General features: G+C 47.5%; 1 protein-coding gene across 1 annotated transcript; it reads left to right on the forward strand.

Annotated features, from left to right (window-relative positions):
• Positions 1–63,480: 63,480 nt before the first annotated feature.
• LOC122542249 (cytochrome P450 2D17-like) lies at positions 63,481–112,381 on the forward strand. Its single transcript, XM_043679789.2, has 9 exons — positions 63,481–64,329; positions 66,303–66,465; positions 69,605–69,757; positions 74,408–74,568; positions 80,013–80,186; positions 82,809–82,950; positions 94,767–94,954; positions 102,955–103,096; positions 105,837–112,381. The coding sequence occupies exons 1-9, from the start codon at positions 64,129–64,131 to the stop codon at positions 106,034–106,036; spliced, it is 1,524 nt and encodes a 507-aa protein (XP_043535724.2). The 5' UTR covers positions 63,481–64,128; the 3' UTR covers positions 106,037–112,381.
• The last annotated feature ends 31,798 nt before the right edge of the window (positions 112,382–144,179 follow it).

The raw sequence follows: 144,179 nt of genomic DNA on the forward strand, positions 1-144,179 counted from the left end.
GAATGGCTTGAGACACGGTGTAGAAAGGATACATGAGGATAATTCGAGGCATGAGAAATCTCTATTATCTGGATAGATTAGAGAAACTGTAGTCCCAATGACAGAAGAGCCAGTTGGGAGGAGTTTGGGTGGAGATAGTTAAAATTATGAGTGATCGAGACAGTGTAGACGGTGAGAAATTGTTGCCTTTGGCAGAAAAGTAAAGGACCAAGGGACATTGGTATAAAGTGGTTGGCCAAAAGACCGCAAGACAACCCAGGGGAAACCTTTCTCAAGCAGTGTGTGCGGTTAGGAATGGGAATAAAATTGGTTTGGTCTTATTGTCACATGTACTCACATGGAAAGTTTACAAGCCATCACTTGTGGCACTGCTTAGGGAAAAAAATGTTAGAAAGGTAAAACAATAAAAGGTCCAGCAATCAAATAGAAAACATAGAGAAAAAACATTTCAGAATAGCAGTCTTTCCAACCCAGAGCACTCCGGGCTTCACCTCAAGGACGGAAGACCAAATCCAAGCTGAGGCCGGGAGACTGAGTCCACACTGAGGCCGGGGGTCTGAGTCCACACTGAGGCCGGGAGTCTGAGTCCACGCTGAGGCCGGGAGTCTGAGTCCACGCTGAGGCTGGGAGTCTGAGTCCACACTAAGGCTGGGAGTCTGAGTCCACACTGAGGCCATCAGTCTGAGTCCACACTGAATCTGGGAGTCTGAGTCCACACTGAGTCTGGGAGCCTGAGTCCACGCTGAGGGCGGGAGTCTGAGTCCACACTGAGGCCGGGAGTCTGAGTCCACACTGAATCTGGGAGCCTGAGTCCACACTGAGGCTGGGAGTCTGAGTCCACGCTGAGGCTGGGAGTCTGAGTCCACACTGAGGGCGGGAGTCTGAGTCCACACTGAGGCCGGGAGCCTGAGTCCACGCTGAGGCCGGGAGTCTGAGTCCACACTGAGTCTGGGAGCCTGAGTCCACACTGAGGCCGGGAGTCTGAGTCCACGCTGAGGGTGGGAGTCTGAGTCCACGCTGAGGCCCGGAGTCTGAGTCCACACTGAGGCCATCAGTCTGAGTCCACACTGAATCTGGGAGTCTGAGTCCACGCTGAGGGCGGGAGTCTGAGTCCACACTGAGGCCGGGAGTCTGAGTCCACACTGAATCTGGGAGTCTGAGTCCACGCTAAGGGCGGGAGTCTGAGTCCACGCTGAGGGCGGGAGTCTGAGTCCACACTGAGGCCGGGAGTCTGAGTCCACACTGAGACTGGGAGTCTGAGTCCACACTGAGGCTGGGAGTCTGAGTCCACGCTGAGGGTGGGAGTCTGAGTCCACGCTGAGGCCCGGAGTCTGAGTCCACACTGAAGCTGGGAGTCTGAGTTCACGCTGAGGCTGGGAGTCTGAGTCCACACTGAGGGCGGGAGTCTGAGTCCACACTGAAGCCGGGAGCCTGAGTCCACGCTGAGGCCGGGAGTCTGAGTCCACACTGAGTCTGGGAGCCTGAGTCCACACTGAGTCTGGGAGTCTGAGTCCACACTGAGGGTGGGAGTCTGAGTCCACGCTGAGGCCCGGAGTCTGAGTCCACACTGAGGCCATCAGTCTGAGTCCACACTGAATCTGGGAGTCTGAGTCCACGCTGAGGGCGGGAGTCTGAGTCCACACTGAGGCCGGGAGTCTGAGTCCACACTGAATCTGGGAGTCTGAGTCCACACTGAATCTGGGAGTCTGAGTCCACGCTAAGGGTGGGAGTCTGAGTCCACGCTGAGGGCGGGAGTCTGAGTCCACACTGAGGCCGCGAGTCTGAGTCCACACTGAGACTGGGAGTCTGAGTCCACACTGAGGCTGGGAGTCTGAGTCCACGCTGAGGCTGGGAGTCTGAGTCCACGCTGAGGCCCGGAGTCTGAGTCCACACAGAGGCTGGGAGTTGAGTCCACACAGAGGCCGGGAGTCTGAGTCCACACTGAGGCCAGATGTTTGAGTCCACGCTGAGGCCGGGAGTCTGAGTCCACACTGAGACCGGGAGTCTGAGTCCACACTGAGGCCGGGAGTCTGAGTCCACACTGAGGCTGGGAGTTGAGTCCACACTGAGGCTGGGAGTCTGAGTTCACCCTGAGGCTGGGAGTCTGAGTCCACATTGAGGCTGGGAGTTGAGTCCACACTGAGACCAGGAGTCTGAGTCCACACTGAGGCTGGGATTCTGAGTCCACACTGAGGCTGGGAGTTGAGTCCACACTGAGGCTGGGTGTCTGAGTCCACGCTGAGGCCGGGTGTCTGAGTCCACGCTGAGGCCGGGAGTCTGAGTCCACGCTGAGTCTGGGAGTCTGAGTTCACCCTGAGGCTGGGAGTCTGAGTCCACATTGAAGCTGGGAGTTGAGTCCACACTGAGGCCGGGAGTCTGAGTTCACACTGAGGCCGGGAGTCTGAGTTCACACTGAGGCTGGGAGTCTGAGTCCACACTGAGGCTGGGAGTCTGAGTCCACGCTGAGGCCGGGAGTCTGAGTCCACGCTGAGGCCGGGAGTCTGAGTCCACACTGAGGCTGGGAGTCTGAGTCCACACTGAGGCTGGGAGTCTGAGTCCACGCTGAGGCCGGGAGTCTGAGTCAACGCTGAGGCCGGGATTCTGAGTCCACACTGAGGCTGGGTGTCTGAGTCCACACTGAGGCTGTGAGTCTGAGTCCACGCTGAGGCCGGGGGTCTGAGTCCACGTTGAGGCCGGGGGTCTGAGTCCACACTGAGGCTAGGAGTTGAGTCCACACTGAGGCCGGGAGTCTGAGTCCACACTGAGTCCGGGAGTCTGAGTCCATGCTGAAGCCGGGAGTCTGAGTCCACACTGAGGCTGGGAGTTGAGTCCACACTGAGGCTGGGAGTCTGAGTCCACACTGAGGCCTGGAGTCTGAGTCCATGCTGAGGCTGGGAGCTGAGTCCACGCTGAGGCCGGATGTTTGAGTCCACGCTGAGGCCGGGAGTCGGAGTTCACGCTGAGGCTGGGAGTCAGAGACCACACTGAGGCTGGGAGTCTGAGTTCACCCTGAGGCTGGGAGTCTGAGTCCACATTGAGGCTGGGAGTTGAGTCCACACTGAGGCCGGGAGTCTGAGTTCACACTGAGGCCGGGAGTCTGAGTTCACACTGAGGCTGGGAGTCTGAGTCCACGCTGAGGCCGGGAGTCTGAGTCCACACTGAGGCTGGGAGTCTGAGTCCATGCTGAGGCCGGGAGTCTGAGTCCACACTGAGGCTGGGAGTCTGAGTCCACGCTGAGGCCGGGAGTCTGAGTCCACGCTGAGGCCGGGAGTCTGAGTCCACACTGAGGCTGGGTGTCTGAGTCCACACTGAGGCTGTGAGTCTGAGTCCACGCTGAGGCCGGGGGTCTGAGTCCACACTGAGGCTAGGAGTTGAGTCCACACTGAGGCCGGGAGTCTGAGTCCACACTGAGGCCGGGAGTCTGAGTCCATGCTGAGGCCGGGAGTCTGAGTCCACACTGAGGCTGGGAGTCTGAGTCCATACTGAGGCCTGGAGTCTGAGTCCATGCTGAGGCTGGGAGCTGAGTCCACGCTGAGGCCGGATGTTTGAGTCCACGCTGAGGCCGGGAGTCGGAGTTCACGCTGAGGCCTGGAGTCTGAGTCCATGCTGAGGCTGGGAGCTGAGTCCACGCTGAGGCCGGATGTTTGAGTCCACGCTGAGGCCGGGAGTCGGAGTTCACGCTGAGGCTGGGAGTCAGAGACCACGCTGAGGCTGGGTGTCTGAGTCCACACTGAGGCTGGGAGTCTGAGTCCACACTGAGACCAGGAGTCTGAGTCCACACTGAATCTGGGAGTCTGAGTCCACACTGAGGCTGGGAGTTGAGTCCACACTGAGGCTGGGAGTCTGAGTCCACGCTGAGGCCGGGAGTCTGAGTCCACGCTGAAGCCGGGAGTCTGAGTCCACGCTGAGTCTGGGAGTCTGAGTCCACGCTGAGGCTGAGAGTCTGAGTCCACGCTGAGGCCCGGAGTCTGAGTCCACATTGAGGCTGGGAGTTGAGTCCACACTGAGGCCATCAGTCTGAGTTCACGCTGAGTCTGGGAGTCTGAGTCCACACTGAGTCTGGGAGTCTGAGTCCACACTGAGGCCCGGAGTCTGAGTCCACACTGAGGCTGGGAGTTGAGTTCACACTGAGACTGGGAGTCTGAGTCCACGCTGAGGCCAGGACTCTGAGTCCACGCTGAAGCTGGGAGTCTGAGTCCACACTGAGACCAGGAGTCTGAGTCCACATTGAGGCCGGGAGTCTGAGTCCACACTGAGACCAGGAGTCTGAGTCCACACTGAGGCTGGGAGTCTGAGTCCACGCTGAAGCCGGGAGTCTGAGTCCACGCTGAGTCTGGGAGTCTGAGTCCACGCTGAGGCCCGGAGTCTGAGTCCACGCTGAGGCCCGGAGTCTGAGTCCACATTGAGGCTGGGAGTTGAGTCCACACTGAGGCCATCAGTCTGAGTTCACGCTGAGTCTGGGAGTCTGAGTCCACACTGAGTCTGGGAGTCTGAGTCCACACTGAGGCCCGGAGTCTGAGTCCACACTGAGGCTGGGAGTTGAGTTCACACTGAGACTGGGAGTCTGAGTCCACGCTGAGGCCAGGACTCTGAGTCCACGCTGAAGCTGGGAGTCTGAGTCCACACTGAGGCCGGGAGTCTGAGTCCACGCTGAGGCCGGGAGTCTGAGTCCACGCTGAGGCCGGGATTCTGAGTCCACACTGAGGCTGGGTGTCTGAGTCCACACTGAGGCTGTGAGTCTGAGTCCACGCTGAGGCCGGGTGTCTGAGTCCACGCTGAGGCCGGGGGTCTGAGTCCACACTGAGGCTAGGAGTTGAGTCCACACTGAGTCCAGGAGCCTGAGTCCATGCTGAGGCCGGGAGTCTGAGTCCACACTGAGGCTGGGAGTTGAGTCCACACTGAGGCTGGGAGTCTGAGTCCACACTGAGGCCTGGAGTCTGAGTCCATGCTGAGGCTGGGAGCTGAGTCCACGCTGAGGCCGGATGTTTGAGTCCACGCTGAGGCCGGGAGTCGGAGTTCACGCTGAGGCTGGGAGTCAGAGACCACACTGAGGCTGGGAGTCTGAGTTCACCCTGAGGCTGGGAGTCTGAGTCCACATTGAGGCTGGGAGTTGAGTCCACACTGAGGCCGGGAGTCTGAGTTCACACTGAGGCCGGGAGTCTGAGTTCACACTGAGGCTGGGAGTCTGAGTCCACGCTGAGGCCGGGAGTCTGAGTCCACACTGAGGCTGGGAGTCTGAGTCCATGCTGAGGCCGGGAGTCTGAGTCCACACTGAGGCTGGGAGTCTGAGTCCACGCTGAGGCCGGGAGTCTGAGTCCACGCTGAGGCCGGGAGTCTGAGTCCACACTGAGGCTGGGTGTCTGAGTCCACACTGAGGCTGTGAGTCTGAGTCCACGCTGAGGCCGGGGGTCTGAGTCCACACTGAGGCTAGGAGTTGAGTCCACACTGAGGCCGGGAGTCTGAGTCCACGCTGAGGCCGGGAGTCTGAGTCCATGCTGAGGCCGGGAGTCTGAGTCCACACTGAGGCTGGGAGTTGAGTCCACACTGAGGCTGGGAGTCTGAGTCCATACTGAGGCCTGGAGTCTGAGTCCACGCTGAGGCTGGGAGTCTGAGTCCACACTGAGGCTGGGAGTCTGAGTCCACACTGAGACCAGGAGTCTGAGTCCACACTGAATCTGGGAGTCTGAGTCCACACTGAGGCTGGGAGTTGAGTCCACACTGAGGCTGGGAGTCTGAGTCCACGCTGAGGCCGGGAGTCTGAGTCCACGCTGAAGCCGGGAGTCTGAGTCCACGCTGAGTCTGGGAGTCTGAGTCCACGCTGAGGCTGAGAGTCTGAGTCCACGCTGAGGCCCGGAGTCTGAGTCCACATTGAGGCTGGGAGTTGAGTCCACACTGAGGCCATCAGTCTGAGTTCACGCTGAGTCTGGGAGTCTGAGTCCACACTGAGTCTGGGAGTCTGAGTCCACACTGAGGCCCGGAGTCTGAGTCCACACTGAGGCTGGGAGTTGAGTTCACACTGAGACTGGGAGTCTGAGTCCACGCTGAGGCCAGGACTCTGAGTCCACGCTGAAGCTGGGAGTCTGAGTCCACACTGAGACCAGGAGTCTGAGTCCACATTGAGGCCGGGAGTCTGAGTCCACACTGAGACCAGGAGTCTGAGTCCACACTGAGGCTGGGAGTCTGAGTCCACGCTGAAGCTGGGAGTCTGAGTCCACGCTGAGTCTGGGAGTCTGAGTCCACGCTGAGGCCCGGAGTCTGAGTCCACGCTGAGGCCCGGAGTCTGAGTCCACATTGAGGCTGGGAGTTGAGTCCACACTGAGGCCATCTGTCTGAGTTCACGCTGAGTCTGGGAGTCTGAGTCCACACTGAGTCTGGGAGTCTGAGTCCACACTGAGGCCCGGAGTCTGAGTCCACACTGAGGCTGGGAGTTGAGTTCACACTGAGACTGGGAGTCTGAGTCCACGCTGAGGCCAGGACTCTGAGTCCACGCTGAAGCTGGGAGTCTGAGTCCACACTGAGACCAGGAGTCTGAGTCCACATTGAGGCCGGGCGTCTGAGTCCACACTGAGACCAGGAGTCTGAGTCCACACTGAGGCTGGGAGTCTGAGTCCAGGCTGAGGGTGGGAGTCTGAGTCCACACTGAGGCCATCAGTCTGAGTCCACGCTGAGGCCCGGAGTCTGAGTCCACATTGAGGCTGGGAGTTGTGTCCACACTGAGGCTGGGAGTTGTGTCCACACTGAGGCCGGGAGTCTGAGTCCACACTGAGGCTGGGAGTCTGAGTCCATGCTGAGGCCGGGAGTCTGAGTCCACACTGAGGCTGAGAGTTTGAGTCCATGCTGAGGCTGGGAGTTTGAGTCCACACTGAGACTGGGAGTCTGAGTCCACGCTGAGGCCATCAGTCTGAGTCCACGCTGAGGCTGGGAGTTGAGTCCACACTGAGGCTGGGAGTCGGAGTCCACGCTGAGGCCGGGAGTCTGAGTCCACACTGAGGCTGGGAGTCTGAGTCAACACTGAGGCTGAGAGTTTGAGTCCACGCTGAGGCTGGGAGTCTGAGTCGACGCTGAGGCCGGGAGTCTGAGTCCACACTGAGGCTGGGAGTCTGAGTCCACACTGAGGCTGGAAGTCTGAGTCCACACTGAGGCTGGGAGTCTGAGTCCACGCTGAGGCCCGGAGTCTGAGTCCACATTGAGGCTGGGAGTCTGAGTCCACACTGAGGCTGGGAGTCTGAGTCCACATTGAGGCTGGGAGTTGAGTCCACACTGAAGCTGGGAGTCTGAGTTCACGCTGAGGCTGGGAGTCTGAGTCCACACTGAGGCTGGGAGTCTGAGTCCACGCTGAGGCCGGGAGTCTGAGTCCACACTGAGGCTGGGAGTCTGAGTCCACACTGAGGCTGGGAGTCTGAGTCCACACTGAGGCCGGGAGTCTGAGTCCACACTGAGGCTGGGAGTCTGAGTCCACACTGAGGCTGGGAGTCTGAGTCCACACTGAGGCTGGGAGTCTGAGTCCACACTGAGGCCGGGAGTCTGAGTCCACACTGAGGCTGGGAGTCTGAGTCCACACTGAGGCTGGGAGTCTGAGTCCACACTGATGCCGGGAGTTTGACTCCACGCTGCCTTCACCCTGGACATTGCCAATGTTGCCTGAAGATGGGAGGCAAAATGTTAACGAGAAAAAAGGCACACAAAGAGAGAGAATAAAAGCAAAGAAACAGATGGAATGGACCTGCTCCAGTCCAGGAGCTCTGCCCCATCCTTCATTTAAACGGCATGATAGTGTGTGGGTTGCTGGGGGTAGATTCGGTAGTGGTCTTCGAAAGGGCATGGATGCATAAAGACCAAAAAAAAATGAATGCCAGACCCCGTTGTAGCAAAGGCTTGGGGAATGGGGGAAACCCAGTGACCAAAGGCCAGTCTGCACGTGATGGATCAAATGGCCTCCTTCTGTGCTGCACCAAGGCTGTGTAGCGATGGGTATGAAATGATTTAAGACACTTTGAGGATGGGATGAGGACAAATTTAATGCAAGGAATGTTTTTACGGCCAGAATATTTTCAGAACAGTTAAATGTACTTTTGCTTCCTGTAACGATTAGCACGTCAGTGTTACCACATCCAAAGATAATGACAACGATAGAATTGTGATTTTTATTGAAAACAGCTGCTTTGGCACCTTTGCTATCCATCTGATGTATGCAGGCTATACCTTCGTTTGAGATTTCAGAGGAATGTCAGCAACCGCACATTACATATTTGAGCCATTCTGGGGTGAAAGACAGCGCAGACTCCCAGCCTTGGTGTGGTCTCGGACTCCTGGCCTTGGTGTGGGTCTCTAACTCCCGGCCTCAGTGTGGGTCTCTAACTCCCGGCCTCAGTGTGGGTCTCTAACTCCCGGCCTCAGTGTGGGTCTCTAACTCCCGGCCTCAGTGTGGGTCTCTAACTCCCGGCCTCAGTGTGAACTCAAACTCCCAGCCTCAGTGTGAACTCAAACTCCCAGCCTCAGTGTGAACTCAAACTCCCAGCCTCAGTGTGAACTCAAATTCCCAGCCTCAGCGTGGACTCAAACTCCCAGCCTCAGTGTGGGTCTCAAACTCCCGGCCTCAGTGTGGGCCTCAAACTCCCGGCCTCAGTGTGGGTCTCTAACTCCCGGCCTCAGTGTGGGTCTCTAACTCCCGGCCTCAGTGTGCGTCTCTAACTCCCAGCCTCAGCGTGGACTCGGACTCTTGGCCTCAGCATGGTCTCTAACTCCCGGCCTCAGTGTGGCCTTGGACTCCCAGCCTCAGTGTGGGTCTCAAACTCTCGGCCTCAGTGTGGGTCTCTAACTCCCAGCCTCAGTGTGCGTCTCTAACTCCCAGCCTCAGCGTGGACTCAGACTCCCAGCCTCAGTGTGGACTCGGACTCTTGGCCTCAGCATGGTCTCTAACTCCCGGCCTCAGCATGGCCTTGGACTCCCAGCCTCAGTGTGGGCTTCAAACCCCCGGCCTCAGTGTGGGTCTCTAACTCCCGGCCTCAGTGTGGGTCTCCAACGCCCGTCCTTAGAGTGGATCTCTAACTCTCGGCGTCAGCGTGGTCTCGAACACCCGGCCTCAGCATGGTCTCTAACTCCTGGCCTCAGTGTGGCCTTGGACTCCTGGCCTCAGTGTGTGTCTCTAACTCCCGGCCTCAGTGTGGACTCAAACTCCTGGCCTCAGTGAGGACTCAAACTCCCAGCCTCAGTGTGGACTCAAACTCCTGGCCTCAGTGAGGACTCAAACTCCTGGCCTCAGTGAGGACTCAAACTCCCGGCCTCAGTTGGACTCAAACTCCCGGCCTCAGCATGGTCTCGAAATTCCGGCCTCAGTGTGGATTTGAGCTTCCGACCTCAGTGTGGATTTGAGCCTATTTTGGTCCTCAGTCAGGGAGGAAATCATGTAACCATTTGAGTTATCAACCTCTGTGAAAGGAAGGTTTTTATTTTTGGTATCTCTGGAATTTGATTTCACAGGTCCACATTTCGACTTGCTGACATGCTTTACCTTTGATGAATTTTCAGAATATTATGGAATATTTACCCCTCCTGCCTGTCCTTCGATGGGAACCCCATTTGTTCTACAAGCAGTTAGTGCCTGAAAGGGTTAACCAAAATTACCAGGTGATCTCCGGAATGTAAGGACTGATCCTGGTCGAAGCTAAGCAGCACTGTGTTAGTGTGTCGATAAACTTTGTTCACGATTTTTCAATATTCAGTGTGACCAACCTGTACTCACTGAGTTGGCTCTGAGACAATCATCTCAATGAGATCTACATAATAGCTCACTCTTACTGTTTAGCAAGATTGAGTCTACCTTCAGCCAAAGACTTAAGTAGGCAGCTTTCCCCATTTGGTATCAGTAGTCTGTAATATACCAGTAAGGAGGATTGGGAACAGTGAGTTTACCCAATACACTATTGCATTATTCTGACAGATCGAGTGCTCAACGTTATGAGGTGGTGACAGCAGTGAGGACTTTGCTATTTATGAAGCTGGTCATTTTGTCTGGGTTAGGTTATGGTAAATAGATTGCAATCTTAACAGTTTATGCAAACGTGGAACTCACTAACCCAGAGTGCGGTGGGCACTGAATAAACTTAAGGAGGAGATCAGCAGGTTTTTAATGAGTAATGGGTTGAAGGACTGTAGGGAGCAGATAGGAGAGTGGGGTGAAGGCCAAGATGAGATCAGCCATGATCATATTACTTTGCAAAGGGGGGGAACAGCTGACTCCCTGTTCCTTGTTCTTATGTTGCAATGTTTTCATCAATTATGCCTGGATAGTAACAGCCTTTAATGAACGGAAAAAATTGGAATCAGTCCTTCCCAAAAGGGTGGGTGGCACGGTGGCACAGTGGTTCGCACTGCTGCCTCACAGCGCCTGAGACCCGGGTTCAATTCCCGCCTCAGGCGACTGACTGTGTGGAGTTTGCACGTTCTCCCCGTGTCTGCGTGGGTTTCCTCCCACACTCCAAAGATGTGCAGGGCCAGGTGAATTGGCCATGCTAAATTGCCCGTGGTGTTAGGTAAGGGGTAAATGTAGGGGTGTGGGTGGGTTGCGCTTCGGCGGGTCGGTATGGACTTGTTGGGCCGAAGGGCCTGTTTCCACACTGTAATGTAATCTAATCCAAAAATGGAAAAACTGAGCATGATAGAATCCCTAAGGTGTGAAAGCAGACATCCAGAGGTCAGGCCCACACCAACCCTCCAAACAGCATCCTACCCCCTACTCTATTATCCCAGCCCACTTAGCCTGCACACTACATGCAGTTTAGCTTGTCCAATCCACCCGACCTGCACATCTTTGCAGTGTGGGAAGAGACTGAAATACCCAGAGGAAGCCCATGCAGATACAGGGAGAACATGGAAATGCCACACAGACAGTCACCCAAGGCTAGAATTGGTCCCTAGTGCTGTGAGGCAGCAGTGCTGACCATTGAGCCACCATACCACTCCTTGTCACCAAGCTGTTCCAACACCCTCTCTGGTCCTTCCTCACGCATTTCCCGAGGAGACTAAAATCTCCCCAAAAATTCCAGAGCTAAAGATTCCAACGTACTGAGGAAAACCCTCTCCAATTTCCTCAGGTGATCAGCACCAACCCAAGAGATGCGTTGCCTGGAAACGTGGCGATGGCAGGCTCAATCATGGCATTCAAGGGGGTACTGGATGTTAACAGTGTGCAAAGGCATGTGGAAAGGGCAAAAGATTGGCAACGGATAACAGAACCGGACGCGATAATAAAGCTAGTGCAAGAACGATGGGCCGAATGGCGTCCTTCGACACCTTAGTAATTCTGTGATCGCATAGTCCATGCTCAGATTCTGTCTGGCATTAGACTGCAAATCTGCAAAGTGGAGATTTTCTTTGAACTTTTGGAATACTGCGTTCAATTTTGGTCTCCCCGCAATAGGAAAGAGGTTGTTAAATTTGAAAGGGTTCAGAAAAGATGTACAAGGATGTTGCCAAGGTTGGAGGGTTTGAGCTACCGGGAGAGGCTGAATAGACTGGGGTTGTTTTCTCCGGAGCATCAGAGGCTGAGGGGTGACCTTATAGAGGTTTATAAAATCATGAGGGACATGGATAAGGTAGATAGACAATGTCTTTTCCCCAGCGTAGGAGCGTCCAAAACTAGAGGACTTGGGTTTAAAGTGAGAGGGGAAAGATTTGAAAGGGACCTAAGGGGCAACTTTTTCATGCAGAGGGTGGTGCGTGTATGGTATGAGCTGCCAGAGGAAGCGGTGGAGGCTGGTACAATTACAGTATTTAAAAGGCACCTGGATGAGTACATGAATAGGAGGGGTTTAGAGGGATATGGGCCAAATACAGGCAAATATTGTAACTGTACCCACATTTCCCAGTTCCAAGTAGCAGTCAATCTTCCCAAAGCATCAGAGATGGTTCCAGTGCACCCAACCACACGTTACTGCATCACTCACGTAACTTTGAGTATGGAGGTCACAGGGTCTGGAGTATTCAGGGAATCGAGTGGAGGAAGACCAGTTACAATCTTATTAAATGACAGAGTGGTCTTGGAAGAACAGATACTACTCCTGCTCCTACTCTGTATATTGCTCAAGATAAGCCAGCTACCTGACACATTAAAGCTCATGTACATTAGATGCAAGGTCACCATAGTCCCACCAGACTATAGGTGTGTGTGTGTATGAGAGAGAGAGATGGCTGGTGGTGGTTCAACCTGAGGGTCCCACACCCCAGTCGAGGGTTGAGGAGAAATGTCCTTCATGGTAAACCCAGCCAGTGCAGGAGTTGTTGGCATCTGCTGTCCAGCTAACTGAGCTAACTGACTGAACGGTTAGCCTTACCTGGCATTTCAGAGAGCAGTTCAGAGTCAACTATGGAGCTGGAATCATGTTACTGAGCAGACTGAGTAAGGAAGGCAGTTTTCTCTCCTTTTGGAAAGGACATCAGCACAACAGGTTGGTTTTTATAAAAATCTCGTGTCTTTTAAATTTACAATTACCTTTTAGCTTTCTCTTCCAGATCACTGAATGAACTAAGCTGAAACTCTACAGCTGACCTGGTGCCATTTGAACTCACGTCGCTGGATTGTGAGTCCATGAACATAACTACGATGGGGTCAATCTCAACTGCCAGTGGAGTTAATGCTCTGTGGGTAAAGCTGATGCCCAATGTGATGAGGTCTATTCTGAGCCCACTTTACAGAGTGGGAAACGTAGCCCTTTCAACAGCACAAAATTGGTGTGTGTGGCACCTTTAACATTGCAAAAGTGCCCAAGGTGCATTAAGCAGTGATAGTCAGAGAAGAGATGGTGGTGTGAGATTTTGGGGCTCGCTGTAATCCTAAAACTTAAGTCAATGACAAATATTTTTGATTAACCTCTTCAGGGGCACTGTGGCATATATTTAGACTTGAACCTAGGTCTTCTGTCTCAGAGGTAGGGACATTACCACTGCACACAAGAAAGTACACTTAGAAATTGATTCTGAGAGAGTCAATCTGAAGGCATGGCTCATTATGACACCCAAGACCGGCACAAATTCGTTGTCACAAGTTTCACAGAAGGTATTGAATTTATCAAAAGAGGTATGCAAGAATTGATATTTAATAAATATAGCAGAAAGCAGTCTATCCATTTTGGAGATCCTAGTAAATGCCTAACTGACTCCTTAGTGAACAGTACATGGATCACTTGGTCATAGAATCCCTACAGTATAGAAGCAACTCATTGAGTCAACACCAACCCCCACAAAGAGCATCCCACCCAGACCCCTACTCTATAACCCCTGCACCTGCCATGGCCAATCCACCAAACCTTGGAGTGTGGGAGGAAACCCACACGGACAAGTGCAAATGTGCAAACTCCACGGTGGCTCAGTGGTTAGCACTGCTGCCTCATAGCAGCAGGGTCCCAGGTTTGATTCCAGCTTTGGGCAACTGTCTGTGTGGAGTTTACACATTCTCCCTGTGTCTGTGTGGGTTTCCTCCAACAGTCCAAAGAGGTGCAGGCCATGCTAATTTGCCCAGAGTCTTAGGTGCATTAGTCAGAGGGAAACGGGTCTGGGTGGGTTATTGTTTGGAGGGTCGGTATGGACTTGTTGGGCCGAAGGGCCTGTTTCCACAACGTAGGGGAATCCAATCTAATCCACATGGTCACCTGTGGGTGGGATTGAACCTGAGTCCCTGGTACTATCAGGCAGTCGTACTAACTACTGAGCCAACGTGCCACCCTAATCCCAGGTTGCTTTCTTTAATGTAAGTTTAATAACTCTTGTTTGGTTCCCTGATCTGTCAATTCTTCCTTAGACCATCCTCTTTGTGGTTTCTGACTGCTACTTAGATGATTTCTCATTAAGGTATTAGGACATTTTACAGTTTCTTCTGTACCTATTAGTTCAGAACAGGCAGATATCTGCTGTCAAGTCTGAAGACTCAGCTTACTGCCTCAGTTTTGCTTAATTGGTGAGTGATACTCATTAAATCAAACTCTTTACTTTTTTGGAGTTGGCTGTTGTGGAGCATGTTCTTACTGTGGCTATTGATGTTTTGAAGACAAACACTCCTTATTATCAGACGTTTAAGTGGTAAAGCTGCATTTAAACTATAAACAAATGCTGAAAATTACAATGTATGTCAAACCTAATATCATGTAGAGAGTATATAGAATATAAGTTGAACAATAATAATTAGTATAAAAGGCCAAGTCTCCTGTGACCTTACACACCGTTATAGAGATGTACAGCATAGAAATAGACCCTTTGTCCAACTCATCCATGCTGGCCAGATATCCTAAATTAATCTAGTCCCATATCCCTCTAAACCCTTCCTATTCATCTCCCTATCCAAATGCCTTTACAATGTTGCAGTTGTACCAGTCTCCACCACTTCCTCTGGCACCTCATTCCACACACGTACCACCCTCTGCGTGAAAAAGTTGCCCCTTAGGTCCCTTTTAAATCTTTCCCCTCTCACCCTAAACCTATGCCCTCTAGTTCTGGACTCCCCCACATTGGAAAAGGCATTATCTATTTACCCTATTCATGTCCTCTATGATTTTTTATCCTTCGAGAAGGGCACCCCCTCAGCCTCCACACTCCAAGGAAAATAGGTCGGGTACGTTTTGGCAAATGGCCCTTTTGGTGCCATTCATTTGGTCCCGCCATTTTGGCTCTAAACTGTTTTGGTGCTCATTACTTTGGCGCTGAGCTGGCGGCGCCAAATGATCGCGCCAAAAGGATGACGCCCAAATAGTCTCATTCCGAAGGAAAACAGCCCCAGCCTATCCAGCCTCTCCCTATAGTTCAGTTCAGGAATATTTAAGGGTGAGTAACAAATCTTGGTTCTGCCACTGACTCCCGCGTCCCACAAAATGAGCAAGTAACACAATCGTTGAAGAAAATTTGAACCTTGCAGACGTGTCTCACTTCAGAAAACTTACTGCTTATGAATCAAACGTATGTGGTGCATGTTACATCATTTACTCGAGATGTCTTCGGGTTGGTTAGATAACTTGATGCAATGACCCATTCAGGCTGAGAATCGATGCCCAGTACCAGAGGCTTCAAACTGAAAATGGTATTAAATCTGTGGTTATGCTGCAAATGTATCCAGAGACAACGAAAAGGGAAATATTTCAAGACCCCTTCATAGATCACTGCTTGCTGAAATGTAATTGTACTTAAAGCACTGGCTGAATTGCTATAGTTAACTGATGTCCACTTCTGTTGTAAGTGTCTTTGAGTACAATATGTAGCAGCACCTGATGGTCAGAGATGGAAAGATAGTCTTAGAAGGTATTGTATACAAAGCAAGTTGAGATATTGAAATATATTCTTACAGATTATCAAGGAATTCAGCCTTGTCTAATAGGGTGGGGGGGGGTGGGGGGATGGAGGAGGGCCAAATATAAACAATAAGATGAAGCCACAAGTCTAACCCAAATTGGGTGTCACTGAGCTGTTTGTTGCTAAATAGGTGTTGCTTGATAGTTCTGAAAACCACAACGCTGGAGATCACAGTGGGTCAGGCAACATCCAAGGAGAGAGAGCAAGCTAACGTTTCGAGTGCATCTCTGAGTCATTGAGACTCGAAATATTCATGGACACTGCCTGACCTGCTGTGATCTCTGGCATTGGTTGTTTTCACTGCTTGAAAGCACTTTTGATGACACCTTTTACCACAAGAGTAGATTCATGGAGCAGTAGTGCCTTGGATTTGTTTTGCTTTTTATGCACAGGGCACACCTGGGCAATTTTCCACCTCCTGCGACTCTTTGCCACCTCTCTCTACTCAATACTCACTCTCTCCACTCCCAATGCTAACCATAGTCTCCCACTGCTCACTGCTCCTTCCCCCTACATACCATCCCCCATCACTGCTCACCTACCAGTCTCCGCATCCAATGCATCATTCTCCAACACTTCCATCAACTCCAACTAGACCCCGCTACCAAGAACATCTTCCCCTCCCACCCCTCTTTGCCTTTCGCAAGGACCATGCCCTCCGACAACCTATGGTTCACGCCACTGAACCCCCAGGTACCTTCTCCTGCAACCAAACAAGATGCAAAACCTGCCCATACACCAGCCCCCTCACCTCCATCCAGGGCCCCAAACAGCCCTTCCAGCTGAGACAGAGGTTCACCTGCCTCTCCTCCAACCTAGTTTACTGCATCAGGTGCTACCGATGTGGCCTTCTCTACATCGGGGAGACTGAATGTAAACTGGGCCTGTAGAAGCCTACCAGACCTCCCAGTCACCGTCCATTTCAATTCTCGCAACCACTCCCATTCCAATATGACAACCCTTGGCCTCCTCTATTAACATAACAAACCACAGCTCCTATTGGAGGACCAACACCTTATCTTCTGCCTGGGCACCCTACAGCCCAGAGAATTCAACATTTGAGTTCTCCCGTTTCAAATAACCTCCCTCCCCCAACTCCCTTCCAGAAATGAGGAGGAATTTCTCCTCCTAGAGGGAAGTGAATCTGTGGAATTCTTGGCCACAGAGAGCTATTGAGATTGGGTCATTAGATTCAATTCCTTACAGTGTGGAATCAGATCCTTCAGCCCACCCAGTCAACACCGAACCTCCAAAGAGTAACCCATCCAGACCCACTTCCCTCTAACTAATGCACCTAACGCTATGGGCAATTTAGCATGGCCAATTCACCTCACCTGAACATCTTTGGATTGTGGGAGGAAACTGGAGCACCCAGAGGAAACCCACACAGACACAGGGAGAATGTGCAAACTCCACACAGGTAGTCGCCCAAGGCTGAGGATTGAACCTGGGAACCTGATGCTGTGAGGCAGCAGTGCTAACCACTGAGCCACCATGCCACCCCTAAGTATATTCAAGACTGAGAGGGGCAGATTTTTAATTAGTAAATCAGTAAACTTTCACCACTCTTTGCACACTCCCACTGCTCACCATAGTCTCCCTCTGCTCACTGCTCCTTCCCTGTACACATTGTCCCCTCTCTCTGCTCAACGCTCACTCTCACTACTCCCTGTACGCACCTACTGCTCAATGCTGTCCAATCCCTTTCTGTAACCATCCCTTCTTCTGACCACTCTGTCCTACCATTTCCCCCCGGTCCTCACCACTATCCACTTCCAACCCACCACCCCCCCAACCCCACACTGCCCCCCACCCCCCCCAACCGCCACCCCAGGGCATGCTTGGCTTTGAGAGGACACTTTGCCTAATGTAACAATACTTAACGTTATCTCTCACTACCTGAGAAGCTGGACCTTGTGGTACTGAAGAACCCAACAGATATTTGTTACAGCTAACTTTTATACGCAAGCATTACATTATTTGGGTCTAACAGTGCTGGATCACCACAAGAGTGAGGAGGCCATTCAGCCTATCACATCTGCTCTGCCATTCAGTGAGATCATGGTCGACCTAATAACCCTCAACTCCACTTTCCTGCCGTTTCCCCCCAACCCTTGATTCCTTTACTGATTAAAAATCCATCTCCCTCAGCCTTGAATATGCCTAATGACCCAACCTCTGCGCTCAAGAATTTCACAGATTCACTCCCCCCGAAGAGAAGAAATTCCTCGTCATCTCTGTTTAATTGTGTGACCCCTTACTTTGAGATTATTCCGTTTGGTTTTAGACTCTCCAAAAAGTGGAGAGGACCACAAAATGTCAGAGTAGGTACTGCAGACACTGGAGACCAGAGACAAGGTTAGATTGATGCTGGAAAAGCACAGCAGGCCGGGCAGCATCCAATGTCTGAAGCATCGATTTTCCTGCTCCTCGGACGCTGCCTGGCCTGCTGTGCCTTTCCAGCACCACTCTGATCCTGACATAAAATGTAGGAGCAGACGAGCTTTACGCTCTGAGGTGACAAAATGCAGCAGGCGTCTTGTAGAGTATCATGCCTCAAGGTGGTCTGAAGCAAGATGGATCACGAGATTCTGAGGAGATTTTACAGGGTGGATATGGAAAGGCTGTTTCACCTCTGGTGCAGATTCTAAGACCAGAGGGCAGCACCTCGAAATAAACGGTTGCACGTTTAAGACTGAGATGAGAAATAATTTATTCTGTCAGGGGTGATGAATCGATGGAATTTCTTACTACAGAGCGCTATTAAGGCTGGGTCATTAAAGATATCCAAGGCTGATTTTTAATTCGGAAGGAGTCAAGAGATTGCCACAAAATCAGATCAGACATGATTTCATTGAATGCATCTGAAAATGTGTTGCTGGAAAAGCGCAGCAGGTCAAGCAGCATCCAAGGAGCAGGAGAATCGACGTTTCGGGCATAAGCCCTTCTTCAGGAATACTGAAGAACGGCTTATGCCCGAAACGTCGATTCTCCTGCTCCTTGGATGCTGCTTGACCTGCTGCGCTTTTCCAGCAACACATTTTCAGCTCTGATCTCCAGCATCTGCAGTCCTCACCATCTCCTCTTTTCATTGAATGCAGACAGGCAGGAGGCTGGAAGAACACAGCAAGCCAGGCAGCATCAGGAGGGACAGGCAGGTGGCTGGAGGAACACAGCAAGCCAGGCAGCATCAGGAGGGACAGGCAGGAGGCTGGAGGAACACAGCAAGCCAGGCAGCATCAGGAGGGACAGGCAGGAGGCTGGGGGAACACAGCAAGCCAGGTAAGATTAGGAGGGACAGGCAGGAGGCTGGGAGAACACAGCAAGCCAGGCAGCATCAGGACGGACAGGCAGGAGGCTGGGAGAACACAGCAAGCCAGGTAGCATCAGGAGGGACAGGCAGGAGGCTGGAGGAACACAGCAAGCCAGGCAGCATCAGGAGGGACAGGCAGGAGGCTGGGAGAACACAGCAAGCCAGGTAGCATCAGGAGGGACAGGCAGGAGGCTGGGGGAACACAGCAAGGCAGGCAGCATCAGGAGGGACAGGCAGGAGGCTGGAGGAACACAGCAAGCCAGGCAGCATCAGGAGGGACAGGCAGGAGGCTGGAGGAACACAGCAAGCCAGGCAGCATCAGGAGGGACAGGCAGGAGGCTGGAGGAACACAGCAAGCCAGGCAGTATCAGGAGGGACAGGCAGGAGGTTGGAGGAACACAGCAAGCCAGGCAGTATCAGGAGGGACAGGCAGGAGGCTGGAGGAACACAGCAAGCCAGGCAGCATCAGGAGGTGGAGAAGTCGACATTTTGGGTGTAACCTTTCTTCAGAAATACCCCAACCTCCATTCTTGAAGGAGTGTGTGGAGGAAAATCCACTACCCCGTCCACCCACAGCTAGGCCACAAAGAGCATAAGGAACCATGTCTGCCAAAGCCACAACAGAAGCTACCCAGAATGCCTCAGCCTTGACCAAACAGGCTAACTAAGACACTAGGCAGTAAACAGGAGATGACTCAAGCAGCTTCCCGACTGGGGAATACACTTCCCGAGACAGCCTGACAATAGACTTCCTCGCCCTCAATAAGCACAACCACTCCCGAAGCCCTAAGGACAGCCTTGCTCCTCACACATGCTGGAACTCCCAGCCTCCTGCCTGTCCCTCCTGATGCTGCCTGGCTTGCTGTGTTCCTCCAGCCTCCTGCCTGTCCCTCCTGATGCTACCTGGCTTGCTGTGTTCTCCCAGCCTCCTGCCTGTCCCTCCTGATGCTGCCTGGCTTGCTGTGTTCCTCCAGCCTCCCGCCTGTCTACTTTAGATTCCAGCATCTGCAGTTTTTTTTTATCTCTAATCATGATCTCATTGAATGGCAGAGCACAGTCAATGGGCTGAATGGCCTACATCTGCTCTTCTGTCTAACGGTCTAATCTTTCTGCCCTCAGTTGTCATGCTACAATGCAGTGACAATAACATGAAGCACTCTCCCATGCTTCTGAGGAAGAGTCATTGGACCCAAAATGTTAACTCTGATTTCTCTCCACAGATGCTGCCAGACCTGCTGAGCTTTTCCAGCAATTTTTGTTTTTGTTTCCGGGCACTGTCTGCCCTCTCTTGTTGTTTCCTCCCACCACACAACGCTTCTTGGCAAACCAACTGTTTTGCTCTCTCCCCGGAATTGACCTTGACCTATTCCCTTGTCTGCACAAATGTTTTTCTCTCTCTTTCTCTGGGTTGCATCTCCATCTATCGTTCACTCCCTCCCACCTGCCCATCTTCAGCCAACCCTTTCCGAGGTACAGACAGTCGCTGGGGGAAGCTGTTTAGCTCAGTTGGCTGGATTGTCGGTTTACGGCGTAGTGTGACGCCAACAGCATGGGTTCAGTTCCCATCACTGGTTTGAGGTTACCATGAAAGGCTCTCTGTCCTCTTCCCCTGCCTGATGTTTCGTGGCCCTCAGGTCAAATCGCAACTAGTTGCATCTCTCTGATAAGAGGGCAGCTGCTATGGTGATATTTAAGACAGATGTCAGAGGCAGGTTCTTTACTCACAGAGTGGGAGGGTGGGTGGAATGCCCTGCCTGCCAATGTAGTCAACTCAGCCACATTCGGGAGATTTAAACAATCCTTGGATAAGCACATGGATGATGATGGGTTGGTTTAGGGGGATGGGTTTAGATTAGTCAGCGCAACATTGAGGGCCGAAGGGCCTGTTCTGCGGTGTATAGTTCTATGGTCTGGTAAGACTACGGCAACTCAACAGTTGTTGGACCTAAAATGTTAGCTCTGCTTTCTCTCCACAGATGCCACTGAGATTTTTGAGAAATTTTGTTTCCTCCTTACTTACCCTTCTCCATCTGTAACCCGCTGCTCCTTGCTTGAACTCATGCCTTTGGAGCGGTGAGTGGGAGGTGGGATATTAGGCCTACGCAGTGAGTGGGAGGCCATGTCCACTTGCACCAGTGAGACAAGGCGCTGGGTGGACCGGGGAGGATTTGGTGATTGACTGGGCCAGTATTGACACAAGACGTTGCTTCGGGAGATGCTGCCTGTGAAATCACTGACCACTCCCGCACTTGAGCAGCAAGTGACAGATAAAGGCAGTCACGCTTTTATCCCCGAAGTCAACAACATGGGAAAAAACCGATCTTCTGGTCATGGCCGAGGGGCAGAGCAGGTTAGAGAGGCTGAATGGCCTGCCGAGTTTTCTGTGCGCAAACTGACCGCCGTATTTCTCAAATTACAACAGAGACCATGCTTCGTCAAGCACTTTATTGGTTACAAAGGGCCCCTGAGACATTCTGTGGCCGACAATGGCGCTACATAAATGCAAGTCTGTCTGTCACTTTGCGGCCCACCCTTTCGAAGGGTCAGGTTCGGCACTGTCAATGCAAATCGAGGGCCACAGTCAGACAGAGGCGAGTGTGTTCAGAAAGTTTACAAATCGCCTGCGAGCGAAAACATACCATTTTACTGTCACAGTCCCTTTTATTATAATGAGATCTGTCAGTCTCAATCTGGCTCAAGCTTACTTTGGGGCTGATGCAGAGCGACAGTTCCTGGTATTGCAGCCAATTTAATTAGTAATCTTGTGACTGAGACTAAATTAAAGCAGTATTTAAACATCTTACTGCTGAATCAAGGAGTTTATTAGCAAGGTCCTGCAGCTAAGGGCTCTGCATGGCAACGGGCCAGCTTGGTGGTGTGTAGGAGCTCGTGAACTCGCCATTTTGAAAAGTGTGCTCGTTCAATGGATGTGAGTGAGTCCAGCATTTACTCCTCGGCCATGATGGCCCCCTGTGAAGGTGGTGATGACATGTCTGTTGTGAAGCACTGCAGTCCATGTCGTCCCATAGAGCTAGCAAGGGCCTGGAACCCACTGCCTGCAACAGTAGTAGACTCGCCAACTTTAAGGGCATCTAAATGATCATTGGATAACCATAGGCATGAAAATGGTGGCTCAGTGGTTAGCCCTGCTGCCTCACAGCGCCAGGGACCCAGGTTTGATTCCAGCCTCAGGCGACTGTCTGTGTGGAGTTTGCGCATTCTCCCCGTGTCTGCCTGGGTTTCCTCCGGGTGCTCCGGTTTCCCCTCACTGTCCAAAGGTGTGCAGGTCAGGTGAATTGGCCATGCTAAATTGCCATAGTGTGAGGTGCATTAGTCAGAGGGAAATAGGTCTGGGAGGGTTAGTCTTCGGAGGGTCGGTGTGGACCTATTGGGCCGAAGGGCCTGTTTCCACACTGTAGGGAATCTCATCTCATCTGATCTAAAAGATGGGCTTCAGATTGGTTTCACAGGCCAGCGCAACATTGAGGGCCGAAGGGCCTGTACTGCGCTGTTATTTTCTATGTTCATAGAATCCCTACAGTGTGGAAGCAGGCCATTCAGCCCATTGATTCCACACCAACCCTCCAAAGAGCATCCTAGCCACATCCATCTCCCTACCCTATCCCTGTAACCCTGCATTCTCCATGACTGATCCACCTAGCCTGCACGTCCCTGGGCACGATCAGGCAATTTCTCACACCAATCCACCCTAACCTTCACATCTTTGGACTGTGGGAGGAAATCAGATCACTCGGAGGAAGCTGACGAGGATTTGGCAGAAGTGGGCACTGCAGATGCTGGAGATTAGAGTCAAGATTAGAATGGTGCTGGAAAAGCACAGCAGGTCAGGCAGCATCCGAGGAGCAGGATTCCTGATGAAAGGCTTTTGCCTGAAATGTCGATTTTCCTGCTCCTCAGATTCTGCCTGACCTGCTGTGCTTTTCCAGCACCAGTCTAATCTTGACGAGGGCTTGGGCCTGTCGAAACTGTCGAGAACTGGGGCCTTCGAAACTGCTGAGGACCGGGGTCTGTCGAAACCGCCGAGGACCGGGAGGCTGTCAAAACTGTCGAGGAATGCGGACCATCAAAACTGTCAAGGATCAGGCCCTGTTAAAATAGTTGAGGACCAAGGGCAACCGAAACTGTGGTGGACTGGAGGGCTGTCGAGACTGAAACTGCCACATTTCAGTTGAGCAAAGAACGAAAGATGAATTTGATACAAAAGGTGAAATTAAGAAATAATAAAAATAAAGAAAGATGAGGCCAGTCAGCCAAGTGGATAGGCCAGGAGTCCGGAGATACGTAACCTAGCAACTCCACCATCTTGGTCATTATTATTTGACTCAATCGCGTGGATCTAAAGAGTGTGCAGGAACAGAGCAACATGGTAGCAATTGTACACATACCCTGAATATGACAGAACACAATTAGAGAATAAATAAAAAGAAATATGGGATTTTGGGTTTAATTAATGGAAGTATTGAGTACAAAAGCATTATGCTGAGCATTTAGAAAGCTTTTCTTAGGGTACCACTTAAGAATTGCATCCAATCAGTATATCTTAGGAAGGGTGCAGGATTCCTTGGCAAGTTTCCTAGGAGATTTAACTGAATGATTCCAAAGAGGAGAGACAAGGTTAGGTTTGAGGAGCTAAGTTTGTTTTTTTTTTCTGCGTAACGTCTCATAATCTACAGAATCTTCATTTACCCCTATTTCCATGCCTCAAAGATCCTGTCCCAAACTGCATGCAATTCTCCAAATTTCGGCCAATTAATGTCACACATAAGTGCTGGCTTTACAAAACAGGAACAGCTGTCAGCCATTCATCCCCACTCTACCCTACAGTTGCACCGTGGTTGATCCAGCCATCATTGAGTCCCTACACCATGGAAGTAGGCCATTCAGCCCACACTGACCCTCCGAAGAGCATCCCACCCAGACACGCACTCTGTTTCCCATGGTCAATCCACCCAACCAGCACATCTTCAGACAGTGGGAGGAATCCAGAGGAAACCTGCACAGACACAGGTGAATGTGGAAACTCCACATTGATAGTCACCCAAGGGTGGGATCAAACCTGGGCCCCTGGAGCTAACCAGTGAGCCACCGTGCCACCCATTTCCTCCTGCTCACTTTCCTGTAACCCTTGTATCCCCGACTGATTAAGAATCGACCTCAGCCTCGAACATACACAAGCACTCTGCCATCCCTCCACATCCCCCCAGGCTCTCTGTGGCAAGGAGTTCCAAAGACTCACAACCCTCTGAGAGAAGATATTCCTCCTCATCTCAGACTTAAATTGGCTCCCTTTTATTCTGTGACTATTCTGTCTGGTCCTAGAATTTCCCATGAGGAGAAGCAATCTCTTCAGCAACTCCCAGATTTTAATCCTAAATTCTTCCAACTTTGATACCTTGCCCCACGATTGTTACAGTCAATCAGAAATAGATTAGATTACTTACAGTGTGGAAACAGGCCCTTCGACCCAACAAATCCACACCGACCCGCCGAAGCGCAACCCACACAGACCCATTCCCCTACACCTAACACTACGGGCAATTTACCATGGCTAATTCACCTGACCGGCACATTTTTGGACTGTGGGAAGAAACCGGAGCACCCGGAGGAAACCCACGCAGACACAGGGAGAATGTGTAAACTCCACACAGTCAGTCGCCTGAGGCAGGAATTGAACCAAGGTCTCTGGCGCTGTGAGGCAGCAGTGCTAACCACTGCGCCACCGTGCCGCCCAACAAATAGTGACGTCTTACATCTTTGTGACTCTACTCTCGGAAGAAAATCTGTGAAGATTGGAAATAACCGGTCCTGTTCTGAACTGGAATTCCATTTTGAGAGAGCAGAATGGGCAGCATAGTGACACAGTGATCAGCACTGCTGCCTCACAGCACTAGGGACCTGGTTCAATTCCCGCCTCGGGCAACTGCCTGTGTGGAGTTTGCATATTCTCCCCGTGTCGGCGTGGGTTTCCTCCCACAACCCAAAGATGTGCAGGTTAGGTGAATTGGCTGTGCTAAATTGCCCATGGTGCCCATGGTCAGGGGTAAATGTAGGGGAATGGGTCTGGGTGGGTTGCTCTTTGGAGGATCAGTGTGGACTTGTTGGGTCGGAGGGCCTGTTTCCACACTGTAAGTAATCTAAAAATTCAGTTCGGGGGACGCGGCACTCATTTACCACTCTTGCAGCGTTTTCCTTCTGGGATATCCCCGTCAATTGTAACCTGGAATTGAACGGAATGACTGTCTTTCAGGGGAGCCTTCACGTGGACTCGGGATCGATTTGCAATCGCAGATTTTGCAATCGCACTTTCATCCATCCAGGATAAGTCTCAATGAGTCTGGTTTGGCCTCTCAATTAACTCGGAGAAGACAGAAACAAGATCAACTCTGAACCATGGATGTTGCAGTATTGATTGGCCTGTCGATGTTGATGTTAATGAGTCTTCTGAACGAAGCTGCTACAGTATTCCCTTTTACAGTTGCAGCTTCCACACCCATTTACTCGATCTTGTGAACGGTCTCTGGTTCAAACTTAATCCATGCTTGAATTAGTTCATTAATAACCATTGACCAGAACCTGAACTGAAAACACAATAGCTACAACAGCAGGTCAGAGATTAGGAATCTTGCAGTAAATAACTCACCTCCTCATTCCCCAAACCCTACCCACCAACTATAAGACACAGGTCAGGAGTGTGATGGATGGAACACTAAAGAAAAACCGAAAAAAAAACCGCAGATGCTGTAAATCAAAAACAAAAATCAGAAATTGCTGGAAAGGCTCTAGCTGCATCTGTGAAGAGAAATTTAACGGTTCAGGCCCAATGTACCTTCCTCAGAACTAATGGTAGCTATAAATGTCAGTTTGTATGCAGAAGATGGGGTGTGGGGAGGGGGTAGGGAGTAAATAAGAGGTGGAGATAGAGCCCAAAGAGAAAGAGCTGAAAATGTGTTGCTGGAAAAGCGCAGCAGGTCAGGCAGCATCCGAGGAGCAGGAGAATCGACGTTTCGGGCATAAGCTCTTCCCCAAAGAGAAAGACAAAGGGGTGGATAACGAGCAGCCCAGGGAGGGTGAATAACTGTTAATGGGGACTGTTAGTGGTTAACAATAGGAGTGTGTGATGCCCGACTATGTGATAACAAGGCCTGGTGTGTAAGGTAAGGGAGTAGGACATGGTCCCCCACCCTCCTCTCTGATCTATCACCTCCATCCCCATTCACCTATTGTCCTCTTTGCTACCTTCTGCCCATCCCCCCACCCCACCCCGCTCATTTAACTCTCCACCCTGGCAGCTTCCTGCCTCTATTCCTGATGAAGGGCTTCTGCCCGAAACGTCGATTCTCCTGCTCCTCGGAAGCTGCCTGACCTGCTGTGCTTTTCCAGCACCACTCTAATCTAAACTCTGGTTTCCAGCATCTGCAGTGCTCACTCTTGCCTAGGACATGGGGAAGTCAGGCCCTAAAATTATTGAACTCAGCATTGAGTCCAGAATGCTGAGGGTCCCCAAGCGGAAAATAAGGTGCTGTTCTCTCACCTTCACTGGAGCACTGCAGTGAGCCTGAGGCAGAGATGTTGGCCAGGGAACGGGTGGGGGCACGGTGGCTCAGTGGTTAGCACTACTGCCTCTCAGCGCCAGAGACTCGGGTTCAATTCCAGCCTCGGGTGACTGTCTGTGTGGAGTTTGCACATTCTCCCCGTGTCTGTGTGGGTTTCCTCCGGGTGCTCCGGTTTCCTCCCAGAATCCAAAGATTTGCAGGTTAGGGTGAATTGGCCATGCTAAATTGCCCCATAGTGTTAGGTGCATTAGTCAGAGGGAAAATGGGTCTGGGTGGGTTACTCTTCGGAGGGTCGGTGTGAACTGGTTGGGCCGAAGGGCCTGTTTCCACACTATTGGGAATCTTAAAAAAATACTGGAAGCTCAGGGTCTTTTTTTGTGAGCAGAACGTAGGTGTTCTGTGAAACTGTCGCACAGTCTATGCTTCGTTTCCCTAACATAGAGGAGACCACATTGTGAGCAGTGACTGCAGGAGACTAGATTGTGGGAAGTGTAGGTAAAGTGCTGTTTCACTTAGAAGGTGTATTTGGACCCTTGGATACTGAGGGGGGAGGAGGGAAATGGGCAGGTGGGGTGTTGGGGGAAAGGTGGGGGAATGGTGTTATTGGGAATGAAGGAAGAGCAGACCAGGGTGTCCCGGAGGGAACAGTCCCTGCAGATGGCCGACAAAGGAGGGGACAAGAACACACCTCTGGTGGTGACATCTTGCTGGAGGTGGCGGAAATGGCGGCCGATCATCCTCTGGATGTGGATGATGGTGGGATGGTAGGTAAGGACAAGGGGAGGGCCCTATCACTGTTGCAGGAGGGAAGAGTGGGGTGAGGGTGGAAGTGCGGGAGATAGGTCAGACCCGGTTGAAAGCCCTCTCAACAACGGTGCTGGGAAATCCACAGCTGAGACAGTCCCACAACCCCTTCGATCACAAAACTGACATCACAAAGAGTGTCTCCCCCACTACTTTCCCTTAAAGCTTTACCATTTTGAACAGCATCATCAAATCTCCTCTTAACCTTCCGTTCTTTTTTAAAATTTGTTCCTTTTCTTTCTTCACTTCCATTATATATTTGTGATATAATCAAAAAAAGACCTGCATTTATTAGACTAAGGCTTTATTGTCAAGTACAGGAGGACAGTGAAAAGTTAACAATGTCTTCACATGTGGAGTCATCTCAGGTACAAAGGTACCCAGGTACAAAATCTTAGGGAATAAAATAGATTAGGTACAAAAATAGAGAAGTAAAGAAACAAGCTGAAAGCTTTACATAATACTTCTTCAGGATATAAATTAGGAGAATACAGAAATAAAGTTACAAGGTAGACATTACAATCCTTCTAGTCCCTCCACCCTGTGGGTTTTCTTACTCTCTCCCTCACTGGACACCTTATACATAGCGAGGTAAAAACAATGACTGCAGATGCTGGAAACCAGATTCTGGATTAGTGGTGCTGGAAGATCACAGCAGTTCAGGCAGCATCCAAGGAGCAGCGAAATCGACATTTTTGGGCAAAAGCCCTTCATCAGGAATAAAGGCACCTCCGCCATCAGATCCCACCCCTTCCAACTGTAACAAGGACAGAATGCCCCTGGTGCTCACCTTCCACCCTACCAACCTTCGCATAAACCAAATCATCCGCCGACATTTCCGCCACCTCCAAACAGACCCCACCACCAGGGATATATTTCCCTCCCCACCCCTTTCCACCTTCTGCAAAGACCGTTCCCTCCGTGACTACCTGGTCAGGTCCACGCTCCCCCTACAACCCACCCTCCCATCCTGGCACTTTCCCCTGCCACCGCAGGAACTGTAAAACCTGTGCCCACACCTCCTCCCTCACCTCCATCCAAGGCCCTAAAGGAGCCTTCCACATCCATCAAAGTTTTACCTGCACATCCACTAATATCATTTATTGTATCCGTTGCTCCCGATGCGGTCTCCTCTACATTGGGGAGACTGGGCACCTCCTAGCAGAGCGCTTTAGGAACATCTCCGAGACACCCGCACCAATCAACCAAACCGCCCTGTGGCCCAACATTTCAACTCCCCCTCCCACTCTGCCGAGGACATGGAGGTCCTGGGCCTCCTTCACTGCCGCTCCCTCACCACCAGACGCACGGAGGAAGAACGCCTCATCTTCCGCCTTGGAACACTTCAACCCCAGGGCATCAATGTGGACTTCAACAGTTTCCTCATTTCCCCTTCCCCCACCTCAACTTAGTTCCAAACTTCCAGCTCAGCACTGTCCCCATGACTTGTCCAGACTTGTCCTACCTGCCTAGCTCCTTTTCCACCTATCCACTCCACCCTCTCCTCCATGACCTATCACCTTCATCCCCTCCACCACTCACCCATTGTACTCTATGCTACTTTCTCCCCACCCCCACTCTCCTCTAGCTTATCTCTCCATGCTTCAGGCTCTCTGCCTTTATTCCTGATGAAGGGCTTTTGCCCGAAACGTCGATTTCGCTGCTCCTTGGATGCTGCCTGAATTGCTGTGCTCTTCCAGGACCACTAATCCAGAACCTTATGCATAGCACCTTTCATATCCTCAGGGCATCTCACTTACAGCTAATAAAATACTTTGGAGAATGTAACCACTGTTTGAAATGTAGATAACTTGGGGGTGATGACGATCAAGTGGTGTTATCGCTGGAATTTTAGTTCAGAGATCCAGGTAATGTTTTTGGGACCTGGGTTCGAATCCGTCTCATGGAATTTGAATTCAATAAAAATCCAGAATGAAGAGTCTAATGATGACTGTGACAATGTTGGTGGTCAGAAAAAAAACTCATCAGGTTGACTAATGTCCTTTAGGGAAGGAGAGCACCTTCTTTACCTGATCTGACCTACTTCAGACCCATAGCGATGTGGTTGACTCTTAACTGCCCTCTGGGATGGGCAATAAGTGCTGGCCTAGCCAGTAATACCCTCACCCCGTGAATTAATTTTTAAAAAGGCAAACAAGTTGTGTATAACAAGCTCTGACATTACATAAAATCAGAGACTACTCTACTCTAGCTGTGTGTGTAGAGAGAGAAACAGGGTTAATGTTCAAGTCAAACATGACTGTCCTAAATGGCTGACGCTCAGTGGTTAGCACTGCTGCCTCACAGTGCTAGTTACCAGCCTTGGGTAACTGTCTGTGTGGAGTTTGCACATTCTCCCCATGTCTGCGTGGGTTTCCTCCCACAGTCCAAAGATGTGCAGGTTAGGTGAATTATCCATGCTAAATTACCTGTAGTGTTAGGTGTAGGGGAATGGGTGTGGGTGGGTTACTGTTTGGAGGGTCAGTGCGGACTTGTTGGACCAAAGGGCCTGTTTCCACGCTTTAGGGAATCTAATCTAATCTAATCTGTTTGAGTGGTATTGGTTGAGATATTTTGGCCTAGACACTGGGGAGAATTTTGCTACTCCCCCACTTTGAAATAGTGCCAGGGATCTTTCACTACACTCTGAGATGGAAGGTGAAACCTCAGTTTAATGTCACCTCTGAAATACAGCACCTCCACCTCAGTACTACCCTGGGGAGCCCAGCCTACAGCTTTGCTTTCAAGATTCTGGGGTGGGATTCGAACAGACTGCCTTCACCATCTGAGACAAGAGCATGTCTTGGCTCTTGGTTTGGTAGCTTGGTTGAGGAGGGTCCAAAGACGTGCTGGCAAGAAAGGTGTTGTGCAACTGCCCGGTGGTCTCAGTATATCACCCGACGCAGTTGAGTAGGCTGTCCACTTTGTCTGCTTTCTTCTTCCTTTCCTTTCTCCTTCTTGTTTTCTTTTCTTCAAACTTTTTCTTTAGTTTTTATTCGACTAGGTTACCTTGCGGAGAGAGGCAGCAGCGGTGCTGGTATCGGGCCTATGGAATTTGGCAGCCAGCTCGCTAGCCAGTGCGAGGCAGCAGCTGGGAGCTTCACCCAAGACTCGCGGTGAGTTCCCGATGTCAGACGTCAGGGCAGAAGGTGAGACCGAGGCCCCGCGCAGATGCCGCCGGGATTGGGGCTTTGATGATCTGAGATCACAGGAACAACGTGACGATGGAGGTTCCTCCGACATCTGCAGCGACGGTGAGAACAAAGGAGAGCGAGCCCAGCGTGGGGCAAGCGTGCCAAAGCGGAGGAGATCCAGCCCTTGTAGGAGGTGTGGTCCGACATGGCGAAGTGCTTAAGAAAGACTACAATGGTTGAACTTTTTGCTTTAATTATTTATTTTCCAACCTAATGTTAAGAAAGATTGTGATGTTTAACTTTCCATTTTGCTCCTCATTTCTTTCTACTTTGTTTCTGTACCTAGGTACTTGTACCCAAGATGGCGCAGCGTGAGGTGGCATTGAAAACTTTTCACTGTATTCCTGCATTTTGTACTTGTGTGCATGTGACAATAAAGTCTAAATCTAAATCTTCATCCCTCATATGCTTATCTACCCATCCTTATGCGTGCATCACCACAATTTCCTTCTGCAGTGTGTTCTATGATCTCGCCACTCTCTTGTGCAGATAGTATTATGTCCCTTGGATCGATTCCTTACAAACGACGAGGTACATCCCCTCTGGTTTACTCCCTAAGTACCTTTAAAGACCTTGCTCCATCAGGACGATCACAACTCTGCTACTTACAGGGACTCTGTGTTTCCCCTGACCAGTCCCAGACCCACAGGCTTGTCTGTTAATAATCTGTGAGATAGCCTTGTCTGAAATTGTACCATTTCTCCTTGACAAATGTACTAAAGAGATTTTTAACTTTGTCTAGCTTTCTGGGAAGTGAAAGAACAGCCCCCTGTATGACAAATGCTGCATTAGAGTCATAGAGTCATAGAGATGTACAGCACAGAAACAGACCCTTTGGTCCAACCCGACCAGATATCCCAACCCAATCTAGTCCCACCTGCCAGCACCTGGCCCATATCCCTCCAAACCCTTCCTATTCATATACATATCCAAATGCCTTTTAAATGCTGTAATTGTACCAGCCTCCACCATTTCCTCTGGCAGCTCATTCCATACACGTACCACCCTCTGCGTGAAAATGTTGCTCCCCAGCTCCCTTTTATATCTTTCCCCTCTCATCCTAAACCTATGCCCTCTAGTTCTAGACTCCCCCACCAGGGAAAAGACTTTGTCTAATTATCCTATCCATGTGCCTCATGATTTTATAAACTTCTATAAGGTCACCCTCAGCTCCAGGGAAAACAGCCCCAGACTGTTCAGCCTCTCCTTATAGCTCAAATTCTCCAACCCTGGCAACATCTTTGGAAATCTTTTCTGAACCCTTTCAAGTTTCACAACATCTTTCCAATAGGAAGGAGACTAGAATTGCACGTAATTTTCCAAAAGTGGCCTGACCAATGTCCTGTACAGCTGCAACATGACCTCTCAACTCCTGTACCCAACACTCTGACCAATAAAGGAAAGCATACCAAACGCCTTTTTCACTATCCTATCTACCTGCGACTCCACTTTCAAGGAGCTACGAACCGAGGATTCTTTGTTCAGCAATACTCCCTAAGACCTTACCATTAAGTGTATAAGTCCTGCTAAGATTTGCTTTCCCAAAATCCAGCACCTCGCATTTATCTAAATTAAACTCCATCTGCCATTTCTCAGCCCATTGGCCCATCTGATCATGATCCCCTTGTACTCTGTGGCAACCTTCCTCTCTGTGTTCCATTCATTAAAGGAATAATGTCATGATATTCATTTCGGAATGTTTGATACAATAGCCTTCTCTCTTTAAGTCAGCTTAACGGAATCAGGCATGCTGAATCTGTACAGGAAAAGTGAACTTTCCAACAAACAATTGTTGCAGATATTTCCTTCACCTTATCGTTATGTACCTCCCTGAAGACTTTACAAAGTGTTATATTTCTGTAAGTTACAAGGAATATTTGTGCCTCCTATTCAGCAGCCATTGAAGACACTGATACATCATGTCTGCTGTTTGAAGGATACATAGGTCATGCTGAAACTCACTCATACATGCACCCATAGACACACTCCCACACATTTGCACGCTCACATGTGCACACACACAAATATGTATGCACACATGCATGTTTACGCACATAAACGCGCACACTAATGTACACACACACATGCATATACATGCACACACATGCACACTTAAACACACACACACACACACCCATGAACTCATATTCCCACACCTCAACTCAGGTATACACACATATGCATGCAGATGCACACACAAACATGAACACAGATGCATGCACTCCCACACACACATGCTCACTCACATACACTTCCACGCGCAAACACATGAATTCACACACATGAATTTGTGTGTGAATCTAGATGTTTTAAAATGGATGTCCCCATTTCCATGGCCTCACTCACTCTTACAATCTCCTCCAGGCCCACAGTCCTCCAAGATCTCTGCCCTCTTGTAGTTCTGGCACATCCTTGATTTTATCTTCATTCAGGTTTTCACCTGGGTCACCAATTAAATTACAGAATTGTTCCAGTGCAGAAGGAGGCCATTTGGCCATTGTGCCTGCGTCAGTTCTATCCCTAGTGTCAGTCTGCTGCCCTTTCCCCATAACCCTGTTCCCTGCACTTATCCTAATAACCCCTTTGCTTTCTCGAATGCTTCAATCAAACCTGCCTCGACTATATTTCCAGACCATGCAATGCTCAAAGCCTGTCCACCATCTACTAGGCACAAATCAGGACTATGATGATAGCAAGAGGGATTGAGTATAGAAGCAAAGAGGTTCTTCTGCAGCTGTACAGGGCCCTGGTGAGACCGCACCTGGAATATTGTGTGCAGTTCTAGTCTCCAAATTTGAGGAAAGACGTTTTGGCTATTGAGGGAGTGCAGCGTAGGTTCATGAGGTCAATTCCTGGAATGGCGGGACTATCTTATGTTGAAAGATTGGAGCAACTGGGCTTGTATACCCTTGAGTTTAGAAGACTGAGAGGGGATCTGATTGAGACGTATAAGATTATTAAAGGATTGGACAACTCTGGAGGCAGGAAACATGTTTCAGCTGATGGGTGAGTCCTGAACCAGAGGACACAGCTTAAAAATAAGGGGTAGGCCATTTAGGACAGAGATGAGGAGAAACTTCTTCACCCAGAGAGTGGTGGCTGTGTGGAATGCTCTGCCCCAGAAGGCAGTGGAGGCCCAGTCTCTGGATTCGTTTAAGAAAGAGTTGGATAGAGCTCTCAAGGATAGTGGAATCAAGGGTTATGGAGATAAGGCTGGAACAGGATACTGATTGAGGATGATCAGCCACGATCATAATGAATGGTGTTGCAGGCTCGAAGGGCAGAATGGCCTACTCCTGCACCTATTGTCTGTTGATCAGCTATTCCTCACTTGTCTGGATAAGTGCAGCCCCAAAAACCCTCAAGAAGCTTTTATACCATCCAGGACAAAGCATCCCGCCTGATCTGCACTATGTCCATAAGCATCCACTCCCTCCACCACCGACGTTCAGTAGCAAGATGCTCTGCAGAAATTCATGGAAGACCCTCAGACAGCACCTTCCAGCTACAATCACTGCCCAGCAAGGGATCTGGATCCTGAATCTAGAAGGTTAAGGGGCGATTTGATCAAATTCTTCAGGATATTAACAGGAAAAGACAGGGTAGATAAAGATGAACTATTTCCATTGGTTGGCGATTCTAGAGCTAGCGGCATAGTCTTAGGGACAGTCTGTTCAGGAGAGACATTAGGACAGATTTTGACCACAAAAGGTGGTGGGCGGTTGGAACTCTCTTCCACAATCAGCAATGGATGTTAATTTTAAATCTGAGATAGCTAAGTTTCTGTTAAGCAAAGGTATTAAGGGATATGGACCAAGGGCAGATATATTACAGGTCAGCCATAGAACAGGTAGAACAGACTCAAGGGCTGAATGGTCTACTCCTGTTTCCTATGTTCCTAAGACAGGGAGGGGATTAAATTGAAGTGGAGCTGGAGTTGGAATCCTCAACTTTACCATTAGTTGCCACACCTTGAGATGTTCAGGCCCCTCAATTTCCCTCCCTAACTATCTCCAACTCTGTCCTTCCCCTTTAAGATGTTGCTTTCTTTGATCAAGTTTTAGATAATTCTTTTTGCTAATGAGCTGCATTTCTAAGACGTTTTTATTTTATGTTATGTCTCCGTTTTTAAATTACATTAAGAAAGTGCTGTACATTTGTGGCAGGGCATTTCAGTCACAGCTCCTACAGAAACCTATCTTAATGTGAGGACCAAATTTCTTCCATGTCATGAGCAGTTACTAAGGTCATGAGTGAATTGCTTGAGGGTGCGATGGAGGTGGGCGTGATTGAAATATTCGAAAGGAAGCAAGACTGTTGTTTAAAATGGAATAACATGCGGGGGTGATGGGGACAGGATTGGCACTGGAGTGACATGGGCGTGGTGGCTCAGTGGTTAGCATTGGTGCCTCACAGACCCAAGGACCCGGATTCGATTCCAGCCTCAGGCGACTGTCTGTGTGGAGTTTGCACATTCTCCCCATGTCTGTGTGCCCCAGTTCCTCCCACTGTCCAACAATGTGCAGGTTAGGTGGATTGGCCAAGCTAAGTTGCCCATACTGTGTGGCAGCCAAGTGAATTAGTCAGGGGAAATGGAGGTGTGGGTGGGATGCTTTCTGAAGGGTCAGAGTGGAACTCAATGGGCCAAATGGTCCACTTCCATACAGTAGGGATACTATGAGGTTGGGCGCATGACAATCTTCTCATTCGTAGCAGCACAGCACACGGGGGAGGCTGAATGGCCTCAGTCTGTACTGGAGCCATTCTGAACACAAGTGCCTGAAAAGTGGGCCCCTAGCAAGATTCACACACAAGTATCATTTAACTTAATAAAGGTTATCCTTGACATTTCTGCAATCTGCACTTAAGAATCTAGCTCAGACATATTTCTGATTACCAGACGGTCCTATTAGAATACCATGCAACCATGTGTCCAAAATTGGCAAATGGGGATTGAGTTTAACAGATGGCCTAACACAATGAAAAATGATGTCTGAGCAGCATCTGTCCGAGTTGCCTCTGGCTTAGACGATTGCATGACAGAACATCTGAGGCCACAGATGCCTTGGGTTATATCAAGAAATTAAGTGGCTATCAGTGGATGTAGCAGAGTCTGTTATTGCACTCAGAGCTCAGCTTCCCCCCCCCCAACCCCCCATCCCCCCACCCCCTTATAAGTCAGTAGGTTTATTATCCCTATTTATCTTCCTCACATCTTATGAGCTCACAAACACTTCACTTTGTTTCCCAACTATACAATCACATTCCCGGTCTCGTCTCAGTCATTTGTGGAAATATCGAACAGAAACGAGATTGGAGAGTAAAAAACTTGTGAAGAGGTGGTGATCACTGGCTTCCGAGCAGCTAGTTGAATCCATGACTCAGTCACTGATGTGTGCACTTCATTTTATGAACGTGCTTACTTCCTTTCTCCCAGGTGATAAAGAAAGTTGGCACCTCCAACATACCCCATCACCAAACCCACAGGGTGCCAGGTCCCATGGATTTGCCACCCTATGCAGGAAGGTCAGAGTTCTGGGTTCCATTCCAAATCTCAGCAGGCTGGAAAATGAAGACCATTGAAAATGAGGAAAGACAGTGATTGTATGGTCAGGCAGGAGCATGTGATGGTATTTCCATTGTGCACAAAAGGTAGCACTCTTAACAGCAGCTTGTGATATGTAGCCTTTACAAAGGGTGCTATTTGGCACATGGCAATGAATCATAGAATTCCTACAGTGAGGAAGCAGACCATTCAGCCTAAAATGTCCACACCAACCCTCCAAAGAGCATCCCACCCACTTACCCTACAACCGCACATTCCCAATGGCTGATCCACATCCCTGGACACTTTGGGCAATTTAGCACAACCAGTCCACCTGAACCTGCACATCTTTGGGCTGCGGCAAGAAACCAAAGGAAACCCACACAGTCACTGCACACAGAATATTTTGACTCATCTCACTGCAATGAAAATGAGAGACAGAGAGAGGGGGTAAATTCACTGAACAAAGAGGCAGTTCTGGGTTCAAACAATAACAGCACACAGTTCAAAATATCAAAGTTACCTGAGGGAAAGAAAAACAATTTCGAGTCATTGAGATGTACAGCACGGAAACAGACCCTTCGGTCCAACTCGTCCATGGCAACCGGATATCCTAAATTAATCCAGTCCCATTTGCCAGCACCCAGCGCATACCCCTACAAACCCTTCCTATTCATATACCCATCCAGATGCCTTTTAAATGTTGGAGTTGTACCAGCCTCCACCACTTCCTCTGGCAGCTCATTCCATACACGTACCACCCTCTGTGTGAAAAAGTTGCCCCTTCGATCTCTTTTAAATCTTTCTCCTCTCACCTTAAATCTATGCCCTCTAGTTTTGGACTCCCCCACCAGGGAAAAGATTTTGTCCATTTACTCTATCCCTGCCCCTCATAATTTTAGAAACCTCTATAAGGTCACCCCTCAGCCTCCGATGCTCCAGGGAAAACAGCCCCAGCCTATTCAGCCTCTCCCTATAGCTCAAAGCCTCAAATCCTGGCAACATCTTTGTAAATCTTTTCTGAACGCTTTCAAGTTGAACAATTGACCAGAATTGAATGCAGTATTCCAAAAGTGGCTTAACTAATGTCCTGTACTGTCGCAACATAACCTCCCAACTCCTATACTCAATGCTCCGGCCAATAAAGGGAAGTGTGCCAAACACCTTCTTCACTCCCTACAATTCCACCTTAAAGGAACTATGAACAATGACCCCAAGGTCTCTTTGTTCAGCGACGGTCCCCAGGCCCTTACCATTAAGTGCATAAGTCCTGCCCTGACTTGCCTTTCCAAAATGCAGCACCTCGCATTTATCTGAATTAAACTCCATCTGCCACTCCTCGGCTCATTGGCTCATTTAAAAAAAATTATTCATCTGTGGGATGTGGGCATCACAGGCTGGCCCAGCATTGATAGCCCATTCCCACTTGCCCTTGAGAAGGTGGGGGAGAGCTGCCTCCTTGAACAGCTGCAGTTCACCTGCTGGGGGTTGACCCCGCAATGCCCTGAGGGAGGGATTTCCAGGATTTTGACCCAGCGACACTGAAGGAACGGCGATATATTTCCAAGTCAGGATGGGAAGTGGCTTGGAGGGGAACTTGAAAGGGGTGGTGTTCCCATGTACCTGCTGCCCTTGTCCTTCTAGATGGAAGTGGTCATGGGTTTGGAAGGTGCTGCCTGAGGATCTTTGATGAATTTCTGCAGAGCATCTTGCGATTAAGCATCGGTGATGGAGGGGGTGAACGCTCATAGATGTAGTGCAGATCAGGTGGGCTGCTTTGTCCTGGATGGTGCCAAGCTTCTTGAGTGTTGTTGGAGCTGCCCCCATCCAGGCAAATGGGGAATATTCCATCACCCTCCTGACTTGTGCCTTGTAGATGGTGGGCAGACTTTGGGGGAGTCAGGAGGTGTGTTCCTAGCCTCTGACTTGCTTTTGTAGCTCCTGTGTTTATGTAGTGAGTTCAGTTGAGTTTCTGGTCAATGATAACCCCCAGGATATTGATAACGAGGGATTCAGTGATGGTAACACCATTGACTGTTAAGAAATGGTGGTTAGATTATCCCTTATTGGTGATGGTCATAGCCTGGGATTTTTGTGGTATGAACGTTCAAAGATTAATGGAATCCCTAAAGTTTAGAAACAGGCTATTTGGCCCAACAAGTCTACGTCGACCCTCCGAAGAGTAGCCCATCAAGACCCATTCCCCTACCCTATTACCTTACATTTCCCCTAACTAATGTACCTAAGCTATACATCCATGAAAATTATGGGCAATTTAGCATGGCCAATCCACCTAACTTGCACATCTTTGGACTGTGGGAGGAAACTGGAGCACCCGGAGAATACCCATGCAGACACGGGGAGAATGTGCAAACTTCACACAGAAAGTCACTTGAGGCTGGAATTGAACCTGGTCCCTGATGCTGTGAGGTAGCAGTGCTGACCACTGAGCCACTGTGTTGCCTTTTACTTGTCACTTTTTGGATTAGTGGTGCTGGAAGAGCAGAGCAGTCCAGGCAGCATCCAAGGAGTAGCAAAATCACTTGTCAGTCCAAGTCTAGATATTGCCCAGATCTTATTGCATGAACACGGACTGCTTCAGTATCTGAGGAGTTGTGAATGGTGCTGAATATTGGGTAATCACCGGTGAACCTCCCTGCTTCTGACCTTATAACCTTATAATGGAGGGAAGGTCATTGATGAAGCAGCTGAAGATGGTTGGGCCTAGGACACTACCCTGAGGAACTCCTGCAGAGGTGTCCTGGAGTTGAGATGACTGATCTCTAACAACCATGACAATTTTCCTATGTGTCAGGTATAACTCCAAGCAGTGGAGAATTTGCGCACCCCCCCATACCCACTGATCCCAGTTTTGTCAGGGCTCCTTGATGCCACACCCTGTCAAATGAAGTCTTGATGTCAAGGGCTGTCACTCCCACCTCACCCTCTGGAATTCAGCTCTTTTGTCCACGTTTGAACCAAGGCTGTAATCAGGTCATGAGCTGGGTGGCCCTGGCGGAACCCAAACTGGGCGTCACTGAGCAGGTTATTGCTGAGCAGGCTTGATAGCTGATGATACCTCCCAACACGCCACTGGTGATGGAGAGTAGACTGATGGGGTGGTAATTGGCCAGATTGGATTTGTCCTGCTTTCTATGTACAGGACATACCTGGGTAATTTTCTATATTGTTGGGTATGTGCCAGTGTTGTAACTGTACTGGAACAGTGTGCCTAGGGGAGCGGCAAGTTCTGGAGCACAAGTTTGTTGCTGGAATGTAATCAGGGCCTTTAGGCCTTGCAGTGTCCAGTGTTTCAACCATTTCTTGATATCACGTTGAGCAAATCAAATTATCTGAAGACTGGTATCTGTGAAAATTGGAGGGGGCCTAGATGGATCATCCTCTCGAAATTTCTGACTGAAGATTGCTGCAAAATTTTCAGCCTTATCATATTTCACTGATGTGCTGGGCTCGTCCATCATTGAGGAAGAGGATATTTGTGGAGCTTGCTCTCTGAGTGAGTTGCTTAATTGTCCACCACCATTCGCGACAGGACTGCAGAGCTTAGATCTGATCCATTGGTTGTGTCTGATCCATTGGTTGTGGGATCATGTGACCCTGTCTATCACTTGCTGCTTATCCTGTTTGGTATGCAAGGAGTGCTATTTGGTGGCTTCACCAGGTTGACAGCTCATTATCAGGTCTGCCTGGTGCTGCTCCTGGCATGCCCTTCTGCAGTCTCCATTGACCCAGGGTCGGTCCCCTGGATTGATGGTAATGGTTGAGTGGGGGATATGCTGGGCCATGAGGTTACAGATTGTGCTGGAGAACAATTCTGCTGCTGTTGATGGCCCACAGCACCTCAGTCTTGATAAGCAGGATCTGTTTGAAGTCTGTCCCATTTACCACGTTGATAGTGCCACATAACACAGTGGAGATTATTCTCAATGTGAAGGGGGGACTGTGCGATGGTCACTATTACCAATACTGTCATGGACAGATGCATCTGTAGGTGTCAGATTGGTAAGGATGAGGTTAAGTATGTTTTTCCCTCTTGTTGGTTCCCTCACCACCTGCCACAGACCCAGCTATGTCCTTTAGTGCCTGCTTAGTTCAATCAGTAGTACTGCTGCCAAGCCACCCTCAGTGATGGACGTTGCAATCCCCCATCCACAGTACAGGGTTGTGCCCTTGCAATCCTCAGTGCTCCCTCTAAGTAATGTCAACATGGAGGAGCACCGATTCATCAGCCGAGGGAGGACAGTACGTGGGAATCAGCAGGAGGTTTCCTTGCCCATGTTAACAATGAAGCCATGAGACGTCATGGGATCCAGAGTCAATATTGAGGACCCACAGTGTAACTCCCTCCTGACTGTATCCCACTGTGCCACCACCTCTGCTGGGTCTGTCCTGCCAGTGGGACAGGACATATCTGGGGGTGGTGACGGTGGACATTGTCTGTAAGGTACGATACTGTGAGTATGACTATGTCACGCTGTTCCTTGACTAGCTTGTGAGACAGCTTTAGATTACTTACAGTGTGGAAACAGGCCAAAGCGCACCCACCCAGACCCATTCCCCTACACCTAACACTACGGGCAATTTAGCACGGCCAATTCAACTAACCTGCACATTTTTGGACTGTGGGAGGAAACCGGAGCACCCGGAGGAAACCCACGCAGACACGGGGAGAATGTACAAACTCCTCACAGTCAGTCGCCTGAGGCGGGAATTGAACCCAGGTCTCTGGCACTGTGAGGCAGCAGTGCTAACCACTGTGCCACCTGGCCACCCAGCTCTTCCAACTTTGACACTAGCCCCCAGATGGTACTGAGGAGGACTTTGCAGGGTCGACAGGGCTGTTTCTGCTGTCGTCTTTCCCAGTGCCTAGGTCGATTCCAGGTGATCTGTCCGGTTTCATTGCTTTGAGACTTCGTAGCGATTAGTACAACTGAACAACTTGCTAGGCCAACTGAGAGTCAACATTAGAGTGGTGCTGGAAAAGCACAACAGGTCAGGCAGCATCCGAGGAGCAGGAAAATCAATGCTTCAGGCAGGAGCCCCTCATCATTCCTGCTTCTCGGATGCTGCCTGACCTGCTGTGCATTTCCAGCACCACTCTAACCTTGACTCTAATCCGCAGTCCTCACTTTCACCCAACTGAGAGGCTGTGGGTCTGGAGTCACATGTAAGCCAGACCCAGTGAGGATGGTAGATTTATTTCCTTGAAGCACATTAGTGAACCAGATGGGTTTTTCAGACAATCAACAATCATTTCATGGTCATCTGTTGATTCTTTGTCCCAGATCCAATCAAGGTCCCATTGAGTCTGAGGTAACCCTCTTTCCTGTCCACTTCACAACCAATTTTGATGTCAACTGCAATCTTATTAACACGGGTGGCACGGCAGCTCAGTGGTTAGCCCTGCTGCCTAATAGTACCAGGGTTCCAGGTTCGATTACAGCCTCGGGTGACTGTCTGTGTGGAGTTTGTACATTCTCCCCGTGTCTGCGTGGGTTTGCTCTGGTTTCCTCCCACAGTCCAAAGATGTGCAGGGCCGGTGAATTGGCCATGCTAAATTGCCCATAGTGTTAGGTGCATTAGTCAGAGGGAAATGGGTCGGTGTGGACTGATTGGGCTAAAGGGCCTGTCCCCACACTGTAGGGAATCTAGTCTAATCCCTCCGAAATTCACACCCAAATCATTTATAGGAAAGATGAAGAGCAGTACACCAGTGTTCACAGGCCTCCAAATAAAAACTGCCCACCGCCATCCTTTATCTCCTACCTTCAAGCCAATTTTGTACCCAAATGGCTAGCTCTCCCTGGATTCCATGTGATCCGAATTTGATAGGAAATGATGGGGATTGAACCAAAAATAAAATCTTGGACCAAGGTGGGACTCCTACTTCTACATACGGTGTCCCAAAGTTTAACCCCACTCCCAAATTCTTGACCAGTGTGATGGCGTGGCATTGCCATGAGATCAAGGTTCAGTTTGCCAGTCCAGAAGGACCCAAACACGATTTGCAGAAGACCAAGGCCTGTCTTGTGCAAAGTGCTCTGAGCCAAGATTGATCCTTTGGAAAGCCCCACAAAACAGAATTGAGGAAGGAGTCATTGATGGTGAAGGGTAAATACCCTGTGTCAGATGGTAATGCTCAAGGAAGCTTTCAATACATTGGGCACAATCTTATTAAAGTCCCAAACGACGTAGGGTAAGGTGTGAAATCGAGGAGAATTGTTAGAGAGATTGAGTGAAATCTTTCTCGACTTTTCTTAAGAAACAAGAGAGACTTTACAAGAGATATCACAGCATTGACATGGAATTCTCAGGAGGGAATAACGAGATGCCACTCATAATGGGGATTGTTGCTCGATATGGCATGGAATCCCACCTCATTAAAATATTTACTGAGCCACCACAATTTTACAGGGTCAGGGCGTCACTGGCTAGGCCAACATTTATTGCCCACCTCAGAGGGTGGTTAAGAGTCAGCCACGTTGCAGTGGGTCTGGAGTCACAGGTAGGCCAGACCAGGTAAAGATGGCAACTTTCTTCCTTAAAGGGGCATGAGTGAACCAGTTGGGTTTTTTACCCCAGCAATCAACAATGGTGTCATGGTGATCATTAGACTCTTGATTCCAGATTTTTATTGGTTCCAAGTCCCTCCATCTGCCCTGGTTGGATTCAAACCTGAGTCCCAGGAACGTTAGGTGGGTCTCTGGATTGACAGCCCAAATCCAAAGATGTGCAGGTTAGGTGAATTGTCTGTGCCAAATTACCCACAGTATTAGTCAGGGGTAAATAGAGGGTGGGGGAATGTGTCTGGGTGGGTTACTCTTAGGAGGGTCGGTGTGGGCTTGTTGGGCTGAAGGGCCTGTTTCCACACTGTAGGGAATCTAATCTAATCTGTAAAAGACAGTCCAGTGATAAAACATTAGACCGTCACCTCCTTGTAAAAATAATTGTTAGTAAGAAAAGAGGGTTCAAAATTGTATATGCCCTTCTTCCAACTGACTGTAAAGTTGCAGAATCTTCCTTCCTCTATTCACACAGAGAAAAACAAATCAGTGAGCTGCTGCCTGGGGAAAAAAGGTGAAGGTTTTCTGAACAAAAAAAGTGCTTATTAAAAATGGTTCTCTGTCATAAAAGTTACAGGCAGTGTAATCTTCTTTTTATGAACACCATTATTCCATTGTGCTGTAATTTGAAACACAGACAATTTCATAGTAAACATGAAATGAAAGTGTGATGGATCAATAGGCTGGATAACACATCCACTCAGATTGCTGTAATTGCTCTACACCAGAGGCTACTTTATAGAGATCTGCAATACACATGTTTAATTTATATTAATAACATTGTCAATATATCTTCTTATTAACATATATCACGTTGCAGCGATGAATATAACTAGCATGTATGACAAACATGAGGGGAAATAGGTTGATAAATTTTAGTCCTTGGTAAACTAAAACAAAGCTTGCAGTTAGAATACAATCGAGGCGAATATGTAGCGAGAAAGCATTTTGAATTTCAACACTTTGTGAGGAGTTTGCACATTCTCCCCGTGTCTGCGTGGGTTTCCTCCGGGTGCTCCGGTTTCCTCCCACAGTCCAAAGATGTGCAGGTCAGGGTGAATTGGCCATACTAAATTGCCCCAAAAGTGTTAGGTGCATTAGTCAGAGGGAAATGGGTCTGGGTGGGTTGCTCTTCAGAGGGTCGGTGTGGACTGGTTGGGTCGAAGGGCCTGTTTCCCCACTGTAGGGAATCTAATCTAATCTAATCAAATCTTAAAGTAAAGCCTCTTCAATGTAGAAGAGCTTCCCATAGACTCGTGGTAGATAGAGATGACTTGGCCCATCGTATCTTTGTACGAGCTATCTCCTCGCCAGTCCACATGGACCTGCAGACATTTTCCTTTTGAACATTGGTGACACAGTGGTTAGCACCGCTGCCTCACAGTGCCAGGGACCCAGGTTCAATTCCAGGCTCGGGCGACTGTCTGTGGGGAGTTTGCACATTCCACTGTGTCTGTGTGGGTTTCCATCAGGTGCTCTGGTTTCCCCCCACAGTCCAGTCCAGTGTTATGCAGGTCAGGTGAACTGACCATGCTAAATTGCCTATAGTGTTCAGGGATGTGTAGGTTAGGTGCATTAGTCAATGTAGAGTAATAGGGTAGGGGAATGGGCCTGGGTGGGTTACTCTTCAGAGGGTCAGTATCGATTTGTTGGGCTAAAGGGCTTCATAGAATCCCTACCCTGTGGAAACGGGGACTCTGGCCCAACAAGTTCACACTGACCCTCTGGAGAGTAACCCACCCAGACCCATTCCCCGAATACTCTACATTTACCCCTGACTAATGTATGTAACCTACATATCTCTGAACACTATGGGGTAATTTAGCAAGGCCAATTCACCGAACCTGCACATCTTTGCACTGTGGGAGGAAACCTATACAGACACGGAGAGAACATGCAAACTCCACACAGACAGTTGCTTGAGACTGGAATTGAACCTGGGTCCCTGGTGTAGTGAGGCAGTAGTGCTAACCATTGAGCCACCATGCCAAATAGCTTGTTTCTACATTGTCGGGATTCTATTTATGAGATAGGATGGATTACAGCTACCTCCTTGGATCTACAACATAATCCTGGTGTATTGCAAGCTTTTGGGAACCACGCAGTCCTCAAGAGTGGGAAGATTTTCCCGCCTCAGTTATTGCCTTAAAAATAATTACAACAATTTAAACTGAAATGCATTTCAGAGCTGCCTGTATAGGCCATGAAAGTTTCCTTGCTGCAGTGCTCAGTGGGTTAATTGCTCTGTGTTTGATGTTGTGAATCTTGGTAACAGATCTATGCTCGATTTATGAAGCCTGGCTAATGACTCAGAGCAAACAGAGAGGCGACAAGAAATGAAATAAGCACAAGTTCAGACATTTCTAACTGCAGAGATATTTTAAAGTTCAATAACTGAACCTGTTGCACGCTTAGAAAATAGTGTCACGTCTGCATCACTGCAGTACATAATGTATACAAGGCACGGCAGCTACTTCTGATTCTGAATGAAGCAGAAACGGATGAACGGAAAATTGAATCAGAGCATTTCTGTTCTTCTGAATTCAGTTGGAAAAGCCTCATGAGCAAGGAGCCGAACTGCTGTTGATTTGACTCATTTCAATTTCTCATCATTTCTTTAAAAATTGCAATTTTTGCACGTACATAATCTTCTTTGATTCCCCACCACGAGATTTTTCTTCCCAATAGATAGTTATCTTCTGTATGTCCAAGGACTAACAAAGGGTTTTCGAGGATAATGCAGTGGTAGCATCCTTACCTTTGAGTCAGGAGTCCTGGGTTCAAGTCCCACCTGCTCCAGACATGTGTCATAATATCTCTGAGCCTGATAACAAGCACCTGATGAAGGAGCGTCGCTCCGAAAGCTAGTGCTTCCAAATAAACCAGTTGGACTATAACCTGGTGTTGTGTGGTTTTTAACTTTTGTCCACCCCAGTCCACCACCAGCTCCTCCACATCATGTGTCTGAGCAGGTTGAAGAGAAAATATTTTTAAAAGGCCTTGATTAGATCAGCCAAGCTCTTATGTGGCGGAACTGGCTCAAGGACTGAATGCTGACTGTTGCTCCTAACATGCATTTGTACAAATTATTTATTGCCAATGCTTCAAAGCTTTGAGAAGACTATAATATGGAGAAGGTCATTCTGGGCATTCCAGTTTATGCAACGTTACGGTTCATGGGAGACGATGGCCTAGTGGTATTATCACTGGACTTCTAATCCAGAGAGGAGAAAGTGAGGACTGCCGGAGACCAGAGTCAAAAGCTGTGGTGCTGGAAAAGCACAGCAGTTCAGGCAGCATCCGAGGAGCTGTTAATCCACAAATCCAAGTAATGTTCTAAAGACCTAGAAATGTGAATTCAATAAAAATCTGGAATGAAGAGTCTCGCAACAACCATGAAACCATTTGCCGGTTGTCAGAAAACTCCATCTGGTTCCCTAGTGCCCTTTAGGGAAGGAAACTGCTGTCCTTACCTGGTCTGGCCTAGATGTGACTCCAGACCCACAGCGACGTGATTGACTCTTAACTATTCTCTTGGTAACTTTGAGCTGAAAAATGTGTTGCTGGAAAAGCGCAGCAGGTCAGGCAGCATCCACGGAGCAGGAGAATCGACATTTCGGGCATAAGCCCTTCTTCAATAAACACTGGCCTAGTAAGCGACCCCTAGTAAGTGAATGCGTTTAAAACAAAAATAGTTACAGAGAGCACTAATAATCAACATTTGGATCCTGAGGGGATTTGACTGGGTGGACATGAAAAGGATACTTCCTCTTATGGAAGAATGTAAAAGTAGGGGTCTCTGTTTCAAAACAAGATGGCATCAAGTCAAAACAGAGATGAGGGCACTTTTCTTTCTGTCAGAGGGTTGTGAGTCTTGGAATTCCCTTCCTCAAAGGGTAGTTGATACAGAATCTTTAAATATTGTTAAGGTAGAGTTTGATAGATTCTCGATGATCAAGGGGATGAAAGGTTATCAGGGATATGTAGGAATGTAGAGTTATGGTTAAAATGAGATCAGCCATGATGCTATTGAATGGGGGGGAGCAGGCTGAAAGGACTGAGTGGCCCAGTCTTGTTTTTTGTTTATGTGTTTGTAAAATCCATACAGTGTAGGAGCAGGTTCATTGAGGCATAGGGATGTACAGCACGGAAACAGACCCTTCTGTCAACTTGTCCATGCCAACTAGATATCCTAAATTAATCTAGTCCCATTTGCCAGCATCCGACCCATATCCCTCTAAACCCTTCCTATTCATGTACCCATCCAGACGTCTTTTAAATTTTGTAATTGCACCAGCCTCCACCACTTCCTCTGGCAGCTCATTCCATACATGTACCCCCTTTGTGTGTAAAAGTTGCCCCTTAGGTCCTTTTTAAATCTTTCCCCTCGCACCCTAAACTTCTAGTTCTGGACTCCCCCACCCTCGGCAACAGACCATGTCTATTCATCCTATCTGAACCCTTCATGATGTTAAAGACCTCTCTAAGGCCCTCCCTCAGCCTCTGACGCTCCAGGGAAAACAGCCCCAGCCTATTCAACCTCTCCCTATAGTTCAATCCTTCCTACTCCATTCTCCTCAGCTCCTCTTTGCTGTTGTTGCCCCGTAACCTTTGATTCCCTCACTGATCAAAAATCCACCTCAGCTTTGAATATAATTAATATGGAAAATTTGTAAGCCTGCACTGGTGCCCAAACTTGGATTCTGTCTACCTTGGGGTCTACCAGATATTGGGTATCCAGTATTTCATTCTTGAAGCTGTTCTATATTTCTAGATTGTTCACTTCATATGTTCTTGTTGGCCATACACTGTGGGACTGGCTGTAGTTATACCAGATCTGGTACAGGACGGTAGACCTGCTCCCTAAAATAACTTAGAACAAAGAAAGAAAGAACAAAGAAAATTTACAGCCCAGGGAATAGGCCCTTCGGCCCTCCATGCTTGAGCCGATCCAAATCTACTGTCTAAACCTGTCGCCCAATTCCTAAGCATCTGTATCCCTCTGCTCCCCACCTACTCATGCATGTGTTCAGACGCATCTTAAATGAATCTACTATGCCTGCCTCTACCACCTCTGCTGGCAATGCGTTCCAGCTACCTACCACCCTCTGTGTGAAGTAATTGCTTGTCATGGAGAAAGTGAGGACTGCAGATGCTGGAGATCTGAGCTGAAAAATGTGTTGCTGGAAAAGCGCAGCAGGTCAGGCAGCATCCAAGGAGCAGGAGAATCGACTCCTTGGAAGAAGGGCATAAGCCCTTCTTCAGGAATCTGCGCATGTCCCCCTTTAAACTTTTCACCTCTCACTTTGAAAGCGTGACCTCTGGTTATTGAATCCTTCACCCTGGGAAAAAGCTTGTCTCTATCCACCCTGTCTATACCCTTCATGATTTTGTAGACCCCAATCAGGTCCCCCCTCAATCTCCTTTTTTCTAATGAAAACAATCCTAACCTATTCAACCTCTCTTCATAGCCAGCACCTTCCATACCAGTCAACATCCTCGTAAACCTTCTCTGCACCCTCTCCAAAACATCCACATCCTTTTGCCGATCAGAACTGTACACAGTTAACTTAGTAAATTATTTTCTCATCTTTAAAGATCCTTTTCAAATGCATCTTAAGTTAACCTTTCCAGTCAGCCAAACAGCCAGCACTCAATGGGGATTGTGTTGTGGATACATTAGGGAGATTTAAACGATCCTTGGATAAGCACATGGATGACGATAGGATAGTGAAGGGGAACGAGCTGAGAATAGTTCACAGGTCGGAGCAACATCGAGGGCCGAAGGGCCTGTTCTGCGCTGTGTTGTTCTATGTTCTATATCACTGCGTGGTGGCCTGACCCAGCACTGGGATAGTGAGCACAGCAGTAACACACATCCAATCAAATATCCTCCATTTACGTTGATTCAAGACAAAAATATACTGTGACCATTTGAAGCATTAAGTTGGTTTCATCCCATGAGGCACAATGTTGGAGGTGGAGGCCAAACAGCAGTATTTCACTCCTGGTCTCGGTCTATATTCTTCCCCCCTTCTCTTGCCGTCTCTTGTCAGTGTCTGCAGCAACGTATACATTTACTGCAGGACATGCTCCTGATGTCAGGCTATGGAAATTAGTCCATTTGTCAATGTCAGAGGCTTGCAGAGGCTGGGAGCTGTCACACAGCGAACTCTGCTATCTCTCCACAGAACAGCACAGTCTATTCAATATTGATCTTGCAAACCTACTGTAGGAAGCTTCAGCTATTTAATATTACATGTCACTATTCACACTGAATAAGAATCCCTTTTTATTCACCCGTGAGCAGAAATAATACTTTTCTGTTTGAACAATTGATGGGAATGGGAGGAGCTGATTCCCTTAGATTCTAGGTAAAAACAATGACTGCAGATGCTGGAAACCAGATTCTGGATTAGTGTTGCTGGAAGAGCACAGCAGTTCAGGCAGCATCCAAGGAGCTTCGAAATCAACGTTTCGGGCAAAAGCCCTTCATCAGGAGCTTTTCACTGTACCCAAATATGTGCGACAACAACAAAATCAAATCAAAATGAAGGTATACACAAGGGTTTCAAATTTTGAAAGTGCAGAGTCGAATTCAAACCAGTATATGTGAAGGAATGGTGATGCCAAGGGAACAGGCCCTGTAGTGTAAAGGGTTAACTGTACCTTTCCTCCAAGAATAGCCACTGAGCATGTGCATAAGAAGCTATGTCATAGCAATGCCAAGTCACATGATCTGGAGCCTGCATTTGTTGTGTTCCATCTCTTACCCATGCCTAGTGTACAGTATGCTTAATTATGCATACTCATGAGATGGACAACAAAAACTTGTCTCATCTGTGATACCCAACTACCATGAGACGATAAAAGATTAGATTACTTACAGTGTGGAAACAGGCCCGCCAAAGAGCAACCCACCCAGACCCATTCCCCTACACCTAAAACTACAGGCAATTTAGCACGGCCAATTCACCCTGACCTGCACATCTTTGGACTGTGGGAGGAAACCAGAGCAAATCCACGCCAACACAGGGAGAATGTGTAAACTCCACACAGACAGTTGCCTGAGGCGGGGAATTGAACCCGGGTCTTGAATGCTATAAGGCAGCAGCGCTAACCACTGCACCACTGTGGTGCCCACAGAAGGGTGTAGACCTAGTCTTACTACCAGTCACAATTAAATTGATCACAATATTTTAGTTTCTTTTAGTCTGTTCAGTCCCTGAATAAACTTATAGGTTTGCACTTTGGAATCAATACTCATAGAGTCAGAGATATATGGACTCAGCACAGAAACAGACCTTTCGGTCCAACTTGTCCATGCCGACCGGATATTCCAATCTAACCTTGTCTCCTTTACCTGCACTTGTCCCATATCCCTCTAAATCCTTCCTACTCACATACCCATCCAAATGTCTTTTAAATGCTATAATTGTACCAGCCTCCACCATATCCTCTGCCAGTTTGTTCTATACACATACCATCCTCTGCGTGAAAAAGTTGCCCCTCATGTCCTTTTTAAATCTTTCCTCTTTCATCCTAAACCTATGCCCTCTAATTCATGAGGAGAGATTGACTGGGTTAGGATCGTTTTCACTGGAGTTCAAACAAGTCACAGGGGTGATCTCATAGAGACGTATAAAATCCTAACAGGACCAGACAGTAGCTGCAGGGAGGATATGCTCAATGGTGGGTGTGTCCAGAGCCAGGGGTCACACGCTGAGGATTCGAAGTGAACCATTTAGGACGGAGATGAGGAAGCATTTCTTCACTCAAAGAGTGGGGGCCTGTGGAATTCATTACCATTGATGTCAAAACATTGAATGTATTCAAGAGACAACTAGATGTAGCAGTTGGGGTGAATGGGATCAAAGGTTATGGGGAGAAAGCAGGACTAGTCTTGTGAGTTGGATGATCATGATGAATGGCAGAGTACATTCGAAGGGCTGAATGGCCTCCTCCTGTTCCTATCTCCTATGTTTCTATGTTTCTGAATTGCTGGCACAAAGAGGAAAATGATTTGGGCGGCTGTGGAAAAATAGGACATGATTATGAAATTGAGAAGTCAATTCTATGAGGTACATGCCCCAGCACAGGGCCGTGGTTAGAAGACAGTGATGAGTTGGCCTAAACTTGTGCCTTAAAGGCAGGTGGAAAGACAATAGGTCAGGGTCCTTTTCACAATTTGTTCCTTAGATTTGAAAAGAGCAAGGAGGTCTTACATATCCTCTGCTCGCAGGGCACCTAATTCTTGAAACAGCCATTCTTAACAATTGGCAAAATACTGCAGACGCTGCAAAATATGAAATATCAACAGAAAATGCTAGAAACTCTCAGAGAGCATCAGTGGAGAGAGAACCACCACGTCAGCATTTCAGATCATCAAACCAAGTGTTGCGTTGCCACCATTTCCTGCTTGTAATTATCTGAAAAAGATGGCTCGGTTTGTTAAAGTGAACATTGCGGAGTCATACATCACAATGTCGAGCGTTGGCACCTTAAACCCTGCAACTGATCTGAGCACTGGAATTGTAAAGGGGAGGTCACACCTGGTTGGAAGTAATTCTCAGGGGAATGGCTTGTGTCAACTTTCAGAAGGCACATGATAAAAATCCCAATAAGGTACCGGTACTTACAGTCAGATTTCACGCAACGGAAGAAATATTATCGCTTTACTTGGAACAGGAGGAGGCCATTCAGCCCCTCAAGCCTGATCTGCTATCAATAGGATTATGGCTAATCAGTTTGTTTAAATTCCACATTCCCATTGAACCATGATATCCTTGGATTCCCTTCCTTAATGAAAACATTAAAAAACTATTCAGTGATCCTTCTGAAACGGAGAATTTCACAACTCTCTGAGAGAACACATTTTCTCCTCATCTCAGTCCTAAAAGGGTGACCCTTGTTTTAATTAGTGCCTTTGCTAATTCTGGACTCACCCACACAGCACTGATCTGTTGAAAGTGAGGTGAGTGTGAAGTGCTAGACAGCACCAATAATGAAAAATTTCTCGAATTAAGGAAGCGTTGTTTAATTAATCTTTCACAGTATGAGGGTGTCACTGACTGGGCCAGCAGTTATTGGCCGCCCTTAATTGTCCAGAGGGCTGTTAAGAGTCAACCCATTGCTGTGGGTCTGGAGTCACATGTAGGCCAGATCAGGTAAGGATGGCAGTTCCTTCTCCTAAATGGCATTAGTGAACCAGATGGGTTTTTTTTAATCAACAATTGGTCATGATCAGCATCCTGAAGAAGGGCTTATGCCCGAAACATCGATTCTCCTGTTCCCTGGATGCTGCCTGACCTGCTGCGCTTTTCCAGCAACACATTTTCAGCCATGATCAGCATCACTTTGACAAACTTTATATTCTTCCCTGAAGAAGAAAGCCAGATTAGTTTTCACAAAACAGTAATTGGAGTTACACCAATGTTAAATTCCAGATTTTACTGAATTCAAATTTCAGTCATGGCATGATCTGAACCCACATCCACAGAGCATTAGCCAGCGTTTCTGGGATTATCAGTTCTGTTGTCTTACTGTTAGATCACTACCTCCACTTGTGGGCGATGTGGAGGAACTGGAGTTGGACTGGGATGGACAAAGTGAAAAAAAATCACATGACACCAGGTTATAGTCCAACATATTTCGAATAAACCTCTGGATGTAGTTTTTCTTGCTGAGCTGGATGGCTCATTTTCAGATGTTTCGTCACCAGACTAGGTGACATCATCAATGAGCCTCTGGATGAAGCACTGGTGGAATGGCCTGCTTTCTATTTATGTGTTTGGTTTTCCTTGGGTCAGTGACGCCATTTCCTGTGGTGATGCCATATCCTGTGGTGATGTCATTTCCTTTTCTTTTTCTCAGAGGGTGGTAGATGGGGTCTAACTCGATGTGTTTGTTGATAGAGTTCCGGTTGGAATGTCATGCTTCTATGAATTCTCGTGCATTTCTCTGTTTGGCTTGTCCTCAGGTAGATGTGTTGTCCCAGTCAAAGTGGTGTCCTTCCTCATCTGTATGTAAGGATACTAGTGAGAGAGGGTCATATCTTTCACGAACATCAACTAGCCACAAAACAACATGACAGGATTTGGGGACATCGCTGTCTGTGCCAGCATTTATTGCCCATCTCTCATTCTACATGGGAGATTTAAAAGTCAATCACATTAGCTGTGGGTCTAGAGTCACATGTAGGCCAGACTGGGTAATTCCTGATGAAGGGCTTTCACCCGAAACATCGATTTTCCTGCTCCTCGGACGCTGCCTGACCTGCTGTGCTTTTCCAGTGCCACTCTAATCTAGACTCTGATTTCCAGCATCTGTAGTCCTCACTTTTGCCTGGGTAATTTCCTTCTGTAAAGGACGTCAGCTTAACCAGATGAGTTTTTTGCAACAATTAACAGAGGTCACCGTTACGCTAGCTTTTTATTCCAAATTTTTATTGAATTCAACTTTCACCCTCTGTCATGGTGGGACGTGAACTCATGTGTCCACAGCATCCTTTTGCCAAAAAACAGACCCGGAGCTCCCAGTTGCCTGCCGTTTCAACACTCCACCCTGTTCCCTTTCCAACATCTCTACCTCAGGCATGCTGCAGTGCTCCAGTGATAGTCAGCACAAGCTGGAAGAACAGCTCCTCATTTTCCGCTTGGGAACTCTACAGCCTTTTAGACTCAATATCGAGTTCAACAGTCTTGGGGCTTCAGCCCTCCCAAGTCCTTACCCCAACCCCCATACACCAACTTTATTATCACATGGTCTGCTATTAGACACAACCCATTACTAGTCACTAACAATCTCCATTGACGGCTATTGACCTTCGTAGCCACATCATTACCCACTCCTTTGTCTGTCCAACTCTCTCTTTGAGCTCTATCCCTTCCTATCATTTGAATTGCATTGAATTCATTGTCACGTGTACCGAGGCACAGTGAAAAGCTTTGTCTTGTGAGCGATACAGGCAGATCACAGAGTTAAGTAGCAGAGGTAAGTAAGTAATAGGTAAACAGCGGCAAAAACAAAACCACAGGTACTAGCGAATGTTAAGAGTTTCTGAGTCCATTCAGTATTCTAACAACAGTGGGATAGAATTTTACTCCTTACCCACTCCCCCTCTGCCCTATCTTCTGCATATAAACCAACATTTTCCTAGCTACCATCCGTTCTGAGGAAGGGTAATTGGACCCAAAACTTTAACTCTGTGTTCTAGCTGCAGAAGCTGCCAGACTTGCTGAGCTTTTCTGACAATTTCAGTTCTCGTTGCCCAAAGCATTAGCCTGTGAGAGGCAATTGAAGACGTCTTTTAGCACTGGATGTGTGCTTCAGGAGTGGCGCCATGAGGATGTGATGCATGATCAAAGTCTCAAACTACTAATCATGCAGTACACCTTCATGAGGAGTCTCTACCTGGAAAGGAATGGGTCCCTTATTAACAATGAGAATAATTAAAGGATCAGAACCCAAAGCATAATGACTTCCAAAATACTGCCAGGTGTAGGCTGCCCCTCTGTTCTTAGGGAATTGCTTCTCTGATAATGACAGGCCAGTCTTTTAGAAAATTGATGACTGAAATAAAAATACATTTCATTCATGACCCAGCTAACAGATGATTGAATCTGTTTAGATGCTGGCTCAGAGTGAGTGAGTGTCAGGCTCCTAAATTATGAGCAGGCCGCTTAATGAGTCAGTGCTGATCAAACACAGCCCAATCACTGCACAATTACCTCGAGAGAATGAAATATATTGGTCAGATGCATACATTCCAGTCAGTCACAGTTTGACACTCAGACCTACTCCCCATCCTCGTTCAGCAGTGACCACATCTAAATTATGATCTCCAGAGGATTTACGGAGTTTGCAAACTCAATCAACAGCGGCTATGGAAATGCTATTTCAGTTAATGAGGAATGTCGCAAATTGGTTACAGCATAGCAACAGGCCTTTCGGCCCAGTGGGTCCATGCTGATCTCCTTTCATATTGGCAGGACCAATCGCAGACTGGATAACCACTTTGTAGAACACCTCTGCTGTAGAAACGGAGAAACATAGGAAATAGGTGTGGGAGTAGGCCATTCGGCCCTTCGAGCCTGCACCAATATTCAATACAATCATGGCTGATCATGCGATGGTATCCCACTCCCTCTTTCTCTCCATATCCCTTGATCCCTTTAGCTCCCTCTTAAATATGCACTGGCCCCAACAGCTTCCTGTGGGAGAGAATTGCACAGGTTCACAGCTCTCTGGGTGAAGGAATTCTTCCTCATCTCAGTCCTAAATGGCTCACCCTTTATTCTTAGACTGTGACCTCTAGTTCTGGACTTCCCCAACATCAGGAACATTCTTCCTGCATCAGTCATTCGCCATTTAGAGTCATAGAGTCATAGGGATGTACAGCACAGAAACAGACCCTTCAGTCCAACTCGTCCATGCCCACCAGATATCCCAACCCAATCTAGTCCCACCTGCCAGCACCTGGCACATATCCCTCCAAACCCTTCCTATTCATACACCCATCCAAATGCCTCTTAAATGTTGCAATTGTACCAGCGTCCACCACTTCCTCTGGCAGCTCATTCCATACACGCACCACCCTCTGTGTGAAAAAGTTGCCCCTTAGGTCTCTTGTATATCTTTCCCCTCTCACCCTAAACCTATGCCCTCTAGTTCTGGACTCCCTGACCCCAGAGAAAAGACTTTGTCTATTTATCCTATCCATGCCCCTCATAATTTTGTAAACCTCTATAAGGTCACCCCTCAGCCTCTGACGCTCCAGGGAAAACAGCCCCAGCCTGTTCAGCCTCTCCCTGTAGCTCAGATCCTCCAACCTTGGCAACATCCTTGTAAATCTTTTCTGAATCCTTTCAAGTTTCACAACATCTTTCTGATAGGAAGGAGACCAGGATTGAATGCAATATTCCAACAGTGGCCTAACCAATGTCCTGTACAGCTGCAACATGACCTCCCAACTCCTGTACTCAATACTCTGGCCAATAAAGGAAAGCATACCAAACGCCTTCTTCACTATCCTATCTACCTGCGACTCCACTTTCAAGGAGCTATGAACCTGCACTCCAAGGTCTCTTTGTTCAGCAACACTCCCTAGGACCTTACCATTAAGTGTATAAGTCCTGCTAAGATTTGCTTTCCCAAAATGCAGCACCTCGCATTTATCTGAATTAAACTGCATCTGCCACTTCTCAGCCTATTGGCCCATCTGGTCCAGATGCTGTTGTAATCTGAGGTAACCCTCTTCGCTGTCCACTACACCTCCAATTTTGGTGTCATCTGCAAACTTGTTAACTGTATCTCTTATGCTTGCATCCAAATCATTTATGTAAATGACAAAAAGTAGAGGGCCCAGCACCGATCCTTGTGGCACTCCACTGGTCACAGGCCTCCAGTCTGAAAAACAACGCTCCACCACCACCCTCTGACTTCTACCTTTGAGCCAGTTCTGTATCCAAATGGCTAGTTCTTCCTGTATTCCATGAGATCTAACCTTGCTAACCAGTCTCCCATGGGGAACCTTGTCGAACGTTTTACTGAAGTCCATATAAATCACATCTACTGCTCTGCTCTCATCAATTTTCTTTGTTACTTCTTCAAAAAACTCAATCAAGTTTGTGAAACATGATTTCCCACGCACAAAGCTATGTTGACTATCCCGAATCAGTCTTTGTCTTTCCAAATACATGTACATCCTGTCCTTCAGGATTCCCTCCAACAACTTGCCCACCACCGACATCAGGCTCACTGGTCTATAGTTCCCTGGCTTGTCTTTACCGCCCTTCTTAAACAGTGGCACCACGTTAGACAACCTCCAGTCATCCAGCACCTCACCTGTGACTATCGATGATTCAAATATCTCAGCAAGAGGCCCAGCAATCACTTCTCTAGCTTCCCACAGAGTTCTCGGGTACACCTGATCAGGTCCTGGGGATGTATCCACCTTTAACCGTTTCAAGACATCCAGCACTTCCTCCTCTGTAATCTGGACATTTTGCAAGATGTCACCATCTATTTCCCTACAGTCTATATCTTCCATATCCTTTTCCACAGTAAATACTGATGCAAAATATTCATTTTGTATCTCTCCCATTTTCTGTGCCTCCACACAAAGGCCACCTTGCTGATCTTTGAGGGGCCCTATTCTCTCCCTAGATACCCTTTTGTCCTTAATCTATTTGTAAAAACCCTTTGGATTCTCCTTAATTCTATTTGCCAAAGCTATCTCATGTCCCCTTCTTGCCCTCCTGATTTCCCTCTTAAGTATACTCCTACTTCCTTTATACTCTTCTAAGGATTCACTCGATCTATCCTGTCTATACCTTACATATGCTTCCTTCTTTTTCTTAACCAAACCCTCAATTTCTTTAGTCATCCAGCATTCCCTATACCTACCAGCCTTCCCTTTCACCCTGACAGGAATATACTTTCTCTGGATTCTTGTTATCTCATTTCTGAAGGCTTCCCATTTTCCAGCCATCCCTTTACCTGTGAACTTCTCCCTCCAATCAGCTTTTGAAAGTTCTTGCCTAATACCATCAAAATTGGCCTGTCTCCAATTTAGAGATTCCAATGTTCCTAACCATGCCCTGAGTTTGTCTAACCTTCCCTGTTAGGCCCCTTGCATTGAAATAAATGCAGTTTAATTTATTAGTCCTACCTTGTCCCTGCCTGCCCTGAATGTTTGACTCACTTCTGTTCTCAGCTGTACCCATCTCAGACCGATCTCTTTCCTCACTATCTCCCTGGGTCCCACCCCCCACTTTACTAGTTTAAACCCTCCCAAGCAGTTCTCGCAAATTTCCCTGCCAGTATATTAGTCCCCTTTCAATTTAGGTGCATACCGTCCTTCTTGTACAGGTCACTTCTACCTCAAAAGAGATTCCAATGATCCAAAAATGTGAATCCTTCTCCCATACACCGGCTCCTCAGCCATGCATTCATCTACTCTATCCTCCTATTCCTGCCCTCACTAGCTCGTAGCACTGGGAGTAATCCAGATATTACTACCCTTGAGGATTTCCTTTTTAAATTTCTGCCTAACTCTCTGTAATCTCCCTTCAGAGTCTCAGCCTTTTCCTTTCCAATGTCGTTGGTTCCAATGTGGACAATGACCTCCTGCTGGCCCCTCTCCCTGTGAGAACATTCTGCACCCTCTCCGAGACATCCTTGATCCTGGCACTAGGGAAACAACACACCATTCTGCTTTTTCTCTGCTGGCCACAGAAACGTCTGTCTGTACCTCTGACTACAGACTCCCCTAACACAATTGATCTCTTGGAAGCTGATGTACCCCTTGTTGCATTAGAGCCAGTCTCAACACCAGAAACTTGGCTGTTCGTGCTACGTTCCCCTGAGAATCCATCACCCCCTACATTTTCCAAAACAGCATACCTGTTTGAAATGGGTATATCCACAAAAGACTCCTGCTCTAGCTGCCTACCTCTCTTACCCTTCCTGGACTTAACCCATCTATGTGACTGTATCTGAGACTTTCCCCCCTTTCTATAACTGCCATCCATCACATACTGTTGCTGTTGCAAGTTCCTCATTGCTTCTATCTGTCTCTCCAACCGATCCACTCGATCTGATAAGATTCGCATCCAACAGCATTTATGGCAGATATAATCCACAGTAACCCTTAACCTCTCTTTAAACTCCCACATCTGACAAGAAGTACATATCACTGCAAAGGCCATTTTTGCTCCTTCACAATCTACAGACCCAGAAAATAACACCGTCTTATTCCTCTACAAACACTGCCCCAGGTTAAATTAATAGCTATGGCTTATATTTTAAGTTCAATCAAGAGACTTATCTCCAAAAACATATCATCAAGAAAGAATCCACTATACTCACTACTGCAGCCTTTCTCTTGGACAGACTTAAAACAACAATTAACTTATCTGACTCTGTGCTGTGCACTTCGCCCAACAGTTCCTCCAAGATTAGTTGTGAATTTCACTGTTTGTTAATTTTCCCAGATGCACTCCGATGTCCAGCGATACACGAATTCAAACAGCAAAGGCGGTAACTGTGCAGGTCCTCTCTCTCTCTCTCTCTCTCTCTCCTGCACTGGCCTCACATGTTAAATAAACCACTGGGCTCCCTCGCTAACAATTCCATTCGGTATCTGCCAGAACATTCCAAAGTATCTCAATACAAACTGAAAGGACAGCACTTCATTTCCCACTCAGTTGCATTTCACCCTCAAGGACACAATATTAAGTTGCACAAAGGCAGAGCATGATCTACATTTTTTAACTTCCACCCTGGCTTAGCTCTCAGCTGAGCAGATCCATTTCCTATTCTACGATTCTACCAAATGTGGAACAGGCTAAATGGCCACCTCGCGTTCCTATTTTCTATGTCTCTGTAAGTTCATAACAGATGAGCGAGCATAATTTTCCAAATGTTTTGTAGCCTGAGATGTGGATTGACTACGGATCGAAAGGAGGAGGGAAGGAGAAAATACTGGCTCCATTTTAACTTGTTTTTTTCCCGAAGGAAGCAGCAGTGGGAGACGAGGTCAGGCCTCATCCGAGGATCAGGGGCGTCGACGTGTCGGGCATGAGAATCATGTTCCTCATTCCTGATGAAGACCTTCTGCCCGAAATGTCAACTCTCCTGCTGTGCTTCTCCAGTATCACGCCCTGTAGCTCTGATCTCCGACATCTGCAGTGCTCCCTTTCTCCTGGCAGTAGGAAAGGTCCGATCATTGCTTAATAAAAAAACAAACCGCGGAAGCTGGAATTCAGAAACAAAAACAGAAATTGCAAGTTTCTGAAGAAGGGTTACTGGACCTGAAATGTTAACTCTGATTTCTCTTCCCAGACGCTGCGTGACCTTTGCTGAGTTTTTCCAGCAATTTCTGATTTTGGTTTTGTTCCCAATCGTTGTTTCCTTCCCTGTGAAGGATAGAGTCAGAAGTCACATGACACCAGGTTACAGTCGAACAGGCTTATTTCCAACACATCAGATGAAGTCTCTTCACTTGATGAAGGGGCAGCGCTCTGAAAGCTTGTGATTTCAAATAAGCCTGTTGGACTGTAACCTGGTGTCATGTGACTTCTAACCTTGTCCACCCCAGTCCAACACTCCACATCATGTGACGATAGGATGGACGATGAGGGTGATGGCAGTATCAGGCCAAGGAACATCACTTAGGGTGACCAACGATTGAGGGTTGTCTCTTGTTTTGTAAGTTGGTTTAGGCTCTTTATTGCTCCCATGTTCACTGAGATCCAGGCCAATCTGATAATCTTCAACTCCACTTTTCTGCCTTCTCCCCTTAACCCTTGATTCTTAAAGCTCTGCCTATCGCATCCTATGACCCAGCCTCAACAGCTATCTGTGGTAAAGAATTCGACAGATTCACTATTGTCCCAAGAGGAGAAATTCCTCTGTGCCTGGGAATCCCTTCTCTCCCCTCTGCCTCCTGACCATCACCCATGTGATTAACTGAACCATTTTGGGATAGACTTTAGCGCAAGTGACAAACTGACCCAGGGAATAATTGGTTTGATTTATTCATTGTTTTATTTGATTCGATTTATTGTCATCACATGAACCTGAGTACAGTGAGAAGTTTTGTTTTGCGAGCAGTACAGTCAAATCATAACATCCAAGGACATACAGACTGTAAGGTGTTTAGACAGAACGAAGCGCGTAGGGTCACAGCTGCACAAGAGGTGCACAATTATGTGCAATGCTTTCAAAATTGAAATCAAATCAATTTTTAGACTTGTTCAAAAAATCCAGTTTCCGTCTTTGGTTCAGAGTTTTGAGGCAATGTCAATAGACTCCACCCAATAGACTCCACCCAATAGACTCCACCCAATTGACTCCACCCAATAGACTCCATCCAATGGACTCCACCCAATAGACTCCATCCAATTTGTGGCTGACATTCATACTGTTGCTTTTCGTTCACTTTCGGGTTTCATAACCAGGTGACGTCCCAGTCAGGTTTTGTTTAATTTCGACTTTCTCCTCTGTTTGAAACATATACAGTTTGACATATTCCAGTCATTGGCTACCCTAATCAGGAAACTAAAACAGGCTGGAAAAGAATCCAGCGTCTTTGGTGGCACGGTGGCTCAGTGTGCCTCACAGAACCAGGGACCCGGTTCGATTCCAGCCTCGAGTGACTGTCTGTGTGGAGTTTGCACATTCTCCCTGTACCTACGCGGGTTTCCTCTCTCAGTCCAAAAATGTGCAGGTTTGGGTGGATTGGCCATGCTAAATTGCCCCCATAGTGTCCAGGGATATGCAGGCTAGTGTGGATTAGCCATGGGAAATGCAGGGATGGGGTGGGGTTTAGATCTGGGTGGGATGCTCTTCAGAGGGTTGGTGTGGACTCAGTGGGTCGAATGGTCTCTTCCTACACTGCAATGATTCTATGATTTTGAGATGAGGGAAGGAACAGTAATGTTTAACCCTCCCTTCACCAACCACCACCTTTTTTTATGGGAACAATACCCCCCAACCTGTTTTCATCATCACCCAAACACACCCATGTCCCACAGTCAAAGCCCCTTTTGTTTCACTTCATAGGATCGAACCACTGTGTGATAGCACTGCAACGGTACACAGAGCACAACCTCCCATGCCCATTTCCCCCTGCACTCAGTTTTGAGGATTGGCCCACAGACCTTCAGGGTCGATGTGAAAAGGAAAACATGGCCCAAATGCAGGTAAATGGCACCAGTTCAGTTGGAGAAACCATGGGCGAGTTGGACTGAAGGTGGCACGGTGGCTCACTGCTGCCTCAGGGATGCAGGTTCGATTCCAGCCTCAGGCGACTGTCTGTGTGGAGTTTGTACTTTCTCACTGTGTCTGCGTGGATTTTCTCCCAGTCCAAAGATTTAGGGTGGACTGGTCATGCTAAATTACCCAGGAATGTGCAGACTAGGTGGGTTAACCATGGGAAATATAGGGTAGGCTGGGTGGGATAGTCTTTGGAGGGTGTGTTGACTAGATGGGCTTAATGGCCTCTTTCCACACTGTAGGGATTCTATGAAGGGTTTGTTTCTGTGCTATAATGACTCACTTTTTGGCAAGTCTTGGACCACAGGGCATAATCTTGCAAGAATATGGGGTCACACATTTTTACAATGGGGATGAGGAGGAATTTCTTCTCTCAGAGGATAGTAAATCCACTGAATTCTTTACTGCAAAGGACTGTTGAGGCTGAATCATAAATATATTCAAGGCTGGGATAGACAGATTCTTAATCAGAAAGGGAATCAAGGGTTATGGGGAAGTGGAGTTGGGAATTGTCGGATCAGCCTCAATCTCATTGAATGGCAGAGCAGAGTCAATGGGCTGAATGGCCTACTGCTGCTCCTGCTTTTTATAGGCAGCGTTATGGGCTCCCACTGGATTATAGAATAGAATCCCTACAGCTAGGAAACAGGCCCTTCAGCCCAACAAGTCCACACCCGCCCTCCAAAGAGTAACCCACCCAGACCCATTCCCTGACCCTATCACTCTACATTTACCCCTGACTAATGCAACAAACCTACACATCCCTGAACACTTGACAACCACCTGATGAAGGAGCAGCGCACCGAAAGCTAGTGCTTCCAAATAAACCTGTTGGACTATAACCTGATGTTGTGTGATTTTTAACTCTGAACACTGTGGGCAGTTTAGCAATTCACCCTAACGTGCCCATCATTGGACTGGCCTACATAAATGGGTAAGGTCGTGGTTTGCTATTGGATGGCTGACCAGGAGACTCCCCTGTCCTTATTACCTGTCATTCGATGCAGCTTTTGGGACACGGGGTACGTCAAGGCTGAAGAGCAAGGGCCCAAGGCTCTTGGCCTGTGTTTTCAGGAAGGGTATATTCATGTGCTTATCATAGAATCCCTACAGTGTGGAAACAGGCCATTCGGCCCAATGGGCCCACCCTGACCCATCCCCTTACCCTATTATCTGACATTTATCCCTGACTCCTGCACCTAACCTACACATCCCTGAACACTGTGGGCAATTTAGCATGGCCAATCCACCTAACCTGTACATCTTTGCATTGTGTGAGGAAACCAGAGCACCCACAGAAACCCACGCAGACACAAGGAGAATGTGCAAACTCCACACAGACAGTTGCCTGAGGCTGGCATCGAGCCCAGGTCCCTGCCGCTGTGAGGCAGCAATGCTAACCACTGAGCCATTGTGCCACCCGAATAAAGGCCCAACCTGTTCAGTATGGTCAAACCATAAAGTTGTCCGACTCAATGTCACCGCTCTCGCCATGAAAATCTTTAAACTTAAATTGCATAAACTCAGCTGATTCTCACTCAAGAAGGTTGAAGCATAATTTAATGGACATGCTTGCAATGTTAAAATGATTCCAGGGGTAGATAGAAACTTTTCCTTTCGAGAGAGTGACCAGAAGAAGGGACATAACTATTGCTGGAGCTCCCTCCCTAACAGCATCGTAGAGGTGACTACATCCAAATGGATTCAAGAATGCTATCTCCACCACATTTCTAAGGATACAAATGCTGCCCTGGCCAGCATTTCCCATATTCCAATAATGAGTAAATATATTGTATAAATCACTGTCTCAAAGGATTCATTGTTCCTACTGGACTGGCTTGAGGGGCTGGAATACTTTCATGGTACTATGTTCATAGGAATCTGGGTGTGTTTTAAACAGTTCCAGTGAGATTACATGGTGCCAATGCCATGCACATTGATTACTTAGATACAGTGAAGGGCAGTGAGGAAGATGCTAATTTTGGCAGGTGGACAGTACCTCCTTGAAAGGCCACAGGTAGAAAGGCCACTCGCAGGGAGTATATATCTCTCCCAGTCTTATTCAAGGCCAGCGACATGTTTTTGTAACCCTCAATCATGGTGTCCCATAGGGCCACTGCGCCTGGGCAGGAGGCCATAGGTCAGAGGTGGCACCAAGGATTGGGATTTCTGTACCTGCCTCTCCTAAGAGGGAAAGAAAACACCTAGACATCAACAATGTGCGAATATTAAATTTCAGGACTCCTGTTTTGAAAGGCCAGTATGTCTCATTTGCAGGTTGGTCACCTTCAGGTAAAGATTCACAGCTTGGCGATGAATCTGTTTGACCACATTACAATGTACCTTCTATAACTGACAATTCCTGGTGTAGGGCTTTAACCCAAATGTATAGGTGCCAAGGGTATTACCACGGATGCCCTGTACATTGCCTTTTGAGCTGCGTTCAATTAACTATGGATTTCGAGGTCATTCTTTGTCAAAAACAGCAGGTGAGTGTGCCCCACCTACCACAGTCTGACCAGTGTTTACCTCCACAGACAAATTATCTGCTTGTGGGACTTTGCTGTGTGCAGACTGATTGTGCACAGCAAAATTCCAAACAAGCTTTTCAGATAAAGCTCCTCACGTCGCTGGATGCCTAAAATAGACGTTAGGCCCCTTCTATGAGGTAACGAGGGGCCTGACAAAGGACATGTTTTCAAGTTGCAGCCTTTGGGAACACTGCCAGAAGTTGTTGACGAGTAGTGGTAATCCTTCCCCAGCCCCCTCCACATGAAAACAAAAGCAAGCTGATATATCTCCCAGCCAAGCCTCTCTTTGCAGTGTAACCAATAAATACGCGCAGTTGGAAAACTGGACTCTAACCTGACTGATTGCATCAAAATACTTTGGAAAGCAAAAGGAAACAGCGAGCTTTTGAAAAGACCAGTTCCGTCACAAACATCACAGAAGCCCAGCGAGTTTTCAGTAAAGCAGCCGACAAGATTTTGAAAGTTGGCAAATGGAAAGCACAGAGGTTTCTGGAAGGACGTCTTGGCTCAGTCTCCAGGAATTCCTGATATTCCTGACTGTCTTCTTGCTGGTAACTCTGGTGATCCGGGGGAGAAGGAACAGCAATCTGCCTCCGGGGCCCTCTGCGTGGTCTTTTCATGGAAACATCTTCCACCGTAACCAGCCTGCTCCACAAGTCGTGGCTGCTGAGGTAATGAGTCCTCTATATTACAACATTCTTCTTGGTCACTCACTGGAAATTATACTCAGCTCACCCCACTTGTTTAGGTATTAAGGCTGCACCATCTGTCCACTTGCAAAAAAGGATCACCATACATTTTTAAAGATTCCTTCACAGGATATGGGTGTCATTGGCCAGGCAGGTTTTTTTTTACCCTTCCCTAATTGTACAGAGTTAAGAGTTATAGAGTCATAGAGATGTACAGCACGGAAACAGACCCTTTGGTCCATGCCAGCCAGATATCCTAAATTAATCGAATCCCATTTGCCAACATTTGGCCCATATCCCTCAAAACCCTTCCTATTTATTTCCCCATCCAGATGCCTTTTAGAACATAGAACATTCCAGCGCAGTACAGGCCCTTCAGCCCTCGATGTTGCACCGACCTGTGAAACCAATCTGAAGCCTATCTATCCCAAACTATTCCATTTTCATCCATATGTTTATCCAATGACCATTTAAATACCCTTAAAGTTGGCGAGTCTACTACATTTAAATGCTGTAATTGTACCAGCCTCCACCACATCCTCTGGCAGCTCATTCCATACACGCACCACCCTCTGTGTGAAAAAGCTGTGCCTTAGATCCCTTTTAAACCTTTCCCCTCTCACCCTAAACCTATGCCCTCTAGTTCTGGACTCCCAGACCCCAGGGAAAAGACCATGTCTATTTGTCCTATCCATGCCCCTCATGATTTTACAAAACCTCTGTAAGGTCACCCCTCAGCCTCCGACGCTCCAGGGAAAACAGCCCCAGCCTGTTCAACCTCTCCTTGTAGCTCAAATCTTCCAACAGGGATGAGTCCTTCAGCCCACAGTGTTGTGCCAAATATGACACCAAATTAAACTAATCCCTTCCGTCTCCCTTTGGCCCACGTCCCTCCGTTCCTTACATATTCATGTGCATGGGAGAAAGGGAGGCCTGCAGATGCTGGAGGACAGAGTCAAAACGTTCAGTGCCGGAAAAGCACAGCCGGTCAGGCAGCATCCGAGGAGCAGGAGAACCGACATTTCGAGCATATGCTCTTCATCAGGAATGAAGTGCTGATGAAGGACCTATGCTCGAAACGTCGACTGTCCTGCTCCTGGGATGCTGCCTGACTGGCTGTGCTTTTCCAGCACTGAACGTTTTGACCATGTTCATGTGTGTGTCTCAAAGTCCCTTAAACATCCCGATCGTATCTGCCTCCACCACTACCTGTGTCAACACGTTCGAGACACCTACCACTCTCTGTCTAATAAGGACTTTAATGTAACAGCACCCCTAAAAGATGGCATCCCTGACTGAGTGGTGCCCCCTCCATACCTCCCTGTAGTGTCCATATTGATTTTTACACACTCAGGCCCTAGTGAGACTTGTCAACCCTGAGTCATAGTGAAGTTGACCATTGGAGGGAGATAACCGGTGGCTGAAGGTGACCATGTCCCGGTTGAGGGGTGAAGTTGAGAAGGAGATTACTCCCCTCAGCCTGTACGGGATTCAAACCCACACTGTTAGCATCACCAAGTAGGCCTCCAGCCAAAGGTAGCTCAGTGGTTAGCACTGCTGCCTCACAGCGCCAGGGACCTGGGTCCAATCCCAGCCTCGGGTGACTGTCTGTGCAAAGCTTTTCCTGTGTTTACATGGGTTTTTTTCCAGGTGCTCTGGCTTCCTCCCACCAGCCAAAGATGTGCAGGTTAGGGCAAATTGACCATGCTCAATTGCCCATAGTGTCCAGGGATGTGTAGGTCAGTTGTATTAGTCATGGGAAAGCAGACTAATAGAGTAGGGCCATGAGTGGGTTACTCTTCGGAGGATCGGTATACTTGTTGGGCCAAATGGTCTGTTTCCAAACTGTAGGGATTCTATGAAACTGAGCTAACCATTCCCTGACTGCATGGCTCAGTGGTCAGAGTACTGCCAACTGCAGTCCGAACTGATTATTTCTTCCTTTTCCTAAACAGCTCTCCAGGAAATATGGAAACATTTTTACGACACATATCCTGTGGATACCCATCATTATTCTGAACGGCTTTCAGACCATCCAGGAGGCTCTGATCCAGCATGGCAGAGAATTCGCGGGGCGACCAAATATGATTATCAATAACCTTCTGTCAAAAGGTCAAGGTAATAATTTCTCTGAATCTCGTTAAGAGTCTGGCAGTGTGGTTTGTCAGGGGGCTACTGCCAGGTTAAATGTTCTGAGGACGGGGAGTGGGGGGGCAGGCGGTTTCAAATTTAACCCATCACAGGTGGAGGTTTTGAATTCATTGAAAAAAAATGTGGAATATTTTAGTCAGGAAAATCCATCTCGTTCACAAATATGGGAAGTCCGATGGTTAGCACCGTTGCCTCACAGCATCAGGGACTTGCGTTTCATTCCAGCCTCAGGCACAACCATCTCTGTGGAGTTTGAACGTTCTCTGTGTGGCTTTCCTCTGGGCTCTCTGGTTTTCTTCCACAGTCCAAAATGTGTGGGTTAGGTGCATTGGCCGTGCTAAATTGCCTAGGGATATTCAGGTGAGGTGGATTAGCCATGGGAAATGCAGGGTTAGAGGGATAGGGAAGAGGGTTGAGTCTGCTCTTCGGGGGGTGAGGGGGGGGGGGGGGGGGGGGGATGTCGGTGTATTGGCCGAATGCCCTGCTTCCATACTATAGGAATTCTGGGAAACCCCTGCTGTCCTTCAGGGAAGGAAAATGCCATCCTTTCCTAGTCTGGACTACATGTGACTCCAGACCCACAGCAATGTGGCTGAATCTCAGCGACCCTCCAGACAATTAGAGCTGGGAAATAAATGCTGACCCAGCCACATATCCCATCAATGAATATGAAAAAATAATTTACCCTCATGTTGGTGACTGGTGATAGTTATGAATCCCACCCACAGTGAAGGCAGTCTTGCATTTATATAGTGCCTTTCACACCCCTAGTGGTCTCAAATACTTTTACAGTCAAGAGGTTTTGGACTGTAGGCAAACAACACCAATTTCTATCCAGCAAGTTCCCGTAAGCAACATTGTCATTTATTTTCCTTTTAGTCGATCTTCACAACAGAGCCCACACCATGCCATGCCATTCCTGTGGGGAATAGTGGGGGTGGGGGGTGGATTTCCAGGCTGGTTATCAGTCTGTTGAGCCACATCGCAGTCACTCCTTCCATGTCCAGTGAGTCCTGGACTTCAAGCCTTGAGCTCGGATGGCTCAGTGGTTAGCACTGCTACCTCACCAGCGCCAGGGACCCGGGTTTGATTCCAGTCTCAGGTGACTGTCTGTTGCACGTTCTCCCTGTATCTGCGTGGGTTTCCTCCGGGTGCTCTGGTTTCCTCCCACAGTCCAAACATGTGCAGATTAGTTGAATTGGCCGTGTTAAATTGCCCATAGTATTCAGGGATGTGTAGGTTAGGTGCCTTACTCAGGGGTAAACATAGGGTAGGGGAATAGGTTGCTCTTCAGAGGGTGGTGTGGACATGCTGGGCCAAAGAGCCTGCTTCCACACTATAGGGATCATATGACACTGGCCTAGAAGTACTGCCTGCTGTGCCACAGGATCTCCCAGGTTTGCACTAATGAGCAGCTTAATCCATTAGATGATGTGGTTCAAGGGATAATGTGTTGGCCAGGTAACATCAGCATAATTCCAGACAGCTGCTCTCTCATTAGAAAGGGACAACATGTGGCAAATTTAACCTGAGGGTCACCACATCTCAGACAAGGGGTCAGATTAAAATTGTCACGGTAACCTCAACGAGTGTGGGAGTTGAACCCACACTGTTGGCATCACTCTGGCTTATGAGGCAGCTGTCCAGCCAATTGGGCTAACCAATCCACCTGCTCAGGGTCCTCTGGAGAACACCACAACTGTTCTTCAAAATATAGGGGTCCTTTACATCCTTCCGAGAGGACGAGATGAGGCCATTGGAAAGATGGCACCTGTGTCAGCGTGGACATTCCTTCAGCACTGACACTTCAAAGCATTGATCACTTGCTCAAATTTCCAGAGCGGGAACTTTGAATGCCTAATTTACTTTTATTCTCTTGTGGGAATATTTTCCCTGGAGCGTCGGAAGCTGAGGGGTGACCTGATAGAGGTTTATAAAATCACGAGGGGCAAGGATAGGATAAATAGACAAGGTCTTTTCCCTGGGGTGGTGGAGTCCAGAACTAGAGGGCATAGGTTTAGGGTGAGAGGGGAAAGATATAAAAGGGACCTAAGGGGCAACTTTTTCACGCAGAGGGTGGTACGTGTATGGAATGAGCTACTAGAGGAAGTGGTGGAGGCTGGTACAATTACAGCATTTAAAAGGCACCTGGGCTGGTACATGAATAGGAAAGGTTGAGAGGGATATGGGCCAAGTGCTGGCAAATGGGACTGGATTAATTAAGGATATCTGGTCGGCATGGACGGAAGGGATTGTTTCCGTGCTGGATGTCTTTATGACTCTATTACTCTAATCGCTGGCTGACCAGCATTTCTTGCCTGTCCCTTGAACAGACTGGCCCATTTGAGAATCAACCACATTGCTGTCGGTCTGGAGTCACATACAGGCGGGTAAGGATGAGACGCTTTATTCCCTGAGGGCGGATTAGTGAGCCAGGTGGGTTTTCACCCAGTCATCAGTTGATTCTTAACCCCAGAGGAGGCTGGTACAATTGCAACATTTAAGAGGCATTTGGATGGGTAGATGAATAGGAAGGGTTTGGAGGGATGTGGACCAGGTGCTGGCAGGTGGGACTAGATTGGGTTAGGATATTTGGTCGGCATGGACGGGTTGGATCGAAGGGTCTGTTTCCACGCTGTACATCTCTATGACTATGACTCTATTTAACCTATTTTTCTAATGATCCTGTTCAGAGATGTTATTACGTATCTCTGGAGTAGGTGGGACTTGAGCATAGTCCTCCTGGTCTAGGGGAGGGACACTACCACTGATCCACAGGTGGGCCCCAGATTTTTTTTAAATTTTAGGATTTGAACCCAGGTCCCCAGAACATTAGCTGAGTTTCCGGATTAATAGTCTCGTGATAATACCTCAAGGCCACCACCTCCTCTTGGAGGGGAGTATGTCATCAGTTAAGCTGTGGACCACTCCTTACTGTTGCTGTCATATGAGATTGCAGAACATAAGCGAATTATTCAAATGTTTTTGGCAAGGAGAAGCCAGTGGTAGACTGCTTCAACATTGCGCATTTTTTGTTGTACACCTGAAAATGCGGATGTCAGAAACAGACTCTGACTCAACGTTTCGGTTTCCTCCTTTCTCTCAGGTATTCTAACGGCCCAATACGACAGGTCCTGGAAACAGCAACGTAGGTTTGCCCTGACTGTCCTGAGAAACTTTGGTTTAGGGCAATTTGCCTTTGAGGACAGAATATTGGAAGAGGCTCATTACTTAGCTGCGGCTTTCAGAGAATCTGAAGGTAAGAATGTGCAACGGTATTGTTCGAAATTCCCAGGAACTCATGGGCTGAAAGCAAGGTGAAACAGCCCCACTACCCCGAGAACTACTCTCTGAGCATTTTCTTTCCCTCAACTGTTATAGTTAAGGCTGTGAATGACCCCGAACGTCAAGTTAACAGAGGGGTTCACAGAGACTTATGAAGATTTCACAATAGAACTTGTCTGCGAGAGTAATGGGGATAAAGCAGGAGACTGGCACTAGAGATTCAAGTACATAATTCTTTGAAGTTGTGTCACATGTAGACAGGGGGGTTAAGAAGGAGTTTAGCATGCTTGCCTTCATTGCTCAGACCTTTGGGACATCATGTTGAGGTTGTACTGGATGTTAATGAGGCTTCTCGTGGAGTACAGAGGAATCTCGACTATCCAAAGGACACAGGTGGGGAATATTTTGTTCAGTTAATCAAATGCCGGATGACATAGTTTAGCTGAGCATTGGGGCGTTGCTATCCTGCTGGATAATCCGATATTCGGATAATCGAACGACAGATATTTGAGGTTCCTCTGTACTGTGTCCAGTTCTGGTCACCCTGTTATAGGAAGGATATTATTAAACTGGAGAGGGTTCAGAAGGGACTTACCAGGATGTTGCCGGGAAAGGAGGGTTTGAATTATAAGGAGAGGCTGGATCGACTGGGACTATTTTCACTGGAGTGTAGGAGGTTGAGGGGTGACCTTATAGAGGTTTATAAAATCATAAAAGTTATAGATGAGGTGAATGACAGGTGTCTTTTCCCTAGGAATGGAGCATTTTGAGTCGAGGGTGAGAGGAGAAAGATTAAAAAAAAGACATGAGGGCACTTTTTTACACAGAGGGTGGTTGGTGTGTGGAATTAACTTCCAGAGGAAGTGATAGATGCGGGTACAGTTACAACATTTAAAAGACATTTGGATCAGTACATGAATAGGAAAGGTTTGGAGGAAGTAGAGAGGGTGTTGCTGGAAAAACACAGCAGGTCAGGCAGCATCCGAGGAGCAGGAGAGTTGACGTTTCGGGCATAAGCTCTTCATCAGGAGTGAATGGGAGGGGTATGGAATGATATGGGCCAGGAGCAGGCAGGTGGGACGAGTTTAGTTTGGGATGATGGTCAGCATGGACTGGTTGGGCCGAAGGGTCTGTTTCCGTGCTGGATGACTCTGCGATGTTTGTTTAAAGAGCTGGTACGGGCAGAAAGGGTCAATTGGCCTCCTTCTGTACCACAACAATTTTGTGATTTGTCACATCCTGCTCATAATGAATTGCAGGATTAAGGGAACGAATCCCAAATCAGTCATTTGGTAGACTGGCCATGCTAAATTGCCCCATAGTGTCCCGGGATTTCAAGGCTAGGTGAGTAGCCATGGGAAATACAGGGTTACAGGGATAGGGTATGGGGTAGGTCTAGGTGGGAGACTGTTCGGAGGATTGGTGTGGGCTTGATGGGCTGAATGGACTGCTTCCACACTGTGGGGATTCTAAGACATGACTTGCTGACTCAGTGCACATTTGATGACTTTGACCAATAACCCACAGACAGGATCTATTCACGGGCAAATATTTATTTCCACTGTTCTGTGGATGTATAAAGACCTGAGTTTTCAACCAGTGAACCATTAAGACTAATACATGTTCCCCGACGGATCTCTTTCTTGGCTCAATATTTGGTGAATTAATCAGTTAGCAACATTATTAAAAAGCTGGTAATATCCAATAATGTATTCTCCAAGAAATATTCCCAGGAATATACCTTGTAACAAGGAGTGGTGGCAAACAGCAATGTTCCTGATATTTTCCTTACACTCTATGCTTCTAATTTCACTCAAATCACTCTGTGAAGTTGTCATTGGCACTTCTACACAAATAAGAAAAACTTCCCAGTTGTTTTAGCCTGCAGCTTTCATTTGTATAATTTAACTGATCAATCTGGAAGTTCTGACGAATCCACCATAAACTCAGACTGACTTTGGTAAAATAATTCTAAAAGAGGTCACTTGTTTCCAAATGCATCTGAAACAATTGGCAAAGCTAATTGAAAGGGAAGAGGGCAATTCAAGGGGAGCTTCATTGCAAAAGATGGAAGAATTTACAATGATGTTGAAAGAATTGAAAGCCATTTCAACCCCTTGGCAACCTATTGGTTGCAGAAGCAAGGTCGGTAGATGGAGTTAGGGCACTGGTCCATGTTAGGCGAAAGTGAGGACTGCAGAGGCCGGGGCCAGAGTTGAGAGTGTGTTGCTGGAAAAGCACAGCAGGTCAGGCAGCATCCGAGGAGCAGGAGAATCGACGTTTCGGGCAGAAGCCCTTCATCAGGAATGAGCTCATTCCTGATGAAGAACTTTTGCCCGAAACGTTGATTCTCCTGCTCCTCGGACACTGCCTGACCTGCTGTGCTTTTCCAGCACCACAATCTCGACACTGGTCTGAGTTGTTATATTTGAACAATAGAAAGGTTTTGAGCCAGATATTCTGGGTTCATTTCTCATTCAAAAACTCAACAAATAGCATTCATGTGTGCAAGGCAGTGACCATCTCTGACCAGGGGAGAATCAGATGTTGCCCTTTGACATTTAATGGCATTACCAACATTGAATACCCTTTCCCCATCGATATCCTGTGGGTACAATGGACCAGAAACTAAGATGAACTGTACTAGCCACATAAACACAGTGGCTACAAGAGCAGGTCAGCGGCTAGGAATTCCGCAGTGAGTAACTCACCTCCTGACTCCTCAAAGCCTGTTCACCATCTACAAGGCACAAGTCAGGAGTGTGATGGAATACTCCCCACTTGCCTGGATGGGTGCAGCTCCAACAACACTCAAGAAGCTTGACACCATCCAGGACAAAGCAGCCCCACTTAATTGGCATCACATCCACAAGCATCCACTCCCTCCACCTCCGACGCTCAGTAGCAGCAGTGTGTACTATCTACAAGATGCCTTGCAGAAACTCACCAAAGATTCTCAGACAGCACCTTCCAAACCCACGACCACTTCAGTCTAGAAGGACAAGGGCAGCAGAAACTTGAGAACACCCCCAGCAAGTTACCGTCCAAGCCACTCACCCTCCTGAATTGGAAATATATCACCGTTCCTTCACTGTCACTGAGTCAAAATCCTGGAATTCCCTCCCTCAGGGCATTGTGAGTGAACCCATAGTGCAGGGACATCAGCGGTTCAAGAAGGCAGCTCACCGCCACCTTTTCAAGGGGCAACTAGGGATGGGCGATAAATGCTGGTCCAGCCAGTGATGCCCTCATCCCATCATGAATAGTAAAAAGGCAAGAAGAATAGGAGAGGTCCCGGTCAGCCATGTGGTAGAAAGAAACTGGACCCTCTGCTAATCTGCCACTTCGGAGCAGGCTTTGTCTCCAGTTAGATGTGGCAATAATTCTATTAGCTCCCGTAATGTAGGAACTTGGTGTGGGCATCATGGTATTGAAAGATTTGACAGGTTTATTGCAACTCCTGAGTGTGTAATACACATATTGCAGTTTCAGGCCCTTTAATGCCTGGGCTGTGTAGTTACAAACAATAGCATGTTTCCCACCAGCATGTTATGCTTCAAGTGAACCTAGAGAACTTTATACTGTCAGGCCACATGCTCTGCTAACAGAGATTATATCCCAGATGGGTCTTTTAAAGGTATACTGCATAATGACCAGGAGACGTAACATCCTTATCCTTAACTACACACCACAACATGCAAGTAAACATGTAGGCTGCTATAGCAGCTCCTTGGAGTTGGTGGGGGCGATGGTGTTCGATGGGGGTGGTAGCGTAGTTGCTGCTTACCCTTTGGGGTGGCACGGTGGCTTAGTGGTCAGCACGACTGCCTCACAGCGCCCAGGGACCTGGGTTCAATTCCCATCTCGGGCGACTGTGTGGAGTTTGCACATTCTCACCGTGTCTGTGTGGGTTTCCTCCGGGTGCTCCGGTTTCCACCCACAGACCAAAGATGTGCCGGTCAGGTGAACTGACCATGCTCAATTGCCCATGGTGTTGAGGTATGTGTAGGTAGGTGCATTAGTCAGGGGTAAATGTAGAGGAATGGGTTTGGATGTTATACTCTTCAAAGAGTCAGTGTGGACTTGTTGGGCTGAAGGGCCTCCTTCCACACTATATGGATTCTGCCTCAGTCTGGATCAGAGTGGTGGAAACAGCATGAGGTTTGATACCCCTTCCAGCTGTGGTGGATTCAAGAGGATTTGGGACCTGCCTCCTTATCATAGGGTCACTAAAAGGTGAAAAAAGGTCATTTGGCCCATCAGGTCCACACTGACTCTCCAAAGAGCATCCCACCCAAACCCACCCCTGTTTTTTTCATTGCTAACCCACCTAGCCTGCACATCTCTGGGGCAATTTCCCATCCTCCTAATCTGCACACCTTTGGACAGTGGGAGGGAAACCCACGCAGACACGAGGAGAATGTGGAGACTCCAAACAGACATCACCCGAGGTGGGAATCGAATCCTTGTCGCTGGCGCTGTGAGGCAGCAGTGATAACCACTGAGCCACCGTACCACCCTCATGCTAGTGATGACGCTCCAGCTGTGTTTGGATGGAGAACTGAAAATAAAAATGCAACCCTTGGCTAAATCACATTGATTAACCTTCTGTGTTCTTGTGTAGGGTCTTCCTTTGATCCCCAGGCCATCATCACCAGTGCGGTTTCCAATGTGACCTGCAAAGTCATCTTCGGCGAGCGTTTCCATTACCAGGACAGGAAATTCATGAGACTTGTCGCGTTGTTCGATGAGGCTCTGAAACTTCAGGGAGGATTCTGGGCAATGGTAACTGTCTTAATGTTTATCAACTCTTTATGTTCAGGAATGAGAGAACACTACCTCACGATGGACGTACAAAAGCCTGTGCGCATGTGGGAGTACTGAAGGTGTGCTGCACTGTCAAAGGTACTGTCATTCAGGTGTTAGACTATCCCCATCTTTGTCTACCCCAGTCCAGCACCGGCACCTCCACATTGTGTCCTCCCAAGCTGGTTCAGCAGATGAATGTAGGATCCTCTGGTGCTATGTTGAGTGCTATTTGGGACCTGCCACCTTATCATAGGAGCACTCCTTCATGTTATTCTGACCATTATTAACCCTGCGGTAAGCAACATAAAAACAGATTACCTTGTCATTATCACAATGCCAGTTTCTGGAAGTTTGTTGTCTGCAAATTAGTAGATCAGTAACTACACTTCAAAGGTACTTTCATTGGTTGTAAATTATTGGGTAAATGTAATTTGTGGGCGGCACGGTGGCACAGTGGTTAGCACTGCTGCCTCACAGCGCCAGAGACCCGGGTTCGATTCCCGACTCAGGCGACTGACTGCGTGGAGTTTGCACGTTCTCCCCGTGTCTGCGGGGGTTTCCTCCGGGTGCTCCGGTTTCCTCCCACAGTCCAAAGATGTGCAGGTCAGGTGAATTGGCCATGCTAAATTGCCCGTAGTGTTAGGTAAAGGGGTAAATGTAGGGGTTATGGGTGGGTTGCGCTTCGGCGGGTCGGTGTGGACTTGTTGGGCCGAAGGGCCTGTTTCCTCACTGTAAGTAATCTAATCTAATCTAATCTATTCTTTGTTTACATCAGTCCATGCAGGAAGTGGCTTATTCGGCGATTCTGGGACTGGAGTGTCACTCCAGTTCCCATTACTGGACCACCACCTCCACGGCTAATGTAGCTTGTGCTACTTATAGAAATGTTGGTGGCATGCGCATGTTCTGGGATGCTGACCCACAGCAAGAATACGAACGTGAGAACTAGGAGCAGGAGTAGGTCATTCAGCCCCTTGAGTGTGCATTGCCATTTAATACAATCATGGCTGGTCTCATTTAGCCCTCAACTCCACTTTTCTGCCGACTCCCCATAGCCCTACAACCAATGACTCATTAAAAATCTGTCTAGTTCCTCCTTCAATTTACTCAGCGTCACAGCATCCAATGCGCACTGGGGGAGTGAATTCCACAGATTCAGGACGCGTTGAGAGAAGTACTTTCTCCTCATGTCTGTTTTCAATTTGCTATCCCTTATCCTAATATTATGACCTCTCATTCTAGTTGTCTCGCGTGAGGAATTATCCTCTCCTTTGTGGGCAGCACGGTGGCACAGCACCAGAGACCCGGGTTCAATTCCTGCCTCAGGCAACTGTCTGTGTGGAGTTTGCACATTCTCCCCGTGTCTGCGTGGGTTTCCTCCCACAGTCAACAAGATGTGCAGCTTAGGTGGATTAGCCATGGGAAATTGCTCATAGTGTCCAGGGGTGTGAAGGTGAGGTGGATTGGTGATGGGAAATCCAGTGTTACATGTTAATCTCCTTCTGGGGCCTGATTGGAGATTTGACCCTTCCTGAAGGCTTTCGATCAGCTTCCTGCTCCCTTGTGGGCGGGGCCAAGCTTTGACCTGATCTCTTTCTCTGCCTCTGTCACACAGATATGCAGGACTAATAGAGTTGTCTCTATTTTGATGACTCCCTCTTTTCTGGCTCTTTGATCTTATCGTTCAGGTTGGGGCTGTAACTTTCCTCAATGGATTCTGAATTGGTCTTGTGTTCTTATTTACTTTGAGATTATGCTTTCCTGGAAGACCATGGTGAACATATCACTCCGCCCCTGCACAACCTGTTCCACACTCAATGGTTCAGCGTACTGCAATCCTTTTGGCATGTTAAGAGTTGCCAGTCCAAGTTTTGATTGGTTGAGATGAGTGCCACTTTCTTGAAAATTTACCATGACCTGGATAACTAGACCGTAATTTGTCTTGTTGAAATAGACTTGCACGGTAACCTGCCCTCTCAGAGAAGTTGCCATCATGTCGTCTTAACCTTGCTTTCAAAGGCTTCACTTTTGGATTGACCCGTGTCGAGCACTTCACATGGGTCTCTGAAGGTGCACTAAACACCAGTGTCTCTCTGACCCTTCATCTTGGCTTGACGCAGTATTCATTCCATGAGACCATAAGGTATAGGAGCAGAATTAGGCCATTTGACCCATCGGGTTTGACCACCAAGGCTGATATGTTTCTCAGCCTCATTGTCCTGCCCTCTCCCCATGAACTTTGATCCCTTTACTCATCAAGAATCTTTCTATCCCTGCCTTAAATGCACTCAGTGACTTGGCCTGAGTTATTGCGGCAATAAGTAACATAAGTTCACCACCCTCTGACTGAAGAAACTCCTCCTCACCACAGTTCTAAAGGATCGTTCCTCCACTCGGAGGCTGTTCTCTTGGATCCTCATCCCTCCTGCTCATGGAAACATCCAGCCCAAGTCCACCCTGTTCACTATCCAGGCCCCACAGCATTCAGTAACTTTCAAACAGAATCCCCCTCATCCTTCTCAACTCCATTGAGTCCCGACTCAGAGTCCTCAACCAATCCTTATATCACAAACACTTTTCATCCTTAGTAATGGATTTCCAGTCCTCTGTGCCCCTCCCACCCCCGCTACCGACTCCAGAGATTCCTGAATGACCACCTCCAATGCCCCTACAACCTTGTCAGCTATGTCTTGCAGAACTCTGGAGAGTGGCCCATCTGTTCCAGGTGATTTATCCACCTTCAGACCTTTTAGCTTACCCAGCACCTTCTCCTTAACAATGGTCCCTACACTCACCTCTGTACCCCCCACTTACTTTCTAGAAGTGCTGGTCTGCTGATGGTGTCCTCCACCATGAAGATGGTGGAGGACACCAAACTACCTTTCAGTTCCTCCGCAATGTCTTTGCTCCCCCATGTAGAGCATAGAAACAGGCCCTTCGATCCAACCCGTCCATGCCAACCAGATATCCCAACCCAATCTAGTCCCATCTGCCAGCACCCGGCCCATATCCCTCCAAACCCTTCCTATTCATATACCCATCCAGATGCCTTTTAAATGTTGTAATTGTACCAGCCTCCACAACTTCCTCTGGCAGCTCATTCCATACACGTACCACCCTCTGCGTGAAAACGTTGCCCCTTGGGTCTCTTTTATATCTTTCCCCTCTCACCCTCAACCTATGCCCTCTAGTTCTGGACTCCCCCACCCCAGAGAAAAGACTTTATCCTATCCATGCCCCTCATAATTTTGTAAACCTCTGTAAGGTCACCCCTCAGCCTCCGACGCTCCAGGGAAAACAGCCCCAGCCTGTTCAGCCTCTCCCTGTAGCTCAAATACGTGTTTCCCCAACCTTGTTTTCCGGCGGTCTCAAATCCAATCTCTCTCTTCCCACTTAGATATCTAAACAAAACCTCTCGCAATCTTCTTTTCGATTTCTTTTATAGATTTCTTTTATGTATTTAACAGTCCCTTCCTAGCAGTGATAAAAATGTAACGACTTGTATTATCTTTGCTGAACAAACCTTCAGCTCTTGCATTTTTCTGCCACTGCGCGTGGAAGATTTCTTCCCAGTTGTGCCTCTTAACCTTAGTCGTTTGGAAAGGAGCTGGTGGAGGGAAAGCAGCAGCAATTTTCTCTGAAGAAATGTTTTCAGCGTGATCTTCATTTTCTTTTGTTTTGCAGCGATAGCTTACAATTGTGGCACTTTGCCACTGTGATCGGCACAGTGGTGTGTTCCCTACCAGGATGTTATTGAAGTGAAGTTTGAAGATGTCTGTCTACAGAGTGTGAGCAGTAGGATGGAGATCACATAACTACTGCAGAGTCATAGAATTGTAAAGCACAGAAACAGACCCTCCAGTCCAATTCGTCCATGCCAACCAGATTCCGAAATTAATCTAGCCCCATTTTCCAGCCCATATCCCTCGAAATCCTTCCGATTCATGTGCTCATCCAGATGCCTTTTAAATGTTGTCATTGTACCAGCCTCCACCACTTCCGCTGGCAGCTCATTCTACACATACACGCACACACACACACATCATCTGCATGAAAAAGTTACTTCTTAGTTCCCTTTTACAGCACAGTGAGTCAGTGGTTAGCACTGCTGCCTCACAGTGCCAGGGACCTGGGTTCAATTCCCACTCTTCGGAGGGTCAGTGTGGACCTGTTGGGCCGAAGGGCCTGTTTCCACCCTGTAGGGAATCTAATCTAATCTAATCTTTTATATCTTTCCCCTCTCACCTTAAACCTATGCTCTCTAGTTTTGGACTCCCCGAGGAAAAACTTTTGTACATTTTTTATTCATTCATGGGATAAGAATGTCACTGGCTAGACCAGTGTTTATTGCCCATCCCTATTTACTCAGAGGGCAATTAAGAGTCAACCACATTGCTGTGGGTCTGGAGTCACATGTAGACCAGACCAGGTAAGGACATTAGTGAACCAGATGGGTTTTTACAACAAACGCTGTGATAGGATTTGAGGCAGGGTCCCAGGAATATTATGTGAGATTCCTGCAGTAGCAAGTCCAGTGATGATACCACTAGGCCATCACCTCCCTTATCTCCATTGCAGTTCAAACCACACAGTTTAACATACAAACACACACATTTACACAAACACATATACACATGCACATGGATACATGTGCCTGCACAAACGTGCACATGCACACACTGAAACATGCAAGTACATACATGCAAACATGCACATGCACATGCATACACAAACACATGCATATACACGTGTTTACACACACAAATATGCACACACACTGGAACATGCAAGTACATGCACGCAAACATGCACATGCACACATGCAAACATATGCACATATACACATGACACACATGCGCACACACATATATGCATATACACGTGTTTACACACACAAATATGCACACACTGGAACATGCAAGTACATGCACGCAAACATGCACATGCACACATGTAAACATGTGCACATTTACACATGACACACATGCGCACACACATATATGCATATACATGTGTTTACACACACACGAACATGCACACACACATACACATGGACACAAATACACATGCGCATGCACACACACACACATATGCAAACAATTGCACACACAAGCATAGTCGATAAGGGTGGTGCTGGAAAAGCACAGCAGGTCAGGCAGCATCCAAGGAGCTGGAGGACTTATGCCCAAAACGTCGACTCTCCTGCTCCTCAGATGCTGTCTGACCGGCTGTGCTTTTCCAGCACCACCATTCTTGAGTCTGGCTCACCAGCATCTACAGTCCTCAGTTTCTCCACACTCACTAACATGCAGTCTTACCTCAGGGGCGCATCAACCTCTTGAAACTGCATTGCTGGGTATTAAAACCTCAGACGTCATCTTTGCAATTGAAGAGAAACTGATCCTGTGTTTCCTGCTTAGGTATGTGCTGCAGTTCCCAACTTCCATCGTTTCCCAGGGCCTCATCAGAGGATCTTTGAAAACAAGGTTCAAATTGAAGCTATTCTCCAGGATTTCATTCAGCAGCACAAAGTCTCACTGGATGCTGAAAGGATCCGTGATTTCATTGATGCCTACCTGCTGGAAATGGAGAAGGTGAGCACAGTCCCAAAAGCAATCTTGCTGTCCATTAGAATAGTATGCTTTGAGATTTGGATCGTGCAGAATCATCCCTAGGGTGGAGGGAGGGGAAGTCTGTGTGACTGCCCAGGCCTCCAGATCGGGGGGGAAAGTCGGGGGGGGGGGGGGGTGCTGGAAGAATGGCCTCCAGTCAGGAACTGGGAACCAAAGTGGGGGAACAAAGAATGACCTTTGGGAAAGGCACTGAGTGACCTTTCTTTTTGTTTCCAGTTTAGTTTGAAGGCAGAGTCATTACCATAAAGGATCTCCATGGAATTCTAAATATTTCAAGGTGGGACTTAAGCTTGAGACTCCAAGCTCAGAGGCAGGGACACTGCCACTGCCATCCCAAGAATCCTTTTTGCTTCATGGTGATCAGAGGTTGATCCTGCAGGCTCAGAGAATGGAGGGAAAAGCTGGAGAGCTGAGGGGACAGGGAGGGGGGGTCTCTCACACAGTGTGAGTTTGCCCAGACTCTGTACCCATCTTCTCTACAGTAGATACTGACAAAAAATACTCAGTTAGTACCTCACCCATCTCCAGCGGGTGACCCTCGTTGATTTTTAAGGGACCCTAGACCCTCCTGGTTACTTTTTTGTCCTTAATGTATTTGTCGAATTTCTTTGGATTCTCCTTAACCCTATTTGCCAAAGCTATCTCATGACAACTTTTTGCCCTCCTGATTTCCCTCTTAAGTATACTACTACTGCCCTTATAGTCTTCAAGGATTCACTCAATCCCAGCTGTCTATGCTTGCCGAAAAATTCCTCCTTTTTCTTGGCCAGAACCTTAATTTCTATAGTATTCCAGCATTCCCTACACCTACTAACCTTGCCCTTCACCCTAACAGGAACATACTGCCTCTGGACTCTCGTTATCTCATTTCCAACCGTCTCTTTACCTGTGAATAGCCCCTCCCAGTCAGCTTTTGAACGTTCTTGCCTAATACCAACAAAATTGGCCTTACTCCAATTTAGAACTTCAACTTTTAGATCTGGCCTATCCTTTTCCAGCACTATTTTAAAACTAAAAGAATTATGCTCACTGGCCCCAAAGTGCTCCCCCACTGACACCTCAGTGACCCGCCCTGCCTTATTTTCCAAGAGGAGATCAGGTTTTGGACCTTCTCTGGTAGTTACATCCATATACTGAGTCAGAAAGTTTTCTTGTACACATTTAACAAATTCCTCCACATCCAAGACCTTAACACAATAGCAGTCCAAGTCCATGTTTGGAGAGTTAAAATCCCCTACCACTACAACCCTATTATTCTTACAGATAACTAAAATCTCTTGACAAACTTTGCTTCTCAATTTCCCGCTGACTATTAGGGAGTCTATTGTGCAATCCTAGTATGGTGGTCCTAGTTCCCTGGATGTACTCCCCGGAATATCCTCCCTAAGTACAGCCGTGATGTTATCCTTAATCAAAAATGCCACTCCTCCTCCTTTCTTGCCCCCCCCTTTTTATCCTTCCTATAGCATCAATATCTGGAAAATTAGGATGCCACTAGCGCCCATCCCTGGGCCATGTTTCTATAATCGTTACAATACCCCAGTCTCATGTTCCCAACCATGCCCTGAGTTCATTTGCCTTCAATGACCTCTTGCATTGAAATAAATGCGGTTTAATTTACCTCGTTCTCTGCCTGTCTTCACTAATTGACTTGCTCCTCTTCACATCTGCCCCAGCCTCAGACTTAACTGTTTGCCCACTATCTGTTTGTGCCCCACACTCCCTGCCCCTTACTAGTTTAAAGCCTCCAGAGTAACACCAGCAAATCTCCCTGCCTGTATATTAGGCCCCTTCATATTCAGGTGCAACCTTTTACAAATCACATCTACCCCAGAGGACATTCCAATGATCCAAAAATGTGAATCCCTGACTCCTGCACAACTCTTCAGTCACACATTCATCTCCCCTATCCTTCTATTCCTACTGTCATCAGCATGTGACACTGGGAGTAATCCACAGACTATTACCCTTGAGGATCGACTTTTTAACCTCCTGCCTAATTTCCTATATTCTTTCTTGGGAACCTTATCACTTTCTCTACCTATGGCACCAATGCATGCAATCACCTTATTCTGGTGCCTCTCCTTTTGAAGTCTTGCACATTTTAAAAAATTACCTGGGAGACTGGGGGAGGGTGGGGGGAGGGTGGGGGGAGGGTGGGGGTGCGTCCAACAGGTCTCCATTTCTATCTCCATGGCAAGTTGACTTGACAATCAGTCAGCAAACATCTTCTCCTTATTGTTAATCATTTGGCATTTGCCTAATGGCAAAGGTTTTGCGGTCAAGTCCTGGAGTGAGATTCGACCTTGTGATCTTGAAGTATGAGGCCAAGAATCACACAACACCAGGTTATAGTCCAACAGGTTTACTTGGAAGCACTAGCTTTCGGAGCGCTGCTCCTTCACCACCTGATGGAGCGACGCTCCGAAAGCTAGTGCTTCCAAATAAACCTGTTGGACTATAACCTGGTGTTGTGTGATTTTTTTGGTTTTGTACACCCCAGTCCAACACTGGCATCTCCGAATCTTGATGTATGAGAATGACCAACTCAGCCATGAACAGAAAGAGCATTTCTTTCCTCAGGAGCGTAACTTCCCTGGTTCTTGTTTAACGGATGGAAACCTGCTGTATAATATTTACGACCTCTTCCTGGCTGGCACTGAATCCACCATGACCACACTCCGCTGGGCTCTTCTGTATATGATGGCTTATCCGGATGTACAAGGTAAGAACACGCCTCCGACACCAAGTAAGGAGAGTTCCAACAAAGATTGTCAAAACATGATAAATTGAAGATATTCGGGTTTTCTGACAATAAGGCTTGCATTTACGGAGCAAACTTGATTATCCAACAAGATCCCGATGCTTGGCTAAACTACGTTATCCGGCATTCAATTAACCGAATGAAATACTACCCGCCCATGATAATCGAGGTTCCTCTGTATATAGCGTTCATCACATGAACACCAAGGATCACTCCCCAAAGTGTCTCACAGTCAGTGATGAGACAAGGAGAATTTTCCTTTCCTTTCAGGGGGTTGTGTGACTCTGGAGCTGTCGATCTCAGAAGGCAGGATGTAAATATTTGAGACAAAGGGAGAAGTGGACAGATCATTGTTGGGAATCAACGATTATAACTGCAGTGTGGAAACAGGCCATTTCGCCCCAACAAGTCCACACTGACCCTCTGAAGAGTAACCCACTCAGATCCATTCCCCTATATTTACCCCTGACTAATGCACCTAACCTACACATCCCTGAACACTATGAGCAATTTAGCACAGCCAATTCACCCTAACCTGCACATCTGTAGATTGTGGGAAGAAACGTACACAGATATGAGGAGAATGTGCAGACTCCACACAGACAGTCGCCCGAGGCTGGAATTGAACCCAGATCCCTGACACTGTGGGGCAGTAGTGCTGATCACTGAGCCACCATGCCACACCAGTTGTGAACAGACAAGGTCTCCCATCCCATTGAATAGCAGGGGAGATCTACTCTGCTCTTATTGCATACACGTTCGTTTGTATCTGCCCCAAAATCAAATGAACGCCGTGGAAAATTGGCAACCTGAATTATTTATTTTGATAAAATGAAGAACTGTGAACACTGGAGATCTGAAATCAAAACAGAAATTGCTGGAGGAACTCAACACAACAATGACAAGGTCCCCCAGTCCCTATTTATCACCCACCAGCCTCCTCATCCAAAGGATTGTAAACTTCCATTTCTGCCTCTTCTAGTGGGATGCCACTACCGGACACATATTCCCTTCCCCCTCCGTTGTCTGTATTACACAGGGAACATGCTGTCCAGAGTAACTAAGGTCCACACCTCCTCCATTCCCAACAAATCCTCATCCAACCACGGCACCTCCCCATGAAGTTGCAGAAGTGTAACTCCTGCCCATTTACCTCCTTCCTACTCACCATCCAAGGCCCCAGACACACCTTCCACTGATTTATCTGCACTTCACTCAATCTGAGCTACAGCATTCACTGCTCACAATGTCATTTCCTCTGCACCAGGGAGTCAAAACACAGACTGACTGACCGCTCTGCGGAACACCTGCGTTCTGTCTGTAAAGATAACCTTCAACTTCTGGTGGCCAGCCACTTCAATGCATCACCACGTTCCAACGTCAACATTTCTGTCACAGTGTTCAAGCGAGTCTCAGCGCAAGCTGGAAGAACAACATCTCATTTTCCATTTGGGACCCTGCAGTCTCTAGTTTAATAACTTTGCAGCCTAATTCCATCCTTCCATTTTTTTTTTACCCACCCCCACACCCCGCCCTGTTGTGACATGGGTTGCTTTTAGCACAGTCACCGGCCTCACTTTGTTCCTTCAATCTTTCTACCTTGCCCTTTACGTTTTTGTACCTAAGGTGGTGTCATGTGTGGGCGACATTGTGCACTTTTCACTGTCCTCCTGTGCTTTTGTCACCTCAGTACACGTGACAGTGAAACCGAAGTCTAAATCTACTCCTTGGCCCATTCTCACATTAAATGTAAACAAAAAACTGAAAGAACTATGGATGCTGTAAATCAGAAGCAAAAACAGAAATTACTGGAAAAGTTGGCAGAATCTGTAAAGTCAGAGCTGACGTTTCAGGTCCAGTGACCCTTCCTCAGGTCTGACAGTAATTGATAGAAGACATTCATAGAATCCCTGCAGTGTTGAAACAGGCCATTTGCCCCATCAAGCCCACACTGACCCTCTGAAGAATAACCCACCCAGACCCATTCCCCTATCCTATTACTCTACCTTTTCCCCAGGCTAATGCACCTAACCTACACATCCCTGGACACTGTGGGCAATTTAGCATAGCCAATCCACCAAACCTGCACTTCTTTGGATTATGGGAGGAAACTGGAGCACCCAAAGGAAACCCATACAGACACAGGGAGAATGTGCAAACATCAATGGGCAGCATGGTGGCACAGTGGTTAGCACTGCTCCCTGACAGCGCCAGAGACCCGGGTTCAATTCCCGCCTCAGGCGACTGACTGTGTAGAGTTTGCACGTTCTCCCAGTGTCTGTGTGGGTTTCCTCCGGGTGCTCTGGTTTCCTCCCACAGTCCAAAAATGTGCAGGTTAGGTGAATTGGCCACAGATACTGCCAGACCTGCTGAGATTTTCCAGCAATTTCTGTTTTGGGTTGCTTTCAGTATAGTTGATCCCATTCCCTCCCACTCTTAGCACTTGTTATCACTCATTCAGCTTCTCTTCTGGCATTGGTCTGCTACCCATTATCTCCTTGTTTACCACACTCTTTCTTATTTTCTTTCTGTGTCTCTGGGCTCCACTCACCTCTTGTGCCACCCACCCTTACCCAACCATACCTTCAACGTAAATGGCACTTTACCCCAGCTGCTAAAGGCTCTGATGAAGTCGGCAGCACTTGAAACGTTAACTCTGTTTTCTCTCCACAGATGCCAGGTTCTATTCCAGCCTCGGGTGACTGTCTGTGTGACTTAGATTATTTACAGTGTGGAAACAGGCCCTTCGGCCCAACAAGTCCACACCAACCCGCCGAAGCGCAACCCACCCAGACCTATTCCCCTACATTTACCCCTTCACCTAACACTACAGGCAATTTAGCATGGCCAATTCACCTAACCTGCACATTTTTGGACTGTGGGAGGAAACCAGAGCACCCGGAGGAAACACACACAGACACTGGGATGTGGTGAAAGGGTTAAAATTGTGTCCCAATACATGTGTGAATCTAACCGAAAATGGAAGGTGTCGCTTAGTCCCGTGTGAATCTTATTACACACCTTCCCGTGTGAATCTTCTTATCTGCATGTGACCAGAATGGAATGTGTTTTTCAGCCTTGCTCTGCTGTTCACATGAATGTTTAGATCTCGAAAAGAGTATATCAGCTGGAAAAGTCTCCAGTTCGGTAGAGTCTGCTCCGGGGTTGCGTTTAACCGCCGAGCGTGGGTTGTTGGCAACCGCTCTACGAGAACTGACGGCTCCCAGTTCCGGTAACACGTAGAGTGAGTATAAACCAGACCCGTTGTAAGTACGAGACCTGGTTGTGGCGACGCTGCGGGGAATAAAACACTTATATTCTAGCAGACTCGCCTCTTGGCTGTTTGTTCTGTGTCAGACTACTTTCCTGCGAGCCTGGTCCTTGACCTTGAGAATTTTTTTTTAAAACATTTTGGCGTAGTCGGCAGGATCAATCGCAATTGAGGAAAGATTTTGATACAGAACAATGTTTTGGAAAAAGGCTAAGAAACCAGAGGAACAAACTGTGGAGGTCCCGACCGTCCCGGGATGGCATGGACCGTGGCATGGCGTGGCAGTTTGTTTGAGAAATGGTGGGGGGCGACCGGAGAACTGGGAGGCCGAGGGCATAGGAACCCCAGGGACGCTGCTGTCCACCCTTGAGAGGATCCCAGTCCTGCCGAAGAACCCCTTGCCTGGGGTACAGCGGAGGATGTGGGCCTGTGCGGCGGCTTGTAGACAACAGTCAGACAAGCGCCAAAAAGCTGAAGCAGAATTAGCCCTCCTGAAACATGAGCAGGGACTCAGTTCGGGAGATGCCTCTATGTTGAGGCAGGAAATTATGAAGTTAAAAGCTGAATTGACAGCATTAACTGAACTAGCAGGACGAACTATTATGTATCTGTCTGCTAAGAAACGGAAAGAGAAAAGGAAGGTCCCTCGAACCCCGGACCCTGTACAAGTACGGGCGTTTGTAGCCCAGTTAAATAACGGGGATCGGTGGGATATCGATCATTGGGATGGGAACATTTGGGGAGATTCAGATGATCAGTACAAAGAGGACCCACCCGTACTCCAAGCTAAACCAGTGGTTAGGAGAAAGCAGGTTCAGAGACGTCTCCCAGTGCAACGGGAGGTAATGTTAGATGAGGAAGGAAACCCTATACGGAATGAACAAGGGGAGGCAATTATGCATGAATTACCGCGGGCTCAGCCTCCTGCAGAATTCTCTGAATTAACGGAAGACTTCACTACCGATGAGGTGCTGTTTATCACCCAGAAAACCCGACGTAATCCTGGGGAGCCGTTAGAGCTATGGCTAATTCGGCTCCTCGAGGAAGGGGGGCAACAAGTGCAGGTAGACTATCAGGATGCTCCCAAGTTTGGTGGATTAGCAAAGGATGCTGCCATAGACCTGGGGTACCGCAGACAAGCCAAGGATATGGTAATAGATCGCAGTATGGGGACCTTATTTGGGATGTATGCCAGGGCAGTGGCCGAACAGTATCCCTTCCCGTCCGATTGGCCCCCCTTGGAAGGAACTTGGACAACAATTAAGGAAGGGGTTCAGAGGCTAACCCGTTTGTGTGTGCGGGATGCCCTGTTGCTGGGAGTGCTGGACGAGGTAGATAACACAAATGTTAGTAGACAGACTAGAGACCACCTAGTGAAGACTGCCCCCCCCCATTATAAACCACTGTTATTAACCATAATGTTGAGTGGACGGGGAGAAACCCTAGGAGATGCCCGTAGTATGATGAGGGAGATGGGTGGTTTGGGGGATTGGGGACCCACAACCCGTGCTTCTCAGGGGGGCACGGAGGGGCGTCGCCCTGAGGCTCGGGCAGGGGGAAAAGTAAACCCTAATCAAGGAAGTAACCAAGGCCCCTCACGGCGTGCTTTGTGGCAAGCTTTGATACGGGCGCAGGTCCCAGCATCGGAGATTGATGGCCTACCTACACCGGAATTAAAAGACTTATGCAGACGAAAGGGACTGAAGGTGTCCTGGGTAGAGACGGAGTCCCGACCCACTATGGAAGACCTAGTGGAATTACTAACACAAAAATGTCAGACACGGGGTCCGGTTGTTAATGAGCCTCGAAGGGGTAGAACTTCCACTTCCCAGCGGTGGGAATCCTCGGAGGACGAGGAGGAGGAGGAGGTACGGCCTCCCCTCCGAGAGTGTTATAAAGTGGATAGGCGTGGCCGGAAACCTAGTAAGAAAGGCAAGAACAAAGAAGGGCGAGGCAAACGTCTTTACCCAGTGCTGTCTGGGGAAGATGAATGGGAGGAACAATAGGAATCGGGCCAAGCCCCAAGGGTTTGCCCACGAACGAGCCAATGGTCAGCAGACGACATTCGACCTCATGTATCATTGACTATCTATTGGCGCAAATCCGTCCAAACCGTTATGGCTCTAGTGGACACAGGGGCGGAGGCCACCTTAATCTATGGGGCGCCCCATAAGTTTAAAGGAACCCCAGTCACGCTGGTTGGGCTGGGAGGTAATCTGATTGAAGGAAAAACAGTACAATTGCCCCTAAAGATAGGTACAATGCCCATTAAAACTTATTCAATTATCATTACACCAGTTAGAGAATGGATCCTGGGAATGGACATTCTGGCCGGTTTAACACTTCACCTCCAACAAGGGAAGTTTGAATTTGGAATCACGAAAATGGCTTTGCGCTGTAGGACGGTGTTAGTGGGAAAGGTTAAAATGGACCCCTTCCCCATCCCGATCGCCGATCGCGTAATAAGTCTTAGACAGTATAGGATTCCCGGCGGACATAAAGAAATATCCGCCACAATTAAGGATTATTTGGAAGCGGGAGTGCTTAGGACATGCACCACGGCGTGGAATAACCCCTTATGGCCCGTACATAAAGCCGATGGGTCATGGTGGATGACGGTAGATTATCGGCAACTAAACCGTCACACTCCGGCCTTGACGGCAGCGGTCCTGGATGCCGTCACTATTATAGGACGAATCCAACATCATCCAGGGGTGTGGTACGGAGTAATTGATTTGGCTAATGCCTTCTTCACAATTCCTATTCCCGAAGATAGGCAGGAACAGTTCGCATTCACTTGGGAGGGTAGACAATTCACGTTCACGCGATTGCCCCAAGGATATCTGCATAGCCCTACTATCTGCCACCGGATAGTTGCAGAACACTTGGCTGCCTTTAAAGTGCCTGACGAAGTGATGATCTCGCACTATATTGACGATATGATGATACAGGGGACAAGTCAGAAGCAGGTTCAGGAATTGCTGGACCAACTGGTTCAACATATGCGAGGATATGGGTGGGAGATCAACCCAGCCAAAATCCAGGGTCCCTCACAAACGGTAAAATTCTTAGGAATCGTGTGGAACAAGGGGGAAAGGGAAATCACTGCGAAAGCTAAAAATAAGATTCAGGTCTTTGCCGTCCCTCACACCCAGAAGGACGTGCAGCAATTTATTGGGTTATTCAGATTCTGGAGACAGCATATTCCCCATTTAGGACAAATTTTAAAACCTTTGTATCGAGTTACGAGGAAAAAGGCAGCGTTCGAATGGACGGAGGTCCATCAAACTGCATTTGAAATGGCCAAGCAAGCGATACAGCAAGCTGTATCCTTGGGAAAGATACAGTCAGGACCTGTAGAACTGCAAGTCTCAGCACAGGGGGATTATGCCAATTGGAGCTTATGGCAAAAACAGGGAAGAACCCGTAAGCCATTGGGATTTTGGTCCCGAAAATTACCCCCGGCAGGGGAACGGTATACCCTCTTTGAGAAACAGTTATTAGCATGCTACTGGGGCTTGGTGGAAACCGAAGCCCTGACCATTGGACATGAAGTGATCATGAGAACAGCTATCCCTATTCTTCCGTGGGTACTTAGTGACCCCACTACCCACCGAATAGGAACTGCCCAAGAGAGCAGCATCATTAAATGGAAATGGTATGTGTCGGAGAGAGTGCGGACTGGACAGAAAGGAGTGTCAGTCCTACATGAGCAAGTGGCGGAGGCCCCTGAGGAAGGGGAAAAACGGTTTGAGGTGATTGAATACAAGGAATCACCCGTTAAGATGGGAAAACGGTATGATGAACTGACCCCGGATGAACAAGCCACGGCTTGGTTCGTAGATGGGTCAGCCCAATGGAAAGCGGGACAGCGTAGATGGAAAGCTGCCGCCTTTAACCCAAAACAAGGCACTACCCTAGAAGAATTAGGGGAGGGAAAAAGTAGTCAGTGGGCAGAATTAAAAGCAGTGCATATGGTAGTCATGCAAGCAGGGGTCATGGGAGTTTGTTTGTTCTCTGACTCGTGGTCAGTGGTTAACGGCATGACACAATGGATGCCAACTTGGCAGGCCAATCAGTGGATGATCCAGAATAGGGAAGTATGGGGTAAACAGTTATGGGAAGATATATGGGAGAAAGCTCAATACCTGGTCATATACATCACCCACGTAGATGCCCATACATCTCGAAATGATGTGGAAGCTCTACATAACCGATATGTGGATGGTATCGTCCGAACCATGATTGTGCAAAGGGGCACCTCAGTGGACCTAGCTAGATGGGCACACCTTAAGGCTGGGCACTGAGGAGTGCAAGGAACCTTGCAATGGGCTCGAGACCGAGGAATAGATCTTATGGTAGATGATGTTAAGACTGCAGTAAACCAGTGTGAGCAGTGTCAACATCAGCGGCAGGGAGTGCCCCAACACATGATGGGACATATCCATCGGGGGGATGGTCCGGGACAGAGCTGGCAAATGGACTTTGTGGGTCCCTTACCCTCCTCACAAGGATGTAACCACATATGTACAGCTGTGGACACTATGTCTGGGGTTTTGGTAGCCCATCCCTGTCGTCACAACAATCAACAGGCTACCTTGCGATGTTTAGATTTGATTGAACAATTTTATGGATTGCCCATACAGGTCCAGAGTGACAATGGCTCCCATTTCACAGGAAGGGTGGTAAAGCAGTGGTGTCACGATAACCACGTGGAATGGGTTTATCATGTACCCTATCACCCACAAGCTGCGGGACTTATAGAACGAATGAATGGGCTTCTGAAGTCCTCACTACGAAAAGCAGGAGGTTGCAATGACTTAACAGGTTGGAAGAAGCAACTAATTCGGGTGGTGAAACAAATTAATAACCGCCCATTAGGAAATGGGGTAACACCCTTGAATAGGATGATACGAGTATGTGATACCCCAAAGACTCAGCCTATTAAAATGTGGAGATTCGCTGAGGAAGCTGATATTCCCGTAAGGGCCACGCCGGCTTCGGCTGGACTGGACCTACGAGCACTAACTGCCCAGACTTTGATCCAACAGAAACCTACGGTGATTAAGACCGGATTAGGATTGATTTGTCCCCCTGGAACCTATGGGCATATCCTCCCGCGGTCGGGACTGTCACTAAAGGGGATTGATGTGATGGCAGGCGTAATTGACGCGGACTACCAAGGGGAGTTGGGGGTGGTCCTGGTCAACATCACTGCTGAACCTTACGTGATACAGAAGGGGGACAGAATAGCGCAATTGGTCATTAAGCCATGTAACCTTACAACGGTGGAAGAGACGGGAGCTCCCGTTACGGTTACTGAGTGTGGGACGGGGGGATTTGGGTCTACTGACACTAAGGGGGCCAAGGTATGGGTGCGCCAGACGACCGGCCCCCCCAGGCCGGCCGAAATCATAGCACAGGGGAAGGACAGTCTGGTCACCATTATGTACCCCGGGGACCCGACCTGGGCAAACGTCCCGGCGAACCAGTGCTACTTACGTGAGACCGAAATAATGTTGTAATTGCTATGCACCCGCAGGCTGGCCCTCCGCCTTGAACATGGGGTGGTCATGGGGATTGCGACTCCTATTGGCGATGTTCGCGATCGGATGGCCACTCCAGGGCATCGGTATCACGGCCTGGACGCTGGTACCGGTCGCCCGCCATGAGGTGCGGTGGGAGGCCAGTAGCCAGCGACGGACGCAGGACAATTTTACATGTGAACCCGGTCAGCAGTGCGTTGTTCTGACTCTCACCAGCGACTGTCAATTGTACACGTGTGCACAGTGCTACATGCGCCGGGATGGGGAAAAATATGACATATCGTTCATACCGCCTAATTGCACCCTGGTGGTGAATGCCCAAGTCAAGACGTGTTTGTGGGACCGACGCACCCAGACATGCGGGACAACGGGGACTCATTGGAGCGTCACAGCTCGGGGGGAAGATCTGTGGCTGCGCAATGCCACCGATATTCGGAATCGTCATCGATTCATGTGGTTAATAATGGTACTGCCCTCGACGAACGCCCCGTCTGAGGCGTTATTAAACCCCACGCGGGGCGGGCCAGCACCGAAGAGGGGTGCCACGGGGGGCGTGCGGTCGCATCGAACACAGTTGGCCCCTATTATGTCAACTTGTCAACAGATGGCCCGGGCGGTACTGCACACTGATGTTCATTGGCGGGTACAGTTGCCCCTCATACCCGAGTGTCATACCAAGAGGCGGCGACGAGCGTGGTACGACACCCTGCTGGGAGGCGCAGGAACTGTTATGGGTATCTCGAATGCCATTGACTCTGAGGTAACCCGTACTAAATTATCTAACACGGGACAGGCCACCTCACAAGGATTACATACTATTGGAAGGTGGATGCCATCCGTAATGATGACTCAAGGAGAGACAGCTGAAATAATGATACGATCTCTGCAATGGGAACTGGATGTCTGGGGTGCCACTCAGGAACTGTTTGAGAACATTACGGCTCAGTTAAATTGGACTGCCTGTCATATTCAAATGTTGCATGCTCAAATACAGAAAGAACGCTTTTTGCGTGTGGTAACATCCCCCAATGTACAAGCGTGGAGGGGAATATGGAATGTATCTGAGAAATTGTGGATGATAACCCATCCAGAACGAACATGGTGTAACGCAACTATGTGTAACGGATACTTTGTTACCATGAATGTAACCCACACTGTTACGGTCTGTCGATATTATGTATTACCAGTGATTACATCTTCTGGATATTATTTTCTGAAGACAAGGGGACAGTGGTTTAGCCCAGATACCAATATTACCTATGATCTGTCCGCTTGTGAACAGACTGATCAGGGGAAAACTTGCCTACTGATGGACAGGTATCGGGACCCTTGCTTGACTAAGGGAACGGCCCTGTGCGAAACTCCAAGGGACATGATGTGGCAGATTGGGCCACACACGCTCTGTGTGGCTACCAATAATCCACATCCTATGCTTCCCTCAGCACCGTTCTCGGGATGCCTCTCAAATGTCTATCAGTGGCATTGGCAGAATCAGACCTATCTGTTGACCACTTATAGCAGTGCTCGCCACTTTACCAAGGTGCAGTGGAAAGTGCTGAGGAATCCTTGGAACATTTCCCTGGATCGGTTTAAGCGAGCATTGGACCGATCCGAGGAGCTTAAGCAGATATTACGAAAGCATCAAACCAATGTCACCAAGGTTACAGTGTCTACCTTTATACATGGACAGGAGGTAGTACATGCTGCCCGCGTAGTGGACGTGGAGTCAGCTCATCATTGGTGGGACATATTGAGTGGTATGTCCTCCACTGCGGGGACATTCCTGTTCCCACCCTTGTCGATCCTGGTAGCAGTCCTGGTGATTTTAACATGCTGTAATGTCCTGACTTGCTTGTATATTTGGCGTGTACGTAGGCGCTTGTTAGAAAGAATACATATGGGCATAATGTAACACATGTATTGGGCCAAGCAGTGGAATGTGGTGTAAAATTATGTCCCAATACATGTGTGAATCATAATGTAACACATGTATTGGGCCAAGCAGTGGAATGTGGTGAAAGGGTTAAAATTGTGTCCCAATACATGTGTGAATCTAACCGAAAATGGAAGGTGTCGCTTAGTCCCGTGTGAATCTTATTACACACCTTCCCGTGTGAATCTTCTTATCTGCATGTGACCAGAATGGAATGTGTTTTTCAGCCTTGCTCTGCTGTTCACATGAATGTTTAGATCTCGAAAAGAGTATATCAGCTGGAAAAGTCTCCAGTTCGGTAGAGTCTGCTCCGGGGTTGCGTTTAACCGCTGAGCGTGGGTTGTTGGCAACCGCTCTACGAGAACTGACGGCTCCCAGTTCCGGTAACACGTAGAGTGAGTATAAACCAGACCCGTTGTAAGTACGAGACCTGGTTGTGGCGACGCTGCGGGGAATAAAACACTTATATTCTAGCAGACTCGCCTCTTGGCTGTTTGTTCTGTGTCAGACTACTTTCCTGCGAGCCTGGTCCTTGACCTTGAGAATTTTTTTTTAAAACATGGGAGAACGTGCAAACTCTGCACAGTCAGTCGCCTGAGGCGGGAATTGAACCCGGGTCTCTGGCGCTGTCAGGCAGCAGTGCTAACCACTGTGCCACCGTGCTGCCCATTGATGTTTGCACATTCTCCCTGTGTCTGTATGGGTTTCCTTTGGGTGCTCCAGTTTCCTCCCACAATCCAAAGAAGTGCAGGTTTGGTGGATTGGCCATGCTAAATTGCCCACAGTGTCCAGGGATGTGTAGGTTAGGTGCATTAGCCTGGGGAAAAGGTAGAGTAATAGGATAGGGGAATGGGTCTGGGTGGGTTATTCTTCAGAGGGTCAGTGTGGGCTTGATGGGGCAAATGGCCTGTTTCAACACTGCAGGGATTCTATGAATGTCTTCTATCAATTGCTGTCAGACCTGCTGAGTTTCTCCAGCAACTGCTGCTTTTGTTGTTTATTTTGACTTTCCTCTTTTGCTTTACAGAGAATTGCCAGAAGGAGATTGACGAGGTGATTGGCAGCTCCCGCGACCCATCATTGGACGATAGGCCCAAAATGCCATATGTTAACGCTGTCATTCATGAGATTCAAAGATTTGGCAACATTATTCCGTTTTCAGTCAGTCATGCTACAACACAAGACACTGAATTTATGGGATACACATTGAAAAAGGTGATTTACTCTTTCCTAGGTCTGTCCTTATCCCTGAATAACATAACCATTGGAGTAGGTAAACAGGAGGGGGTGTAGCACTACTAATCAGAGAGGGTATCACAGCTATAGAAGCTTTCATTGTCGAGGAAGATCTGCCTACCGAGTCAGTATGGGTGGAAATTAGGAACAGCAAGGAAGCAGTCACCTCATTAGGGGTTTACTACAGGCCCCCCAATAGCCGCAGGGGGATTGAAGAAAGCATAGGTCGGCAGATTTTGGAAAAGTGTGGACGTAATAGGGTTGTTGTAATGGGTGACACTTTAACTTTCCCAATATTGATTGGAACCTCCTTCGAGCAGAAGATTTGAATGGAGCTGTTTTTGTAAGGTGTGTTCAGGAGGATTTCCTAACTCAGTACATTGACAGGCCGACGAGGGGAGAGGCCATTCTCGACTTGGTGCTCGGAAATGAGCTGGGGCAGGTATCAGATCTTGTGGTGGGAGAGCATTTTGGTGATAGTGACCACAACTGCCTCACATTCTACATAGCTATGGAGAAGCAGAGGATTAGGCAAAATGGGAGGATATTCAACTGGGGAAGAGGAAACTATGATGCGATTAGACATGAGTTAGGAAGCATGGACTGGGAGCAATTGTTCCATGGTAAAGGCACTATAGACATGTGGAGACTGTGTAAGGAACAGTTGTTGCGAGTGATGAATAAATATGTCCCTCTGAGACAGGCAAGAAGGGGTAAGATAAAGGAACCTTGGATGACGAGAGCGGTGGAGCTTCTCGTCAAAAGGAAGAAGGTAGCTTACAGAAGGTGGAGGAAGCTAGGGTCAAGCTCAGCTCTACAGGATTGCAGGCAGGTGAGGAAGGAGCTTAAAAATGGTCTGAGGAGAGCCAGGAGGGGGCACGAGAAAGGCTTGGCAGAACGGATTAGGGAGAACACAAAGGCATTTTACACTTATGTGAGGAATAAGAGAATGGTCAAAGAAAGAGTAGGCCCGATCAGGGATAGCATAGGGAATTTGTGTGAGGAGTCTGAGGAGGTAGGGGAAGCCCTAAATGAGTTTTTTGCTTCTGTCTTTACGAAAGAAAAGAAATTTATAGTGAATGAAACCTTTGAAGAGCAGGTGTGCATGCTGGAATGAATAGCGATAGAGGAAGCTGATGTGCTGAAAACTTTGTCAAACATTAAGATTGACAAGTCGCCAGGCCCGGACCAGATTTGTCCTCGGCTGCTTTGGGAAACAAGAAATGCAATTGCTTCGCCACTTGCGAAGATCTTTGCATCCTCGCTCTCCACCAGAGTCATACCTGAGGACTGGAGGGAGGCAAATGTAATTCCTCTCTTCAAGAAAGGAAATAGGGAAATCCCCGGCAATTACAGACCAGTCAGTCTCACATCTGTCATCTGCAAGTGTTAGAAAGGATTCTGAAGGATAGGATTTATGACCATCTGGAAGAGCATGGCTTGATTAAATGCAGTCAACACGGCTTTGTGAGGGGCAGGTTATGCCTCACAAACCTTATCGGGTTCTTTGAGGATGTGACTAGAAACGTTGATGAGGGTCGAGCTGTGGATGTGGTGTATATGGACTTCAGCAAGGCATTTGATAAGGTTCCCCATGGTGGGCTCATTCAGAAGGTCAGGAGGAATGGGATACAGGGGAACTCAGCTGTCTGGATACAGAATTGGCTGGCCAACAGAATACAGCGAGTGGTAGTAGAAGGAAAATATTCTGTCTGGAAGTCAGTGGTGAGTGGTGTTCCACAGGGCTCTGTCCTTGGGCCTCTACTGTTTGTAATTTTTATTAACGACTTGGATGAGGGGATTGAAGGATGGGTCAGCAAGTTTGTAGATGACACAAAGGTTGGAGGTGTCGTTGACAGTATAGAGGGCTGTTGTAGGCTGCAGTGTGACATTGACAGGATGCAGAAATGGGCTGAGAGGTGGCAGATGGAGTTCAACCTGGATAAATGCAAAGTGATGCATTTTGGAAGGTCAAATTTGAAAGCTGAGTACAGGATTAAGGATAGGATTCTTGGTAGCGTGGAGGAACAGAGGGATCTTGGTGTGCAGGTACATAGATCCCTTAAAATGGCCACCCAAGTGGACAGGGTTGTTAAGAAAGCATATGGTGTTTTGGCTTTCATTAACAGGGTGATTGAGTTTAAGAGTCGTGAGATCTTGTTGCAGCTCTCTAAAACTTTGGTTAGACCGCACTTGGAATACTGCGTCCAATTCTGGTCGCCCTATTATAGGAAAGATGTGGATGCTTTGGAGCGGGTTCAGAGGAGGTTTACCAGGATGCTGCCTGGACTGGAGGGCTTAACTTATGAAGAGAGGTTGACTGAGCTCGGACTTTTTTCATTGGAAAAAAGGAGGAGGAGAGGGGACCTAATTGATGTATACAAGATAATGAGAGGCATAGATAGAGTTGATAGCCAGAGACTATTTCCCAGGGCATAAATGGCTAACACGAGGGGTCATAGTTTTAAGCTGGTTGGAGGAAAGTATATAGAACATAGAACATAGAAGAATACAGCGCAGTACAGGCCCTTTGGCCCTCGATGTTGCACCGATCCAAGCCCACCTAACCTATACTAACCCACTATCCTCCATATACCTATCCAATGCCCGCTTAAATGCCCATAAAGAGGGAGAGTCCACCACTGCTACTGGCAGGGCATTCCATGAACTTACGACTCGCTGAGTGAAGAACCTACCCCTAACTTCAGTCCTATATCTACCCCCCCTTAATTTAAAGCTATGCCCCCTTGTAATACCCGACTCCATACGCGGGAAAAGGTTCACACTGTCAACCCTATCTAACCCCCTAATCATCTTGTACACCTCAATCAAGTCACCCCTAAACCTTCTTTTCTCTAATGAAAACAGCCCCAAGTGTCTCAGTCTTTCCTCATACGATCTTCCTTCCATACCAGGCAACATCCTGGTAAACCTCCTCTGCACCCGTTCCAGTGCCTCCACATCCTTCCTATAGTATGGCGACCAAAACTGCACACAATATTCCAGATGCGGCCGCACCAGAGTCTTATACAACTGCAACATGACCTCAGTACTCCGGAACTCAATTCCTCTACCAATAAAAGCCAGTACGCCATATGCCTTCCTCACTGCACTATTTACCTGGGTGGCAACTTTCAAAGATCTGTGTACATGGACACCAAGATCCCTCTGCTCATCCACACTACCAAGTATCCGACCATTAGCCCAGTACCCCATCTTTTTGTTATTCTTCCCAAAGTGAATCACCTCACACTTAGCTACATTGAATTCCATTTGCCACCTTTCTGCCCAGCTCTGCAGCTTCTCTATATCCTGCTGTAACCTGCCACATCCTTCCTCACTGTCAACAACTCCACCGACTTTCGTATCATCCGCAAACTTGCTCACCCAACCTTCTAACCCCTCTTCCAGGTCATTTATAAAAATGACAAACAGCAATGGTCCCAAAACAGATCCTTGCGGAACACCGCTAGTGACGGCACTCCATGAAGAAACTTTGCCATCAACTACTACCCTCTGTCTTCTTCCATCCAGCCAATTCCTAATCCAAACCTCCAACTCACCCTCAATGCCATATCTCCGTATTTTCTGCAGTAGCCTACCATGGGGAACCTTATCAAACGCCTTACTAAAATCCATATATACCACATCTACCGCTTTCCCCTCATCAACCTCCTTCGTCACCTTTTCAAAGAATTCAATAAGGTTTGTGAGGCACGACCTGCCCTTCACAAAACCATGCTGACTATCCTTGATCACATTATTCCTATCCAGATGTGCATAAATCCTATCCCTTACAATTCTCTCTAAGACTTTGCCCACAACAGAAGTGAGACTCACCGGCCTATAGTTACTAGGGTTATCCCTACTCCCCTTTTTGAACAAGGGAACCACATTTGCTATCCTCCAGTCTTCTGGCACTACTCCAGTAGACAAAGAGGACATAAAAATCAAGGCCAATGGCTCTGCAATCTCCTCCCTTGCTTCCCAGGGAATCCTAGGATAAATGCCATCAGGCCCAGGGGACTTATCTATTTTCACCTTTTCCAGGATTTCCAACACCTCTTCTCTACATACCTCAAAGCCATCCATTCTACTTATTTGTGACTCAGTATTCACATCGACGACAATGCCCTGTTCCTGAGTAAATACTGAAGAAAAGTATTCATTCAGTGTCTCCCCAATCTCTTCCGCCTCCACACGCAACTTCCCACTACTGTCCTTGACTGGACCTATTCCTACCCTAGTCATTCTTTTATTCCTAACATACCTATAGAAAGCCTTAGGATTTTCCCTAATCCTACCGACTAAGGACCTTTCATGTCCCCTCCTTGCTGCTCTTAGCTCTCTCTTCAGGTCCTTCCTGGCTACCCTATAACTCTCAATCGCCCCAATTGAACCTTCACGTCTCATCTTTACGTAGGCCGCCCTCTTCCATTTAACAAGGGATTCCAATTCCTTATTAAACCACGGCTCCCTCGCACGACCCTTTCCTCCCTGCCTGACAGGTACATAATTATCAAGGGCACTCAATAGTTGTTCCTTGAACAAGCTCCACATATCATTTACACTCTTGCCTTGGAGTCTACTTTTCCAAGCCACTTTACACTCTTGCCTTGGAGTCTACTTTTCCAAGTATAGAGGGGATGTCAGAGACGGGTTCTTTACACAGAGAGTTGTGAGAGCATGGAATGCGTTGCCAGCAGCAGTTGTGGAAGCAAGGTCATTGGAGACATTTAAGAGACTGCTGGACATGCATATGGTCACAGAAATTTGAGGGTGCATACATGAGGATCAATGGTCGGCACAACATCGTGGGCTGAAGGGCCTGTTCTGAGCAGTACTGTTCTATGTTCTATGTTCTATGTTCTATATGGATGATAATGGAATAGTGTAGGTTAGATAGGCTTCAGATTGGTTCCACAGGTTGGCACAACATCGAGGGCCGAAGGGCCTGTACTGCGCTGTAATGTTCTATATTCTAACCCCTGGGGCCTGCTCCCTCCAATCTATATGATTGTGGCTGACAATCAAGCTCAATGCCTTAATCCAGACCCCTCCCCCCCATATCCCTTCATCCCTTTAGCCACAAGAACTATGTCTACTTCCTTCTTGAAAACATTTCGACACTTTGGCCTCAACCACTTTCTGTGGTAGAGAATTCCACAGGCTCACCCCTCTCTGGGTGAAGACATTTCTCCTCATCTCAGTCCAAAAACACTATCCTTAAACTCTGACCCCCTGGTTCAGGACTTTCCTCATCATCAGGAACATCGTTTCGGCATCTAACCTAACTAATCCTGTTAGAATTTTATAGGTTTCTGTGAGATCCCCCTTCGTTCTTCAAAATTGCAGTGAATATCCTAACCCACTTAATCTCTCCTCATAGTCAGTCAGAGAGTCTTAGATGAAGAGCTTATGCTCAAATCATCAACTCTCATGCTCCTCGGATGCTGCCTGACTGGCTGTGCTTTTCCAGCACCACAAGATTTGATGAAGTCCTCACTTTCTCCACAGAGTCATAGAGGTCTACAGCAGGGAAACAGGCCCTACGGCCCAACTGGCCCATGCCGCCCAGTTTTCACAAGTAATCTAGTCCTACTTGCCTGCATTTGGTGCATATCCCTGCATACCTATCCCATTCAGGTATCTGTCCAAATGTCTCTTGAATGATGTAATTGTACTCGCCTCCACCACTGGCAGCCTGTTCCAAACACTCTCCATCCTCTATGTGGAAAGATTACCCCTCTAGATCCTGTTGTATCTCTCCCCTCTCACCTTCAACCTATGCCCTCTAGTTTTAGACTGCCCTACCATGGGGGAAAGCTGTAAGCTATCTCCCTTCTCTATGCCTCTCATGATTTTATAGACCTCTGAAAGGGTCACCCCTACCCTCAAGGAGAAAGACGTCCCAGCTTATCCCACAACGTCTCCTTAAAACCCAGTCCTGCCCACCCAGGAATCAGCTTGGTGAGCCTTCACTGCACTCCCCCAATAGCAAGAACATTCTCCCTCAGACAAGGAGAGCAAAGTCATAGAGTCATAGAGTCATAGAGATGTACAGCATGGAAACAGACCCTTCAGTCCAACCCGTCCATGCCGACGAGATATTCCAACCCAATATAATCCCACCTGCCAGCACCTGACCCATATCCCTCCAAACCTTTCCTATTCATACACCCATCCAAATGCCTCTTAAATGTTGCAATTGTACCAGCCTCCACCACTTCCTCTGGCAGCTCATTCCATACACGTACCACCCGCTGCATGAAAAAGTTGCCCCTTAGGTCTCTTTCATATCTTTTCCCTCTCGCCCTAAACCTTTGCCCTCTAGTTCTGGACTCCCCGACTCCAGGGAAAAAACTTTGTCTATTTATCCTATCCATGCCCCTCATAATTTTGTAAACTCTATAAGGTCACTCCTCAGCCTCCAACGCTCCAGGGAAAACAGCCCCAGCCTGTTCAACCTCTCCCTGTAGCTCAGATCCTCCAACCCTGGCAACATCCTTGTAAATCTTTTCTGAACCCTTTCAAGTTTCACAACATCTTTCCGATAGGACGGAGACCAGAATTGCACACAATATTCCAACAGTGGCCTAACCAATGTCCTGTACAGCCGCAACATGACCTCCCAACTCCTATACTCAATACTCTGACCAATAAAGGAAAGCATTCCAAACGCCTTCTTCACTATCCTATCTACCTGCAAATCCACTTTCAAGGAGCTATGAACCTGCACTCCAAGATCTCTTTGTTCAGCAACACTCCCTAGGACCTTACCATTAAGTGTATAAGTCCTGCTAAGATTTGCTTTCCCAAAATGCAGCACCTCGCATTTATCTGAATTAAACTGCATCTGCCACTTCCCAGCCCATTGGCCCATCTGGTCCAGATTCTGTTGTAATCTGAGATAACCCTCTTCGCTGTCCACTACACCTCCAATTTTGGTGTCATCTGCAAACTTACTAACTGTACCTCTTATACTCGCATCCAAAGCTGCACACAGCATTGCTACTGTGGTCTCCTGTACAACTGCAGCGAGGGGACAGGATTGACTGGACTCTAGCAGATTGAAGGAAAAAGGAGGTGGGCCCGACCTGGTGAGACTCAGTGCTGGAGTGTTCCGGATGCATGGAATGATTTTTGAAAGGGGATTTGAGAGCGGCTGAGGACTTCAACTTGCATTGCCGTACGTCTGCTGAAAATGTCGTAGACTGTAAAGGGAACTGAAAGAAACATCCTCAATGGAGGAGCTCAGTTCATGTGAAAGCAACATTGCGCCTGAGGTTGGAACCCAGCCTGGGCCCCTGCTGCCGTTCTAACCACTGAGTCACCACATCTATGGAGAGGGTAACAGTGTAAAGTCATTCATGTCAATGAAGTCTGGGTGATCAAGTTGAAAACCAGGTAATTAGATGACTTACAGTGTGGGAACAGACAAGTCCACACCAACCCAGACCCTACATTTACCCCTTCACCTAACGCTATGGGCAATTTAACCTGGCCAATTCACCTAACCTGCACATTTTTTGGACTGTGGGAGGAAACTGGAGCCAGAGCACCCGGAGGAAACCCACACAGACCCGGGGAGAACGTGCAAACTCCACACAGGCAGTTGCCTGAGGCAGGAATCGAACCCAGGTCTATGACACTGTGAGGCAGCAGTGCTAACCACCGAGCCACCCACATGAAGGAAGAGACTGGGATAAGGTTTCAAACTGGACTTCAGAGTAAGAAAATATCAGATTCTGTTTAGAAACCTATCTTTTTCCTCTTGTGTGTAAATATCCTTAGATTATAGGCAGAGATGTCGACAGTGTTTTCCAGTCGATGGTATATGAGGGGGAATGTGTTTAGTTCTTTTCATTATATGCCTGATTGAAAAACCCAGGCTATGAAGTTAATAGCATGTGCGTGAAATGAGTTCAATATGTCTGTGTAACCATGTGCTTCGGCACTGTTTTGCGTTGTTACTCCAGGGCACTGTTGTTTTAATAAACCTGTCATCAGTCTTGCTTGAGGAGGGCCAATGGAAGCATCCAAACCAGTTCAACCCCGAAAACTTTCTGAATGAAAATGGAGAGTTCTTCAAACCAGATGCCTTCATTCCATTCTCGATGGGTGAGTAAGTGAACCGTCACCGGTTAAACGTTTTGGATTTCAGACGCATGGGGATTTTCACCTTACCCCCCCATGGGAGCTCCGAATGAATGGGCTGTGCTGTTGTGAGGTTGGGACGATGACGGTATTTGTAATTATGGACTTCCATTCTTACATTGTTTTGCTGACCTTTCTCAGAGTGTGGGCTGTGGCAGTTGGGTTATGAGCTGCCATTGAGAGGATTTGGCAAATGAGGTCAGAGGCGCTCCCTAACATCTGACCCTAACATCAGAGCCCAGTGTGGTCAGGAGGTGTAGTGGACAGTGAAGAAGGTTACCTCGGATTACAGCGGGATCTTGACTAGATGGGCCAATGGGCTGAGAAGTGGCAGATGGAGTTTAATTTAGATAATTGCGTTTTGGGATGGCAAATCTTAGCAGGACTTATACACTTAATGGAAAGGTCCTAGGGAGTGTTGCTGAACAAACGGACCTTGGAGTGCAGGTTCATAGCTCCTTGAAAGTGGAGTCGCAGGTAGATAGGATAGTGAAGAAGGCATTTAGTATGCTTTCCTTTATTGGTCAGTGTATAGAGTACAGGAGTTGGGAGGTCATGTTGTGGCTGTACAGGACATTGGTTAAGCCACTTTTGGAATATTACATGCAATTCTGGTCTCCTTCCTATCGGAAAGATGTTGCAAAACTTGTAAATGTTTCAGAAAACATTTACAAGGATGTTGCCAGGATTGGAGGATTTGAGCTAATGGGAGAAGCTAAATAGGCTGGGGCTGTTTTCTCTGGAGTGTCAGAGGCTGAGGGGTGACCTTATAGATATTTATAAAATCATGAGGGGCGTGGATAGGGTAAATAGACAAAGTCTTTTCCCTGGGGTTGGAGAGTCCAGAACTAGAGGGTATAGGTTTAGGGTGAGAGGGGAAAGATATAAAAGCGACCTAAGGGGCAACTGTTACACACAGAGGGTAGTGCGTGTATGGAATGAGCTGCCAGAGGAAGTGGTGGAGGCTGGTACAATTGCAGGCCAGGTGCTGACAAGTAGGACTAGATTGGGTTGGGATATCTCGTTGGCATGGGCGAGTTGGACCGAAAGGTCTGTTTCCATCTGCTTTACATCTCCATGATTCCATGATTCTAGGACCTTGGAGGGATCATAGAAGATCATACAATCCCTACAATGTGGAAACAGGCCCTTCAGCCCAACAAATCCACACTGACCCTCTGAAAAGTAACCAAACCAAACCCATTCCTTATTACTCTACATTACCCCCTGACTAATGCACCTAACCTACACACCCCTGAACACTATGGAGCAATTTCCCATGACTAGTTCACCTGACCTGCACATCTTTGGACTGTGGGAGGAACCCGGAGCATGCAGAGCAAACCCACGCAAACATGGGGAGAATGTGCAAACTCCACACAGTCACATGAGGCTGGAATCAAACCCAGGACCCTACGGCTGTGAGGCAGCAGTGCTGACCGTGGTGCCCAAAACAGCGATTTCCTCCAATTTGATTAATTAACAGCCGGAGGGAGGAGCTCACTGTACAATTAAGGGCAGCAAGCAGTCTCTCAAAGCTGGGCAGTCTGGCTTGAAGGAGTAGCCACACTTGGGTGAGAGTGAGAGAAAGAGAGAGAGAGAAAGAGAGAGAGAGAGCAAGAGAGAGAGAGAGCAAGAGAGAGAGAGCAAGGGAGAGAGAGAGAGCGAGAGCAAGAGAGAGAGAGCAAGAGAGAGCAGGAGAGAGAGAGCAAGAGAGAGAGAGAAAGAAAGAGAGAGAGAGAAAGAAAGAGAGAGAGAGTGAGAGAGGAGAGCGAAAGAGATAGAAAGAGAGAGAGAGTGAGAAAGCGATGCCTCAAGATGGAAGCAGAAACTCCACAAGTTCTTGAACTTGGACACGCAAAAAACAAAGAATAACCATTGCCTGATGGCTCAGTGTTTGGCACAGCTGGCTCACAGTGCCAGAGACCCGGGTTGTTCAATTCCACCCTCAAGCAGCTGTCAGTGTGGAGTTTGTACATTCTCCCTGTGTCTGTGTGGGTTTCCTCCGGGTGCTCCGGTTTCCTCCCACAGTCCAAAGATGTGTAGATTAGGTGAATTAGTCATGGGAAATTGCTCCATAGTGTTCAGGGGTGTGTAGGTTAGGTGCATTAGTCAGGGGGTAATGTAGAGTATGAGGGTAGGAGAATGGGTCTGAGTGGGTTACCCTTCAGAGGGTCAGATTAGCCATGGAAAATGCAAGGTCCCAAGGATGAAGTGGATCTGGGTGGGATGCTCTTTGGAAGGTCGGTGTGGACTCAATGGGACAAATGGCCTGCCTCCACACTGTGGGGATTCTATGATTCAGCCAGCATCCTTGGAGGGTGATCCTCCCACTCTCAGTTGTGATTGAAACTGGGCAGTTGGGGTGGGCCTCAAGGCCTGCTTCGAGGTGCTGGCATCCTCAGCCTACTACCAGGAGGTTTACCAGGGCCTGGCCCATTGGGGACTGAGAGGGCCGAACGATTCAAGTTGGTCAGGTCAGGTGACTGCCCAGCTCTTGCAGACAGGTGAGCTTGCTGGCTACTTTCAGGAGTCCTGGGGGGAGGGGTGTCATGCTGGGAAATGGCCACGTAGGCCAGAGACACAAATTGCAGCACCCGCCAATGTCCATCCTCCCTCCCAGTGGGGTATCTGAGTATCCTGCCCATGTTGGGAGGTGTCTTAGCTGTCGGTAAACCTTCCTCTTTCCTGATTCACCTGACAGGTTTGCGAGCGTGCCTTGGGGAGAAACTAGCCAAAATGGAGCTCTTCCTTTTCTTCACCGCTATGCTTCAGAACTTTGAGTTTCGTTGGCCTGACAAAACCTCACCTCCAGACCTCAAAGGCTCGTTCAAAATCATAATGGCACCACGACCGTATAAGCTGGAACTAAGGAGTAGGATGGTCCACTACAATGGCCTGTGAATGGCAGTGATAAGGAGGTGGGTTTCTCTCCAGAGAAGGCTTGTGAATCAATGATAAGGAGATGGATCATCTTTCTTTATCTCATGATTGGCAATGTAGAGGGTGGTTTACATATGTTTGAGTGCGAATAGGCTATTTGGCCCTTCTAGACCCATGCCACTATTCAATTGGATCATTGCTGGTCTATAACTAACTCCATTGATCCATTTCTGTTCCATCTGTCTCAGTTAGAAAACTTTATTGATCTCAGCCAAGATTTGGAGATGCCGGTGTTGGACTGGGGTGTACAAAATTAAAAATCACACAACAGCAAGTTATAGTCCCAACAGGGCTTTTAGAGCACCGCTCCTTCATCAGGTAGTTGATGACCACCTGGTGAAGGAGCAGCGCTCCGAAAGCTAGTGCTTCCAATTAAACCTGTTGGACTATAACCTGGTGTTGTGTGATTTCTAACTCAATTGATCTCAGCTTTGCAAACTTCCTTTGCCCAGTAACAACTGCACGTTGGAGGGAGAAGTGGTGGATTTGGGCAATGGAGATTTGAGCTTTAAATCCTTTATGTGAAGGAATGCTTCCCAATGAAAATTGGGACCATTAACGTAAGGCAGCCATCAGTCAAGACAACAGGGAGCTCCAGAGAAGCCTTTTTATATCAAGAGTGATGAGAATTCCAATATTATGACAGGAGCTCTCAAAAGAGATCGGGATGCTTGATAAGTCATTGAGTTGTCGAGATGTACAGCACAGAAACAGACCCTTCAGTCTAACTTGTCCATGCCGATCTGATGTCTTAAATTTATCTAGTCCCATTTGCCAGCACTTGGCCCATATCCCTCCAAATCCTTCCTATTCATGTTCCCAACCTTTTAAGATGCCTTTTAAACGTTTTAATTGTACCAGCCTCCACCTCTGGCAGCTCAGTCCATACGCGCACCATGCTCTATGTTAAAAAGTTGCCCCTGAGATCCCTTTTAAATCTCTCCCCTCTCAGCTCAAAGCCATGACTCCCCTACCCCAGGAAAAAGACCTTGGCTATTCACCCTATCCATGCCCCCTCATGATTTTGTAAACCTCTATAGGGTCACCCCTTAGCCTCCGACAATTCAAGCTCAAACATTCCAACACCAGCAATATCCTTGTAAATCTTTTCTGCACCCTTTCAAAATTAACAACATCCTTCCTATAGCAGGGAAACTAGAATTGAACACAATATTCCAAAAGTGGCCTAACCAATGTCCTGCACAGCTGCAACATGACCTCCCATCTCCCCTACTCAATGCACTGACCAATAAAGGCAAACACCTTCTTCACTATCCCATCTACATGTGACTCCACCATCAAGGAGCTATGAACCTGCACTCCAAGGTCTCTTTGTTCAGCAACACTCCCCAGGACCTTACCATTAAGTGTATAAGTCCTGCCCTGTTTGCCTTTCCAAAATACAGCACCTCACAATTATCTAAATTAAATGCCATGTGCCACTCCTCAGCCCATTGGTTTAAGAGTGACTGTTTGAACCGAAGTCTTGCTAAGATTGCATTTTATTCAATATTATATGAACTATGTCCACTGTTAAGAGTTTCTGCACAATAACATCTCCCTCCAGACATCTCTGTCATGGGATCATTCACATCACTTCCAGCCAATTCAAACCCCACCAGCCGTTGGGAATTGAATTATACTATTTGCATATTTGAGTGTTAATCTGCCATGGGGAATGCTTCTGTGAATTTCATAGATATACCAACATCTTGTGACTAAGGAGCCATTTGATATGATGCCTTACAAGAGATTGAAATACATCCTGATAGTGCGATAAAATTCCCAATGATCCTCTGACCGTATCTTTCAAACCCACGGTCACTTCCTTCTAAAAGGGTAAGTGCAGCACAGTGGCTCAGTGGTTAGCACTGCTGCCTCATAGAGCCAGGGCCCTATGTTCAATTCTACCCTCAGGTGGCTGTGGGTCTGGAGTCACATGTAGGCCAGACCTGGTAAAGATGGCAGTTTCCTTCCCTAGATGATGTTAGTGAGCCTGGTGGGCTTTTCTTGACTCATGGTCATTGTTAGATTCTTTATTGAATTCAAATGCCACCATCTACCATGTCAAGATTCAAACCCAGGCTTCCAGAACACTAACTGGGTCTCTGGATTAATACCAGTCTTGGCCATCACTTCCCCTCCCTGTGGGCAAATAGCTGGCCTTTTTTCTTATGTTCATTCTAGGGATGTAGGTGTCTCTGGCTAGTTCAGGATTTATTACCCGTTCCTAAATGTCTTGGAGAAGGCAGAGGGGAGATGCCTCGTTGAACCACTGCTGTCCATTTGAGCGGGTTGACCCACAATGCCCTGAGGGAGAGGATGCCAGGATTTTGACCCAGCAACAGTGAAGGAACGGTGATATATTTCCAAGTCAGGATTGTGAGTGGTCTGGAGGGGAACTTGCAGGGGGTGGTGTTCCCATGTCTCTGCTGCCCTTGTCCTTCTAGATAAAAGATGCTATGAATGGAATGAATTGGAGTGATGTATCTTGTAGATGGTACACATTGCTGCCTCTGTGTGCCAGTGCTGGAAGGAGTAACAACTAGGGGCCTCTTACTATGGGTTGGTGTGGTAGCTCAGTGGTTAGTATTGCTGCCTCACAGCACCAGGGACTTGGGTTCAATTCCAGCCTTTGGTAGTTGTCTGTGTGGAGTTTGCATATTCTCCCTGGGTCTGCATTGGTTTCCTTCCACAGTCTAAAGATGTGTGGGTTAACCATGGGAAATTGTCTCATAGCATGCAGGGATGTGTGTGTTAGCCATGGGAAATGCATGGAGGGGTGGTGTGTGTCTGGGTGGGGTGCTTTTTGGAGGGTTGACATGGACTTGCTGGGTGAATGGCTGGTTTCCTCACAGTAGGGATTCTATTTATTTTATCAGCAAGTTTGCAGATGACACGAAGATTGGTGGAGTAGCAGAAAGCATAAGGGACTGTCAAAGAATACAGGAGGATATAGATAGACTTAGAGTTGGGCAGAGAGGTGGCAGATGGAGTTCAATCCAGACAAATGTGAGGTGATGCATTTAGGCAAGATTAATTCTAGAGCGAATTATACAATGAATGGAAGAGCCTTGGGAAAAGTTGATGAGCAGAGAGATCTGGGAATGCAGGTCCATTGTACCCTGAAGGTTGCTGGTTGGTGGATAGAGTGGTCAAGAAGGCATATCGTATGCTTGCCTTCATTAGACGGGGTATTGAGTATAAGAGCTGGCAAGTCATGTTAAAATTGTACAAGACATTAGTTTGGCCGCATTTAGAATACTGTGTACAGTTCTGGTCGCCACATTACCAAAAGGATGTGGACGCTTTGGAGAGGGTGCAGAGAAGGTTTACGAGGATGTTGCCTGGTATGGAAGGTGCTAGCTATAAAGACAGGTTGAGTAGGATAGGTTTGTTTTCATTAGAAAAAAGAAGATTGAGGGGGGACCTGATTGAGGTTTATAAAATCATGAAGGGTATAGACAGGGTAGATAGAGATAAACTTTATCCCAGGGTGAAGGATTCAATAACGAGAGGTCAGGCATTCAAGGTGAGAGGTGAACAGTTTAAGGGGGATACACATGGCAAGTACTTCACACAGAGGGTGGTGGGTGTTTGGAACGCGTTGCCAGCAGATGTGGTAGAGGCAAGCACTGTAGATGTGTCTGGACAGATGCATGAGTAGGTGGGGTGCAGAGGGATACAGATGCTTAGGAATTGGGTGACAGACTTAGACAGTAGATTTGGATTGGCTCAGGCTTGGAGGCCCGAAGGGCCTGTTCCTGGGCTGTAAATGTTCTTTTGTTCTTTGTTCTTTATCTCTTTACGATCCAGGAGCTTGCAGGAGAGGGATCTAATTGAAGCATTACTTTACTTTGCTTAAGTAAGGCACAGCCACACAAATCAAAATCAGTTCATCAAAGGCCAGTTATTGTGACTGGCTCAGAAACATTTGCTCCTTCACGCTTACCAGGCATAAGTAATTGCAGCTCAGTTACACTGCTCTCCTGCACCATCCATCTCTGCATTCTGATATCCGAGGACACATCTCCCTCTGCTGGGTCAGGACTGATGTAACACCAATAGCCATCTCCTGGTGGCAAAAGCAGAGACTTCCCTCATTCCCCAGTCTTTGGTGACTGAATATGAGGTGTTGGTTTTTAGATGGAAATACTTAGGGATGGACCTTTGATATATTAACAGGGGTTGCCAGATATATGAAGAACATACCAGTCAGCTGGATGAGAAGTTGGAGAGGGTTCAGAAGAGATTATATTCCCTACAGTGCGGAGACAGGCCATTTGGCCGGAGAAGTCCACACCGACCCTCCAAAAATTAACCCAGACCCATTTCCCTCTGACTGATGCACCAACACTATGGGCAATTTAGCATGGCCAATTCACCTAAACCTGCACATCTTTGGACTGTGGGAGGAAACCGGAGCACCCAGAGGAAACCCACGCAGACACGGGGAGAATGCACAAACTCCACACCTGAGTTTGGAATCGAACCCGTCTGTAGGTGCTGTGAGGCAGCAGTGTTAATCACCATGCCACCCTAGGCTGTTGTCGGGTACGGAAGGTTTGAGTTATAAAGAAAGGCTGGATAGGCTGGAACTTTTTTCACTAGAGCATCGGAGGTTGAGAGGAGACCTTATAGGATTGAAGTGAATTGAATTTATTGTCAGGTGTACTGAGGCACAGTGAAAAGCTTTGTCTTGTGAGCAATACAGGCAGATCACAGAGTTAAAAATCACTCAACACCAGGTTATAGTCCAACAGGTTTAATTGGAAGCGTCGCTCCGAAAGCTAGTGCTTCCAATTAAACCTGTTGGACTATAACCTGGTGTTGTGTGATTTTTAACTTTGTACACCCCAGTCCAACACCGGCATCTCCAAATCATCACAGAGTTAAGTAGCATAGATAGTAAATAATAGGTAAACAGCGGCAAAAACAAAAACAGGGACAGGCGAATGTTAAGAGTTTGTGAGTCCATTCAGTATTCTAACAACAGTAGGGTAGAATCTGTTTTGAAACCGGCTGGTGTGTGTGTGTTGAGGCTTCTATACCGTCTCCCCAATGGTAGAGGTTGTAAAAAAACATTGCCGGGGTGGGATGGATCTTTGAGAATGCTGGTGACCTTTCCTTGACAGCGGGCCTGGTCGATGGATTCTATAGATGGGAGGTTGGCCTTTGTGATTGTCCGGGCTGAGTTCACCACCCTCTGTAACCGTCTCCGATCTTGAATGGTACAGTTGCCATACCAGGTAGTGATACATCCAGACAGAATTCTCTCGATGGCGCACCTATAAAAGTTGGCAAGGGTATTCACCGTCACGCCAAATTTCCTCAGCTGCCTGAGGAAGAAGAGACATTGTTGGGCCTTTGTAACTGGTGCGTCCACATGAAGAGACCAAGAAAGCTTGTAGTGGATGACCACTCCCAGGAGCTTGATGCTCTCCACTCGGTCCACCTCTGAGCTGTTAATGTGTAGGGGGGCATGAGTAACATCCCGCTGAAAATCAATAATGAGTACCTTGGTTTTGCTGGTATTGAGAGCTCGGTTGTTCTCAGTGCACCATTTTTCCAGGTCTTCCACCTCCCATCTGTAGTCTGTTTCGTTGCCATCTGAGATTCGACTGACTATGGTGGTGTCATCAGTGAATTTGTAAATGGCATTAGTCCGGTATTTGGCAACGTCGTCATGGGTATACAGTGAGTATAGTAGGGGGCTGAGTACGCATCCCTGGGGGGCTCCAGTGTTGAGTGTTAGTGAGGATGATTGTGGCCTGTGGGTCAGGAAACTGAGGATCCAGTTACAGAGAGTGGGACTTAGTCCGAGACCACTAAGGTTAGTAATCAGTCTCAAGGGGATAATAGTGTTGAAGGCTGAACTGTAGTCAATGAGTAGCAAAGGGGTATAGATAGGGTTATTGGTAGTTGTCTTTTCCCTGGGATGGGGGATTTCAAGACTAAGGGGCACATTTTTAAAGTGAGAGAAGAGAAGTTTAAAACAGACATTGGGGCAAATGTTTACCACAGAGGGTGGTTCGTGTGTGGAATGAGCTTCCTGAGGAAGTGTTGGATGCGGGTACAGTTACAATGTTTAAAAAACATTTGGATAAGTTCATGAATATGAAATGTTTGGAGGGATATGGACTAGGAACAGGCAGGTAGCACTAGTTTATTTGAGATTATGTTTGGCATGGACTGGTTAGACCATAGAGTCTATTCCCATGCTGTATGACTCTATGACTGTAACTCTGTGTGTCTCATGTATATATTAAATAGATTAAACTAATAAATTTGCTTCATATCAAAGCACCCCTGTTTTCTTGTATTAATTTTGATCAGGCCTGGTTAGGTGCTTCCAGCCTAACATCATACCCACCAACTCTTATTGCTATCTTGTGCTATCTCACGTCTGATCCTCACACATTTACCATTTTTATCACTCAACCTTTGTCATTGTGTTTTGATCTGCCAAATCTTGAGATCCAGAATCCCTTTCCTTACAGCCTCTGTTGAGCAGCACGGTGACTCCGTGGTTCGCACTTTTGCCTCACAGCGCCAGAGAACCCGGGTTTGATTCCACCCTCGGGCGACTGTGTGTGTGGAGTTTGCACATTCTCCCCGTGTCTGCGTGGGTTTTTTTTGGTGCCTGTGGTTTCCTCCCACAGTCCAAAGATGTGCAGGTTAAGCGGATTACACGTGGGAAATGTAAGGGGGATGGGTCTGGGTGGGATGTCCCTCAGAGGGTCTGTGTGGACTTGGTGGACCAAGTGGCCTGCTTCCACATTGTTGGGACTCTATGATTCTTAATTAGTAACAAGTTGAGGAGTCATCAAGAGTGGATAGGAGAGTGGTGTTAAGGGTGAGATTCATTAAGCTAAGACCCACCTATCTTGTAACGTGCGTCTCACTCTCGAGAAGGGAGTGCAGTCTATGGAGTCATGACGGAGATTTTAAGGTCTGTCTTCCACATAGTTCAATGGGAAGATGTAAAATGAGGCTGATTTTTCACCCCTCACACATTTAAATGGAGCTTTCTTGATTGCAAGACATTGCTTAATGGCCCAGAAAGCTCAGTTCTGACACTGTTCCATTACAACCATGTCAGCAGGGATTAATCTGCAGAAAACACAACAACCTACAACACAGATAGTTACAAGCAAAGGAGTACTCCAAGTCCCATTTAACGTCACCTTTCCTGAATGCAGACACTGGCTTCCCATTGCCATTTGTCACTGACAAAAGCTAGACGTTTTTGGGTCCTCCTCCAGTTCAGGCATGTTTCTTTATGTTATTATAGCTCTATTATGAGAGTAAATAAGGAGGGACTGTTCAGCTGTGACTGAAGAATTGGAATTGGAAAACATGATATCAGTGACAACATGAGACCAAAATAATTTTAAGCAGTGAGTTATGAAGGTGTGAGGAGATTCAATTCAGGGGTTTCAAAAGGAGTTGGGCAAATATTTGGAGTGGAAGGCTTAGCTGGGTTTTAGATAAAATATAGAAGTGGGATTTTGTTTTAATCATTAAGGAGTTCTGGGCAGCATTGGCTGTGCCAGCATTTATCGACCATCTGCAATTGGCATGCAGAGGGCACTGGTGAGCTGCCTTCTTGAACCGCTGCAGTCCATATCGTGTATGGACTCTCAGAGTGCCCTCAGGGAGGGAATGTCAGGATTCTGACCCAGTGACAGTGAAGGAACGGCGATATGTTTCCAAGTTAGGATGGGGAGCGGCTTGTTGGGAAACTTGCAGGTGATGGCGTTCCCATGTATCTGCTGCCCTTGACTTTCTGGGTGAGAGAGGTCGTGTATTTGGGAGGGCTTGGTGAGAATGAATTTTGGGAGCTCCAACACAGAGCCCACGTGCGCAATGGGCTGAATAACCTCCTTATTGATATTTTCCAATTGAGCTGTGCAGAGATATCATTACACACTTCTGGAGCAGATAGGACTTGACCCCTGGCTCAGAGGTAGGGATATTACCACCACACCACAAGAGCCTTCAATGGCCTTCTTATATATTCCATCACTGATGACTCAATGTTTTTCCTTTCATTGTCAGAGGGAGGATTGGTTACACCGACAACAGTGGGTTCAATTCCTGCCTTCGGCTGAGATTACCCTGAAGGGCCTCTCCTTCTCAACCTCTCCCCTCACCTGAGGCATGGTGAGTCCTCAGGTTAAACCACCACTGGTCATCTGTCACTAAGGACAGAGCAACCATGCAGGTCTGGCCACTTTTACTTTTACATGGAATATGGATGTCGTTGGACAGAGCGGTATGCATCGCCCAGAGGACAGTTAGAAGTCAACAGCATTGCTGTGGGATCAAAGCCTGTCATATCCTGTACTGTAGACTTTGTCCGGCTGCTCAACAAAGCCACAACTTTGCAGAATGCATGTGGAGTCAAACAGTGTGGCACTGGAAAAGCACAGCCGATTAGGCAGTATCCGAGGAGCAGGCGAGTCATCAGGAAGGGCTTATGCTCGAAACGTCAACTCTCCTGCTCCTCGGATACTGCCTAATCGGCTTGCTTTTCCAGCATCACACTTTTTGACTCTGATCTCCAGCATCTGCAGTCCTCACTTCCTCCCAGGATGCATGTGGAGTTGGGGTTTGCTGTGGGTGTACTTTGAGCAGCATTATCCTCAATTCTTTCCTGAAATCCCCCTTTACTTGGCACAGGGCTGTCAGCTCTGCCTGGTACCTTCCAGCCAGGAGGCTGTGGGTTCAAGCCACTCTCGAGAGACCAGATCCTGTAATCTGGACTGGCACTGTTATGGAGCATGGATGCACTGTTCGAGTTGCTGTTATTCTGATGAAACGTCAACTCCTTTTTAGACTTCAGTCAGATGTAAATGATCCAGCAGAAGAAAATAAGCAAGAGACTGTTCTTACCTAATCTTAGGACAAGCCAGAGACACGCATGAGAATTCCTAGAAGCATGGTATTCCAACTGGAACTCTATAAACAAACACATCAAATTAGACCCCATCTACCACACCCTGAGAAAAAAAACAGGAAATGACATCACCACAGGAAATGACATCACCAACCCAAAGAAACCCAAACATATAAATAGAAAGCAGGAATCATGTACACTGCTTCACCGGAGGCTCACTGAAGATGTTATCTAGTATGATGATGAAACGTCTGGAAATGAAACTCACAGCTCAGCGAGCAAACCTGCATCCAGAACCTCAATCTGAGCTTCTCAAATCTTCTCAAAACTCGCTATTACCTAATACAACTTACATCACTCCATTGATCGATCATGGTCGTTTGTCAGACCTGTATAAATGATGGCAATTAGGCATCCAAAGCATACTGGACATGTGATGCTTTGGGAAATCTCTTTTAAAGTACTTTGAGTGTGTGAGGCAGCATTCAGACTGTGGTCAGATATTCCTATCAGATATTCTGTACCATTCTCCATGAGGGATGTTACATTAAAATACCAGATTTGGCAACTCTAATCAAAGTCAGATGTGTAAAGTCAGCACCATGTGGACTGCTCCTTTAATTCTTTTGTTTGGAAAAAGAAATAAATAATGTGTGCTTACATGGCATTTTTCACACCTCAAGAAGCTTCTGAAGCTCCCTACCATTTTAGGCTCTTGACAGGTTGACACTGTTGTTGAGAAACTATACACAATATGGGGACCTCAATTTGCTACTTGGGTTAAGTTCCAAAATAATTTAATTCTGCAGCGCCCCCCCCCCCCCCACCCACCACATCTTTAACAATGCTGTTGCAGTCCTTTGAATAGCTGCATTCATGGTCTCAGTGTCTGCTCCACAACAGCAAACAGCTAACTTGGACATCCAATAAAGTGAGGAGAAGGTGAGAACTACAAATGCTGAAGATCAGAATCGAGAGTGTGGTGCTGGAAAAGTACAGCAGGTCAGGCAGCATCCGAGGAGCAGGAGAATCGACGTATCAGGCATAAGACCTTCCTCACTTCCTCCTAGTTAATTTCAACCTTACTAGGAAGCCTCTTCCAAGGATGCTTACCTTGAAGAAGTTCTCTATTCCTGATGAACAGCTTATGCCCGAAACGTCGGTTCTCCTTCTCCTTGGATGGAGAGAGTGTGTTGCTGGAAAAGTACAGCAGGTCAGGCAGCATCCGAGGAGCAGGAGAATCGATGTTTCGGGCATAGGCCCTTCATCAGGAATGGAGTACCTCTTCAAGGTAGGCATCCTTGGAAGAGGCTTCGCAGTAGGGCTGGAAGCAACTAGGAGAAAATGAGGAACGGCTTATGCCCGAGAAGCCCTGCTTCTCAGATGCTGCCTGACCTGCTGTGCTTTTCCAGCATCACACTCTCTCCACCAGTTGAGTTTCTCCAGCACTTTTTCTGTGTTTGTTTCAGATCTCCAGCATCTGTAGTTTTTGTTTCTAACCTCTACTCCATACTTAATCACGCCTGCAGAGAGAAAGAAAGATCTAAACCTTGTTAAGTGGAGCAAGCTCAACATTTTGAAATTACAACAGTATTAAAGCCATTATATTTGGAGACTTTAAGACTGCTTGCTAACAACATAATTGGCAAATTCAGAAACAAAAGCAGAAATTGTTTGGCAGCATCTGCAGGAAATAATCCAAAATAACCGCGGACCCTACAAATCAGAAACAAACACAGAAATTGATGGAAAAGCTCAGCAGGTCTGGCAGTATCTGTGGAGAGAAAGCAGAGTTAACATTTCGGGTCCAGTGAGCCTTCCTCAGAACTGAAGTCAGTCAATCCGAAACGTTAGCTCTGATTTCTCCCCACAGATGCTGCCAGACCTGCTGAGCTTTTCCAGTAGTTTCTGTTTGCGGAAAGAAAGTAGAGTTAAAGATCGAGTCTGTTGACTCTGCGTCAGGTTTAGCTTCCTGCTGAAAAATGGTTTATAATATTATTTGTTTGTTATATTATTTGTTAATTCAACAGAGTAGAATTCCACTTAAAATATCATTACAAAGCGCGTGGAAAAGAATACATTTCCTTTCAAAACAATAATTAATTTGCAAGGCCTATATCCTGATGAAGGGCTTATGCCCGAAATGTTGATTCTCCTGCTCCTCAGATACTGCCTGATCTGCTGTGCTTTTCCAGCACCACACTCTCGACTCTGATCTCCAGCATCTGCAGTCCTCACTTTCTCTATACCCTTTCAAACTGTCTAATTATCATATAGAAATTAATTTTGGTTTTGTGAACATTATCTTCAAGTGATCTGAAACCATTGTCAAAGAATCTCATATTCAGGTTTACCACACACGTCTGATCATTGACTTCCAAATCTATAAGTAAATTTAATTTGTGATTATCAGAGACGTAATGCTTTGGGATGAGGTAGTCAATATAAGACCATAAGACATAGGAGTGGAAACAAGGCCATTCGGCCCATCAAGTCCACTCCGCCATTTAATCATGGCTGATGGGCATTTCACTCCACTTACCCACACTCTCCCTGTAGCCCTTAATTCCTTGCAAGATCAAGAATTTATCAATCTCTGCCTTGAAGATAATTAACTTCCCAGCCTCCACTGGGCTCCCTGGCAATGAAGGCCCACCACTCTCTGACTGAATATGAGGAGGTGATGGCCTAGTGTCATCACTGAAATGTTCACCTGGAGATTGAGGACTAGGGTTCAAATCCCACTGATGCCAGCTTCTTGGAATGGTGAGTCCAACGATGACCATGAAAGTGTTGCCAATAATTGGAGAAACCTCTCTGGTTCATTAATGTCCTTTAGAGAAGGGGAGATGATGGCCTGGTGATGCTATCACTGGACTGTTAACACAGAGATCCGGGATTACTGTATGTTCCAGAGGTCCAGGTTCACACCGCGCTACAGCAGATGGTGGAATTTGAATTCAATTTTAAAACATCAGGAATTAAGAGTCAAAAGATGACCATGCAGCTGTTAGATTTCAAGACTGTTTTTAGGATTTTAAAAAGCACATGAGGGGCAATGTGTATTACACAGAGCATAGTTTGTGTCTGGAAGGGGGTACGGTTACAATATTTAAAAGACATTTGGATAAGAAATGTTTAGAGGGATATGGGTCAGGAGCAGGCAGGTGGGACTAGTTTAGTTTGGGATTATGGTCGGTATGGACTGGTTGGGCCGAAGGGTCTGTTTCCGTGCTGGATGACTCTACGATTGCTGGAAAAGCCTCGTATGTCCTTTAGGGAAGGACACTATCTGGCCTACATGTGACTCCAGACCCACCCTAAGTGATTGACTCTTAACTGCCCTTTAGGACAACGAGAGATGGGCAATAAATAAAAATTGAAGGACTTGCGAATGCTGTTAATCAGACACAACAACAGAAATCACTGCAGGTCTGGCAGCATCTGTGGAGTGAAATTAGAGTTAACGTCTCAGATTGTCCCCTTACCTGAGAAAGGACGTACTGGCACTGGAGGGGGTGTAGAGAAGATTTATGAGGTTGATTCCGGAGTTGAGGGGGGTTGGCTCATGAGGAGAGACTGAGTAGATTGGGATTATATTCATTGGGACTCAGAAGATTGAAGGGGGAGGGGGCACGTATAAAATTATGAAGGGAATAGATAAGATAGAAGTAGAGAGAGTATTTCCACTGGCTGGAGTAACCAGGACAAGAGGGCATAGCCTCAAGGTTAGAGGGCGCAGGGTTGAGGCAGAACTTTTTTCACCCAGAGGGTTGCTCATCAATGGAATTCCTTTCCCAGTGAAGTGATTGATACTATTTCAGTAAATGTTTTTACAGTTAAGCTAGATATTTTTTGAACAGCAAAGGAATTAAGGGTTAGGGTGAGCGGGCGGGTAAGTGGAGCTGAGTCCATGAAAACATCAGCCACGATCTTAATGGCGGAGCAGGCTCTATGGGCCGGATGGCCTACTCCTGCTCCTAGTTCTTATGGTCTTATATTCAGTGACCCTTGACCCGAAACATTAACTCTGACTTCTCTCCATGGGTGCTGTCAGACCTGCTGAGCTTTTTCCAGCAATTTCTGTTTGTGTTTCTGATGGGCAGTAAATGTTGGCCTAAACAGTGATGCCTAAGTCCCACGAAGGAATAATGTAATATGAACATTGAGGTGTCAAATGGTGCCAACTCTCCAGGATTGGCCTGGGATCTCCAGTGAACAACACTGGAAAAAAATAAAACATAGGGAGATGAACAAAAAGGGCTGAAATGCTGTTCATTTTCTATGAACACTTTTATTTACCAGATGTAAGATTATTGAAAACGGGAGAGAAAAGGGCCATTTGTGTAATAGCCAAATACCATACAGGGAGAGGCTGAATAGGCTGGGGCTGTTTTCTCCGGAGCATCGGAAGCTGAGGGGTGACCTTGTAGAGATTTAGAAAATCATGAGGGGCATGAATAGGTCATTGCTGGAGCTCTATCCACAGAGTTAATAGCTGAACAAAAAGGCAGTGAAATATAGACGCAACAGAAAAGGAATAAAGACAATCTATAAGGATAATAACCAACAAAGAGATTGATTCCTAAAAAAAGAGTAAGGTATGATCTGATAGAGCTCTTTAAGTTTTGAGAAAAAGACTTTTGATGGAATGGAATAACGAGAGACAGTTTTCTTTTGTGGGAGAGAGCAGCACTCGAGTTCATCATTACAAAGTGAAATCCTGTGGGGAATTCATAAAGAAACCTGAGAGATATTCTATGCAACTCAGAAGAATGGAAGGCGATCAAATTGAAACATATAAAAATGTAAATTGGCTTGATAGCGTCGACTCTGTGAGTTTGTTTCTGCTGGTCTATGAAATAAAACATGAGCCAACGATCTCAAAATAAGATGCTGATCATTTGGGACTATGAGTCATAGAGTCATAGAGATGTACAGCATGGAAACAGACCCTTTGGTCCAACTCGTCTATCCCGATCAGGTATCCCAACCCAATCTAGTCCCACCTGCCAGCACCCAGCCCATATCCTTCCAAACCCTTCCTATTTATATACCCATCCAAATGCCTCTTAAATGTTGCAATTGTACCAGCCTCCACCACTTCCTCAATGGCCAACCCCCAGAATACAATGGGAGATTCAGTAATAGTAACACCATTGAATGTCAAGGGGCAGTGATTAGATTGTTTCATAATGGAGACGGTCATTGTCTGAAATTTGTGCGGCACAAACGTTACTTGCCACTTGTTAGCCCAAGGCCTAGATATTGTTCAGGACTTGTTGCATTTGAACATGGACTGCTTCAGTATCTGAGGAATTGTGAATGGTGCTGAACATTGTGCAATCATCAACAAACGTCCCTACCTCTGACATTATGATGGAAGTCATAAGGTCATTGATGAAGCAGCTGAAGATGGTTGAGCCTAGGATACTACCCTGAGGAACTCCAGCAGAGGTGTCCTGGAGCTGAGATGACTGACCTCCAACAACCACACCATCTTTTTATGTGTCAGGTATGACTCCAACCACCGGAGAATTTGCCCCCTGATACCAATTGGTTCCAGTTTTGCTAGGTGTCCTTGATTCCACACTCGGACAAATGTTGCCTTGATGTCAAGGGTAGTCGCTCTCACACCAGATTTCAACTCTTTTGTCCATGTTTGAACCAAGGCTGTGGAGAAGCTACTTCAGCTAAAGGGTTGAGATTCGTTGGAATTCTCTACCTCAGAGTCTTGCAACTATTTCATTGTCTAAGGCCAGGAAGGACATTTTTTTGTTCTTTCAGGGGATTCAAGAGACATGGGACCTGGCGAGAAAGTGGATCTGAAGATCAGCCTTAATCATATTGAATGGTGTACCATGCCCAATGGGCTGAATGGCCAGCTTCTGTTCCTATTCCTCATCTTCTAGAGCTCCTATGATCCATTCATGGTGAGAATGTGGAATGATCTACTATAGGGAGAGGCTGAAATGAATAGTATTGATGTATTGAAGACTGCAAAACCATTTGGGGGAGTGTGTGTGTGTGTGTGTGTGTGTGTAAGAGAGACCCAACTTGCATAAATATATATTCCATTCTGCTGGAGCTATCTGTAGAGGATACAACAGCCGAGTGATATTATCACAGGACTGTTAATCCAGAGACAAGATTAGAGTGGGTGCTGGAAAAGCACAGCAGGTCAAGCAGCATCCGAGGAGCAGGAAAATTGACGTTTCATGCAAAAGCCCTTCATCAGGAATGTTGATCCAGAGAACCCAGGTAATGTCCTCGGGACCTGGGTTCGAATCCTGATACAGCAGATGATGGAATCTGAATCCAATAAATATCTGGAATTAAGAGTCTAATGATGACCCTGAGTCCATTTTCAGAAAACCCACCTGGTTCATGAGTGTCCTTTAGGGAAGGAAACTGCCATCTTTACCTGGTCTGGCCCAGAAGTGACTTCAGACTCACAGCACTTCCTCTGGCAGCTCATTCCATACACGCACCCCCTCTGTGTGAAAAAGTTGCCTCTTAGGTCCCTTTTATATCTTTCCCCTCTCATCCTAAACCTATGCTCTCTAGTTCTGGACTCCCCCGCCCCAGAGAGAAGACCTTGTCTATTTACCCTACCCCTGGCCCTCACGATTCACCCAGGAACAAGAAGCAGGAGTAACAAAGGGAAGACCACAACCTGCTCATTGAGGGGAGTGATATTTCCTTCAGGGACAGTGATCCTTTAATTGGTGAATGAAGGAACAGTTGATCTATTGGATATTACTCCCAGTCTTAGCTTCAACCCAATTCTACATCAGCGACAATCTCACCTTTTGAGTGTCACAATCCCTGATAGAAGAGGCCCAACTCTCAACAGTGTTCAGGTTGTTTCTTCTGCAGGAGGTATTTTGAAGGATAAACATTTGTCAGAATCTTGAATGATGAGGAATTTCAACGGTGGGGATAGATTGAAGACATTGGGACCGTTCTCCTTGGAGAGAGGCCTGGGAGGAGATCTGACAGAGGTTTCAAAAATCGTGAGTGAGGCTGGAAAGAGTAGAGAGGGAGAAGGTGTCCCTGTTTATAAAAGGAGCAAGCTGGCATAGATTATAAGGGACATGCGATAGAACCAAGCATGAAGTGAGGAAATGCTTTTTCACTTTCCCTGGAGCATTGGAGGCTGAGAGGTGACCTTATAGAGGTTTATAAAATCATGAGAGGCATGGATAGGGTAAATAGACAAAGTCTTTTCCCTGGGATGGGGGAGTCCAGAACTAGAGAGGCATAGATTTAGGGTGAGAGGGGAAAGATATAAAAGAGACCTAAGGGGCAACTTTTTCACAAAGGGTGGTACGTGTATGGAATGAGCTGCCAGAGGATGTGGTGGAGGCTGGTACAACTGCAACATTTAAAAGGCACCTGGATGGGTATATGAATAGGAAGGGTTTGGAGGGATATGGGCTGGGTGCTGGCAGATGGGACTAGATTGGGTTGGGTTATCCAGTCAGCATGGACGGGTTGGACCGAAGGGTCTGGTTCCATGCTGTACGTCTTTCTGATTCTATGACACAGTTAGGATATGGGATTCACGGTCTGGAAATGTGGTGGAGACAGGTTCAATTGAGGCCTTCAAGAGGGGCAATGGATGTTCCTTTGGACAGAACTAATGTACAAGGGTATGGGGAAAAAGCAGGAGATTGGCTTTAGGTCATGATGCCCATTTGAAGAGCCAGTGCAGGCATAATGGGCCGAATGGCCTCATTGTGTGATGTAACATTCCTGTGCTGTATGACTGTGAGGGTCGAACTGTGGTGCCAGATACCACCCTGGAAATCTAACAAATAATTTGGGTTGTAAACAAGAAAGCGCGATCAGGACAGTGTTTGCTTTTTGGTTTCAACTCAGTCATTACTGGCAGGTATCATCAGTTACGTTTCCCAGTCTGATTCATTTCATTTTTGTTTTGTACTAAAGGGCTACCAATCTTGTCAAGGTAAAATAATTAAGTGACTTCCCTCCCTGCAGTCCATAACAAATTGAAATTGTGTGAACGGCTGCGTAAATTAGCCACCCCGATGACTAATATGTTTATGCACTTTTAGTATAGTGCCTTTCGATTAAACGCTGATTCAGTCCTGAACTCCAATTCCCGGGTCTCCCTTTCACAGATTAATGTGCCGTTTACTTTGTTGTAAATACCATTGCCCAGTTCCTCCCAGTCCTTTCAGACTGCGTTTGTTGCCACCTTAACCACTGGGGGCACAGTTGCCACTTGTGCCCTTGACCAGTCAATGTCAGCACTGGCCAGTTGCCCAACACAGGGCAAGGGAACCCTCAACAGCTGCCACTGAGGGGTAGGGTAAGAGGCTAGTTGACTTCAATCCCATGGCATCAATGTGGACTCCACCAGTTTCCTCATCTTCCCCCCCCCCCCCACCTTACCCCAGCTCCAACCTTCCAGCTCAGCACCGCCCTCATGACCCGTACATCTGTCAATCTTCCTTCCCACCTATCCACTCCACCTCCCTCTCCGACCTATCACCTTTACCCCTGCCTCCATCCACCTATTGCACTCTCAGCTACTGTCCCCCCAGCCCCACCCCCATTTATCTTTCCACCCCTGAGGCTCCCTGCCTCTTTCCTGATTAAGGGATTTTGCATGAAACGTCAATTTTCCTGCTCCTCGGATGCTGCCCGACCTGCTGTGCTTTTCCAGCACCACACTCTTGACTCAGTCTTTAGTGAGCTGCCCCCGCTGTTGTAGACCATGTTACCCTGTGGTAGCTTTGCTGCCACTTTCACTGTAGGGAGCTTTAGGGTTTGCTGGGCCTAGTGTGGTCAAGAAATAAACTCTCTTCCTGGTCCAACTAGCACGGGCTGAAGTGTACACATTGGGCCAACTAGAAGAGGCAGAAAACCACTGCCTCTGGTCCAACTAGAAGAGGCCAAAATCTACACTTTGGTATAACATAAAGCAACTGAAAGCTACTACACTGGTCTTACTAGAAAAAGCTGAAAATAACCTCACCTGGTCTCACCAGAAAACACTGAAGAGGCTATAAACCATTTTCCCTGGTCTATCTAGAAGATGCTTTTTCACTTGACAGGAAGCAGTTCGTTGTGACCAGTCGGTATTTGCTTCATAGTTCATCCCTTCCTGAACAACATCCTCCATTTATGCAGCGCCATTTAACACGGCTAAATCTCCCAAAATGTTTCACAGGAGTGAATATATGGTGACTCTCGGGCTTTCGGATAAACAGGAGGCGGGATGGGAGGTACATCACAGAGGGCGAGTGGGAGCTGGAGAGGCAGAATGGTTTAGGGAGGGTGTTCCAGAGCTCAGAGCCCAGGGCAGCTGGAAACATGGCCATTAATGGTGGAGCGACAGATATCAGCAATGGGCAGAAGACCAAAATCGCAGGGGGACCGCAAAGACCTCAGAGATCAGGAGACCACAGTAAAGCAAGGATGAGAATCGTTCTCACTTGTCTTAGCAGCTTAGAGAGACAGGACAAAGGGGGAGGCAAATAGGAAGATGAGGGGATGATGATAAGGAGACCAGAGTGAAATGACACTGGGCTGCGAATGGAATTAAAATCAGTTGACTTCCCCTGTGAGTGTGTGAGGGCAGTCTCCTGATTGGCTCAGATCCAATCCAGACCAGCCACAAAACGCCTGCAGTATATGTTGCCTGCTTTCTGTAATATGAATCATTTCGTTGCAATTGGCTGGTTTTTACAGTTAAATTAGGTACAAGTGGAGGTAACAGGCTCTGTTTGGCTGCAGGTATAAAATGGCTCGGCATTAACATGTATCACTGTGCACTGAGCAGGTGGCAAACTGGACGCTATTAAGTTGTCTCTATTGAGTAGTTCAAAGTGCAGTCTCTGTTTTTTAATATCATCCTGACCAAGACGAAACCATTGCCTTTTCTCTCAAAGGACAGAATCTCTGTGGGACTTGATTGGCCAGGACCTGCTGGAGGTGTATGTCAGTATGCATCGGGCAGGTACCATGAGTGAATCCATGAGGAAAGGCATCATCACCCTCATCTACAAGTGGAAGGGGGAGAGGGAGGAACTCAGAAATTGGAGACCAATCTCACTGTTGAATACGGATTACAAAATTCTGTCACAGGTAATCGCCAACCGGGTCAGGTCTGCTCTGGGGTCGGTGATTCACCCTGACCAAACCTGTGCTGTGCCGGGCAGGAAGATCGCTGAGAGTCTCGCACTCCTCAGGGATACGATCGCCTACGTGCAGGACAGAGGATTGGACACCTGCCTGATCAGCCTGGACCAGGAGAAAGCCTTTGGCAGGATATCACACAGGTATATGAGAGATGTTCTCTCCAAAATGGGCTTTGGGGAGGGAATCTGCAATTGGATCAGACTGCTCTACACCAACATTGTCAGTGCAGTCTCAATCAATGGGTGAGAATCAGATAGCTTCCCAGTCAGATCTGGAGTCAGGCAGGGCTGCCCTCTCTCTCCTGCCTTGTTTGTGTGCTGCATAGAGCCATTTGCCGAGTCCATCAGGAAGGATGCGAGCCTGAGAGGGGTGACTATTCCTGGCAGCGGGGGTCTGCAGGTTAAGGCCTCCCTGTACATGGATGACGTCGCCGTTTTCTGCTCGGATCCGCTGTCCGTGCACAGACTCATGTGCATGTGACCAGTTCGAATGGGCCCCGCGGGCCAAGGTAAACCGAGGCAAGAGCGAGGCCATGCTCTTTGGGAACTGGGCCGACCAATTCTCGATCCCCTTCACCGTCAGGACCGACCACTTGAAGGTGCTGGGTATTTGGTTCGGGGGGGCTGAGGCGTGCGACAAGTCTTGGGAGGAGCGTATCAGCAAAGTGAGGCAGAAACTGGGCAGATGGAAGCTACGGTCGCTCTCCATCGCGGGAAAAAACCTGGTCATCAGGTGTGAGGCACTGTCATTGCTATTATACATGGCACAGGTCTGGCCTATTCCCAGAACCTGTGCCGCTGCAGTCACCCGGGCCATCTTCAATTTTATATGGAGGTCAAAGATGGACCGGGTCCGAAGGGACTCACTGTACAAAGATCTGGGCAACGGGGGAAAAAATACACCCAATGCCACCCTCACCCTGATGGCCATCTTTGTGTGTGGCTGCATCAAGCTGTGTGTGGATCCCCGGTACGCAAACACCAAGTGTCACTACGTACTGAGGTTCTACCTGTCCCCGGTATTGCGAAGGATGGGCCTGGCCTCGCTGCCGCGGAACGCTCCGAGTAGTTGGACTGTTCCGTATCACCTGTCCTTCGTGGAGAAGTTTATGAAAAAAAATACCTTTGACCACAAGTCCATCAGGACGTGGTCAGCACGTAGCGTACTTGAGACCCTTCGGGAAAAGGAGAGGGTGGATCCTATCAAGCGGTTCCCTGAGCAGACTGTCAAAGCCATTTGGCAGAATGTCTCATCGCCAGAACTTTCCAACAAGCACCAAGACATGGCTTGGCTGGTGGTGAGAAGGGCTCTGCCGGTGAGATCCTTTATGCACGCCCGGACTCTCAGCCGCACCGCACGCTGCCCTCGAAGCGGCTGCGGGGGGGGACGAGACTGTCACACACCTCCTTCTGGAATGTGCCTACGCAGAAGAAGTCTGGAGAGGAATGCAGTGGTGTTTGTCGAGGTTCGTCCCAAGCAGCGCCGTGACGCGGGACTCCGTGCTCTACGGCCTGTTCTCCGGGACGCACATCGAGACGAACATCAACTGTACCTGGAGGATCATCAACTCAGTGAAGGACGCTCTCTGGGTGGTCCGAAACCTGTTGATCTTCCAGCTGAAGGAGTTGACCCCGACTGAGTGTTGCAGACTGGCACATTCCATGGTCCAGGACTACGTGTTGAGGGACGCACTGAAGCTTGGGGCAGCTGCCGCCAAGGCACGGTGGGGAAAGACCACTGTGTAAAGTCTGCCTGCCTAACGAAGAACAGGGGGCCCATGCAGTCATTTGGGCTCTGCTGCTGCCTCAGCTAAATATATGGATATATGATTGATAAATGTACAGACCTGTATATACAAATGATAAATTCTGATCTCTATATGCAAATGTTTACGTATGTATGGCATGACCAACTGTACAGACCATCAAAATATTTTATGAATAAAGTATACTTTTGAAATAAAAAAAAGGACAGAAACATGGTTGACCTGGTATTTTACAATGGTAAGGGATCAGCCTGTGATTTATACAATGCCAGAAGTCTATTGATTCACACTCACTGTCCTTGCAAGAGTCCCAGAAAATGAATTCAATGGATTGAACTCTCAGATGTATTTTAGACTTCGAATTGGTGTCACCATTGTCCCAGAGGACTGATAGAGAGAGGCACCGGTGCTGAACTTAACCTGAGAGTCAACGCACTTCAGCCAAGAAACAAGGTCAAGAAAGTAGGGTTGTCATGGTAACCTGAGTTGGTGCAGGAATTGAACCCACGCTGTTGGTAATAGTCTACTTCATGAACCAAGCCCTACTTCTGAGCAATTAGGGTTTGTGAACAATTAGATTAGATTCCCTCTGGTGTGGGAACAGGCCCTTCAACCCAACAAGTCCATACTGACCCTTCAAAGAGTAACCCATCCAGACCCATACCCCTACCCTATATTTACCCCTGACTAATACACCTAGCACTATAGGCAATTTAGCACGGCCAGTTCACCTGACCTGCACATCTTTGGATTGTGGGAGGAAACCCCCACAAACACAGGGAGAATGTGCAAACTCCACGCAGACAGTCGCCCGAGGTGGGAATTGAACCCAGGTCCCTGGCACTGTGAGGCAGCAGGGCTAAACACTGAGCCACTGCGCCACCCCAGCAACAGAACCCAGTGAATTCCAGGATATCGGTGAGGCCGCTTTGGGAACAAGGGATCAGCAACAGACACCAGCAACAGGCACGCTGCAAACAAATTAATGACACAAGCAACTTCAAAACACTTCTGTTGAATCTGATGATAAAATGGAGCTCAGGACAACTGCTGTGCACCGAAAGACAGGCTTCCATGAAAATGGACTGCTCAGAAGAACAGCAATTCGTCTAATGAGCTCTTCTGTAAGATGCATCATTAGGAACTGTTAGAAAGCACGTCATCCACAAGGCACTCAGCAATTCCATCTTCATTACAGTCAGTTTAATAGTGGTGTATTGGAGAGGTAGTGTGCACTAGGATCTAAAGTAGCTGTCTTAGCCACTTTTTCATCATTAATACAATATTGGTTACATGGCATATGGGGAATGATTCTAAGCTTACAACGTGCATTCAGGCCAGCCGATCTTTCATCCTTAGAGATCAAAGGGTGTGTGTGTGTGTCTGTGTGTGTGCGTGCGTGCATCTATGTATGTGCATGTTAGTGCATCTGTGTGTACATTTGTGTGTGTGTGAATTTGTGTCTGTGTGTTTGTGCTTGCATGTATGTGTGTGTGTGTGTGTGACTGTGTCTGTCTGTTTGCGCTTGTGTGTTTGTCTGTGTCTATGTGTGTGTGTGTGAGAGTGTGTGTGTGTGCATGTGAGTGTGTGTGTATGTATGTGAGTGTGTGTGTGTCTGTGTCTATGTGGGTGTGCCTGTGTGTGTGTGTCTGTCTGTGTGTGTGTGTCTGTGTGTGTGTCTGTCTGTCTGTGTGTGTGTGTCTGTCTGTCTGTGTGTATGTGAGTGTGTGTCTGTCTGTGTGTGTGTATGTGTCTGTGTGTGTCTGTCTGTCTGTGTGTGTGTGTGTCTGTCTGTGTGTGTATGTGAGTGTCTGTCTGTCTGTGTCTGTGTCTGTGTGTGTGTGAATGTGTGTGTGTCTGTGTCAGTGGGTGTGTGTCTGTGTGTGTGTGTCTGTCTGTCTGTGTGTGTGCATGTGAGTATGTGTGCGTGTATGTGTCTGTCTGTGTGTGTCTTTCTGTCTGTGTGTGTGTGAGAGTGTGTGTGTCTGTGTCAGTGTGTGTGTGTGCATGTGAATGTGTGGTGTGTGTCTGTGTCAGTGTCTGTGTGTGTCTGTCTGTCTGTGTGTGTGTGTGAGAGTGTGTGTGTGTGTGTCAGTGTGTGAGAGTATGTGAGCGTGTGTGTGTGTGTCTGTGTCAGTGTATGTGTGTGCCTGTCTGTCTGTGTGTGTGTGTATGTGAGTGGATGTAGCATCTTTGAATTTTCAGAAGGCTTTCAATGAAGTGCCACTGAAGTTGCTGCTCAAGATAAGGAGGGGTTCAGGGTGTGACAGGTAATTTATTGGTCTGGATGAAGGATTTTTTAAAGGGCAAAAGTCAGAAATTAGGGATACATGGATTATTTCCAGGGTGACAGCTTTGAAAAGCAGAATACAGCAGGTGCCTGATACCGAGGACACAGCGATAGCATCCTGTTTGGTTCTCCAACCCCCAGCACCTCACTGCGTCTGGGGATGGAGGCAGATCCTGAATCCACCCCTGAAGGAACAAGGATTAATCCGAATGCTGTTGGCATTAATCTGGTCCACAGCAGGCCTGCAGTCAATTAATTCTGGCAGAGGTAAAGATTAGATTAGATTCTCTACAGTATGGAAACAGGCCATTTGGCCCAACAAGTCCACACCGACCCTTCCAAGAGTAATCCACCCAGACCCATTCCCCTACATTTACCCCTGACTAATACACCTAACACTACAGGCAATTTAGCATGATCAATTCACCCTAACCTGTACACCTTTGGACTGTGGGAGGAAACCGGAGCACCCGGAGGAAACCCACACAGACACAGGGAGAATGCGCAAACTCCACACAGACAGTCGCCCGAGGCTGGAATCGAACCTGGGTCCCTGGCCCTGTGAGGTAGTAGGGCTAACCACTGAACCACCAGCATGGTGAAAGAGAAATAAAGCATTTCTTTAAAAATGATGAAATGTTGGTGCCCAGGAAGATTTGGGTGAGCTGGTGCAAGGAATGCAGGAAGTAAACATGCAGGGTCAGTAACCATTTGGAACTGAAACAATGTGCTAACATTCACTGCAAGTGGGCTGGAGTCCAGAGTAAAGATGTCTTGTTCCAGACATTACTGAGACCTGGATGGTGTGGACAGTTTTGAACTCCATACTTGAGATATATTGGAGAGTGCAACAAAGTTTCACTGGTTGAGCCCTGGGCCATGCTATGAGGTGATATTGAGTAAATTGAACTTGTCTGTCTGGTTTAAAAGAATGAGGTGATCCTATTGAAGAAAGCAAGATTCTGACAGGGCTTCACAGGGTGGGTCTGACCTCAGCTTCCCTCTTGAGGGAAGGAGAGATTTTGCTGCTCAGAGAGTTGTGATTCTTTGGGATTGTCTACTTCAGAGAGTTGTGGATACTCAGTTTTTTGAGGTTCCTTTCGCCATTTGTTCTGGCACTATAAGAGTCATGCAATATAACAATATGATATGAGAGCTGGTCATAAATATAAAAGCAGACTGCAAGAGCTTCTTCAGTTTTTAGAATTAAAATCTCTAGAATCCCTAGGCCCTTCAGCCCAACAAGTCCACACCGACCCTCCGAAGAGTAACCCCCCCACCCCCCAGACCCATTCCCCTACCTTATATTTACCCTTGACTAATGCACCTAGCCTACACATCCCTGAACACTATGGGCAATTTAGCGTGACCAATTCACCCTAACCTGCACATCTTTGGATTGCGGGAGGAAACCCACGCAGACATCTGGGAGAATGTACAAACTCCACACAGACAGTCGTCCAAGGTTGGAATCAAACCCGGGTCCCTGGTGCTGTGAGGCAGCAATGCTAACCACTGAGATACCAAGCCACCCTAACCACTGAGCCATTGTGCCAACCTTTTGTAAAGTTTTATAAAAAGGTGGAGAGAAGCTAAAGTATCTGTGGATCCTTAGAGGCAGAATTGGGAAGAATTATAATATGTATTAAGGAAATGGCAGAGATATGGAATATATATTTTGTATCTGCCTTCACAGCAAAACATATTAAACACATCCCAGTCCATGTGATCTAAGCATGCTCACCAGTCGAACATACGGAACCTTCTCAAATGCCTTGCTGAAGTCCATATAGACAATGTTTGTATGTGTACAGATGTCTATGTGCGTGTGTGTGTATATATTTATGAGTATATGTATGTGTTTGTGTGTACTTGCGTATGTATGTGGTGAATATGTATATGTGTATGCATGTGTGCATATCTATGTACATATGTGTCCACATGTGCGTGTGTGCGTGCTTGAATGTGCGTTTGTGGAATTTACCATCATTGATTTCCCTAAGTTATCAAAGCTGACTTTTCTGTGTGTGCAAAGATTTATCTGTTGTGTGTGCTAGCACGGCTACAGAGTTGAGTCGCAGAGCTGCACGCCTCTCTGCAGCACCGGAGGAGATTAATCACTTGGCTGCCTGTATATTTTGTTGTGTAAAGGAAGCAACGCCATTCCTTATAATCACTCCCCCCAGTATAGAGTAATGGAATTAGCATCAGCAGCTTGGATAATGATGATGTATAGCCTTGTGAGTACCACAGACTCCAACAGTATTACTTTGGCAGGTTATTAAATAGAATTAGATCTCATCCACAAATGCATTTTTGAGCATAGCTCCTTGGCCCATCATAGACAAATGGTATTTCTGGAGGTTGGCCTTCAATAAGTCTTTAAATCACAATCTGAGTCACTTTGCCAGCAGTGTTCACGTTGAGGTCATGAACAGCTGACTGTCTGAGGGATTTTATTGACACTCATATCCATTCCATCTGAGCTGAGTTCAGATGACACGTGTTCCAATTCCAGACATTTCTGCTGTTTGATGAATTGTATTGGGCATTAGGCCTTTCCATTTGATATCCATGATGTTTCTTGAATGCATCCCATGTCAAACCTGTCCCAGTGCTGAGAGTGAGTTACAATTACCACAAGCTTTGGACACAGCAGGTTTTGTTGTAGGTTTGATACCTGATTTTCTTCAAGGTTTCTTGGATAAACGGACAATCGCTCCGGCAATTCTATTTGCCGCCTCACTGTCAATGCAGACATTGGTGGGAGTTGTGTTTCCAAGATGAATGAAACAATCCCCAACCTTCCAGGGTTGTAACTCCAGTAGCTGGGGTATGGTCAGAGTTTGTTGCTGGTTGATGACTGTCTCAGTTTTCATAGGACCATAGAAATGTAGAAAATAGGAGCAGGAGTAGGCCATTCAGCCCTTTGAGCTTGCCCTGCCATTCATTACAATCATGGCTGATCATCCAACTCAATAGCCTGTTCCTGCTTTTCCTCCATATCCTCTGATCTCTCCAGTTCAAGTGCAATATCCAAGTCCTTCCTGAAGTATTTTTTGGCTTTGGGTGCTTTCTGTGGCTCTCCACTCTCTGGGAGAAGGAGCCTCTCCTTACCTCAGTTCTGAAAGCCTTACCCCTTACCTTTAGACTGTGACTGCTGGGCCTGGACTCTCTCTCCTCTCAGAAGCATCCTTCCTGCACCTACCCTTGCTGGTCTTGGTTGCAATTTTTGAAGTTTCTATGAGATTGTTCCTCATTCTTCTGAAATCCAGTGAAGATAATCCTGACTGATTCAACTTCGCCTCAAATGCCACTCCTACCATCCCAGGAATCAGTCTGATAAAACTTTTGGATTTGATTCCCTACTGTCTGGAAACAGGCCCTTCAGGCCAACAAGTCCACACCGACCCTCCAAAAATGTAACCCACCAGACCCATTTCCCTCTGACTAATGCACCCAACACTATGAGCAATTTACCCTAACCTGCACATCTTCGGATTGTGGGAGGAAACTCATGCAGACACGGGGAGAGTGCGCAAACTCCACACATACAGTCACCTGAGGCTGGAATCGAACCCAGGTCCCTGGCGCTGTGAGACAGCCGTGCTAACCACTGAGCCACTGAATTTCCTTCACTCCCTCTATAGCAAGAACATCCTTCATCAGATAAGGAGACATTTTTGAGAGGATTTGTAGCTCAGGTTGCTGACAAGTATGTAAGTTAGCTCGATGAGCTGGAAGATTTGTTTTTAGGCGTTTCGTCACCAGACTAGGTAACATCATCAGTGAGAGTCTCTGGTGAAGCGCTGGTGGTATGTCCTGCCTCTCTATTTATAGGTCTTGGTTTCTTAAGGTGGATGATGTCATGTCCAGTTCTTTTTTTTCAAGGGAAGGTAGATAGGATCTAAGTCGATGTATTTATTGAGGGAGTTCTGGTTAGAATGCCTCTAAGGATTCTCGTGCATGTCTTTGTTTCGCCTGTCCTAGGATGTGTGTGTGTTGTCCCAGATAAGGAGACTAAACTTACACACAATATTCCAGGTGTGGTCTCACCAAGGCCCTGTACAATTGCAGCAAGTCATCCCAGCTCTCTTGCCTTCCTCTAATACTAACCCAGAGTCATCAGAGTCACCTTTGGAAAGCAGTTTAATGGTTCGTTGTAGGTCACAGTCAGAGAATCCCTACAGTATGCAAACAGGCCCTTCAGTCACCAAGTCCACACCGACCCTCTGAAGAGTATCCCCCCACCCAAACACATTCCCCTACCCTTATACTCTACATGTACCCATAACTAACACATCCCTGAACACTATGGGTAATTTAGCATGGCCAATCCACCCTAACCTGCACATCTTTGGACTGTGGGAGGAAACCGGAGCACCCAGAGGAAACCCACGCAGACACGGGGAGAATTCCAAACTCCACATAGACAATCACCTGAGGCTGGAATCAGACCCGTGTCCCTGGCACTGTGAGGCAGCAGCACTGACCACTGAGCCACCGTGCCACCAACATGAGTGTGACATGAGGTCACAATTATGGTGCTGCTTCCCAGATTCCAGCTGAGAGAGGCAATGTACGTTTAAGACAGTTAGATTCAATCACAACCCAGGATATTCCAGTCTAAAGGGAACTGCCTCACCTTTGGTAACCACAGTTGCTGTAACAGTTGCAGTAGTCACACTAACAGCAGTAAGCCCAAACTCCAGTCCATGTGTAAGACTGAGATCTGATAGCAATATGAGTTGTTAGCATTGCCAATAAACTTCAAGCCATCCATCACAACGAGAACCCAATCTTTGGGGTATATGTAATAAGGGATAACGTACAGGCAACTCTCAAATTATATCATGCTGATGGTTCACCCAGAAACCACATCATTGTCAATGGCCACCATTAATTCTCGCAGCATGGTCTATGATACCTTTTTTGAGGATTTCAGTCATCTCAGTTGAAGTCTTATCTTCTGTTCCAATTTGGGATTCACCCTAATTGTTATGTCAAAGGGATTTGCATGTAAGGTTGGGAGGTGATTTCCGAGTGGTATGGTTAACACTCTAGCAATCCAAATAATGTTCTGGGGACACAGGTTCAAATCCTACCAGGACAGATGGTGGTGTTTGAATCCAAGGTTTTAAAATTTGGAATTCAGAATGTAATGGTAACCATTGTTAATTGTCTGGAAAATCTACCTGGTTCACCAATGTCCTTTAGAAAACTGCCATCCTTGCCTGGTCTGGTCTACACGTGACTCCAGACTCACACAGCAATGTGGTTAACTCTTAAATGCCCTCTGGACAATTAGGGACAGGCAATAAATGCTGGGCTTAGCCAGTGATGAACACATCCTGTGAATGAATAAAGGACATTTCACATTCAGTGTCACCCACTATCATGACAATCAGGATTACCGCCCTATCGGAACATCCAGGTTCAGCTAAGACTTTCCACAAGACCTCTCTGTTTAAGAAGCTAAAGACCTTTGCCAGCTCAACAAAATCATGGAAGAGTCCCAGCTGCTTTCTGCAACACTTTTTAAACACTCACAAAAGGGCGAGTTCATGTCAAAAACACCTTTCTCAAAAACCACTTTGCCATTCTGGTGTATGGTTTGCCATTTGGATTTCCAGTCTGACTTTACTTAGAGCACGACCAGCTATCACAAGCAACAAGACCTCACTGTGGGGCTCAGACACAACGCTTTGTCCTTTTCCTTAGTATGCAGGAACAATCAGGGGTTCTGATGGCCTGGTGGTACAATTGCCAGACCTGCTTGACCTGAAGACTCAGATTAAAGTTCTGAGGAACGGGGTTTGAATCCTGCTGAGGCAAATGGTGGATTGTGAATTCTATACAAGTCTAGTAGTGATTACAAAACCTTTTGGGGGTAGGAGGTGTGGAAATGCATATGGTTAATTAATATCCCTGAGGGAAGCAAGTACCTGGTCAGGCCTACATGTGACTCCAGACCCACAGCAATGTGGTTAGCTCTTATACTGCCCTCTGGGTAGTCAGGGGTGAACAATGCATGCTGGCCTAGCCAGTAACACCTACATCCTGTGAATAAATAGAGAAAACATGGAACCTGTGAACTCCGAAGAAATGACTTTGTAGATCCCACATGCTGTTTAATGTCTACCAGAAAACAATTTTACATGAACAGTGTTCATTGACACTACAGAAGGTGGTGTGCACAACCCAGACCATTATGGAAGTCAACCCCCCTCATCCGTGGACTCCATTTACATGGCTCAGTAGTGGACTCACCAACATTAAGGGCATTTAAATGGTTAATGGATAAACATATGGATGGTAATGGAATAGTGCAGGTTAGATGGGCTTTAGATTGGTTTCACAGGTTGGTATAACATCAAGGGCCGAAGGGCCTGTACTGCGCTGCAATGTTCCATGTTCTACTGCCACGGAAATCCTGCCAAAGACCCATCGCCGCCCAGTAATGCTCTCCTACAGCCTCTTCCATGAGGCAGAAGATACAGAAGCCTCAACACACGCACCAATAGGTTCAGAAATAGCTTCTTCCTGGCCATTATTAATGAGATGAATGGACTGTCTAGCCTCAAATAAAACTGATCTTGCCCAGCGCACGCCGTGTGCAATGCAACCCTGTATGCCTCTGTCTAAGTCTTCCTGATCTGTATATCCTTGCTTACTATGATCTGCATGTACTGCTCGCAAACAAAGCTTTTCACTGCACTTCAGTACACATGACAATAAATCAATCACTTGATCAAGTGACATCATTTTGATTATTTAACGACCTTCACAAATCACAAACAGTTAGGACAGCATACATGAGCACAGAGGGTGTTCATGTTGTTGTTGTGTCACCATAGTCTTCCAAGACAATAGGGGCCACTCTCTCATTAGAGCAAAGCAACTGATGGTGATTTAAACTGAGGGCCACCGGACCTCAGCAAGGGAAGGGATTGAGAAGGATAGTCCTTCATGGTAACCTCAAACTAGTGATGGGAATTGAACCCACACAGTTGGTATCACACTGCGACGGTAAACCAACGATCCAACCAACTGAGCTAAACCAACTCCCACGTGCATGCAAAAATCATGACCAAACTTTAATATGACAAAATTTGACAGATGTTTCACAAAACAGCTGGCATTTATCATATGTCATCAGCTGATGTGATATATTATGTGTGCAATGTGCACATTGTTGATGGAAGGGTCAGCACGCAGATCAGTCACAGGTGCATGACTCATTTCTCATTTCTCATTTTCCCTTTCCAGTGCATGAGTGACCACAGGTACAATATCTCAACCCATTCTGCAAAGACATAATGTGCCCTGGAAATAAAGCAACTCGACGCTTGGAGTTAAATTGCAAAAACAGCAAACTTTTCATTATCCAGCATATCTGGACCCAGGAGTGGGCTGGTTGATCAAATATTCCAGATAATCAAGAGTCCACACACATCAAGTAATGGAAACACAATGCAGGGGGTATACTCATCACTGTAATACTTACTTAAAGCATAAATAATAATATAACTTTGCCTTAAATAAAACTTAGCGTCAGAAAACCTTCTCACTCACACCCTCAACTGACTACTCGGAGATTGTGGTATTTGAGGAGAAATTGACTCGAAATTGAATCAATTGTTGATATTTCATGTGGCCATTCAATTGAACAATCAGTATATTTACATTGAGGTAAATATATTAAAAAACTATAATAACTGGACAGAATAACACAGGAAGCTTCACAATATTTGAGGTGTATAATTTTTACCAGTTTATCGAGACTACCAGTTTATTAAGGTGCTGGCTAAAACAAAGTTTTGCTCCACATGTTCGATGTCTTTAGTTTTTAACCACTCATGAATTGGTACATCCAACAGTCAAAAAACACCCCCCAAAAGCTCATGGAAGATTCAAATGCAAAAAGGTCACCCCCCTCCCCCAACAGCCCCACCGTGTGCCAAGGATTGTAGGGGATGAGTACGGTTACAAACTCTCAGTAAAACCAAAAGGAGCCTTCACGACTGGGGGAGGTGCTGGCGAGACTGTGGAAGCAGAAAGGGGAGTGGATAATGCTGATGGGATTTGGGGCTGGGAGACTGTGGGGGGAAGATAGATTGGGGGTAATGGTCGGATTTGGGTCTGGGAGACTGTGGTATAGGGGAGGGGGGGATTGGGGCAATGCTGGGATTTGGGGCTGGGAGACTGTGGGGGGAAGAGGGTTTGGGGGTAATGATCAGATTTGGGTCTGGGAGACTGTGGTATACGGAAGGGGAAGGGGGATAATGGTAGGATTTGGGGCTGGGAGACTGTTACGGGGAGAGGGAGTGGGGATAATGGTGGGATTTGGGGCTGGGAGACGGTGGGGGGGCGGGGGGGCGGGGGGGAGGGGGTTTGGGGGAATTGGGGTCAAATGTAGAATTTGGGTCTGGGAGATGGTGGGAGTCAGAGGTTTTTGGTCAGGCCAGAGGAGAAGGGAAGAGGTGGAGGTCAGCAAGTTTGTGGGAGCGGGGGCTGGAAGTTCGATTCTAGACTCCTACCTGAGACCCCAGCACACCCCAGTGAGACCCTCTGTGTGTGACAGTGTCAACCCAGACATGGGACCTGTTGGAGAGCCCTGACCTGTCGAAGCTGACCCACACATCTGACCTGGGATTCCACCCGAGTGTGGAGCCTGTCTCAAGGATGGGAACCTGATGCTTTGTCAACCTCCAAAGCAGAAAGCTTCCTTCCCAGGGTTTAGCGCTGGATCTGTTTGGGAACATTGCTCATGGATGGCGGACAGTCAAACACAACTGGGAAGTGCTCAGTCAGACTCTCTTTGAATATGGTCCTCAGCTGTTTGGAGATATTCTCCGTCAGTGCTGAGACTAGGTGGGAAGTCGTGTGCGTGAGAGGCATAAGCGGACTTCAAGGCTTTCGAGAAATGCTTCAGTCACGTATGTGCATCCATGTGTACATGTGTGTATCTGTGTATAAGCTTGTGTATGTGTATGCGCTGTGTGTGTGTGTGAGACTGTATGTGTGTGTGAGTATGACTGTGGTTAAGTGCGAGTGCACGTGTGTACATGTGTGTTTGTATGCATGCCTGTGTGTGTGTCTGTGTATGTGTATGCATGTATGTGTATGCATATGGATGTGTGAGTGTGTGAGTGTGAGTGCCTGAGAGTGTGCACGTGAGTGTATGTGTGTGTATGCACACGTACGTGGGTGTGTGCATTGGCTAGCTGTAAGAAGACAGAGGGTGTTGGCTGATTGGAAATGGTCATACTGGAGTTCAGTTACCAGTGGTGTGCCGCAAGGATCTGTTTTAGGTACACTGTTGTTTTCCATTTTTATAAATGACCTGGATGAGGGTGTAGAAAAATGGATTAGTAAATTTGCAGATGACACTAAGGTCGGTAGAGTTGTGGATAGTGATGAAGGATGTTGTAAGTTACAGAGGGACATAGATATGCTGCAGAGCTGGGCTGAGAGGTGACAAATGGAGTTTAATGTGGAAAAGTGTGAGGTGATTGACTTTGGAGGGAGTAACAGGAATGCAGAGTACTGGGCTAATGATAAGATTCTTGGTACTGTAAGTGAGCAGAGAGATCTCGGTGTCCAGGTACATAGATTCCTGAAAGTTGCCACCCACGTTGATAAAGGTTGTTAAGAAGGTGTATGGTGTGTTCGCTTTTATTGGGAGAGGGATTGAGTTTCAGGGCCATGAGGTCATGCTGCAGCTGTACAAAACTCTGGTGCGGCCACATTTGGAGTATTGCGTACAGTTCTGGTCACCGCATTACAGGAAGGATGTGGAAACATTGGAAATGGTGCAGAGGAAGTTTTACCAGGATGTTGCCTGGTATGGAGGGAAGGTCTTATGAGGAAAGAATGAGGGAGTTGAGGCTGTTCTCATTACAGAGAAGAAGTTTCCGAGGTGATTTAATAGAGACGCATAAGATGATCAGAGGATTACATAGAATGGACATTTTTATCTTGGATAGTGATGGCTAGCACAAGGGGACATAGCTGTAAATTTAGGGGTGATAGATATTGGACAGATATCAGAGGTAGTTTCTTTACTCAGAGAGTAGTAAGGGCATGGAATGCCCTGTCTGCAACCGTAGTAGACTTGCTAACTTTAAGGACATTTAAATGGTCATTGGATAAACAGATGGATGATAATGGAATAGTGTAGGTTAGGTGGGCTTTAGGCTGGTTTCACAAGGCAGCGCAACATCGAGAGCCAAAGGGCCTGTACTGCGCTGTAATGTTCTATGCCTATGTGTGTATATCTGATTGTGTGTGTGTCTGAGTATATGTGCGTGTGTGTGGTTGTGTGTGTGTGGGTATGTGTGTGTGACTGTGTGTCTGTGTGCATGCGTGTGTGTGTGAGTGTGTGTCTCTGTGTGTGTGTATGTATGTGTGTGAGAGAGTGTGTCTGTGTATGTGTATGAGAGAGAGTGTGTGTGTGTGTGGGTGTGTGTGTCTGTGTGTCCAATTGTGCACACACACTCATTCATCTTCCAACTGCACCAGGTCAGACTCGGTCCTGAATGTGTACAGACACCTTTGATAAAATGGCACCTTGTTGTTCATTGGTCAATGTTTGCTGCCTCATTATTTTGGGAGTCGGTGGATGAGCAAAGGCTGACCTGCTCAAGGATCGAGCTAGACTCTACCCCAAGTTATCAGCAGTTCTCTATGTGGCATCTCGCTCCATCTCCAGTTGTCTGCCAGCGTTTTGTATAACATCAATGATTGAGAAAGTGTTTCACGCTCTGGAACACACTGTAGGGCATGCCAGTCAGAAAAAGGCTCGATTTAGGGTCAAGGTTTTCTTTATGTCTCCTGCATCAGTGACTCATCGATGATGCTGATCCACTGAGCGATGCCAAGCTGTGCCATCCAATCAAGCGAGGAGTAGATTATGCCAAGACTCTGCATGACCCCTGTGGGGCAGTCAGCATTTGCAATCAGTCCAAGAAACGACAAGATACCTCCAGCAGTTTGCATGTTCCTTCAGTCATTAGTAGCCTGCTTTTGGCACCACGTTCTGCTCTGTGGAGGTTTGTAGTTCCTGCTGCAAAGTTGTTGGACATCACTCCCCTCTCAAGGCAGCATTCCCCCACTCCGCCCCTCCCCCCCATTCCCCCACTCCGCCCCTCCCCCCCCATTCCCCCATTCCCATCTTCATCGTCTTCCATGTAATGAGCTGTCTCTCCCCATCTCGCTGAAAAGAGATCGGGTGAAGGAGTGGCCTGCTGACTGGGGTTTCTTTGGTTTCTGTACATAAGACCGTAAGACATAGGAGCAGAAATTAGGCTATTCAGCCCATCGAGTCTGCTCCATCATTCAATCATGGCTGATAGGTTTCTCAACCTATATTAAGGTTGATACCTATATTAAGTGAGAAAGCTGCATCTCTATAGCACCGTTCCTGGCCTGAGACAGTCCCAAAGCGTTTGACAATTGATGAAGTACCCTTCGGTCCTGTAAGGTAGGAAAAGGGATGCTGATTAGCATGCAGCAAACTCCCAAAGACATTCAGTGCATTGAAAACGACCTGTCAAAGCTGGACACAGCCTGTGTCCTTGGGGTTGTTAAATCATTACAATCACTGAATCTTACAACACAGATTGAGGCCATTTACCCCCTCCAGCCTGCCCTGCCTCTTTGCCAGAGCTATCCAAAAGGTTGGCTCAGTTTCCCTTTCCTCCTAGTGCTTTCCCATACCTGTATCTCCTGTCCCTAAATCAAAGGTCACAGGGGAAAGGCAAGAGAATGGCGTTGGGGATTGTCAGCTCAGCTATGACCTCATTCATGGGCAGAACAGAGCTGGTGGGCTGAATGGCCTTACTCTGCTTCCAGTCTTGTATCCCTGTCCTAAACAATCCAGTCTCTTCCCATGGCCTCATATTTCCTGCTGCAGGCCCCTCACACCGCACCGTGGTGACATCATTCCAATCTCCTGGCCCATAGGCCTGATCCTTATCCTATCTCCAACCCTTCAATGTCAATCCTTTATTGTTTCCCAATCAAACCATTCAGATTCTCAATCTCCGGAAATGACAGCATGGAAATGGAAGGCAATCTCTGGAAAGTGTAGATGGCATTGAGCTTAGTGACAAAGGGACAGTCCTCCCTCACGGGCACACATCCCACTCCCATGGGCAGCACAGTGGCTCACAGCGCCAGGGACCTACGTTCAATCCCCGCCTTGGGCAACTGCCTCTGTGGAGTTTGCACATTCTCCTCGTATCTGCATGGGTTTGCTCCGGCTTCCTCCCACAGTCCAAAGATGTGCAGTTCAGGTGAATTGACCATGCTAAATTGCCCATCACGTTAGGTACATTAGTCAGGGGTAAATACAGGTTAGGGGGTTCGGTCTGGGTGGGTTACTCTTCAGAGGTCAGTGTGGACTTGTTGTGCCGAAGGGCCTGTAGGGAATCTAATCTTATCTTCCATTGTCAGTTTGCAGAAATGCCAGGGACCTTCTTGTTCCTATCACATTTTTGGAGTTTTATACTTCATCCATTTTCTTTCGATCGTTTCCTTTTGAGCTGAGAGGCATTGTCCCAAACTCGTTTCCTGGAGAGACTGTAATCAGTCTTGAACTTCCTTTCTCGAGCTCCCACATTGGAGTTAAGAAGGGGACTCTGTTACAACATCAACGAGGTACAGTAATGGATGCTCACGCCGGGTACATTTTTAAATTTTTATTCCTGGGATGTAAGCACCACTGGCTGAGCCAGCAATTGGAGTCACAGAACATGTACTCTTCAGCCTATCATGTCCATGCCAGCTCACCAATCACTCGAATCCTGTTTCCCAGCCCTTGGCCCCCGGTCTTGTGTGCTGTGGCACTTCAAGTGATCTTTTAAATGCTTCTTAAATACAGATCACAGCTGCTCTATCCATTTCTTTCTCATTTCCTTCTCTTTTTTCCTCTCTTTTCTCTCTCTTGGTGATTTCCTTCTTCACTCCTAGCCTCAGCGTGGACCCGGCGAGATGTTCACTCAGGAGGACATGGCAGTGTCCCAGCCCGGTCTCTTGGCTTGGTCTCTCAGTCTGGTCTCTCAGCCTGGTGTCTCAGTCTGGTCTCTCAACCTGGTGTCTCAGTCTGGTCTCTCAACCTGGTCTCTTGAGTTGGTGTGGTAGTCTCTCTGCCCGGACTCTCTGCCTGGTCTCTCAGCCCAGTCTCTCAGCCCAGTCCTTCTGCATGGTCTCTCGGCCTGGTCTCTCCGCCAGGTCTCTCAGCCTGGTGTCTCAGTCTGGTCTCTCAATCTGGTATCTCAGTCTGGTCTCTCAACCTGGTCTCTTGGGTTGGTGTGGTAGTCTCTCTGGCCGAACTCTCTTCCTGGTCTCTCAGCCCAGTCTCTCAGCCCAGTCCTTCTGCATGGTCTCTTGGCCTGGTGTGGTGCTCTCTCGGCCTGGTCTCTTGGCCTGGTGTTGCAGTCTCTCAGCCCCATCTCTCGGCCCAGTCTCTCGACCTGGTCTCTTGGCCTGGCATGGCAGTCTCTCGGCCTGGTCTCTCAGCCCAGTCTCTCGGCCTGGTCTCTCAGCCCCCATCTCTTGTCTTGGTCTCTTGGCCTGGGATGGTGGTCTCTTGGCATGCGAGTGGCTCCTGCCCTGGGCATGTTCCGGAGAGATCAGGGGAAGTTCGGGAAGAAAGCAGCTTCAGCAACGTGGAGAAAACCAATGGTGAGTGACCTCCCCAATACCTGGAGTGGTGTCATCGAGAACAGGGGCCTGAGGTCTCCCAGAGACTGAGCTAAGTGGAGGACTCATCAAAGAATGCTGAACTTTTAACTTTATTCCAGTATTTTTCTAGTCTATATTTAGATGGACTTTAATGTTAATGATGATTTTATTTTCTACTGATTCTATGAAGGTAATGCTTAACCTTTTAAACTTTGATTCTTTTATTACATTGTCCCTAAGTATTCTTGTACCTCGGAATTTATGGGCCTAAGCTGAGGCTTTGAGTGGTGACACTATACACCTTTCACTGTCCTCCTGTACTTGAGTTCACGTGACACTAAAATCTAAATTGGAATGGTGCAATGGTTCCCATAGTTGCCCTGGAGACGGTGGTGGTGAGCTGGCACAGTACACAGCGAGGGAGGTCCACCTGGAGAAGTGGGTCCCTGGGAGAGAGACACTTGATGCTGTACCTACTGTGTTGCTACTCATGGCCTTCTGCAGGCTGTGGGACTGAGGGAAATTGTTGATGTGAGGTTGGCCTTAAAGGGTCACAGAACAGGTACAGCACTGAGAGATGCCAATCAGTCTAGCATCAGCCTGCACCAAATGAGCATCATCACCCGGGGCCAATCTCTTGGTTTCTCCAACCTCACCCTACAATACCCTAACATGTTATTTCTATCCCAGTAACCATCCAATACCCTCTCGGATGCCTCAGTCGAACCCACCTCCCAACCCATTTCCAGGCAGTACGTTCAACACCCGAACTGTCCACTGTGTGGAAATGCTCTTCCTCAGGTCACTCTTATTTCTTCTGTGAGTTGCTTTCGATCTGCAGCCTCTCGTTCCTGTTCCTTTCACGAGCAAGAATAGGTTCTGCCTATCTACGTTCCCGACCCGCTCGTGGTTTTGGAAATCTCTATCGAGTCTCCTCTCAAGCCTTCTTCATTTTGCTAAAACAAACTAGGGGAGGACTAATACAGTTAAAAGTTGGGCCTTGGGCAGTGTTGTAGAACAAAGAGGCCCGCGGGTTCAGGTACATCATTCTTTGACAGGGTGGTTAAGGAGTGTTTAGCACGCTTGCCGACATTGCTCAGTGCTTTGTGTATAGGGGTTGGGACATCATGGTGCAGTTGTACAGTACATTGGTGAGGCCTCTTCTGGAGCACCGTGTCCCGTTCTGGTCGGCCTGTTACAGGAAAGATATTATTAAGCTGGAGAGGGTTCAGAAGAGACTTACCAGGATGTTGCCAGGAAAGGAGGATTTGAGTTATAAGGAGAG

Source organism: Chiloscyllium plagiosum, unplaced genomic scaffold (genome assembly GCF_037043375.1).
Source record: "Chiloscyllium plagiosum isolate Xiang-an unplaced genomic scaffold, Cpla_swu_hap1 HiC_scaffold_33, whole genome shotgun sequence".
Classification (NCBI taxonomy): Eukaryota; Metazoa; Chordata; class Chondrichthyes; order Orectolobiformes; family Hemiscylliidae; genus Chiloscyllium; species Chiloscyllium plagiosum.

Bases quoted from the DNA above. Each gene is read 5' to 3' on its own strand.
- LOC122542249 (XM_043679789.2), top strand. From the start codon at position 64,129: ATGGAAAGCACAGAGGTTTCTGGAAGGACGTCTTGGCTCAGTCTCCAG. The intron at 66,466-69,604 runs GTAATAATTTCT...CCTTTCTCTCAG, and splicing joins CCTTCTGTCAAAAGGTCAAG to GTATTCTAACGGCCCAATAC. The intron at 74,569-80,012 runs GTAACTGTCTTA...TTTCCTGCTTAG, and splicing joins AGGGAGGATTCTGGGCAATG to GTATGTGCTGCAGTTCCCAA.